The sequence below is a fragment of the Manis pentadactyla genome, chromosome 5, assembly GCF_030020395.1.
Source record: "Manis pentadactyla isolate mManPen7 chromosome 5, mManPen7.hap1, whole genome shotgun sequence".
Taxonomy (NCBI): Eukaryota; Metazoa; Chordata; class Mammalia; order Pholidota; family Manidae; genus Manis; species Manis pentadactyla.
In genome coordinates, this window is record NC_080023.1 from 173,105,295 (window position 1) to 173,249,473 (window position 144,179).

General features: G+C 50.4%; 1 protein-coding gene across 1 annotated transcript; it reads right to left on the reverse strand.

Annotated features, from left to right (window-relative positions):
• Nucleotides 1-29,850: 29,850 nt before the first annotated feature.
• On the reverse strand, nucleotides 29,851-113,977 carry BMP7 (bone morphogenetic protein 7). Its single transcript, XM_036901903.2, has 7 exons — nucleotides 113,025-113,977; nucleotides 80,100-80,292; nucleotides 56,823-56,971; nucleotides 40,553-40,750; nucleotides 35,033-35,109; nucleotides 33,521-33,631; nucleotides 29,851-30,471 (listed from the first exon to the last, which is right to left on the reverse strand). Exons 1-7 carry the CDS (start codon nucleotides 113,440-113,442, stop codon nucleotides 30,322-30,324), a joined length of 1,296 nt encoding a protein of 431 aa, XP_036757798.1. The 5' UTR covers nucleotides 113,443-113,977; the 3' UTR covers nucleotides 29,851-30,321.
• Nucleotides 113,978-144,179: the final 30,202 nt, after the last annotated feature.

Consider the following 144,179-nt stretch of genomic DNA (forward strand, 5'->3'; position numbering starts at 1 on the left):
TATAAATAAGGCCCTTCAGTAGTGGTTAATTGGATACACATTTTGCAAGATTCAGGGAACATTAAAAACCTATCACACTCCAACAGACTGGCTGGGTTCTTATCACAGCGGTTTTGCCATTTTCTGTGCAATGCCAGGCACCAGGCTGCAAATTCTAGCACAGAGACTTAACTTTTCCCTTAAGGATGTCACTTCTCCACCCCCACCCTTTAAAAAATAAAAAAAAAGAGCATGATTGATTTAGTGTATGTTTAACAGCTCCATAAATCACTCAACATACTCAAATCTCATCAAAATTCTGCCAGAAATGATTTCCACAAAAGCAGATGGCCTGTTGGGGAAACTTACTTGGCATGTCTTTATTTCCACCAAGTTTCAGGGAGCTCCTACTGTGTGTCAGCCTTAGAAGGAACCAAGGAGAGTTGTGTCCTCAGTATCCCGGAGGAAGCAACAATTGCAAAAGCTGGAAGTAAAAAGAGGAGGTTCAGGAATAGGGGAAATCAGTACAAAGATCATGAGAGGCAGGTCATGCTCCTGTCTGTTCTGAGGCAGTTTAACATTCAGAAATCTCTCGTAGAGACAGAAGATCAAATCCAAAACAAGCCTGGAGCGCCATCCCCCACTATGCTCATGCTCTGGGGGTAGAAAGGGGACGGCGAAGGGACCTAGCCCCAATGACAGAGGAAGGACAGGGAGGTAAGGGAGCAGGCTGGGAGGCCAGTAACTTGATACACATCATCTCATTGATTCCTCAGAATGACACTATAAGATAAGTACAATTATTATACCCAATTCACAAGTAAGAAGCCTAAGTCTCTTGGGTCTCTCAACTTTCCCATCAAAATGCTGCCCACGACAGAGCAAAATGGGCATGTGAGCTCCTTGCTGCAAAAGCAAAATTTCCTGAAGGTCTGGTTTTCTCTGTTAATTTGTTTTTTAAGCTCTACTTTGTAATATATCTGTTTGTTTTAATATAAAAGCAGTGTTTTTAATTGTCTATCGGTGAAATTCCACAAACTTTCCCCAGAAGAACTTCCAATAAAATTAACTTTCCCGGAGGAGGCAATTTGTTTGTTCTGGGGCTTTTCTGACACCTTCACCCACTGTCTTGTACCCGGAAGCTAGAAATGCCCCACTTCAGGAAGCTCAGCCAGAGAGCAGGGCTTGTAAACTGGTGGCCTTTTGGCCTTCGTTTTTCTTTGGCTTGTGTGGTATTTTTAAGTTTTTGTTTTAAAAAAATCTGGATTTCCAGAGATTCTCTTGAAAAAATGGTCCCCAAATGGCCCTTGTGTGGCTCTCAGTAGTGGCAGCTTCTTCAGGCTGGGCATGGGTTCTGTAGTTTGCCACAGTCCCCACCACTCCTAAGTGTCTTATACCTAGACTATGTTATTGGCTTGTATACTCATTTGGACTGGAGGCACTAAGTATTCTTGTCTTGGAGCTACTGGTATTTAGGGTACCAAGTGCTGAAAAACAACAGGGTCTCCCCTGGGAAGATAGAGAGGGCCAAAACAGACAGAAAGAAAAATCCATTCACAAAAGAGCCCTGCAAAGCCATGCCGACCTGGAGGGAGGGAAATAGCGCAAATGATGCTCAATGAAACCTTTTTATTTTCCACTCTACCTCTGATGCTGCTCAAAGTGATGGATTAGAGAAGCTCATTTCCTTTGGTTGGAAAATAAAACCCAACCAGAACGCAAAAGAAAAAGCCGGTGTTCCATAAAACGTGGAAGCATGAAGCAGTGGTGTTTGGAACCCTCGGAGCGGAGCTGTTCATGGCTTCCTCCCCTCGGGATGCTGGGTAGCTCCTCTCTCATGGACTAAGATGCGTTTGTCAAAGAAAGTATCAACCCCCCATGACTTCAATATGATACTATACATCACTTGGAAATAAGCTAGGATCAACACGTTGTTAACTGTTTGATCTCACAAGTCAGAATTAATGATAGGTATTTTGCACAAAAAGAAAAAAATGAATGTTAAAAGCCTATTTATGTTAACTAAAGACATCCCTGCAGCATCAGGGTTGAGTTGGAGGCGATTTCCTGTGGCACAGCTGTTCCACGTTTGTTCGTCTGCGGGTGGGTGACAGCAACTGGTAATCAGAGCCAGATTGAGGGTGCAGGAGCTGAAATGATGGGAGGAGAAGGATCTTCAGATAGAAGAGCCCGGTGACCAACGGGCAACAGGGGTCCTGGGTTAGAGTTCAGAGTGAACTCCTGCAGAGCTGGGGATCAATTTCTTCACCTGAGAAATGGACTTGATTCATTCATTCTGAAAATACTAAAGAGCCTGGGCTGGGACCGGGAGTCCCGGAGGGAAACAGACCTGTTTTTATAGATCTTACATTCTGGACAAAAACACGTTAACTGATAAGGAAACAAACAGATTAACAAATAATAAAACTCTAGGTCATGATGCTATGAAAAGAACAAACAGTCTGGGATGTGCCCCAAAGGGACCAAGATGGGTGGTCAGGGAAGGCCTCTCTGAAGAGGTGGCACTGGAGTTGAGCCCTGAATGAAGTGAGGTTTGAGTGAGCCAGGCAAATGCCCCCAACAGAATGTTCCAGCACAGACTGAAGTCCGTGCCAAGGCCCCCAGTCTTGTGACTGATCCTGTCTTCATTTAAAGTTTGGATAGTTTGTTCATCATGGAGTATTTATATTACTTTTGATTTTTTTAAAGCACTGCATTAAAATATTATTAATCGGTCTGACCGAGGGTCTTGGTGCCTCCTTACAGTTTGCACCCTCACCCCTGCATTAAATAGTCAACAAAAGTGAGCGATCACTGTCATTGCTGTCATTATTTGGCTTAGAAGCAAATACACAAAAGCTTACCTGGCTACCAGAGGAGGCAGGGTGCAAGGTGCCTTCTGGAACCTTCCCATTCTCCCCAGCCCACTCGAGTTTATGACTCAGGTAGAAAAGAATGAAGCCTCTAGGACCACCTTAGGAGTCTCTGGGCTGTGAGAGGCAGGACCCCCTCTCGTCCAGCTTGTGATCCGTGGCAGGCAGCTTGAGGCGCCTGGCAGAACCCGAGGGCGCTAGGCTATGCTGGTGGCACAGGAGTAGCTCCTGGGGAGTTTTAAATTATTCAGATGTTCAGGCGACACCCTTGCCAATGCCCTAGAGCCTCTGGGATCTGGCCCCAGCCCCCAGGGTTCTATCAAACAAGCTGAGGACCTGAGTATCTCGCCAATGGGTTTCAGCCCTGGGCAAGTTCACTATGCATTCAGTGAGACTGAGGAATGACAATGGAATGTTCTTGGGGTGAAAGGGTTATTACCCGGCTTTGTTTTTCCAGCTATAGGTCACGTCTGCATCCAGCAGTCTGCAGGTCTATAATCCTTCATCTCAGCCTCTGCCCAGAGCACTAGGCAGAGCTCTTTATATAGTGAATACTAGCTTATTGCTTACCGGTGTGGACGCAGTAGCCTAGCAGCAGGCCAGTTACATCATCAAGTAGTTTAGGGTCAGGTGAGGATCCCAGCCATAGGAACTTCCATCTTCCGCACGCTGAGTCTAAGCAGCCAGGCCCCACTGAGGGTGTCTGTGGACCTCTACTCTTCTACTTCCATAACGCAAAGACTCAAGATGTGCCCGTGGGGTACGGAGGCCTGTGCTGGGACCTGCCTATGCTCTGGGGGGACCAGCGGGAGAAGACTGGCACACATTTATAGCTTCTGGGAAGGCTTTCCCCCTAGACCCCAGCTGGGGTCTCTCAAATCAAACTCTACTGAGAGAGCCTCTGATTGGCCCAGCTGGGGTCACATGCTGCCCCTGAGCCAATCAGCTGTGGCTACCCAGGCAGGGACTGTGGCCCTAACCTGGCTGGAAAGGGACCTGTGGGTGGGACGGTGCCCTGGAAAGGCATGGGCTGTCGGGCAGGCGGTGCACACCATGTTTTTACAACAGTAGTTCCTGCTTCTTGGACAGCTGGAGATGAAGATTTAGAAAAAGCCGGGGAAGTTTAGAAAAAGCTGTTTCTCAGGGGCGAAGGTGAAGTTGAAGCTCTGAGCAATACCCCCAGAGTTGCCTTCGTGACAGGCCAGCCTGACCCGCATGTGCTCCTTCCTCTCCCAGACCGGGAGGGAGGCTTAGAGCATCCTTTAATTTCTCGGAATCGTCACCTTTGCTGTGCCTGTCCCTTCAAATGAGAAGTTTTCTGGAGAGAATCAGGGACTCCTGGAGAGGGACCCAGAGCCGGCTCAGCCCCCCTGTGGGGATGGGCTTCTTGTCTGCCAGACAGGTGGAGGCTGGGGAGGGTCACGCTGTCCCCGGCAAGACAGAGACGTGTCTGAAGTCCGCGTCCCACTGGCAGAATAGCGGGGGTGAGGACCTGCGGGCAAAGCAGAACGGGAAGCAGCTGACCTTGTTTCAAATACTGCCAATCAATTCTGTCATCAAGTGTTGGTCTGAATTAGCCATCTCTGGCATTCGTAAACTGGTTTTATATTGTGCAGGAGTTTCCCCTGTATGTTTGTTTCGATGCTTCACAAAGGCACCTCTGAACACCCCTGGTGGCGTGTGAGAGTTTAAGGTAGGACTGAGACGACTCTTTTTCTTTTGCATATTTACTTGCAGCTCTACCAGAAAAAGATATAACCAGCATATGAAACACATGACATTGTTTAAGTTGAAGCTAAAGAATGAGAAAAGAAGAGGGGCTGGACTTGATTTATATAAAGTGTTGATTAATAATAGGGTTATTTTATGGGTAGAGGTAAAAAAAAAAACATGAAGGTGAGTGACTGAGGTTTGGGGGACATTGGTTCAGGTGTGGTCACATTTCTGGAGAATCCATCTGATGTGTACTACTGTATCCAGGTGAAGGATGACGGGCAGGGGGAGGCAGTTAGAAATGTGCGGGTCAAGTTGCACCTGTGGCGCTCAGTGCCAGGGCCAGAATGCTGGATGTTTTAACTCTTAGTTCAAAAGTCTTGTCACCTCCACCAAGCTGAGAAGTTACCTGTCACCCTGAACTGTGAGTTTTGCAAAATCACCCCAATACAGTGTTTCTCCAGACTTCTCTAGAAACAGAAAAAAAACCCAAAAACAGTAAAATGTGATGATTATCACTTTGTTCTCTTTTTCCCCTCTAGGGCTGTAGTTCTCAACCAGGGATGAGTTGGCTCCCAGGGGGCATTCTGGGTTGTCAGGAATGGAGGGGGAGGGATGGGCACATAGCAGATGGAGGCCAGGGAATGGCCCACGGGGCATAGGGCAGCCCCACTACAAAGGATTCGGTCCCCAATGTCAGGATCTGGGACCAAACTCTGATCTCCAATAATGATGACCCCCTCACTTCACAAAATCAAATCTCAGCCTGAAGGGTTAGAAATCTGACTCCCTGGTGCATTCCTGAAGTTTGCCCAGAAATTAGCAGTTTTATTGGCTAAAAAGTAAGGAATGTTTTCTCATGAGCGGCCTTCCTATAATAATGTCTTTAATAAGAGCTAACATTTATGAGGAGCCCTCATGTTGGGCCGGATGCTGGCCTGACAACTTGTCATGTAACCCTCACAAACACCCCATCAGGTAGGTACAGCAGGGGAGTCAGAGGCACAGAGAGGTGAAGCCACTTGCAGGAGGCACCACAGCCTCTGCCTTGGATCAGGCCCCAGGCAGCCTGGTTCCCCAGCCTGCACTCTTGACTCTGCTGTTAGTCAAGACAGTATGTAGCCTACGTTGTAAGATCACATGTTTTCTACGGGACACTAACGATTTTCATTATTAAATGGCGGAAAATGCCACCCCTAAGACTTTATTTTCCTGAGTTGGTCTTCATGAAGAAAGAGGGTGCACCACTGGGCCAGGTTATTCCCCTTTATTGCAGTTGTTCCCCCGCTATTTTCCTGTTCGGCCTTAATTCCCTTTTAGTCCTCCAGTGCTGTGTAAACTAGATTGGACAGAGTTCATAGCTTCTGTTCAACTTCTCAGGCCCAGGACAGATCACTGGCTCATTTGAGCAAGACTTTCAGGCTTGATGGTGTGACTGGAAGGATTCTAGAACTGTGCCAGTCTTCACATTTACTTCCAGGGAGCTGAAGTAAAGTCGCTATTATATGCCTTATTCTATCCACATAGTTCCTATTGTGTGTCAGCTAGTCATTATATGCCAGGCACTGTGCACAGGTGTTATTTTATCTCAGGCCCAATTCTTGGGGGGGTAGTGTTTGTTTTGTTTTTTATCAAGGTGAAATTCATATAACAAAATTCAGCACTTTGACCACTTTGAAGCGTGCAATCCAGTGACTTTGAATGCATTCACAATTTCATGCAACCATCACCCTTATCTAATTCCAGAACATTTCCATCACCCCAAAAAGGAACCTCATGCCCATTAAGGAATCATTCCCCATTTTCCACCAGCTTAGCCCTGGACAAGCACTAATCTGCTTTCTGTCTCTATGGATTTGCCAATTCTGGACGTTTCCTATAAACAGAATCATATATCATGTGGTCTTTTGGGTTTGACTTCTTTCACTTGAGCACCATGATTGCAAAGTTCATCCATATTGTAGTGTGTGTCAGCACTTCATTCCTTTTAATTGCCAAATAATATTCCATTCTATGGATATACCACCTTTTGTTTATCCATTCTTCTGCCGATGAGTGTTAGGGTTGTTTTCATTTTTTGGCTATTGTGAATAATGCTGCTATGATCATACATGTACAAGTTTTTCTTTGAACACCAGCTTATCTTGGGTATATTATCTATGAGTGGAACTTACAGGTCATATGGCAACTCTCTGTTAGATATAGTTTTAAGCCCATTTTACAGATGAGAAATCTGACTCATGGTGTAAACCTTCCCAGAAGCATTCAGTAGTATTAGGGCTATATTTGAACGCAGGGCACAAGGCCATAATCACTGGTCTCCCTGCCGGTCATAAATGAGGCTTGGGAGAAATTGCAGATGGATCATATGAACGAAACCCTCATTTACTTATTTAACTTTTATGTTTCCTCAGTTTAGTTTTATTTCATTATAAAAGTACCGTGTGTTCCTTGCAGCACGCCAAATGATTTTTAGAAGCGAGTATATTTTTAAAAATGCATAATTTAATGGGTCCACATGTTTTAAGCAGCTCTTACTTTTGAGGTTCTTTTTATCATCTGTAAATGCCATGGTGGCACATGGGACAGGGTGACACTCAGATTTAATCTCTAACCTTGGGGAGCAGGTGCTGACCCTCAGGGGCTGAAGGCTATGCTGTTCCCAGGACAGGCATCACAGGGACTCCGAGGGCCCGAGCTGAGCCGTCCCAGGAAGCTTGTGTGATCGCCAGAGCCACGGAGGCCTGGCCAACAGAAATGGCCGCCCTGAGCCACTAGCATCAGCTTCCAGGTGAGGGCAACACCTTCTGACCTACATTTATTCTCAGGAAAACTCCTATTTTCCCCTCCCATTGTTAAGATGAAGAAACTGAGGCTTGAACAGGTGACCTGACTTGCCAAATAGCAAGGACGTGGCAGGTCAGCAGTCCAGTCCTAGAACTGTGCAAGTCTTCACATTCACTTCCAGGGAGCTGAAGTAAAGTCGCTATTATATGCCTTATTCTATCCACATAGTCCCTATTGTGTGTCAGCTAGTCATTATATGCCAGGCACTGTGCACAGGTGTTATTTTATCTCAGGCCCAACTCTTGGGGGGGTAGTGTTTATTTAAGCTCTGACCTTAAAGCTGGAGAGGTTTGTTTACTATATGCTTTCTGCCTTGGTACCCAGGGTCACAGTGGATTCACAACAATCCCACGAGTAGATATTTCGTCATCTTCGTTTTGTAGACAGGGAAACCGAGGCTCATAGAGAGATTTAACTGAGACCATTTGTCTAAAGATAGAGCCAGGCTTGAACTCAGGTGCCAAGACTGAGGCTTTTTTTACTACAAGATAATATTCTTCAAGTTCCAGGTTTTATGAAACATGTTTCCTTGGGCCTCCTTTCCCAGTGGTCAAGCTTCCAGGCTTCCACCTTGATCAGCTGTACGGGCTTTGGTATTATACAGACAGGCTGCTTTCAAATCCCAGCTCTGGGCAAGTTGCTTAATGAGAAGTCAAACTAAATAAATTAAGGCTTATCTATCCCATGGAGAAATAATAAAGAAATAACCAATTTATCCAAAGAGCTTATTTTGTGCCAGCAACTAGGCAAAGCACTTTCTATGTGTTCATTTAATTATTACAACCATCCTTTGATCTAAGTACTATTTTTATTTCCATTTCAGAGATGTGGAAACAGGCACAGAGAGGTTGAGCAACTTGCCTGAGGTCACCCAGCTCACTCGCAACTGCCAAGCCTGGAATTTGCAATCCAAGCATCTTGGCTCCAGCCTATGTTCTCAGCCATCACAGCTTAAAATCACAATGTGGGATACATCTACCAGCATGGAAAACTCCATGAGTTCAGCTTAAAAAGCAGGTAACAAATCAGCATGGATGCCCTGTTTATTTTACATGTAATACTACGTTTTTTGAGTATTGGCTATATATGCTGGACACTAAGGCAGGTACTTGGAGTATATTGTTTAACTTAATCTTCAAGCGGCCCTGTGAGGAGAGGACTACCATAGACATATTCAGGTGTAAAGTTGAAGACTCAGAGAGGTTCAGTCACTTGGCTAGGATCACGCAGCCTTGAGCATGGTTGCTGGGCTTCACGCCCAGACCTCCAGGCCTCCAGAATGCACCATGTGGAATGCAGTCATTGACTGACAGTCACACAGCTCACCTGCCAGAGCTCTGAGTGCCTTCCTGGGCCTGTGGCTGGTGACTGTGATCTGTAGGCACACTGTGTGGTCCTGTGTTATCCCCAGTGACTCATGACCCCATACCGCCCCCACTTGTGCAAGGTGCTTTTCAAAATATTTAACACCACACAGTTGGAGGATGGTACTGGCCATCCTCCACTGTGTGGACACTGCCTCTTCAGACATTAGGCTGGGGGAGAGCAGGGGAGGGTCTAGGGGCAGTGGGAGGGATGCCCAGTGGGCTCAAGGCCAGGCTAATGCCCATGTGACTTGCAGCTTTCACTGTAGCCTAGTGAACACCAGCCCTGCTCTTTGCCCTCGAGATCAGGCTGGCTGGCAGGGGTGCATGTCCCCTGGAGATGCTGCCAAGCCCTGACTCCCAAGCCCCTCATGGGAATGCAGAATCTGGAAGATGTTGGGCTCACAAGCAACTTTGGGGAAGCAGCAGAGGGGACATGGCAGGGGACGGGATCAGATGCCCACCCCTCCATGTGCAGGCCAGATGCAGGACAGGAAGCAGGAACCACATCAAAGTGGCAGGCGCCCAGGCTGGAGTGGGCGGGGACCAAGGACGTGTACAGCACGGTGATAAAAACCCAAGCCCCACAGAGCCACCATCCTCTGCAGGCACAGAGCATGGGCCAGTGAGGGGAGCAGCAGTGACGTTGGCCTGAGCAGGCCCAGGTCCAGGATGGCACTGAGAGCACCCTGTATCCTGGAGCTGAACTCGGGCCTGCTGGTCAGCAGGGGCCACTTCAGGGTGCCAGCTCCACTATTTCCAGCAAAGCAGTGTGAGAGGCCATGCCCTGCAGAGGTTAGGAGCTCAAGCTCTGGACCCAGCTCAGCCAGACGTTAGGATTATAGCCTTACAACAAGTTACTTAGCCTCTCCGGGCCTCAGTTTCCCCATCTATAAAATGAGAGTAAGAATACCTACCTTACCTGCTTGTTGGGAGGACTGCAGGTGGCTAGCCTGTGGCACGTGGGGAACCCTGAAAGTCAGCATCCCCAGGAGAGCAGCCCTCAGCGATGATGGACAGAGCTAGTGGGTAAATATCCCAGTATCCTCACTGCTCCGAAGTGCACGTGCCCCACTGGCCCCAGAGGCCCCAAATGATTGAGACTCGGCTGCTCACAGCCATAAGCTGTCCTCCCCTCCCTGACTGTCCCACTCCCCGGCCTCCCTTCCACACAACTTTCTCTCACATTGTCACGGCCACTGCTGTCTCAGCACCACCTCTCCATGCTGAGTCAGACCTCAGTTCAAATCCTGCTTACACTGAGACCTTAGACAAGCATGCCATTTCTCATCTGCAGAATGTAGACAACAACGGAAGCCACCCTCCTGATTGGTTGTCCACTGTATGTTCCTTAGGTCCAGCGTCTAGTGTGGAAATTGGTAAAGGGAAGCCTCCCTGACATGGCGCGGGGAGGCCTGCAGGGGGAGCTCTCACACTCACCACTCCTGGCCAATTGCAGAAGAGACCAACATCTTGCATACTATTTTGGCTACTTTATCGCCCAGTAGGAGGAGGGAAGAGTTTCTTCCTACCCAGCAACAGCCCAGCAGCATCCAAGCCAATGAGAGACTATTATAACTCAGCCAATGAGCAGCCACCGCACGTGGGACTCCCAGTTTCCTCGAATGGACTTCTTGCTTATAAAAGCACCCCCCCACCCCACCCCACCACCTCTCCCCTTTACTTCTATAAAACAACCTCCTCTGCTTTGTTCTCCAGGCTAGTTTGTGGTTCTGCCTGGGTTGTTTGTCCGAAGTTGCAATTGTCTGCGGTCTATGAATAAACCCATTTTGCTGGTAAAATAATGATAGTTTTATTTTTAAGGTTAACACTAGCTTAGACCCTGGCACATAGTAACCACTCAACAAATGGTAGCTGTGATTATTGCAGTCAGACACTAGCAGCTTTAAGGACAAGAGAGCAAGGCAGTCACTCAGGGCCCTCGCCTGATTTAATGCCCTGCCGTAGCTGTCTTGGAATTTGTAGTGATTTTTGAACAAGGGGCCCTGCATTTCCATAGTTCACTGGGCCCTGCAAAGTATGTAGTCCTTCCCAGTGAAACCTCTATGGGCCTCAGTTTCCTCATCTGTAAGACAGGGGTGACAACATAGTAAGCCTTACTCTGCAGCAGTGACACAGGACAGAAGAGTGTGTGCCTGTAAAAGGGCTTTGCTAATAAAAAGACAACCCAATTAAAACACTGGCAAAGGATCTGAATAGATATTTCTGCAAAGAAGATGTACAATCAGCCAATAGGCACATGAAAAGATGCGTAACATCATTAGCCATCAGGGAAAGGCCAATCAAAGCTACAGAAGATAGCACTTCACACCCATTGCAATGACTAGAATAAAAAAGACAGACTATAGCAAGTGTTGGTGAGGATGTAGAGAAATCAGAACCCTTATGATCTGCTGACAGGAGTGCCAAATGGTGCAGCCACTTTGGAAAACAGTCTGGCAGTTCTTCAAGAGTTACTTTGTGATCCAGCAAGTCCACTCAGGATATACCTAAGAGAAATGAAAACCTACGTCCACAATAAACTTGTACATGAATATCTGTAACAACATTATTCATAACAGCCCAAAGTGGACACAGCCCAAGTGCTCACCAATATGGGGAATGGATAAACCACATATTTCCATACGTGGACTGCTATGCAGCCATAACAGAGAAGAAAGTACTGACATAAGCCACAGCATGGATGGACCTTGAGAACACTATGCCAAGTGAAAGAAGATGGACAATGATTCCACCCACCTGAAATGGCCAGAAGATGGAAATCTACAGAGACAGAACATACCTGGTTGGGCTGGGAGTGGGTTGGAGGGGGAGGGATGGGGGTGACTGCTAATGAGTCTGAGGTTTCTTTTGGGAGCAATAAAAATGTTCTGAAAGTGAATGTGATGATGGTTGTACAATTCCATGAATATAGTAAAAATATTGAACTGTGTACTTTAAGTGGGTGAGTTGTATGGATGTTACAGTTTTGAAAAGGAGCTTTGCAAATTCCAAAGCATGAGACAGCTGTTAATGATGATGACCACAGCGCAGGGCCCCTGCCCTCACACACATGCACACCCACACATGTGCACGTCATGTACTTGGCACACACACATGCTCACATGAACATTCACACACGTGTAAAAGTGGGCACACACATGCATACTCGTGGTCCTGGCTGCCTGTATGCCAGACCTGCACTGCTGCCCGGCTCTAGTCTCTATGTTTATTCTTCATCTCTAGGAAAATACACCCACTGCCAAGTCCTCTGGGGAGAGGCCCCAAATAAATACACCAAGCAGGAGGAACCCCCCCTTCCTGCTGCTTGCTCCATTCTGCATTCCAAAGCAGAAACCTTGGTCAGAAAGAGTCCCTGGTGGGACAGTGTGTGATGTGGACCCTCAGAACCCTCCCCAGGGCAGGGACAGCTTTCTGACCTTGCCAGGAGGTAAAGAGCCTTCTCACCAGGGCTCAGGACAGTGGTGCCCAGATGGGGGGCCCCCTAGCAGTCAACATTCCGAGAGTGTGGTGGTGACTAACGGGGAGGGAATGGGTGTCTCCCCTCCTCCTCTCCCTCTCACACCCTTTAATCCTTACCTCCTTCCCCCAGAGTTGATGTGTGTCCTCTGACCCTCCGATTCTCTCCCTGTCTCTCCCCATTTTCCCTTCATCCTCATGCAGGGTGGGGAAAACTGCCACAGGCCGAGTCAGGTGGGTCCCTTGAAGAATGGCAAAATAAACCTGATAACTGTAATTACAGCAATAACACCCGTCATTGTGCACTGATTATGCACCATATTATCCTAATAGGCTAAGCACATGGTATTCTTTTTCTTTTTAATCTTCACACCTATGAAGTAGGTGCTATAATTATATCTGTTTTGCTGATAAGGAAACTGGGGCTCAGGGAGGCCAAATAACATAGCCAGGAAGCGGGTGGAGCCGGGACTTACCTGCAGGGCAACGGCCATCGAGGCACACACCTGTCTGCTCCCCCGCCAGCCCCGCCTCTGCCATCGCCCTCCCACCTGCCCCCTAGTGCCTGCCTTATGCTGGGCTTCCCTCCCTCTTGGTGTAAATCAATTCACTCTAAAGTGTGAGTGACTCGTAAGGCCAACTCATCATGCAAGGATCTGCCTTTTTTTGTTTTAGTTGCTAGTTCATCCAAATGCATGCTTAGCTGGTGGACCATGGAAAAGCACCCGTCACATGAAAGGGCCCCTCCCACATGCCTGCTCCCCTGGAGCCGCCTGGGGGCGCCAAGGACGACCTGCTGTCTCGCCTTCCAGCAGCAAACCCTCTGGCCGCACAAACGGTGAGAACATCACCTCCAGCCCTGCCCTTGGCCATGAGTAAATCCTTCCAGGCTCTTCCATGACGGCCGTTAATCTCCAGCCCTAACGACCGCCTGCTCCCTGCGCTTCCAGGTCTTGTTTGGACTGGAACGATCTGGACTTCTTGCTTATAATTACAGAGTTGTGCAGGCGCGGCTGCGCCGCAGGGAGGTCGTTGGACTTAGGTGCTGCAGCCAGCAATTTCAGTAATGATAGTCATGCATGCCGTTTATCTTTGGGGTTTCCAGAAATACAGGGACTTTTCCAGACACTTGTGAGTGTCTGTGATATGAGTGATTCAGCTGCACCCTCCTCTGAGGCTGCGAGGACTTGCTCCCTGGATAGCCAGGGTATTTTCAGTGGCAGTTCAGGGATCACTAAACAACAATGAGTTTAGACAATCAATGGGGTGAAGGAGACCCAGAAGCTGCCACTGGGTAAGTGGTGTCCTGGGACTGAGGGATTTCCTGGGATGCAGGACTGAACTTTAAAACCAAGAAAGTCCTGGGCAAACCAGAATGAGTTGGTAACCCTATTTTTGGTGAACCCAGGGAAATTGCACATGTGCGTTTTCCTGTGCTGCATCCAGAAATCCCACTAAAAAGGTAACAAATGAATTTTTCCATAAAGGTATAGACCTAAAGAACAATAGGAATACAAAGGGGGATAGCAACAGATGATGGACACCCATAAAGTGTTCGAAAGTGGATATCAAACAGATGGGACAATCCACTCAGCCCAGCAGAAAAGCTGACTGCTAAGAAGCATGGTGGGTAACAAACCACAGGAGGCTCAGAAAAAGCTCCCTAATTTTAGCCCCTCTTTGGTAGGAGACAGGAGGCCTGCCGTGCAGAGAGATCGAACCTGAGCTTCCCCAAAGCCAGGGGTGCCAGCACATAGAAAGACAAAGCAGGCCTGTCATGAAAACAGGGTACCTAAGTGCAAGCCAGTGTGGGAGACGGTGAGACCTCACCCTGTCCCATCACAGAGATCGCCTCCAGCCCAAAACTAGAAACCAAAACACACAAGCAGAAAACCACAGAACATGGAGGAAACAGAGACAACGGAGAGAGAAGGAACCTGCTTAAGAAACAAAAAAACACCTGGTTAATGTCCTCTCAGAGATAAAAGATTGAATCTGTGGAATGAGAAGGAAATGCTATTTTTTTAAAAAAAGAACTTTCAGAAAAGCAAGAATGCTGTAATAAGAGCCAAGAGAATAACTTGAGAGATAAAGGTGAAGAAATAGCCCCAAACTTAGCATAAACACATAGAGATGGAAAACTAGAAGCAGTAAGAGATCAGAAACTTTCAGCTCACTGGAGCTTTAGAAAGAGGAAATACAAGGGAGGGAGAAATGATCAAAACATTAACAATTTTCAGAAAACTAGAGATTAAAAAAAAACACTCTGAGGGGTTGACTAAAAAGACACATGAGGGAATTTTTAGGGATAATGGAACTGTTTTATATATTGATTGTGGTGGTGGGGTTATGATTGTATGCATTTATCAAAATTCATAGGACTATAAACCTAAAGAAAGTATGTTTTATTGTATGCAAGTTTTACCTCAATAAACCTAACAGAGACTAAAGAAAAGAAAAGAAAAGAAAAACCACACTTTGAGTTTTCAGGGAGAAAGAAGGGAGAAAGTCCATATGCAAGTGAGCAGGAATCAGAATAGCCCTGGACTTCTTAACAGCAATATTGGACCTAGAGCAACTATGAAGCACACGGGGCCCTCAAACATCTGGAAGAAAATTATTCTCAAACTAGAATTTTGTGTTTGGCTGAACGGTCAAAGTGTAAGATAGAGTAATGATGTTTTCAGATCTTTGAAGTTTCAAAAGTTGCCTCCCATGTATCTCATCCCAGGCAGCCCCTGGAGAGCGTGTCCCAACCATACGGCAATGTAAACTGTGAAAGAAGACACAGGATCGGGAACTGGGGGCCCCTCACAGGAGGGAGGTGAGGGGACGTCCCAGACGTGCAGCAGACCTGGGAGCCATGGAGAGGAACCAGGAGGAGTAACTGAAGCACAAAGACAAAAGGGACATCACCCTGTAGGTCACCTGATGTGTGTGCTGAGAAAACTTTTAGAATTCTTCTGGAGAGTTGTGGAAAGACATTAGTGGTGGCTATGAAGAAAACCAAACAGATTATTTTCTAAAGGCAATTATAAACTCTAGGAAAAACAAAAGGTTGCATGAGAAAGGAAATGATGCTGTAACATACTACCTCGTGTGGAGGTCAGCGATATTTACATGGCTATAATTACGTAAACACTAAATATGCAATTCATCAAAACTTTGGATCAATAAATCAAAAGGATGTGGGAGGAGAAGTCTATATATGGAGGTGGTATAAGGTTTTCAATCCTCATTTTTCATAGCAGACATCAGTGGGTAAGATCTAAAATAGGAAATCCAGAAGGAGCAGTATGAGCATATTATTTAGAAATATAGAGGTATTCTGACAACAGAGCTAAAAGAGTAAAAAGGCAACGTGGTTTCTTCTAGAAGGCACTAATGTCCAGATCTGAGGTGCCCAGTCCAGTAAATTTCAAAATGATGGATACTGACATGTATCCCCACTGGGAGTAGAAGCCAGTGATGGAGAGGCAGGTGGAGCACAGCTGCTCTTTATTACAAACGTGTATTATAGTTTGACTTTTTATTTACCTGCACACATAGAAATTAAATTTTAAAAAAGCAACAAAAGGACAGTTTCTTATGGAAAAAAAGTAATAAAAGGAACTCATTGATATACATGCCTGAAAAGCGGAGGTGGGATGGGGTGGCTGACTCGACCCAGCTTGCCCAGGCCTTCCTCAATTTCAGCACAGAGATTTCCACACGATGAGGAGGCAGGTCAGTCCCAGGCAAACCAGGACAGTGGGCCACCCTATCACGGGCCCGGTTTTTCTGTCTCTGATCTGCCTTCTGCAAGGCAGCACCATGCTCAGACCCCACGAGGTGGCCACGGAGGCACACCGCCAGTCACTTCACCATTCCCTTTAAAAACCTCTTACTCCAATTTTATTTTTACTCTTCTATTTTTCATGTGTTTAAGTTCTTTTGTTAGACCTCCTAACACAACTGTTCTTTGGGAAGCAGTCCCTCTATAAATCCTAAATCAATAAATCCATCACTCTTCTTTCCCAGCTGTCCTGGCGAGAGGTTCTTGGCAGACCCGCCAGGCTTGCCGATGGGTTGGCACCGCCCGAGCAAAGTGAATTCCTTATCCTGAACTATCAGGTTTGCTCCTCTAGAGTGGTCAGTGTGCAGGCAGGACAATTGCCAATCCCCTCTTCCACTGTGCTTGGTAGGTGACCAGTGAGGTCACTTGTTTTTATTTTAATTCGTCCAGCTACAGGTTTGGGCAAGAAGCTGTTTTTCTGGATTCCAGTTCAAGTTCTTAGCTGGTGGGCCTCCACGTTTGTCATATTCAAGGCCTGGGGCAGATGCCAAGAGGATCAAGAAATGATTTTTGGTCTGTAGGAGTAGAATCCACCTTGTCTCCCATTATTTGGGCAAGGTGAGCACCTTCCTGGGAGGGTAGCACAGGGGTGGGAGCAGGTTTTGTCCTGGACCCAGGACAAACCTGGGTTCAAATTTCTGCTCCTGACTGACTATGGCAAGTTACTCACTGTCTCTGGGCCAATATCCTTTTCCCCAAGGCTGTCTCTAAGCCTGCCCAGTGACTTTGCTGAAGTAGGGCAGAGGTGGCCTTCTGGGTAGATGTGGCCCTGCACACAGCTTGGGGGGCCAGTCAGAGCATCCTGTTTCTGGCGTGGTCTGGGACAATAGAGGGGTATGCCCAGAGCAGCATCGGGCCCACAGGAGGTCTGCAGTGCATGGAGCAATGGAGCAACGACTCTCAGACAGCTTTTCTCTTTTCTGTCTCCGGTCCTGCCCCTGACCCTAAATAGTTTTGTGTGCTTGCAAATCCCCCTCCAAAAAACTAATGCAAGTTAGAAAATTAAAAATTCAATTGAGTAACTCATCAGAATAGGTTTCGTAAGAAAGATACATCAAGTGTTGGTGAGTATGCCAAGCATAATGTGACCCACGTACACTGGCTCACCTGCCTTGGAAAACAGTTTGGCAGAAGCACCTGGAGTGGACAGTTCACAAATCCTATGGCCCAGCTATGCTATTTACTTCCTAACAGACTCCACAGAGCATGGACATATGTTCACTAACAGACACATGCAAGAATGTTCACAGCAGCATTCTCTTATTAGACAGAAACTGGAAACTACCAAATGCCTATCACCAGTGGAATGGATAAACAAATGTGCTACATTCACACCATGGAATATTATATAGCAACGAAAACAAACACATGCCAACTAAACACAACCCAATGGCAAATCTTACAAATGGAATGTTGAGGCAAATAGGCCAGACACACATGAGTGAATATGATGCTATTGTACTGGCATAACTTCTAAAACAGGCAAAACTAATGGATAAGAACTCAGGACAGTGGTTACCCTGGGGTGTGGGCCCATGACCAGAAGGGATTCTGGGGAATGCGACACTATTTCGTGATGTCTTGTGGGTGCAGAGACACCGTCACTCTGTGAATATCCACACTCACAGGCTTCATCCTTTTCTTGCATGGATATCATACCTCAGTAGAAAACCAAAAATAAATACAGTCACATAATCCTGATTGTGTTTTCCTTGTTCAAGGGGTTGTGGGCACTAGGCTGATGGTAACTTCGCTTGTCATCCTGTCTCAGCTGAATCGTCACCTTTTCAAAGAAGCCGTCTCTGAAAACCTGTCCCGAAGCACCCACCAGTATGGCCCATACCCCCGGTGATTCACCACTCACCGCCCTGCCCTTCTTCCCAGGTGCCACTTTCTTCGGTGTTGGCTCTGTTGGTCAGTTACGTCTTACCTGTCTGGCCTCTCAGCCTGAGAGTGTGGGACAGCAGGATCTTGCCCGTCTTCCTCCCGACTGCGCACCCTGGTTCTGGAACAGTGCCCGGCGCAGAGTCAGGGCTGAAGTCCTTGGGTGTGGGCAGCGTTGACCGGACTGGGCAGACATTCACCATCAGAGGGGTGGGAAGGTGCACAGTGTGCTTCATGGCAAGTGGAGAAGGTTGGATCAATGGGCAATTTTTTACCTTTTCTCGTGCGCTGTTCTTTATTTCCAAATCCAGGATCAGGAATAATCAGTGTTAACCAAGCAGCCCAATGGCAGAGACAGGAAGTCACAGCTGGGCAAAACTGGGGAAAAGTGCCATCTGGGGTTAGTCCACCCAGTGTCCCCAGTGCTCACAGGCCCCACTCTGGCTGAGGACATGTGGGCAGAAGTGGTGGCAGGTCTCTGTGCACCCCTGACTCTGGTGTGTTGTAGACCAGGTGTGCCGGACTCTGCCACTGATGTCATGCCTACACAACCAGGCCTCCAGCCCATTGGACTGTTTACACCCTAGGAATGCCACTAGGTCACCTGGGAAGCAAAGACCCTTGCAATGCATGAAGCCCGTGGCCGCTGCCCCGTCTCGGCCCAGGGCTTCCTCGAAGTCCCACTCAGCATTATCAGCAGACCCGCTCCAAAGATAAGGAGCCTGGGCTTGGCTCCACTAATGGTATTATTTTAGGGACCACTCAGAAGGCCTGGATAGGATGGGGGCCCAGGTCAGCTGTCAGCCTTTCCTTTGTCAACACGCTGAGCGAGGGTGAGACAAAGAGCAGCTCCTTTCAGAGGCCTGAAGGGGGAAATCACTCTCCCCAAAGGCAGCCGGAGGAGGAATCTGCTCAGAGCGACTATTTCCAACCTCCTCATCACACCTCGAGGTGACCCACGCGCCCCCGGGCCAAGATGTGGTGCCACGTGGAGGGACAAAGCTCTCCAGTTCTGGGCTAGAAGGCATAAGATGACTTCTGTGAAAACCTCTTAGAATGGAGGGATCCCAGATCTGGATTGGGGTAGAATGCCAGAGCTCAAATATGTAATTTTTCTGTTATCTTTAGCAGATGAAACCATTTTTGCTCAGCATTTCTGTAACCTCAGTTGGACATGCCCTGTTGGTGCGCGCTCCCGAACATACCTGGGGACACTCGCCGATGATCCCGTGCTGCTGCCCGCTGTTGCCGCAGGAGGCAGTTTCAGGGAGCTGACTGAAAGCCCCCGACTGTGACCTGGAACTGAGTGGCAAGGCCCGGGGGGCCGGGGTAAGGGCCTGTCCAGGGTCACTCAGCTACTAGGGGCACAGCCCAAATCCGATTCCAAGCCTGGTAATGAGAATAATGACATTTACTCATCAAAACTTGTCAAGGAAGCTCTGCTGCGTGCCAAGCGCTGGGACCACAGTGACCAAAACAGACCGACGCCCTTGCCACGAGGAGGGCTCGGGCTCAGGACAGCGTGCGGCAGAGATCTGAAGGAGTCTGAGGACCGACAGGCAGCTGTCTGGAGGAACACCATTCCTGGCACAGAGCGGTGCCAGTGCGGAAGTCCCTGAAGCAGGAGCACACCTGGGGTGCTGGGAACAGCAAGGAGGGTGCAGCTGGAACAGAGTTTTTGAGGGGAGAGGAGATGGGGGGAGGCCCCTCAAAGATGTCCACGTCCGGATCCCTGCAACCTGTGAATAGGTTACCTTACAGAAGGTGACACGCCCTACTTTGTATCAACTATTTCACTGTCAATACTTCTGACACCAAATGTGGAGTGGGGGGGTCCCCCAACACCAATCAATTTTCCAAAGCACCTGGGTGTCCTGCAATGCCATTCGATTCTCCCACTAGCTATCTGAGTTAACACAGACCCCACAGGCTGAGGGCTCAGGCGCACAGGACTGCCTCCACTTCAGACACCAACCACAAGTCCCGGGCTGTCACCTGTGCCTCTGACTGACCGGATCTAAACTGGGGGCTCCCATGACCCTCTCCTCAGGTTTCATAATCTGCTGAAACAGCTCACAGAACCCAGGGAAACATGTTACTATTACTGCCTAATTATAAAGGGCACAACCACTTTTGTTCAGCATTTCTGGATGGAGGAGACACCGAGGGCACAGTGTGGGGAAGACGAGGGGCTTCCATGCCCTTTTAGGGTGCCTCCCCCTACTATCTGCTCCATGAGCTCCCCAGCCTGGAAGCTCCCCGAACCCCATGGATTAGAGGTTTTTGTGGGGTTCCCTTGTGTAGGCATGACTGGTCACTGGTGATTAGCTCAGCCTTCTGCCCCCTCCCCTCCCTGGGAGTCAATCTGGCCATCTAATCACAGGTCCATTCCTCTGGCCGGCCTACGGTCACCTCATTCACCTAAACTCAGGCATGGTTGAAAGGAGCTAGTTACGGAAAACAAGACACGCAAAACACCTTTCCATCACTCAGGGAAGTCCACGGATTTTAACAGCTCCGTGCCAGGAGCCAGGGGACAGAGACCAAATATTGGTTTATTTTTATGATATCCCACCTTCCAAAAGGGACGTTGTCGAAGTGGTTCAGTTGAGTATGTTATGGTGGAGTTATTCTGGACTATGCGGGGGAGCCCCACGGAATCACAAGGGTCCCTGTAAGGGGACGAGGAGGAGGGAGACAGAGATGTGGACAGATTTGAAGATGCCCCCCTGCTGGCCCTGAAGATGGTGAAGTGGCCACAAGTGGAGGCGTGTGGGGGTCAGTGGGGTGCGTGGGGGGCTCTAGGAGCTGGAAAACATAGAGCTCCTTTGCGTTTCCAGAAGGAACCAGAAGGAACCAGCCTTCTTTAGACTCCTGACCTCTAGAACTATAAAGGAGTAAATTTGTGTTGCTTTTAGTCTGTGGTCGTTTGTTTCAGAAATCACAGGAAACTGGAGGTGGGGGCAGATCGTGGAGGGTATTTTTGGTTATTTTACTCGAGCAGCAGGCTGGGAGCTCATGGGGGCCTTGAAGCAGAAGACTCTTGTTCAGTAGGACCACTCTGTTCACTGCAACAGGCCATGCGCCAAGGTTCGTGCTCGGCTTACATCACCTCAGCTGCTCCCGACGACCCTAAGAGGCTGTTACTACCAGGCCCATTTTACAGAAGAAGAAACTGAGGCTTTCAGGAACTAGGTGGTGTGTCCAAGTTTGCTCAGCTCATGCAAGGCTCAAACTTCCATTAGCAGGGCACACAGGTCCTTTGTCCAGTGGCCTCACTTACTCTAGGAGTTTCCCTTCAACTCTTTCCTAGAATAAATGCCCAGCTGTCTACCCCCCCCACCCCCTCCCTGCCTCCTGCAGATGGGTGCTGCCCTCCCAAAGAGGCAGGCAGGCTGGGCAGCAGACTCATGATCGCCAGTCTAGCGGGCTTCGCATCACTGGGGGCCTCTCCAGGAGGCAGGCTGTGGGGCTGCAACCCCAATTCCTTCCCTTATCGGGCTGTGGGTCCTTGAGTGAGGGGGCCACACCCCTCAAACTCTCCTTTGGCTCTTAGCCTCCTGCGTGTTGTCTTGATTTCAGTGTCTCCAATTTGGCAGCCCTCAACTGGGAGTGACTATGTCCCAGAGCACATTTGGCACTGTCTGGGGATAGCTGAGGTTGTCCCAGCTGGGGCAGTGGGCGTGCCACGGCATCTAGTGGGCAGAGGCCCGGGATGCTGCTAATATCCTACAGTGCCCAGGATGGTCCCCAGCCCTGAATGTCAGCAGTGCTGACCCCCAAGAATCCTCTCACTTACCGGCCTTTTCCAACCAAGGGGCTGCTGCTGGCCTTGACCCTCCCCCTCAGGCTCTGCCCGCAGCCCTGTGAGCCGGGCCAACACCCATGGAGTTGCTGTACATGGGACCTTGCCCACCCTTATTATGTCCCCTTTCTGACACTCAACTGGTCCTGATTCGAGGGCTTCCTGTTTCCTTCGGAGCCCTGACCGGATCCTCTGCCCAGCCCTGCCCACTGCAGCGTTCCCCTGGATTGGCTGCCTCCTGCGCTCTCTCACCCTGGATGTGTGGTCCCAAGGGTGGGGCCCTCATCTCCCTCTGTTCACGGTGAATCCGAAGTGCCCAGAACACAGTCCTCAGTGCACAGATGCTCAAAATGTACCTGCTGAACAGCGAATGTGTCAGAGACCAAATTGGACCCTGGGCTCAACTCCAAAGCCCTTGTTCTATCCACTGGGCACAGGCCAGGCTGCAGAATCTGCCGGGCACAATGCAAAATGAAACACAAGGAAACCCTTGCTCAAAAGGAGTCATGAGTTTCAGGAGGGCCACGGTGGCACATTCAACCAAACTTGGGGCCATTCGGGCCCCGAGCCCGTGTGCCTGTCCCGGCCACACCACCTGGGAAGCCGGCCCTTGGGGGGATAGTTCGCATGTCTGGCAACACTGGCTGCTGATGCTGCGTGTGACCTGTGGCCACACCTCAGTGCTCACAGCACTTAACGCCGGGCTGGCTCTGGGCCTTGCATTCCTGGGAGTCGGCTTGAGACTCCGCCTGGCTTGGCCCACTCCTCCGCCTACGGGATAGCCGGCCAAGCGAGGGCAGCGGCAGGGCCCAGCCAGGGAAGGAAGCCCGGCGCTCCCAGCCCAGGTGCACTTTGCCTCCGTCCAAGCAGCTGTTGCAACTCCAAAGGCTTTGGCGAGTTCTGTGTTTTTCCTCTTCTATTTTTATTTCCTCAAATCTAAGACCAAGAGAGGCTAATGCCAGAGTTCTGAAGTGGTCTGAGCCAGGAGGCCTCGATCCGCAGGCAGAGGGGAAAATGTCTAGAAGAGGTCACTGTGCGTATGCTCAGAAGGGATGGATGGGCTCCAAACCTTGTGTGGGGCTAGGCCCTGATCAGGATGGGGTTGTGGAGTGGGGGGCTTTCCCGCCATCAGACACCCCCCCACACCCCACACCCTGCTCAGGGCTGTGGCAGACTGCCTGCACATTGCCCCACCCTGGACGGTGCCATTTTCATCCATGCCTGGGTGAACAGCGCCCCCTGGAGGTGTGCAGGGCCCTGTCCACTAACATCCAGCAAACATTTAGTGGTGCCTTTTCCAGCTCCCTGCACCTTAGTCTAAAGTGGGAAAGGCAGTGAGACTATGTAGCTCTCAGGCTTTTCCCGAGGACTGGAGTGTAAAGCACTTCCCGTGCCTAGTGTGGTGTCCCTGGCCCACAGGGAAGGTTCAGGAGTTTGTACTGCGATTTGCAGAGATTCAGACAGGTCATTCCCTCACCCTCCCAGGCACCTCTGAGAGTAGCTGGGGCAATGAGTTCTTTGTAAAGAATTTGGGGATACCAGGCATGTGAGGGTCACAACTCAAATTGTTCAACTCACTTGGTGGGGTGGGGGGATTCTCAGTGGGAGGAACCTGCATTCAGTTGTGGTCACTAGTGTTTTCTTGTGTGCCTGCTGTATGCCAGATACCTTCTCTGCCCGTATTGTCTCTAACGCCTTCTATATTCCTCAAATGCGTGGTGCAGCTTAGGTTCTGGACCCAGCAGAATCCAAGATAGCCCCCAAGGTTGCTGCCTGATATATAACTATCACCCCCAAAGATGAAGGGGTTTTGCAGATGTAATTAGGGTCCCTAATCAATTGACTTTTAGTTAATCAAAGGGAGATTCTCCTAGATGGGTCTGACCTAATCAAGTGAGTCCTTAAAAGAAGTAAGAGAGATACTCCTGCTGGCTTTGAAGAATGAAGCTGCTAGGTTGTGAGAGGACCACATGGAAAGGACTTGAGAGTGGCCTCGAGGAGCTGAGAGCGGCCCGGGGCTGGCAGGCAGTGAGACAACAGGCACACCTGCCAGGAACTGAATTTGGCCAACAACCTGCATTAGCCGGGAAGACCCAGACTCCAGGTGAGAATGCAGCTGCCGACACCTCGGTCGTAGAATGGTGAAATCCAGAGCCAAGACTCTAGGTATTCCTTGTCCAAACTTCTGATCCACCCAAGGTGTAAGATAATAAATGGGTGATGATTCAAACCACCAAGCTTGTGGTAATTAGCAACAGAAAACCAACAGTGAATTGCCAGACTCCAGCATCCATAAAATTCGGATAGCAATAGGACCCTGACTGCTGATTTGTGACTGCTGTGTACATTGTCACCCAGAATAAAACACTCCAGTTCCCAGTCTCCCCTGCAGCTAGGCATGGCCATGTGACTTTATTTTTGCTGATGAGAGGTGAGTGGATATTTTGTGTCTACTCTTTGGGATGGCTGCCTAATGGGAGCATACAGCTTATACTATAGATACGATGCCTGGTGCTCCAGCAGCCACTTTGGACCATGAGGTATACTGTGCCGCTGGAAGCCATGAACTAGAATGACAGAGCAGAAAGACAGGAAGAGGTTAGATCCCAAATGGCACAGTAAAGCTGCCATCCTGACTTCGGTTGATTTTAAGACTTTTTTTTTTAATGAAAGAGAAATAAAGTTTTATCTTGTTTAAGTCGCCATTGTTTTTTCTGCTATATACAGCTGATCCTAATGCTAACTAATCTGGGTGGGCACCTTACCACCTCACAGATGAGGAAACAGGCACAGAGAGGTGGAGGCAGGGACCTCAAGCTAACTAATTAACTGACCTCAAGACCCTCTGGCAAGCAGACACTGCTTCTGACCCTGTGGCCTGGGAATTCTCCTCCATTTTAAATGAATATTTGTAAGAAGGCAGTGGAAGTCTTCCCCCAGGGGAGGTCAGTGAGTGTCCTCGCAGCCGCATCCACAAGCAAATTTGACTGGGTGCCACTTCCTCATCCCAAATTCCAGGTAGAGAGGCTTTATTTAGTGCTCCCCCCGCCTCCAGGGGGCCTCATCTGCAGATGAGGAGGTGGGAGGGGCCTGACTAGGGCAGGACAGATTGAAATGCCACCTCCTCCTGGAAGCCTTCCCCTACTCCCTTACCCACCCTCAATTCTGCTCCACACAACGCAGGTCTCTAAAACCTGTGCCATATCACGTCCTCCCCGTGCCTTCAGCACTTCCTATGACCCCAGCACAAAGGCCCCCTGTGGCTCTCAAAGCCACACACATCCGGCCTCCCCTTCACCTCACAGATTTCACTCCTTCCCACCTCAGTCTGCTCCGGCCACACAGGCCTCCTCGCTATTCCTCCAACTTGCCCGGAAAGCCCCACCACAGGGCCTTTGGGCATGCTGGTCCCTCGGTGGAATCGCTCTTCTCTACACGCCTCCACTGCCTCTGATGGGCCCGCTCCGTCCCCCGTTCAGGTCTCAGCTGCAAGGGCCCTCCTCGGAGTCCTTCCCCGCCCACGCTGTCTGGGGGCTCGGCCCCCAGCCCACTCCTCCCCTGCTGCTGCTTCCTCACACTTATCAGTACTTGCTCGCCGCTGAGGCCCTGCACAGCTGATGACATGCCGAGTCCACTGGTACTATTAGGGGCCTACAAGATGTTTTAATGTCCTTTAAAATCAGAAGATAAGAAGTGAATATGGCCTCAGCCTGGTTTGTATTCTTCTTCACACCAATGCAGTCACAGCATAGGATTGACACTATCCTGTGTGGAGGAAGGGGCCCACGCCGTCTTGGTGTGGCGGCAGCTGCCGTTTGTCTACTGTGCCGCATGAACGCCAGCGTCCCTGTGCAGACACGTGGCTTTGTCCACCTGTATCTCTGGTACAGCACACTGGCACACAGTGGGCAAGCAGTGAATGAGTGAATGAGCGAATGAGCAAAGGAATGCTTCTGGCCAAAGAGGAAGCTCGTGCTGTCCTCAGAGCAATCTTTGCTCCTGTGAAGTGCATCGTGGTCTGGCTGCTCTTGGCCACGGTCCTCCTTATTGTGGTCTGCCCACTCTCCCAGGATGCCTGGCCTGGAGCCCCTGGACCTCATCTGGCCCAGCTGGAGGAGACCGGCTCAGCAGTGCATGGATGAAGGGCCAGAACTTGGGGTGGGGGGCTGGGGTTCAGCTCCTGCAGCCCCTTCTCCAGCTGTGGGTCAGGGCAGAGCTGCAGTGCTCACACCACCAGCATGGATGGAGCTGGGGGTTGGGGGGGTTGGTGAGACCCAACTGAGGCTGCCTGGGAAGTTCTGTGGGGCCCTACAACTCTGCTGGGGGCAAGGGGGAAAAGCCTCAGGACAGGGGTACATAACCTCACTGTAAAGGGTGCAATGGTGGCCCCCAAAAAGATTTTACCACATCGCTAATCCCCTAGTACTTGTGAATGTAACCTTATTTGGAAAAAAGGTCTTTACAGATGTAATTAAATCTCTAGATGAGGAGGTCAGCCTGGATTATCCGGTGATCCTAAATCCAATGGCAGGTGTCCTCTAAGAGACAGGCAGAAGAAAGACACACAGCAAAGAGGAGCAGCATGCCAAGGGCAGCAGAGACTCGGGTGGTGCAGCCACGGCCACGGAAGCTGAAGCCACCTCGAGCTGGAAGAGCCGTGGGAGTTTCCTCCTTGGAGCCCCTGCCAGGCCTGCTGACACCCTAATTTTAGACCCTGGCCTCCAGAACAATGAGAATAAATTTCTGTCGTTTTAAGCTGCTGGTTTACATTAATCTGTTATGGCAGCTCTGGGAAACCCATACACGCACCTTCTCCAAGAGCTGCACACACACGTGTGAATTTCCCAAGCAGAGGGTCCCAGGGACCACTGCTACTCCTCCCAGCCTGGTCCACTTAGAGGTAAGGCAGGCTACACTGCACAGCAGGTGAAGCCACCAGTCCCAGCCAGGGTGGGAAGCTAAACGCTCAGCGTCACACTCACAGAGGAAGGCCCTCGCGCAGCTTGGAAGCAGGAAGGAGACCCAAGGACTGAGCTGGAAATTGATAAGGATTCAGAGGCTGACAGACTGGATCGGGCAAGAACATCGGGAGCATCAGGGCTTGGGGGCCAGGCACCCCCACATTTCATGAGCAGCTCCAGAAGATTATAACTCTGGGGAGTCTTGGGTAGAGCTGTTTGGGCTCCAATCCCAGTTCTTACACCCATTAGCTGGGCCTTTGAGTCAGTTCCTTTTCTTTGCACCCACTTAGCACGGCCGGTGATGATGTCAGGCCAGGTGGTGGGAGCAGTGGTACCTGACACTGGTGCTTAGTGAGCAGGGCTTGGGGAAGAGGCAGCGAAGGATGCTCCCAGGGTGGACATGAGCAAGAGAGGGGGAACCAGGCACGGCGAAGGCAAGCTACCTGCCTGCAGGGGCTCATCGGGTGTGAAATGGGGGAAGTGAGACAGAAATGAAGAACTTTGTTCTCTCTTCTCCCCAAAGTGTGCAGCTCTCTCAGCCCACCCTTTATTTTCCTACACACAGTGGAAACACGGGTACAAATAAATAACTACCTATAGTTTTTAAATTAGCAAATGACATTTGCACGAGTGAGACAGGCAATAGGGAGTGGTAGAGATTGCAGAAACAACCACTCTTGGGCTGCAGCCAAGAGGTTCTATGTGGGGAGGGGGCTCAGACTAGCCAGACCTGCTGAGTTCTCACAAAAGGCCAGAATTTGGGATTTTTTTTTACCCCAATCTCCTGATTTTTCAAAAATATGTTAGCACTGAATTCATTTTTTTAAAAACATATAAACACCATGCGGTGGGAATAAGACACGTCTGCAGGCTGCATCTGGTCCTCCAATTTGTGGCTCTGGTCTTTGGCCTGGATATAGAACAAAAGCTAAATCATGCATCAGGACAATGACAGGAGGGTTTGGAAATCATAGGGGCTGGAACTTGTTAGGAGCGGCTGCTTCGTTTGAGGCAACATGGAAGAGCGAGTAGCCTGGCCAAGGAACAGCCGGGATTCTAACATCCATCAGGTGACCTTAGTATGCAGTTCAAGGCCAGAAGGAACCTAAGGTGCTGCTCTAGGCTACAGGCTGGGGGCTGCTCTGTGCGGTCAGGCAGCAGGCCCAGGCTGCCTTTACCAGGCCCGTGCCAGCTCCACACTGCTGGAGCCAGGAGCCAACGGCAGGCCCCCTGCCCCTGAGCTAATTCACACTGGACAATGTCAGCTCAGGAGCCTGGGCCACTTTAAAGTTTTGGGTGTACACTACCCCCCACTGCCATTTTTTTTTCTTTTTGTGCCTCTATTTTATTGGGATGACTAAAGCTTTCAACTATGTTCGCAGTAAACACAGCTAATTTACCCCTTGCCTCTTTGAAACAGCTGCTGACAGCTGCACTGTAATTCAATCAAGGATCTTTGTAGTCGAGCCTACCAAATTCACATTTGTTATTTGGTTCCATCTCTCCTGCCTGGAGCCCCACACAGCTGCACCAAATATTGACAAGCGCCCCCTTTCTCCCCAGGACCTGGATGATAAACAGTGTGGTAATGGTGGGGCCAGGCAGAGGAGCATTTTTAGCAGATCCAGAGAACTCCAATGTCCAGGAGTTGAGAGAAAAAAAAAAACAACACACACACAGACATACACAGGCCCAAGAATCAGAACCAAATGTCTCTTTTTATTGTAAAGTCAAAACCCTTTTTATTTTGTCTATTTATACAGAATTTTTGCTGAGGACGGCTCTATGCAACAGCTAAAAGTACATTGGTCTGACCGTTAATAAATAGTCTTAAATAAGAAAACAAACAGGTTAGAGGGAAGCAAGCTCATCGTCTTGAACAAGGGATCGGATGAGGGTGTAATACAAGCTTCAGATGGACATAAATAATTTCTTTGTTTTGTAACAACTATTTACATGTTTCAATGTACAAATGACGCTAGCCAGAGGCCGGCTGGAGGGTAGGTGGTGAGACAACTTGCACCAAAAGGGAATCACACAAAAATCCCCAGATCCGCCAATAGATAAAACAAATATAACAAAAACAGTGACTTTTCCCCATTGACCAGGCAGACTGAAGGCTACAGCCTAAGCTACTGAAGAAAAAAATTAAGGAAAATGAAAACAGGGCCCCAGAGTTTCTAGGAACCAACTTGATCAAGGTGGAGAAACAGGTTCCCACTGGCCTGGATTCCAGGGGCCACAGTCCTCCCCTGGGTAGCCCTGCCCTTTGTTCACAGCCAGCCCCGTGCTCTGCAAGGCCTTGTGGAGCTGGAGGCTGGGGGCACACCATTTAGGGGACCCAATGGCCAGAGTGAGGGAGGCTCACACCAAAACCACATCAGAAATGGCACCTTCAAGTCAGGCTACCTGATTCGGGCATCGTTCTCAAAATGGCTTCTAGATCCTTCTGTTCAAGATTTGCATGTAGCATACCCAGCAGCCAGGAGACTTCCCACCACAGTACTTCCTGGGTAAGATCATTTGCAAAGCCTTCCATAGGGATTTGGGAGTGAAAAGAGGTGGCCATGGTGGCCCTCACTGGGGACGAAAACCGTTCTCAGTGAGCAACAGAGGAGCTGGCGTGGGGGCTGGTAGGACCCCTCCCCACCCCAGCCCATCAAGAGCTGTTTCTTTGGGTGCTGCTTTAACTAGGTCTACGTTGGCTAGAGTTCAAAGTTGAGTTGCAAGTTCTGTCCTGGTCGCTGTCTTCCTGCACTCCTGCTATGGGGACAGCAGGAAAACCAATTCCAAACATCTGCCAGCCCTTCACAGGCCTATTTTCATTTCTGCCACCACGCACCCAGCTGAACGACGGAACATATTTTTCCTTCAAGATCACCATACCCGCTCCTCTGAGCAGAAATCTGCTCTCACCCCCCCAAGCCAAATCTTGGGTTTGGGCAAGTCTCCGTAAACTGGGCTTCTGCGAGCCTCGGGATGAAACCGGAATGGGATGGTGCAGAAGGGGCCTCCTGTCCCTCCACCCGCCACAGCTTCTGTTTATGAAATCAGAGTAAACCAAGAAATGGGGATAAACTGTTTAGGAAAATATATCTGTAACATCCTAACCATTTTCATTCATTCGTTTTATTGTGACATTTATTACAGGAACTTCCGTCTCGGTTTTCCTCTAGCACAGACACAGACGTGCCCACCCCTCTCCGCACCGGCTTCCTCCCGCTGCTGGGCGGCCTGGCAGAAGGGCGCTCACTACCCCTGGGAACGAGTCAGCACACGGCTGAGGCTTTACAGCCAATGACTGTGGCCAGGCAATTTTTCTTTATAGATATCATACGTTCCTGTGAGGTTTGGCCTGCAGCAGCTTGTAGGATCTTGTCCACAGGATGCTCACAAAAGACTGATCCAAAGCCGTTTGCCTCTCACGGTCCTTGTCACTCCTGCACCATTCAAGTAGGGGAGGGGAAGGGAAGGTCTCGCCAGAGGCGGGTGGGCCACAGGTGCCTTGCCAAGGTTGGGCGGTGGGAGGACCCAGGGTCCAGAGAAACGTGGCCCCAAAGGGTCTGACTTCTGGGAGGTGCTAGTGGCAGCCGCAGGCCCGCACGACCATGTTCCTGTATTTCTTCAGGATGACGTTGGAGCTGTCGTCGAAGTAGAGGACAGAGATGGCGTTGAGCTGAGTTGGAGCGCAGCAGGGCTTGGGCACCGTATCTGGGTTGATAAAGTGGACCTGGAACACACACCATAATGTTGGCAGTGGGGAAAGGCGGTGAGTCACTCCTCTCTGGCCACCTCGTTCCTATGAGGAACACCTACTGCTTGGGAAAAATGACTGTGTGACCATCCCACGCACTCCCAGTTCTGAGCACGTTACGTGGAGCTCACTCAGTTCTGAGATCATGTTTTACAGACAAGGGAACCAAAGCAGGGAGGTCTGCATGGCATGGAGCTGTGAGGGTAGTGGCCAGACAGTTCTCCATGGCAGGGTCCATCCTGTGCCCCCCTGGGCTCCACCCACTAGAAGTCAGAAGCCTGCAACCCCACCCCACAATCCCGACAACCAAGTATGTCTCCAGATATTGCCAAATATACCTGGGAGGTAACACTACCCCAAGCTGAGGACCCCTGGGCTACCCTGCAGGCCAAATCCTGCCCCATGGCTGGTTTTTGTGAGTATGGTTTTATTGGCACACAGCCCCGCGCATCCATTCACCTCGAGGCAAGGGCTGCTTGTACATGACAACAGCAGAATCCCACTCTCAAAGTAAAAAATATTTACCATCTGGCCTCTTTCAGAAAAACGTTGTTGACCTCTGGCTAGACCTATTCTAGCCAAGAAAAATACAACGTAAGTCACGCCTGTAATTTAAAATGTCCTAGCAGCCACATTTGAATGGACAAAAAAAAAAAAAAAACAGGTGAAATTAACTTAAATGATATATTACATTTAACCCGTATTTCAAAAATATAATCATTTCAACATACACATACACGGAACACACAAAATTGTGAATGAGCTATTTTACCTTTTTTTGTTTTGCACTAAGACTTCAAACCAATGTGTATTTTATACTTACAAAGCACCTCGATTCAGACTGGCCACGTTTCAAGTGCTCAAGAGACACTTGTAAAGTGGTTACTATAGACGGTACTAGACTGTACTAGATTATTCTGCCTCTTAGGCAATACAAGTAAGAGGAAAGGAATTTGGCAAACACTTGGTTGGACATCAACAAGAAAGTAGAGGGCCTAGAAGGTAAGCCTGTCATTCAGGTCTTCTGCTATGTCTTGTTCACGGGCTTCTGTGCACATTTACAGAGGATGAGAGCCGGGGCAAACACACTCAGATGCCTGCAGGGACCACACAAGTGCCCCTGGATGTGGAAGTAGGCCTGGAGTAGTAACACAATAGGGAATAGTGAGGACTGGGGCAAGCTAACGAGAGAAGGCCTCCAGCTCAGCGTTGCCAAATCAAAAGCCAGGATAATCAGATGAGCCGAAGTGTTCAGGGCAGGCCAGAGACTCAGTTATGTTTTGTTTTTATGTGAAACTTCCAAGTTCCCAACACACCACATCCACCAAGTGAAAGTACTTTTTGCCTGAGCCTCTCTCTCTGCTCACAAGCCTCCAGTCTATAACCTCTTACATAGGCCAGCACACTTCTAAAACTTTTTATTATGAACAATTTCAAGCCTTACCAATATAAACCTTCCTCCACCTCCTCCATTCTTGGATAATTTGAAAGCAAATCTCAGATGTCAGCTCATTTCCTCTATTTCTCTGGGAAGCCAGGGTTCACCTTTTTTTAAAAGGTGACCACAGAACCCTCATTTCAGAATAATCGGGGGATTCATTCTGACCCTGGCACTCTCTGGTGCAACGCGGACTGCGTGGGTAGTCACAGGGCAGCCAGGCTCCTGAGCCAGGGACCATGAAGGCAGAAGTCAGAGGACAGTCAGGGTGTGCCCAGTGAGCTGAGGGTTCTTGGAGGAGGACCTTGGAGGGGACACTGGCCCAGGGACCAGGTCAGGCCAAGGAACAGACAGGCAGGACTATTCATTTCCAGCCCAAGGACTTTCAGTCCTGAAAGGGCTTCAGAGTTTCCTGCTGGGGAGGCAGGGCCCTGGGAAGGCCCTGGGAAAAAGAGGCCTTCCCTCCAGGGTGGGACACGGTCTGAACGAAAGGAAAAGGGGAGCCTTCTGCCCAGATGTCACCCATGGGGAAGAGGAGGCAGAACATGGAACAGAAGCAGCAGAGAGCTGTGTGACCCACAGAATGGCGGGACAGAGCGGCCCCGGGGCGTGAGCTCTGCCACCAGAAGCATTCATTCAGGCCAGGGAGGGTGACTGACTGTCCGAAGAGGCCTAGATAGCGCTCACGCAGGGAGCTGGATAACCAAGGTCCCCGAAGCGTAGATTCTAAGTGAAAGCAGCAAGGCCCTGACCCTTACCACTCCTGTGAGCACAACAGTAAAAACCACATCTATCACGTGGCCCCCGTGCTGGGGCACCCGGTGGAGAGCTTTAATCTCACTGCCACACTGAGTCCCCCAACGACCGCATGAGGTCCAACCTGGGAGAGCCCAAGGCTCGTCCACCTCCATCCTCCTGTCCTGCTTGTCATCTTCCCATCACTTCCACCAAGTGTCCTTGTTGACTTGACTGTTTCCTCCTCCAGTGATTGAGGCCCTGAGGGAAGGGACCACATCTGCTCTGTTCCCTGCAGCATCCTTAGGCCCCAGTGCAGGGTCCACATGCAGCAGACACTCAATAAAACACCCCTGACGACTGAACCATGAAGTTCGAGGCAAGGAGGCAAAGCCATGAGCTCTGGGAGCGGACGAGCTCTCTAGGCCACCAGACACAGGGGAAGCCCAGACACCGGGAGGCAGGTGAAGCTTGCGGCCGCAGAGCAGACATGCTGATGACCAAGGACAGCAGCCCCCAGACAGAGGCAGGGCCAGGGCGCCCCTCCCCACTAGGCACCATGATCACTGCCCAAGACACCTTCAGGAAAGAGCCCTTGACACTGTCCCAAGTTCTTTTAAAATTAGGAGAAGTACATGAACTTCAGGGTCGAAGATTATACATCTCTCTATGCCAACGCAGTTACAGAATAGCTTTTAATCTCTTTTTATGGAGGAAGGGACCCCGATAACAAAGATGCTCAAGACCCATGCTCTCTCCCATCTGGCCCCAGCCTGGGGGGCACCAGGCAGGCTATGGTGGCCCTGCTGCCCAGAGCTCAACGCTGCCCAGCTGGCGCACAGGCCGACTCACCAGTGTCTGCACGATGGCATGGTTGGTAGCATTCATGTAGGAGTTCAGAGGGAAGGCACACTCCCCCTCACAGTAGTAGGCGGCATAGCCTTCAGGCGCAATGATCCAGTCCTGCAGGGAAAGAGGAGAGCACTGGGGTCGGCCATGCCCAGAACCACGGCAACACGTGGCCACAGGGGCCCAGCCTGCCAGCAGCCAGGGATCCTGCAGAGGCAGGAGAAGTGGGTGGCAGCCTTTCATGGTCCCGAAAGAATGCAAAATGGGGGAAAGACTACGGCAGGGCTGAGCTGGCCCAGAATGGACGCTTGCATGGCTTTCTCAGAAGGTGGCAGAGAGAGGGAGGTGGCACCGACTTCACCCCTACTAGGTGACAGCCCATCAGCAGAGTGCTTTAAACAGAGCCTCCACGCCTGGGTTCCCCGACCTGCAAGGGAGACTATGCCACAGTGGTGAGAATTACGCTACAGTGTACACGGCCTGCAGTGCCTGGTACACGTGGGCTGCTCCCCAAAGCATGCTTGCCTTCAGGGCCACATTAACACAGAAATACCGTTCTAGCAATAAATACACTCCTTTGATTGACTCATGTACATGGAATCTTCCAGCAGAGATCCTGGAGTTTGGGGCTCTGCTCCAGCACTAGAACACAAGCATCGCCTGGCGCCCCTTAGACCATCAGTGTTTTAAGAACAAGGACAGAAGCAGGAGGGCTCCGAGCTGGCTGTGTGCACAAGCGCCCTGAGGGCGTATTTGTGCATGCTCCCCAGAGAATAATCTGGACTCCCACTGAACCACAAGCTTGCTGAGGGGTGAACAACAAAACCAGCAGCCCTAATAATCTTATGACAACCCCCTATCCTGGGCTATTTGAGCTCCATGAGGGTGGCACACTGCAGTGTCCTCTGCCGCATCTCCAGTACCTAGAAGATGGCCTAGAATGGTACAGAAACACAAAAATAGTTGTTAGATTATAGGACCCTCACTCTTTCTCTAGGATTCATTCCCTGACCTTTACCCCTCTTTCTCCAAATGGTTCCGGAGGGGGCAGTTGTGTTTCTGTAGCAATGATTCCACCCCTGAAACAGCTGATTGGTCCAGGAACAAGCACCTGACCTGAGCTGGGCCAATCAGTTCCTTCCCTGGGATTCTGAATCACTGAAGGGAAGGAGGGACAGACAGGCAGACAGTGGGACCTGGCTCTCCAGGCAGCTGTACTGTAGCACACGGGCTGGGCAATGTCTGAGAGAAGCGACCAGCTGCAGAATGGACATGTAGAATGGGGTTCAGCATCCAAAGTGTTGGGGTTTCTGGTTCTAGCTTGAGTCTCAACCCCATTTCTGCCCTTGAGTTTCTGTAATGCTTAACCTAAATTCTCTGCTCTGGTTAGGATACCTGATACCAGAGTCTTAACTGGTGTAGATGAGAAACACAATGGGACGCAACCCCTCTGCCTTGGGGGAGCCCACACCAGGGGCCGCCAACATCTGGGGCAGACCCAGCCACCCTCCTTACCTGCCATCCCAGGTCTCGGAAGCTGACGTAAAGCTCGTGCTTCTTACAGGCCTGCCTTTGGTCACTGCTGCTGTTTTCTGCATGACAGGAAGCAGGACAGCAGAATGCACAGAGGAAAAGGAAACACATATGAAAATCTCCTCGGCCTAAGGAAGTGGTGTGAGCACAGGCAAACCCAGATGGCTGGAGGGCGACTCCCCTGATACAAAAGCCCCTGTAGCCTTAAAAATCCACCTCCATCAGTAAGGGAGGTGCCTGTGCCCCCGGCCCCTCACACAGTCTTAGCTCACGCACTCTCTGGATCCTTCTGTGGACACTGGTTTTTCTTACGCACGTCTTGTTTAGATACCGACATCGCCCAGTGTCCGCATGGGAAGCAAACTTGGTCCATACCCCACAGCGCCGGCTGCAGGGACCTGCTCAGAGGGCTCCGCTCCCTACCAACCCTGCCTGGAAGGCCGGCACACCCCACAGTGCTTACCCCTCTGGAAAGGACAAGAAGGGCACAGACAGGGCGTGGGACAAAGCCCCCACCGCCCAGGAGAAATGAGGGGGCAGAAAGTCAAATTCCACTGACCTTCCTGTAAAACACACTACGGGAGGTTTTACGGGAGGTTTCCTCTGAGGAGCGAAAATTATGCACCGGGATTTTCCAGAAGTATGTAAAGTTTGTTGGCATTTGGGTTAGGGACTGACTTTGTAAACATGCAGATAGCTCTCTGTCTCCGTCTGTGTCTCTCTCCATGCCTCCCCTTCCCTGACACACACACAGACACACACAGACACACACACACACACACACACAGACACACACACACACACACACACACACACACACACACACACACACACTTGTTCATTCAATGTACAGCCCCCTGGGCTACGCCCAAGTTGAGAACAACTTTGAAATTGAGAGGGAGGGGAGTGAGGCTGGGACAGAGAAAGAGAACAGGAGGACAGGCAGACATGGGCGGAGGGAGGGGAGCGGAGAGCAGAGGGTGTGGCCAGGACCAGAGCACCGTCAGCGGGTGTCCAGCAAACGCGTAGCTCTGAGCTGAACGAGTGCGCAGGTCTGGATGGGGTCAGTCACATGCTGCCGCTACGTTCATGGGCTCTTTAGAATATTCTCAATTTTACACATAGCTTTGTATCTGTAGTTCAGAAAAGCAGTTTTTAAAGCTAAACAAACCAATAGAAAAATTATATTCAATTCATTACAACAGAATTGCCTATGTCCTCATAGGAGGGATCCTGGCTCGCAGGAGACACTCAGAGCAGCTGGGGGCAGGGAACCCTCACCTTCAGGGGGCTTGGCCCTTGTGACCTTGGTGTGTGGTCCCACCCACTCACCCACTCACTCATTCATTCACCCACTCACTCATTCATTCACCCACTCACTCATTCATTCACCCACTCACCCATACAAATGGTCAGAGTGTCTACTGGTTTGCAGATGCTCTTTCTGGCATCAGAGCTACAGGTGTGAGCAGCACGAAGCCCTGCCACAGAGGCGCTTATCTTCCAGGAAGAGAGGCAGGTACATAAACAAGTAAACATAAATTACATCCCATTGAGATGAGCACTAAGGGGAAAAACACGGAGGGGACAGGAAGGGGGTGCAGCCAGGGAGGTGTGCGGAAGGCCCTTCTGAGGAGGTGATGGTTGTGGCAGAACCAGAAAGAGCGAGGGAGCAGGCCAGGGGGGGACCGAGGGAGGGGTGCTCCTGGGGAGGCACACAGAGGAAAGGAGAGGAGGCTAACTTCCATGACGTCAGCAAGAACCCTGGCGGGGTGACAGAGGGGCAGAGCCAGGCACTGGGGCCCCCCGGGAGTAAGGGAGAGTGGGCTGCCGGCAGCACGTGTGGGGTGGAAGGTCCACTGTGGCGGACTGAGCTCCATGGCTAGAGGGTGGCGGAGGTTAGGACGGTCGAGCAGCAGTGAGGGTCTGCCTGATCCCGGGCGCCCCTTCCCCACCTGTGGGTCTGGGGGCCTGAGGGCTGTTAGAACCAGCTGTGGGGGAAGGTCGAGGGAGCCATCGGAGAAGAGCCACAGAAACCCACTGGCCCGTTCACTGCACCGCCGGGAATGCACTGTGGAAACCCAAGATGGGTTCTGTTGGTGGGGCGATGCCCATGGCCACAGGCTGCAGTGTGAATCCACAAGCCTGTTCACCCTCCTGCAGGGAGGGGCAAGGGGGAGGGAGGCAGGGGGAGCAGCCCTCAGCCAGTGATGTTGTGTGAAGCAGCCTGAACAACACAAAGGTCTGGGCACATCTTCTTTGGCCAAGGATGTGGCAAAGAAGCTTTGGGTCAAGTGCCAACATTGCTGCTCGGTGCTTGGTGCCCTGAGAGTAGCCGGAGCTATGTGACAGCTCAGGAGAAGAACGTGCCGCGACCGAGGAGTCTGCCAGGAGCAGGCGAAGGGCAAGTGGCAGCCTGAGTGTCACGTTTCCCAACCCTGTCCAGGCAGAGCAACGCTATTTGGCTTTACGGTGAAACCGAAGGCCCAACAGACCAAGGCCGTGAACCACTCATGAAGCTGGTTTCAGGCGTGTGTGGGGTGCGCACCGCGCCTGCCCCAAGGAACCTGCCACCTATGGCTTCCTTGGATCGTGGCTGCTGCAGGAGAAAGAGGGTAGAGCTCCTGTTGCACGCTGACCTCTCATTAGCAGACAGGCTAGGAAAGAGGAGCCGCTCAAGAAGCCGGCTCCCAGCCTCCCGTCTCTGCAGCCTGACCCCCCCTACCCTGCCAACAGCGGCCTGGAGGCTACAGGGATGCTTCTCCCAGGCCGCCGCCCCCGCCCAGCTGACAAGTTACAACCAGCACTGGGGCTCAGCTCCAACCCCACCGGTCACCTGGCGAAGAAGCCTAATTACCAGGGCGTTGGGGCTGAATGTGGGTGGGGAGAAGGGACTATAAGGGAGGCGAGAGATGCAGCCTCTTGACCCCAAACCCCACGGTCTGAAGAGCAGCTGAAGGCCAGGGCGGGCTGGGGGGCAGTTAGCCTGCAGCAAGGAAAGCTTCGTGCGGGCGGCATGCTGGAGCATGTGTCCCTCCACGGCCGCGTGAGCCAGCACTCCACGTGTGTGGCCCCATCACGCGAGGCAAACCACACACACTCTATCTCAGAGATTCTGTTTTACTAATAAGCCTGTGGTGGGACCCAGGCTATGTGTTCTTTTTTTTCCTTAAACTTCCAGGAACGGTTTAGATGACCTTCAAACAGGGCCAGGAAGCAGGAATCCACAGGAAGGAGGCAGATTACAGGGAAGGTAGAGCAGCTGCCCTGTGAGGTGGTGAGGGGCTTGTCCTGGGGGCATGTACATGGGGACTTGGTAAGGGTGTGGTGGGGAAACCAGGTGCCAAATCCGAAGCTTTGAGGCCTGGGCTCTCCCCCTTCGCCACCAAGGTACACCTGGGTAGACCCACAGGACCTGGAGCCTGTGCTGGGCTGGAACCGAGCCGCAGTTCCTGCCTGATACGGAAAAGCCTCGGACAAGTCTCCCTGCTTGGCCCTCCCTGAGTGCCCTGCCCTGCCCTGGCCCCACCACCCAGTGCAGCAGAACGAGCATCGGATCATTGGCACCCCAGACCACCGCTTGAACCTCTGCAGTTCTCCAAACTGGCTTGGGATGAAGTTCAAGCTCTAGATGCGGCTCCCAACAGGACACCTGACCTCATTCATCTCGCCAGCCCCGCCCTCCCCTAGGCCCAGAGACCACAGCCTGCTCCTGCCCTCTAAGGGGCCTCTGTACCTCCCTGTGGGCCCCACTCCTGACTGCTCACGTGGAGCGAGCCCAGCCCTGCCTTGTGGGCACCCGCTTGGCCCAGAGCTCTCAGCTGGTGAGTCTTCTCTGAACACCCTCCGGGTCACCCCCAGAATGCGTCAGTCCCTAGTCACCATCTCCCAGCTCTCAGGCCTGTTACTAAGTGTGACTGAATGACGGCCACCCCCTGCCTGCCGTGAGTCCTGAGGCAGACCTTGGCTTTCTCCACTGACCCCTGACCCCCAAGAGTCCAGCACAGAGGAGGTTTCCAATAGAAATGAAGGGATTCAGTTGGTTTGGGGTACCACACACCCCTTTGGGAAGCCTAGAAGAATGCATCCACCTGTCAGAATCCCTACAAAATCCCAGCACACAAACTCCAAGCCACACACATGCTCCGAAGTCCATCTGAGGGTCCCAGAAGCAGGAAGCCCTGCTCTGAAAAACCTCAAGAACCATGGCAACCACGCTTTTCTTCTCCCTCAAAGCGGAACAGAAATTTCAAAGTGGGCTTAGGTGGGTGAAAGACGCTCATGACAGTATATGGTTAATTTGGGGTGGGGGCTGCTTCGCCACCTCACCACCACATGTCTGAATGCCCACACCCTCCCTTCTGTGATTCCTCGGGACGATCTGGGGCCCAGGAGCCAGGCAAGCTGACGAGCTTAGTTCAGCGCCCCCAACACAGCCAGTGGGGCTGGTTCCTGCCTCACACCCAGCCCAGAGCTCTGGGAGATGCACGCTGGATGGACGTAGCCCACCTCATGGCAACGTGCAAATCACTTTGCAGGCAACAGTACACTGGTTTCTTATTGCTGATTTAACAAATGACCACCAACATAGCAGCTGCAAACAGTACAAACTTATTATCTTCCAGTTTTGCAGTTCTGAAGTCCAACCCAGGCTCAGGAGGGCAAATGCCAGTGGTTGGCAGGACTGTGTTCCTCCTGGAGGTCCCAGGGGAGAATCCATTTCCTTGTCCTCTGTAAAATGGGAGGCCGTGTGGTGCTCCTTGGAGCTCAAGAACCCACAGAACCTGTGCTAAGCTCTGTCCACCCTACAATGAGGACCTAAATGCTGCAACCCTCTGGGAGTTACCTGTGGGGAATGCATGAATTTCGGTGTTCCTGTTCAGCCTTGAATCACAGGCTATGAAAATGTCACCTTTATATTTACTTTGTTTTTACTTATTAATGAAACATTCCAAACAAACCTAAAGTATCTCCCCAAATGCACCTCAACACCTACTGATCTTTTTTTTTTTCCACTTAAAACATTTCCAACAAACCCAAAAGTGTCCCCTGTAATATACCAAAAAACCCCACCACCCATATTTAACAAGTATTAAAAATTGCCTTGCATTTCAAATAGTTTAATAAATAAAATTAAAGATACAATAAACTTCCCACTTCCGCCCCCGAGGCAGTGGCCTCCCTGGGGAAGCTGGTGCGGAGCCCTTTCACACTTGTTTTCCCAGTTTTCTTTCATCTTTTTGTAGCCATTAGTGAAGCCCTTGTTCTGTCTATTTAGACAAGACTGGCACCCTGTTAGGCTAATATTTTGCTCCTTGCATTTCTAAATGAAATTATTACTTTAACACAATTAAGATGGTGAACTCTGTGTGCAGGAGGGGATTTTGTGGGTTCTGCTTCCTGCTGCACCGGTTCCAGAATCATCTGTTGACCACATGACTGTCCCTCTGGGGCCACTGTGGGCTCTTCAGGGTCTGTGACCTAACTCCCACCCTAGCATACCTGCCACGTTGGCCACCCGCAGGGCCTCCTGGTTCTTGGGCGTCTTGGAGCGGTTCTGGCTGCGCTGCTTGCCCCCCGTGGAGCGGGTGCTGCGCAGGTGGACCTCCGTGGCCTTGAAGAAGGCCACCATGAAGGGCTGCTTGTTCTGAGGCCCGTGCCGCCCAATCAGGCCTGCCAGCTTGGGGTTGATGCTCTGCCCTAGACCGGAAGCAGCCAAATGCAAAGATCAGTTACAGGAGAAGCAGTCAGCAGGGCATGGCTGCACGGATGGGATTTCATTCCTGCCCCATGGTTCGTCCGTGAGTTCATCATGCATGCACTGTTCATCCATCCAGGGAGTTTTTATCCAGCACCTACACTATGCCAGGTTGTTCTAGGAGTTTGGAACACAGCGGTGCACCACATGGAAAACTCCCTGTCCTCTGGGCATGCATGCTGGTGGGGCAGGCAGGCAGGCAGGGAACACACACTGCAGGTAGCCCAAGGCGGTATGTGTACATGCATTGTGTGTGCATGTGCGTGTACGTGTGGTAGGAGCCAGGCTGAGGTGTTGCAGGTCTCAGGCTAATGGAAGTTCCACTCACATTGCATTGGCCAAAACAGGTCATGTGAGACACCTAATTTCATGGGGTGGGGACAATCGTGCTTGGTGCTAAGGAGGGTGGGGCCGGTTGACAGCAGCCCTAATGACTAGTACCTTATGCATGGAAGGGAGCAGAGAACTGGCCAACAGTGAGGGAGGAGGCCATGTGGGGGTCTGGGGAGAGGCCTTCCAGGTGGACCACGCCACAGGCAAAGGCCTGGGGGTGGGAGCAAGGCGGGTGTGTTCAAGGGGTTATGAGGAGCAGAGGCAGGGGCCGGTAGGGGGATGGGGCTGTCTGGGTGCAGAATATAGGGTCCTGTGGGCAACTGCAGGCACTTTGCTTTTACTCTGTTCACCAGGTTGAATGGTGTCCCCCCAAATTCATTTACCCAGAACCTCAGGATGTGCTTGTATTTGGAAATAGCGTCTTTGCCATGTAATTAGTTGTAACGAGGTCATGCTGGATTAGACAGGGCCAATCCCATGACTGGTAACCTAAGAAAAGGCCCCATGAAGACACAGAGACATGCGCACCCACGCCCATGCTCGCACACGTGTACACGCACAGGGAAGACAGCCACATGAAGACGGATGCCAAGAACACCAAAGCAGGCCAGGAACTGCCAGGAGCTGGAAGAGGCATGAAGGACCCCTCACTGGAGCCCCTGGAATGAATGCAGCCTTGGGCACCTTGATTTCACTCATCCAGCCTTCAGACTGTGAGCAAATAAAAACCGGTGCTAGCCCAGCTGTGTGAGTGGCAACCATGGGGTGTGGGTCTCTGGAGACCACCTCAGGGGACCACCTGCCCCTGGAGACAGGACTGCAGGGCCAGGGTGGCCAAGGCAGGGCAGGTGGAAGTGATGGAACAGGCCAGGGAGAGGTGACAAGGGGCCTGGAGCAGGGCCATGGGGGCAGAGTTGGCCAGAAATGTCAGGTCCACCATAGTTCATGCTTTAAACCCATCTTTAGAATATACTTTATTTTTAGCGTTTTGTTTTAAAATCATTACAGATTCATGGCAAACTACAGAAGAAAATGTCAAGGGAGGTACCAAGTACTGTTCCCTGTTTCTCCCCATGTCACAGAACTAAACACAACATCCCTCCTGGAACACGACAGATGCTGGATCTGTTCTGAAAGAATCAGATGGAGTTTGCTGAGGGACTGGGTGTGAAAGGTGTGAGAAAGCGAGGTGTCACAAGTGACTTCCATGTACTGGGCCTGAGCACTTGGAGGAAGAGAGACCGTGGACTGCATGGGGACACCGAGGCAGGCGCTTGGGGAGGGGAGGCCCGGGTGGAGGATGAGATGCTGCGTATTTGAGCAGCTGTGGCCTGAAATGACCACCTGACACCCAAGAGGCCAGCCTGGGTGTGGCTCCTGATCCAGCAGGAGACAGACTTGGAACCCAGATGCACTCAGGCCCAGTGCCAGACTTCCTGGGTCCAAGTCCTGCCTCTGCTACTCAACACACAGATGCTCCTCAGAGCAGAGCTTTACACATGGAAAGTCCTGATAAATGCTGGCTCTGGGCCAGCATGGACATGGGCTGAACTCACCTGGGGCGAGTTTGTAGCTAGCTATGTAACGTGAGGGCTAAGCCCTGGTGCCCACCTCCACTGAGAAATCAGGGGAATGTGGCAAAGGCTGGGCAGGGCTGCCAGTGAGGGCGGGTCTAGAAGAAGCCTGGGCAGGAGGAAGGGGCACACCAAGAGCATAAGGAGCCCTGGAGACGGAGGGGAAAGTGGACAGAGCAATCACTGTGCCTGTCCCTCTGCCCTGCCGATGGGCCGAGGGCACCAATGTCGAGGACGGGCCGTCTCCGGCTCTGACAACAATGAGGCCACTGGTCAATGTGTATTTACTGTCACATCTCCTGGTGACAAGTATTCCAAAGACAGATAAAGCAAGACACATGGCAAGAGAGCCTATCTCACGACAGAACATCTCAGAGAGACTGAGTAACCTGCCCAGGGACGCCCAGCTTGGAGGTGACGGAGCATGATTTGAACCCAGGTCATGCTGCATAACCACAACAGAGAGGACACCCTCAAGGCGAGTGAGAGGGGTCAGAGGCCAGGAAAAGCAGCGCCTCTGGAGCCCTGAGCACCACGCAACATCTGGAATTAACTTCACCTGGAGCTCAGCAGATGGCCAAAGTCAGGAAAGCCAGCCTCCCAGGGACCGGATCAGCGCCAGGGGGTTCCCTTCCGTTTTTTTAACAACTGATGTTTAAAAAAGCAAGTTTCCCATCCACCACTGCATTACCTGAACCCCTGTTCATGTTTGGCTTTCCTGCATTCTTCAGTGGGGTTTGCCCAAGTTCACCCATCTATAATTTGAATGATTCTATAAAAGAAACCGTTAAAGCTGAGCCCCTAGGAATTGTTTTCCCCCCCCAGAAGGTTTTTAGAGCAATATAAAAATGCCTTGCCTGAAAACCTGACGCTGTTCCAGAAATAGTAAATCCCAGCGCTGGGAGCAGCGGCCGCACCTCTGAGGGAGGGTACCCGGCTCGCAAAAGCAGCCGGGTGGGTCCAGGGACCCACAACCTCAGCTGAGAAACAGGCGGACAGAGGGGAAAGAGGGCCTCCAGGGGGCTTACACCCACATCTGCCGCTGCCAGCCTGTGTGGGTGGAGAGAGGTGGAATCGCATGCTGCGGCCTCGATTTCCTGTCTGTAAAGTGGGGATGCTGCCGTTTAACCTCGGCCATGCCCCCCCCTCTCCTTGGGACCCAACCCAATTTTCATTTCAGCAGCTATGCCTTAGCAGACCCCACCCTGGCCATAGGGGTGGGGCCTAGGGTCGAACAGACACCAGCAAATCCTCTGGCTACAGTGATTGGCTCAATGAAGGGCTCATGACCCAGTTCAGCCAATGAACGGAGGGTAGGTTTCCTGGAAGTTTCTGGCAGAGAAACAACCCTCTCTAACATCCCAAAGCAACCTTCTTTCTCCCTGGACCGGGCTGAGGGAGGATGGATGGAGCCTCAGAAGCAGCCACCATCTGGCAACCACAGAGGAACCGTATTTTCAAATGGGGCTGATATGCAGAAAGGAAGAGCAGACAGACAGACACAGGGTCTCTGGTGACATCACTGAGCTACTAGATCAAGCCAGCCCTGAAGCTTATTGCCCAACAATTCCACTCTCAGGTACATAACCAAGAGAACTGGAAACAAAGGTTCACATGAAAATCTGTACACCAGTATTTACAGCAGCATTATTCACAGAGGTCAAAAGGTGGAAACAATCCAGACGTCTGCCAGCTAATGAACAGATAAGCAAGACGTGGTACATCATGCAATGGAATATTATTCACCATAAAAAGGAATGAAGTACTGATAAATGCTGCAACATGTACAGACCTTGAAAACATTACACTCAGTGAAAGACACCAGTCACAAAGCATTATGTACTGTATGGTTCATGTGTATGAAATGTCCAGAATAGGCAAATCCATAGAAACAGAAAGTAAATTAGTGGTTGCCAGGGGTTGTGGGAGGGAAGGGACTGGGGGCGGTGAGTGTTAATGGACAGAAAGTTGCTTTTGGAGGTGATGGAAATGTTCTGGAATTAGGTAGTAGGGTGGGTGCACAACAACATGACTGTACTAAAAATTATTGGCTGTATACTTTAAAATGGTTAATTTAATGTTATGTGACTTGTATCTCAATTTCTAAAAGGGCGGGGGTGGGGGAGACAGGAATGACCCACCAGCTGAAGCCTGGGGCACAGATTTGTTAATAAATAATGATGCCTACCACAGTGCCTGAAATTTTTGGCGCTTGATGATAATTTACAAAATGAATGAATGCCTCCCGTGCCGAAGCAGATGGAATGCTCACAGCCCACTCAACCCACGACCCAGTCCCAAGGGTGGACACTGACCTCATTTTACAAAGAGAAACAGGCTCTATGCTTAAAGCCTTGCAGCTGGTTAGTGGAGAAGCCAGGGTTCAAACCCTGGTCTGTTGGGAGCCAAAGCCCATGTCCACAGCCGTGACACCAGCATGCCCTTCTCCTGCAGAAACACCCAAGCCTTCCTCCTTGGCCACCCCGCATGCTGGTGCTAAGCAGGAGTCAAGGTTCCTCAACATGGGGAGCCCCAAAACAACCTTCTTTTGCACTTGAGCCCGGAGACTCCCTGGGCCAGGGCCACATCTGCAAAGGGCAGCCTGGGGGTGGGGAGCAGACAGCTTCCTCTCAGTGGCAGGTCTCTTCCTCCCTGGGATTCCCTGAAATGTCAGGTATGTGACCACGGTTATTTGGAAGAATTGGGAATGAAAGACTCTGAACTGGGTTCATCCCCACTGGCTTTTCCTTGGGGTGATGGGAGTTATAGAAACACCAGCCGGTATCTGAGAAAAGAACAAAGTGCAGAGAAGAAAGTGGGTCCCCTGGAACCTCCCGCACAGAACCCACTTGGGGTTCTGGAAGAGGGTCCAATCTTCCAGCTGTCCCCAGGCACCAAGAATGGCTACTCAATCTGCAGGGTCCAGAGCAAAATGAAAACACAGGACCCCTTGGCTGGAAGTGATTATGAATTTCAAGAAGGCAACAGAAGAGCCTCAAATCAAGCACAAGGCCTAAGAACAGGGTCCCATGTGGGTCACACCTCAGGAAGCCAGCCGGCCACACACATACAGCCCCAGAAACACTGTGCAAGTCCTTGGGATTGCAGCCGTGCTGGCACTGCTGTTTCGCATAAGCCTGGATTGTATGCAGTCGGCCGCGGACATCTTTCTGCCTCAGTGGAACACACTGACCCTCCCCTCAGGGCCACAGAGGAGCCTCGGATCTGGAAATTCCTTTGCCTCCTCTTCTCCTGCCCACGGGCACTTAGGCTATGTGTCCCAGGCTTGCACAACCACCTCGTTATTCATTTATTAGTTCATTTGACACCTACTTATGAAACCCCTACTGTGTGCCCAGTGCTGGACTGAGTGTTGGGTTCCGAGGGGAACCCAAACAGGGCCACCATCCCGGGAGCTGAGCAGTGAGACTGGCTCAAGAGTGTTGTGCCAGGCAGTGGTGAGGACTACGGAGCAGCCGGGGGCAGGGATGGGGCACCAGCCAGAGGGCACTTCTCAGCCACAGGCATCCGGGCAGAGGGAATTGCAAATGCCAAGTGTGCCACACAGGCCTGGATGCAGTACATCTGAGGAACATCAAAGAGCACGGCAAGGGACAGTGACAGGTGGTGAGGCTGCGAGGCAGGGGCTCTGGATCAGGTGGTAGGTGTGATGGCAGCCGCAGGGGGTCTGGAGGTGGGGCCGTGGCCAGGTCATGGTCAGAGGCCCACTAGGGCTGGAGTGTGGGGTACAGATGCTGGGAGAGCTGCAGCCAAGTGGTGGCCTTGAAATGAGTCCCCTGCCACCACACCCTCCTCGAGACCCCACAGCACCCTGGCAGCCTCCCTGGGCCCTGCACACTGTTCCAACAAGCTCAGCAATCAGGTGCAGAGGGCTCCTTTCTCCTGTGGCCCCAGCACAGGGGAACTCTAGACTGGGCCCACTGCACATCACCAAACAGGCGACTGCACACAGCCCTGGGCATTTGGGCTGGGTGATTCTCTGGGAGGCCACCACAGGCACTGCAGGACGAGGAGCAGAACGCTGGCCTCTAATGCCAGGAGCACCTCTCCAAAAATCATCATGTGTTCCCTGGGAGGCAAAACATCCTCGGTTGAGAGCCACAGTTGTGCCCGTGAAGTTAAGCCAGGCTAGACCAACCTGCAGAGACAGGGCACTGCAGTTGCATTTTGAACGGCAAAGCCCCAGAGACAGTGTGGCTCTTTACCCAGACCAGGTAATTAAATCAGGGAGCACGGCATCCAGTGCCAACCAGCCACCTACACAGTTCATTTGTCTGCTCGTAACTGCATGGCGCACGCACCCCAGAACCCACACTGTTCTGCACCCCAAGGTGGTGGGGTGGGGGGCTGCAATGGGAACAAGGCCCAGAGAAGGAAGGGCTGTTTAGTGAGGGAAAGAACATGATATAGTGTGATTGCACATGGGAGAAAGGAAATTTAAAGCATATACCAACATATGTGGGTATGAACATACATAAAGTTTATTTCTGTTTTAATACCCCAAAAAGGGCCGAGAAACGTTTTACTGGAGGAGGGGACATGTGGGTTGGCTGAGGGAAAAATTCCTTTTCATTTTATGGTGTTACAATATATTGGCTTTCCTCAGCACACGCAAGTATTTGCTTTGGTTATTTGTCTTTAAATGTCCCAGCAAGTCACCCTGAAGAGGGTGCCAGGCCTCGTGCGTCAGGCAGAGGGACTGAGGTGGGTGAGCGAACTGATGTAGGCAGGAGGAAAAAGATAAGCATAGTATTTTAACCATAAGGTTTGTATCCTTGGGAAAGTAGGAAAAGATTTATATTTTAACCAAGAGCTGAAAAGTTTAAAAAAAAAAAAGCCTGAACATTTGCCCAAGAATGGGGTTGCCAGATTTTGCAAATAAAAACACAGGACGCCTGGTAAAATGTGAATTTCAGATAAATGAATAATGTTTGCAATATGTGGGACATACTTGTATCTGGCAATTATTTGTTACTTACTTATCTGAAATTCAAATTTAACTGGATATCCTGCATTTTATCTGCCAAGTGGTGCTCCTTAAGTTGGGATGGGAAGGATTTCCCAATGTGCGATGATAACTGATCCCCCGCGGGCTGCAGCGGACATGATGGGGGCGGCCCCCCACGGCAGGTAAGGGGGCCCAGAGCAATGACTGTGCTGGTTTCTTCTACTGTAGAGCTCACGGCTGGCCTCACTGTGGGATATTTTGCATCTGTTTTTGTTGTCTGGCTTTCTTAAAATTTAGTTTTTAAATCAGCAGAGAGTAAAACTGACCTTTTTTTGCATGTAGGTCTATGGGTCTTCACACGTGTATAGATTCATGTAATCACTTTTATTGACACAAGAACAGCTCCAGCACCCCCAAAGGAGTCCCCTGTGCTGCCTTGTATCTCAGGGCATGGAAACCAGAGGTGAGTCTGCTCCCCAGGGGACCTGTGATAAGGCATAGAGACATTTTTGCTTTCCAAAGCTTAGGGACGGTGCTACTGGTGCCTGGAGGCCAGAGATGCTGCTCAGTATCGTGTATGCACAGGACTTCCCCAGCAGAGAACCAACCAGTCCAAGGTGTTTGGCTTAGTGCTGAGATGGAGCAACCCTGCCTTCTAGTCATGTCCTTCCCCAACTCCCAGCCTTTGGCGACCACTGAACTGTTATCCCTATAGTTTACATTTTCCAGGCATTTCATGTAAACGGACTCCCACTGTCCTTTGCAGAGGCTTTTTTTAATCTGCATGTCTTTGAGATACATCCACAGGGTTGCATGTTTCAGCACTTTGTTGCTTTCTATTGCTGAGCAGAATTCTATAGTATGTATGTACAGTGCTGGTCTGTTCACCCAGTGAGGGACGTTCAGGTTGCTTCCAGTCTGGGTGATCACGGGTAGCATGAGAAACATTCACATACAGCTTTTTGTGAGAACGGGTGTTTTCGTCTCTGTGATGTAGAGCAGAAGTGAAATCCTCCATGCCCCAGTCTCTGCCCACTCTAGTGTCCACCTGTTCCCGAGTCACCACTCCTCCTCTCTGAAGAGGCCAGGGAAGCTGTCTGAGCGGGCTCTGCTCTCAGGCACAGCCGGTGGCAGACCCCACCACCATGCCACAGGCCCTCCTCCACCCAAGGATGCTGCAAATCAGGTCTTCCTAGCCCCACCTGCAGCTGCTTCTAGGATGGGTGCTGCAGGCTTCCTCCCTAAACAGGCAGGCGTGAGAGGACAGCATCCTTTACCCAGCCCACCTGCTTCCTTCCTCCACGCTTGGGAACATGCAGGCAGCTTTCTCGCCAACTGTGATGACTTTAGGACACACTCAGGTGGCAGGGCCAGGAGGGAAAGCCTTGCCTGCTGTCCATACTCTAGCCCAGGAGCTGGCCAAACTACAGCCTGCAGGCCAAATCCAGCCCACTGTCTGTTCTTGCAAATAAAGTTTTATCAACACACAGCCTTGCACATCCATATACACCTTTACCATCTGCTTTCACACTGTAACACCTGAGATGAGGAGCTATGGCAGAGAATATGTAACCCACAAAGCCTAAAATATTTACTATCTGGTTCTTCTCCGAAGAAGCTTGCTGACTTCTGCTCTAATCAACCCTAGATTCACTTCCTTCCAGTCTTGTAGGAAAAAACCCAAAGACGTCCCCAGGAGATAAGATGCCTCTGTTGTCTGTCATCTGCCAATGGAAGTATTCCTGACAGTCGGTCCTATCCATTGCTGACCCACAATGAAGACGAGAAGCCACCCGAACGGAGCTCTTGCTCTGAGCCAGGCACTGTGCCGACCCCATCCGGTATCCTGCTCCTCACGTGGGATTCCTGATCCCACATATACAGACGGCGAAAGCTCGCCTGAAGTGACAACCACTGAACGGTCGCCGAGTCCAGGTGGACAGAAAGGCAGAGAGGAACGGAAAGGCGTGGACGAGCATGACCTATGGGGCCTCCGAGGATAGGAGGCGTTCACGGAGGCCTCCCCGGGGGACAGCCAGCCGGGCAGCACGCGGATGCGGGGCTCTGGGACGTGGACCGGGGACACGGATGAACCCGTCCACCAGACCAGCGCTGGCAGGCCCTGGGTGGCATGTGCAGAATCAGCCCACCCAGCCCAGAAGATGCCCAGCAGAGGGCGTGGAGCACGAATGGGGCCTCCTGGGAAAGGAGAGGATGCGGCCCACCCACAGAGAGGGCAGCATCTTGGTTTCCTTGCGGTTTCTTTGTTTTCCAGGCCCAGAGCCACTGGTTGCTCCTTGGAGGCCCACAGCACAAGGGTGTTCCTTGTGGATTGTGCAAAACACATTAATTCCAGCCATTTCTCTCAATGGACCAAGGCCCAAGTGACAAGTGAGAACACAGGGAACACTTGTGACATCTGCTGGCCCCAATTACTCAATGCCCACCCAGGCCTAGAAGGATCAATCCCAACCTTTGGGTCATCAAGGCCTCCTTCCTTCTCTTGCTCCAGCTTCTGCACAAACAGGATGTGAAGCAATCGCAAGGGTGAAGGCACCTGGGAGCCGGCTGCGCCATGGGCGGGATCACTCGGCACCTGCGGCCTTGCGGGGCTCAGCCGCCCCAGCTGCCGTGGGCGACGGCTTACTCCCTGGTCCCACCCCAGCCGCTGCAGCCAAGCCTCACCCTGGGACAGCACCCGCCCTCAGTCCTCTAAATGTCCTGCAACCCATCCAATCCCATCTGGGGTGATCAAGAGGGACACGTGCTCTTGAGCCCAAGGAAAGAAGCCTGAGGCTCTCTTTGCACACAAGTGTCCACAACACCCACGTGCCCGGCTTCAGGAAGCAGGGATGGGGCAGGCGGAGGAGAGGGGCCCTCCTGGGCTTAGAGTCAGGGGACGCTGAGCAGCAGCTGGAGGCCCTCGTCAAGGAGTGTGAGGCGGGCCGTGAGGCCACAAGACTGTCTTCTAGGATCAGACTGCTGCCCTCCTAAGCCTCCAAGCATCGCCTCTTTGTATAAGGAAGGGGAGAGGGGCCTGCAAACTCAGACAAGATGCCAGAGTCCTTGTCTTGGGAATGACAGGAGGCACTGGGGACTGTACCCATCTGCAGAACTTCCAGCAGGAAGCCCTCCCGTGCCATCCTCAGAACCTGCCTTCATAGCCTCATCTGTGACCTTCAGCGTATGGTCCCTCCACTGTCTGCCCTCCCATGAGAATGTGCACAATGTGACAGCAAAATCCTGCTCCTGTTCGGGCAGTAGCCTCAACAGTCCCTGGCACATCACAAGTGCACACACACGTTTGTGGGGTGAAGAGGCTCTCGGCTGTAGGAAACTGCTTCTAACAGCGAGCTGCTGGGCAGGAAGGGCTTAGCATCCCTCCTTGGCCTGGGATACAGGGCCCAGGGCCAACCTGCCTATCAGGCATGGTGCCCAGGCCCTGATACTTTTAGGGGCCTATGAAAATGTTTGAATGTCTCTTAAAATCAGAAGATGAAATATTAATTTTTTTAGTACTGGAGATAATGTTTTAATTTTTAATCCAACCAGGATTATATTCATCTTTTATGTCATAAAACATAATTTTTAGTATTTTTTTAATGGAGGGAGGAGCCCTGCATGCAAGTCAAGTGCAGCCCTGGCCACTTCTGTGGTGTGGGCTCCTTCAATTAGTCCTGCAGGAAGCTCACTGGCTACTGGGTTTTTTTCTAAACTCTTTCCTTCCCAGGAGAGGCAATGTGGTGAGAACAGCCGGGGGGAACCAGCATGCTATTGGGTCCTGAGCCGCCTGGATGGGCCAGCCGTGTACCCAGCAGGGGCTCATTAATCACACACACCCCACCAAGTCTGGTCCCAGTGACCACATTCTTGGGAAGGTTTTCCAGCAAACAGCAAGGTTTGGGGTTGGGGGTGTGGACTGAGATTGCTGAGCGAAGCCCAGGTCTTCCCCAGAGCCACGCAACTTCACCCAAGTTGCTCCACCTTCTCAGCCTCAGTTTCCTCATCTGTTACAATGTTGGCAATAACTGTGCTACCTGGACAGGGTCACTGTGAGGACAACGCAGGCCGATGGCAATAATGAGAGTATCTAACACTCATGAGCACAGACAGGGAGGTCGGCCCAAGGCTCAGCACTGTACAGGAATTCCCACTTTTCTCCTCCCAACCATTATCATGCCCGTGGAACAGGTGAAGGGACAAAGCCCCCAGAGGTCACATCAGCTGCCCAAGATGAATGAGCTGCCCCAAAGAGCACCGGGGCGTTGGCTCTGGGCTCTGTGCAGGGACCACTAGCCTGTCCCCCACGTGACCCTGCACAGGAGCCCCGAGACGGTGCCTGCTGCAAGGGTTCAGCTCCCAGGGCACTGTCAGGACAGCCTCCTGTCAGCCAGCTGGCCCTCCGTGCTGGTGGGGCCAGAACAGGTCACCATCCCCAGCTCAGGGTGCCACTTCTCTGCCACGGTCCCTGGGCCAGGGGCAGCCTGTGGGTGGGCTGCCTTTCCTCTCTTCTGTACAAAGGGAAAGACATGTCGACACCAGCCCTCCTTCCTGCAACGGCCTGTCCTGGGGGAGCCAGACGACACTCCCCAGCTGGGTCCTGATGAGCCGCAGGTGCCCAGAGAGTTTATGGGCTTCTCCCCCGCACAGGCACGCGGAGGCCCAGCTGCGCCGCCCCAGGGTGACTCACTGGAGGGCTGCAGCTGCAGAGACGGAGCACGCTCCCCTCCTGGGTGGTCTCAGGCGGCATCTGGAGACCCAGGGAATGGCAGGCTCACCTCTCTCCAGGCCTAAGCTTTCTGAAAGGTCTGTGGTATCCGTGTCACACTGAGATGGAAGCAAGCTTGCCCGCGCTACGTCATCAGCATGCCTCTTGTATGGGAAGCTGGAGAAACTGAGACCCTGAAAGGTGATGGGGCTCCATGTGCCCACAGCCACCTCCTGCTGCAAGGTGCATCTACACTCGGGACGAGGATGAGGTGCTGTGCCCCCGAACTTTGGGGCCGTCTCCTCCCCTCCCAGACGGGGCACTGTGGACTGGGCATGGGTTTCCCTGCCAGACTCGGATTCTCCAGGTGCTGCCCAAGGCCATAAAACTCAAGAGATTATGTTAACACTAGTAGAGCCCCGGGGGCAGTGACCAGGCTGGCTCTATAGACAACACGGGGCTGGCACACCTGCAAATGGCCCCAGAGTCAAGGACCTGTGTAGGCATCTAAAATGAAAAGATTAAGACCCACACCTGGAATAGAGCTGGTCAGCCTGGGCACCATGTTATTAACAGGGTACCCCAACACACGGGGCATGACTGGGCCACGTCCCAAGTCATCCCGTAGCTTGCTGAGAAAATGCAGCTTTCTGGGCCCATCCTCAGGGACTTGCCATCAGGGTGTCTGGAACAGAGCCCAGGAATCTGTATGCTCACCATGCCTCCCAGGGGTGCTGACACTGGCTGCAGAGCCCAGTGGGAGGGGAAACAACTTCATAGCCAGGAACTTGTGGCCTCGGAGATGCTGGGCTCACCAGCTTCTTATCTCATCTCCCAAAAGACCCCAAACCATATATGCCCAGTTGGCCATTGTACCCTTTGCCCCTTCTCGGCAGTCCAAGCAGGTAGTCCTTCCCCAACCCGGGCAGCCAAACTAAACTGTCTGCCTCAGCGTGCACAGCGCCTGGACAAGCCAAGTCCCACGGCACAGACATCCAAGCCTAGTGCCCATCTGGGGGGGGGGGGCAGGAAATGGGGCACCATGTCAGGGGTAAAGTGGGTAATCCTGGCTCTGACTCTAGGCAGCTTCTTGTGACCACTAGGATGCACTCCCTGTGGATGGAGCAGGGTCCCCAGGTGGCTGCCAGAATGGGGAGCGCTGGCGCTCCCCAGGGCCCTCCATTTCCTCACCAGTACCATGGGCATGTGAGTGACGGCACCCGCCTCACTAGGTAATGCTGAGGATTACAGGAGACAATGGCATAAAGCACTTATTTTGTGCTTAGGAGCCACCACATGTTGAGCAATTCACCTCTTCACTTGCATGAGCTCATCTAATCCTTCACAGCCACCCTGGGAAGTGGAAACTATTATTAACCCCATTTTCCAGATGATGGACATTAAGTGACTCACCCTCGGTCAGGTGGCTAGAAACAGCAGACCTGGGATTTGAACCCAGGTGTCCGGCCAGCCGCTGAGCCCAAGCTCTAACAAACCATCAGGCTGTGCCCCCTCAATAAACGCCAAGCCTTATCCACAGGGGTCAGAAGCTGGACAAAAGGGGCACAGAGACCCTGACTTTGGAAGAGAAAGACAGCCTGACACTGAGGAAACTGGGTTGAGTGTCACTTAAGAGAAAAACAAATCTGGGCCACTCTGAGCCAGCAGGGCAGGTAGGACAGAGGAGCACAGGACCCACTGGGGTCGGTGTGGATGGTCTAGGCAATATCCACACGTCCAGGGGGAATGGCTGCTCTGAAGAGAGGAACGAAGTCTACCTGAGCGTCATCTTCACCTCAGCCCCGGTATGTCCCACAGGGGCTTGTAAGACCGAAGAAGAGCTGAGTAACTCTAGTGCCCAGTAAGTGTGGAATTCCTCTTGTGCTCTGTTCTCCATCCAGAGATTCACAGTGGACATTGGCAAACTAAAGGCTCTGGGAAGTCCTTGCAGAGAAACCTCCGTAGTTTACCCACCTAGCATTGCTCACTTAACTGATCATAAATACTTCCCTTTGCCCTGGGACACCCATGGACTGTCACAGAACACAGTGTAAGAAACCGTGGTATAGAGCAGAGGTGGCAAACTTTTTCTGTAAATAATATTTCCAAAAATAATAAATATTTTCAGCTTTGTGGGCCACAGGGTCTCTGTTACGACTACTGCTCTATTATTGCTACAGCACAAAAGCAGATATGATGGCACATCAGCTAATGAGTAAGGCTGTGTACTCATAAACTTTTATTTATGAACACCAAAATGTAAACTTTATCTAATTTTACATGTCATGAAATACTCTGGATTTTTCTCAGTCATTTAAACATGTGAAAACTATTCTTAGCTCAGGGGTCTCACAAAAACAGGCGTCAAGTGGAATTTGGCCCACCAGGCATAGTTTACTAATCCAACAGAGGGCAATGGGAAACTCTAGCACCTTCTAGGACCTCCCCCTTTAAGTGTCAGGGGCGTGGAAAGGAGAAGGAAGTGGGGCTGATGTTGGGGGAACGCCATCAGTAGAAAGACAGGTGTGGTCCTATACTTGGTGGCCGCCCCCCACACACTGTATGTGGCCTTAGGTGAGTAATTCTGGTTTTCTGAGCTCAGGCAGAGAGGGTCCTGAAACTCTAGGCTACCCTGATAGGAAGGAAAGAAGCTTTTTTTCCCTCCAAAGCCCAGGAGGGATAAAGGGGAAGGTCATAAAATTCCTCTACACTGTCTCAATCCACTTGGCACCACCCAGTATTAAAACCACAGTAAAAAGAAAATCTAAAAACTGGGACATTTGCAGCTCAAATCCCAAAGGACCATGTCCCTAAAATGCAGAGAAGACACACACCCTATTAGAACAGTGGGCAGAGGCTACCAGCAAACGGGGCCCAGGGAAGCATCTGCAATAGCTTATAGAAAGGGCTCAGCTTCACAGTAAGACGGAGCAGAACTGTACCATCCTGTCTGTCACCTGTCAGATTAGCAAAGATGGGCAAGGGTGAGAGCTTGTACTGACAAGGGGAACTGGTGCTCATGGTACCGTTTGTGGAGGTGCAGATGGAATGCAAAGAGGGCACAGCGACAGTAGCTCACAAAACCGCAAACAGACCGTGTCACTTTCAGGAATTTATCCCAGAGCCATACTCACTCAAGCGGACGCCGACACATGCCCTGAGGACTTCCCCAGCCCTGTTTGTAAAAGTCAAAGACTGGAAAACACTTAGACGACCATCCCAGGGGACTGCATAAGCCAATTTTGGTGGTGATAATACTAATATTAATATTAAATACAACAGCTCTTATTTAGGGCATGTGTACTATGAGCCAGGTCCTGTTCTCGGCCGTCACTCCTCGAAGCAGAGCCCAGGGACCAGCCGCCTCTGTACCACCCAGACGCTGGTTGGAAAGGCAGATCTGCCCCAGACCTGCTGCATCAGCCTGCACTTTACCAAGATGCCCGGGGATTCCCTATGCACATTCATGCGCTGCTTTTAAACTCTTGTTGTATTAACTCAATCTCAGACCAACCCAATGGCCCAGCCCTCTTATTACCTGCAAGCTAGAGATGAGGAGCCCAGGGTCTGAAAGGATAGGGAAGTTGTCCAAAGCCACACAGCAAGCGAGCACAGAGCATCCCTCACTCCACAGGTACATAAAAACACAATGGCCTTTAAACAGATGAGAAAGCTCTTTCATGACTCAAAGGACCAACTTCCAAGATAAAGTTGTCACATAAAAAAGCAAGGTGAAAAACACAGTATATACTAGGCCACTATTTGTGGGAGAGAGAAGAAGAAAAGTAGAATCAACATGTTTTCAGCACCCATAGGGCACCTCTGAAAAGACATCCAAAAACATGGAAAGAGCAGTTAGTTGCCTCTGGGAGGTGGAACTCAGCAGCTGGGGGACGCTGGGGAAACTATTCAGTGTTGCACACATCGCTAACTTGAATTTTGAGCCACGGCAAGTATTTCCTATCCTAAAATAATATTTTTCCCCTTAAAATTGGTATCAGGAAGAAGCTACATTCCCCCAACCCTTCCACACTTAGTGAGAAACACACTCTGGGGGAGAAGGAATTGGCACAGCCAGGCCCCCATAGTTCCCCACTCACTTTCCTGTCCACGCTTTGCAAAGACCAGTTATGGGAGCGAAAGGTGCAGGGGGCAGGCAGCTGAGCGGTGGACACTCTGAGAGTTTGGGACTCAGAACCACATCCAGGGTCTCTTGGAAGGGACTAGGGCAGTGGTCCTTAACCACGGGCAATTTTGCCCAACAGGGGACATTTGGCAACATCTGGAGACATATTTGGGTGTCACAACTGAAAGATGCTCCTGGCATCTAGCAGGGAGAGGCCAGGGACACCACACAGCCCCAAGAGCCTATACAAGTCTGGGGGTACGAGCTGCATCAGAATGAGCTGGAGTGGTGGCTGGGGACTTACCATCCAACGTCTCTACGGAGAGCTGCAGGCCCAGGTTGTGCCGCGGGTTGACGACCCAGTGGTTGCTGGTGGCCGTGATGTCAAACACCAGCCAGCCCTCCTCCGAGGCCCAGAGGGTGCGGCTGTCGAGCAGGAACAGGTCTGACTCCCTGTAAGAGAGGAGAGTCCAGGCTCTAGGTCAGCGGGTCATGGCTCAGCCACCCCATCAGCCAGCCGGCCTCAGCCCCCAATGGAGAGGAGGACCATGTGGGCAGGGGAAGCCCAGCAGTCCTGTAAAAGTGGGTGCACCCGACCAAGACCCAGGCATGAAGACCCTAGAGGTGACGGGGAAAGGCAGTGCAGAAGAGAGGTACAAAGGCACACGCAGGGCCCCTGGAGCTGCTACAAGGCAAGCTCGCCCTTCAAACTTGTTAGGGGGGAAAGCCAGTGGGGCAGAGCGCAGGAAGGCAGAAATTACTCCAGGTTGCTGGAAGCCTCAGGGAAAAGTCGCAGGTCCACATTGCTGGATTATTCACCATTTACCAGGTACTGTCCCTAGCGTTCAGCACACATCCCCTCATTCATTCTCACAGCCCCAAGTTGTAGGGCTATTATCTTGTTAATGAGGACATGGTGAAATCAGGACTCGCCCATTGTTTAGCCAGGAAGTTGCCAGGCTGGGTTTGAGCCCAGGCACTGAGTGCCAGTGCAGACAGTCTTCAATTCCAGGCTATGCACCTGGGGGGCCCACTGAGTGGGAGCTGTACCCCCAGGGGGGTGTCATTAAGACAGGGAACTTGTTTTCTCTTCTTCACATTTTGCAATAGCAAAATGGGTAAAACCTCAATTGACTGTGTGGTGGATAGAAGATGGATGAATCGATGGACAGATGGGTGGGGGCACAAGGGGATGGAATTTTTAATTCCTGGTTAAGAGAATTCTAGTATATAAGGTCCATAACATCTCTTGTGTACTTTTAACTATAAGCATTCAAAGTTTCAATATTTTAAGTCCTTTGATAGTCAATTAAAATATTTGAGCCCCTACATTGTGCCAGGCACTCAGATGCAATGATGAACCACACCCAACCAGCTCCTGCCCCTGGGGCCCTGACAATCTACCATACCTGAAGTGATCTAATTCCCTTAATTGCCCTGGGCATTAAGGTGAATTTTCTCTGCTCACACATAAAGACAACAGACACAATGACTATTTACTGAGAGCTTACCATTTGCCAGGTTCTGGGTTGAAATGCCTGACCAGCACCATGCCACAAAGTCCTTACAACAAGCCTATGAAGTGGCTAACACTACCTGTGCCATTGCACAGATCTCAAAACTGAGGTTCAGGAAGGCACCGCTGGACTGGAATCCAACCAAGCTACCTGAAAGCCCAAGCTTGCAACCACAGATGAGGACAATTCTTCTGGACACTACCTTTGATGGGGTGTCACTGTCATCATTTCAGAGCCTTTGGCAAATCAAACTCATAATGTAAGTCACTAAGCCATCAGCTGAAGCCAAGGAGCAGGTGTTCCTCCATTAGCTGAGGCACATGTCTCCTGCTGGCCCCTGTCCCCAGTTGTCCCTTTTAAGACTATTGCCAATCATCCCCATTCATATCTCCTGTGTAGCCTGGAAACATCCAAATTTGTGAGGTTACAGACATTTACCAGGTACATTAACATATACGAGTCTACGAGTCTCACAAGAAGGCATGCAGGATATACAACGGAAATGTTAGCCAATGTCTCAAGTTCACTTTAACTGAGATTCCATGGGAAATATACCAGGAGTTTAATGGGTCACCCAGAGAAACCTATATAGGGATGAAGAACCAGGTTCAGAAACAGGCAGGAGCCCAGGCAGGTGCGAAGGTAGAGGGCCGTCTCATCAAGCTCAGTTATTGTAGCATGAACTTGGAGTGTATTTCCCCCTTGCAGCCACCATCTGGAAGTCAGAGAATCCAGCTGGCCTAGTCAAGTCTGTGCCCAGCCCTTGGCCACGGGAGGGCAGGGCACTCCACAGAGATGGACATCACCAGACCACAAGATGGAAACAGGGCTTATCCCCACCCCAGGTCCCTCAAAATTCCACTTTTAAAGTAATACTCAACAATCTGTTAGAATCCAATTCAGAAAATGATGAATTATATCATGTGATGTGTGTGTGTGTCTATGGAACGTGACTTCCGACATTATGACCAACAAAATGTAGCCACAATACAAGACAGTACATTGTCTCGCAGACAGCCGAACGGAAGTCCCTTATGATCTGCCAGGAATGCACTCCCCTCTCTACTACAGACCATAGAAGCCAGGGAGGCTTTTTAGAGCCACAAAGGACAGTGAAGACCCAAAAGTTGACTTTCATGTCCAAACTGAATAAAAATAGCAAGACAGTCTTTCCATGACCCGTCTGCCTCTGCTTTCTGAGTGTCCACATAGAAGTAGTTTCAGAGCTGGCTTAAGGAACGTCCACACAGATTTTAGACTTACAAACAAGAGATTTCCTGCTGTCTTCATTTCCAATTTGCCTTGATGACTCTCCTGGCTATGGAGAGCTACCAAGATTGTCCATGAACCAGTCAGCTGTCCTCAGTAATTAGCAGATGAGAGAAGAAACACCACTCAGAACGAAAACAACCTCCCTGCTCAAGACAGGCTCCAGGGCCCCTGGGGGAAACACACACACACATCACAGCACAGAAGTCACTAACCTGGGTGGTGACTTTGCTGGAAATTTTTTATTTGCAGGAAAATGTGACCAGATATCTGGAGGCCCTTATGGACCTAAAACAATGAACAGCCACACAGGGAACAGAATGAGGCCTTTGAACAGTGAACGCCTTGCCAAGTGATACTCCACATTCTCTTATTACAGGCCAGGACACTGAGCTCCAGATGTTCCAGGCTAAGCGCTGACTCATCTGTGAATCAATGTGGACGCACCGAGTCCCCTCCCCAAAGAGATGGTTTGCCATTTGTTCCAGGCATGCTTGGAGGGGCCAAACGTTTGTTTGAAGGCATCGGGACAGGAAGCCTTGGTGAGATGGGAAGACGGAGACGCCAGCCAGGGCTTTGCTTCCAGACTGAAGGCCCAGGCCTGAGGTCAGCCCACATGAAGGGACAATGAGAAATCACCCAGCAGCTGAGGCCACACGGACAGGTGGGAGAGGGGGGATTTTTAGCTGCCACCTTGAGCATCTCACTAGAACACAGTGGTTCTTACAACCAGGAGGAACTGAACGACGTCCGCCATGACATGTTTATGGCCCTGGAACCCTCACCTCCCTGACCCCAGCCCCGGTGGGAGCAGAGGTGAGAAAGATGCAGGAACCTGAGTGCCGGCCTTCTCCTTTTCTACCGCGGACGTCCAGGTGTTTTCCTGCATCACTTCTCTTACTCTCCCCAACAGGAAGATTATTGTTGCATCTCACAGGCAAGGAACGCGAGGATCAGAGAAGTGAGGCCACCTGTCCGCACCGACGGAACGAGCGTACAGGGGACTTGAGCACTGAGGCCCTGTCACTTCCTTCACCGCCGTCTCGCCGGGGGGATGAGAGACACAGGAAGTCGTTGAATCCTGCCCAATCCCACTGTCACAGCAAAGCATGCGGCAGAGAAAATACCAGAGGGGGACGGAGGACGGGAGGTGAAGCCAGCTAGTTCTAAAGCCTGTTTCCTCCTCTGGGAAATGCGTTAATGCCGTCTTCTTCAGCAGTGGGGAGAGCCAAGGGAAGACCAGCCTGGCAACACACTCAAGGCTGGTCGGGCATCTCTACAGCTTCTAGGACTCAGGCAGGCGTTTGTGTATATCCCCCGCTAGGCTGAGGCAAGTTCTAGGACAGGGACTTGATTTGTCTCAGCCCTAGACAACAGTATGTGGTTTCTGAAGACCCGCAGGTCGACAGCCCACATACCCACTCAAAGACTGTTCACTTCGACTCCAAAATTCATCAGACAAGCGTATCAGGATGTTCGCAGTTGTCGACCTGCATATACGGCCACCAAGCACTCCCCCTATGTCTGTACCCACAGGCAGCTCTCCCAGCTATAAGAGCAGTCCGTTCCCCACCTGGGAAGTCTGTGCCGACCGTGTGACTTGCTGGGACCTGGCGGAAGTGAGGCCCTACTCTGTCCAGGGCTGGGATGGAAGAGGCAGTTCTGGGTTTGCTCTGTGGGAAGCGAGCCACCAAGTCGGGAACTCTGGCTACTGTGCTGATGAGGAAGAGCACTAGAAAGGGGAGAGGGCGGCGGCTATGGGGGACAAGGGTCTGTAATGGAGACAGTGAGGAATCAATCCTCAGATGAGGTGCCATATGGGCACTCCAGCCCCAGCCCAAATCCCTGAGCAAGAAAACGATCGGTGTTTTAGACACTGTGTTGTGGGTGGTTTGGCCCCTGCAGAGATCACGTTGTTTATTAACAACAACTGAAAACTGCCTACTTAGAAGGACTGGTAAAAACATGGCACATACCAGTGCTACATAGCTGCTTCCAAGGACCATGGAAAGGTATACTTCTTGACAAGAGAGAAATACAGTATTAAGCAAAAGGTGTTATAAAACAGAATGTGTAGTATGCACATTTTTGGGAAAATACAAAATGCTAAAAGTAGTGAAAAAAAATAGAAGATTTGAGTCACTCTGTGTGCATTAAAAAATTGCTACAGGAATAAAAAGCCTTCCCCACTCCCATCCAGATGGTTTTATACTGTTATTTTTACCTCATTTACCAAATGATCAGATAACTGATCAAGAAAATGGAAGAGGGCAGGTTGGAAACACATATTGTAAAGTTAGTATGCCACTAATTACAAAACTGGGTAAGGCCAACCTGAATAGACATTTCTCTTCAAGATCTACAAATGGTCAGTGAACACATGAACAGAGAGTCAACATAATTAGCTATTTTGTAAACCAGAACCACAAGAAGATAGCACTTTACACTCACCAGGACAGTTGAAACCAAAAACACAGATAATAACAAGTGCTGGCAAGGATGTGGAGAAACTGGAGCTCTCATACACTGCTGTGGGAATGTGCAATGGGGCAGCTACTTTGGAAAAAAGTCTGGCCAAAAGGTGAAACATAGAGTTACCACATTTTTATACATGTATGTGGGAGCAGCATTATTCATACTCACTGAAAAAGTGGAAATAACTCAAATACCCAACTGACAAATGGATAAACAATGGTAAATCCACACAATGGAATACTATTTGGCAATAAAAAGGATCAAAGTGCTGACATGCTACAACATGGATGAACTCTGCAATCATCATGCTAAGCGAAAGAAGTCACACACAAAGACCACATGTTGTACGATTCCTCCTTTAGGAAATGTCCAGAAGCAGCAAATTTACAGAGACAGACAGATTACTAATTGCCAGTAGCTGGGGAGGGTGGTTGTTAATGGATATAAGGTTTCCTTTTGGAGGCATGAAAACGCTCCACACTTAATAGTGGCGATGGTTGCACAGCTTTGAATATACTAAAACCCACTGAATTATATACTCTATAAGGGGGAATTATATGGTATGTGAATTGTATTTCAATAAAGCTGTACTTCTAAAAATGGCTGAAGTTAGCATAAGCTCAAAATACCAAGCTTGGTGCCACTATGCGAATAACGTATCGAAGGCTTACACATGGAGGCGTGGAAAGCCCCAGTGCCTACACTCCAGTTTCAGCAACGATTCATTTTGGAGTATGGTGCTCCCCTCCACACATGGACTCACATCAAAACTGTTTCAATTTAGCAAGCATGCCTCTTTCTGAAAGAAGCAGAACTATACAGAGGCATCATATGGCCGTGTTCTACTTGATCTGAGAACCAAACCTGGACAAGGTAGTTGGCCTGGCTCTCAGCCCCCCTTTTTGGGGGGTCTTATGCAGTTTTGCCCTCACCTCCAAGTTCACAGGGGCACCCCAGCTGGAACTCAAACATTCCTTCCATCTTCTCAGGCTGCTTCTGATTAAAGAAAAAGCAGTAAGGGCCAGAAGGCCACCTGCTCCCCTCCTGAAACCCGGGTTCCCCCCGAAGCCCTACTCTTTGCAAGGCGTGAACTGCCGGTGACCCCAACTTTGTGGCGCAGGGGATTGTTAATATTTAACCACCAGCCTGGGAAGAGGGCATTGCTGGGGCTTGCGGACTCCTCCCCGCAGGACAGCCGTGAGAACCGGCCGCAGTCTAACCCACGGGAGAGGCAGGGGGAGCCACACACCACCGCCACAGCCGCTGCCAGAGCTCTCGGACCACCATCCCCTGCAACGTTCCGCCACCTACAAGTGCCAAGTGGGTATTTAAAAATCTCCAACGTGGGAAGGTGGAAAGTCCTTTTTTGGCCCTGTGGCTCTCCAGAGGCTATTTCAAGACTATGATCTCAAGGGCCTTCACCCATAACGCACTTAAGATCCACACATGGGTCCTGGGATGCCACCCCCTGGACGGGGGCCTTTGAGAAAGTGTGAATGCTCTGCACAAACACGGCTCCCAGGCAGGCAGACAGACAGACAGAACACTGGCCTAGGGGGCTGAGATCAGAGGGAGCAGGAGCCCCAGGAACACGGATTCTGTTGGTCACTCAGAGGCCACTGCTTCGTCCCCCAGGACAGTCCTGGCTGGTCTCGGGAGCCCCTCCCACTATCTTCCCTCCTGCCTGCAGACCTGTGCGGCGATGCATCCCCTGATCCCTGCCGGTGGGCTCCAGTGGTGGAGGGTCTTAATTGCTGAACAGCACCTCGGAAATCTGCTAGAGCTGCTTGTGCACAGGCCACTGATGGCTGTGAGAACACCCAGTTCTGGCCCCATCCAGCTGTGCGGAAAACACTCTTGCTGTCACTGGCTGAGACTGGTCCGGCTGCCCCCGGAGTCCCTCAGACACAGCCCAGCACCTTCAGGGAGAAGATGAAAGCCGGGGTTTGGAAGGGCCACATTCCGAGGGAGCCAGCATCTCTCTAGGAGGCCTGACTGGTGGCTGGGGGCCTCAGCACCCCAAAAGCGCATGCTGGGCACCTCTAAGTGCCAAGCTCAAGTGATGTCCCTCACCTGATCCTTCGTCTTCCAAGGAGGTACATACCGTCATGATCCCCACTTTGCAAGTGAGGCCACTGAGGTGCAGAGAGTTAAGAAAGTGTCATCAACTGGTAAGCAGCAGGCCTCAGACAGGAAGAGACACAAGGTGCATGAAGCCATCCTTCACAATGGCACCCCCAGCAAGGAATCCCTTCCCCAGGGTTAGAGGAGGAAGGCAGAATCCAAGAGACAAGGGGCTGGTCCAGTGCCAAGAGGTTCCCCCCATCAAGGAAGGGAAATGAGCTTCATATTACGGTGTGGGCAGAATAATTCCCCCTGCCCCCACTGCAAAGATGTCCATGTCCTGTCCCCAGGAGCTGTGAATGTGTGCCCTCACATGACAAAAGGGACTTTGCAGATGAAGTTAAGGACTTCTGAGATGGGGAGCTTACCCTGGTGGGCATAATTACAAGGGTCTTTGTAAGTGCCAGATGGAGACATGGGAATCAGAGAAGGAGACGTGAGGACAGGAACACAGACCAGAGCGGGGCCATCATCGGCTGGGGACCACAGGCCACAGGATGCAGGCACCTCTAGGAGCCGGAAAAGGCAGGGGAGTGTGTTCTCCCTTACAGCCTCCAGAAGGATCCAGCCTTGGGGACACCTTGAAAATAGTCCTGTAAGGTCCATTTAGGGCTTTAGACTTCCAGAAGTACAGGCAAGGAAATCTATGTGGTCTCAAGACACTGACAGTGTGCTCATTCGTTACAGCAGCCGTAGGAACCAACAGCGTCACTCCTGAATCCACCCTGAACACCTCCTACACCAGGTGCTCCGCTAGGAGGCCCAGACGCAATGGCAGCCAGAGCTGGAGCGCTGGGTCCGGAGGCCGTGGGCACACTGCACGGTGAGGGCGCCTGGGTAGGTGGTGTGAAGGAGAGGAAGGGCCCTCTGGGTGAGCAGAGGCAGCAAAAGGACTGTGCTGGTGTCTGAGGGTGCTCAGGGGGACACGCCATGAGAAATGCCTCCCAGGGGACAGCAGAGGGTGGAGCAGGGCTAATGCAGCCAGGAAGGCAGGAAGGGCTGTCTGCCAGAGGGAACAGAACGCACAAAGCATGAGAAGAGAAGGGAGGAGAGGGTACTGGTGCACAGGAAGCACGGAGGAGTGGGGGGAGGGGGGGTGACCAGAACCAGCAGGGCCTCTGCCACAGGAAGGTTCTAGTCCTAAGAGATCTGGGAAGCTGGGAAGAGTTTTAAGCAGGGTGGACATAACTGGCTTCATGCCTTGAGGTTACCAGCACCCTCTCTCCCTCACCTCTGCTCTGACCCTCACCCCTACCCTGCAGCTCTTTGGAAAAATGGAAGGTTCTCCCCACCCAGGATGTACCCACCAGAAGAGAAAATAATGAGGAGGTCTGAGTGGAACCCAGAATCCTGGTTGTGATCAAGTCCCCAGGGCAGTCCTCAGGTCACACTTTGATGGTCAAGGATGCAGGCCTTACAATACAGGGCTTTCGGCCCTAAGAAAGTTATAGCAAAATGCCAGTGGAGTGCAGGGCTGGACATTTTAAGAAGTCGTATGTCATGAACTGCTGCTGAGCCTTGAGAACATTCCTCAGCAGCCAGAGCGCAAGAGAGAGAGTGATAGACATGCCAGAGTTTCCCCAGGCTGACAGGATGTCAGAGGGCGAGCAGGCCTGTTGCTGCTTCAGGATGAGTCAAGCTGGGAAGCCACAGCCCGCGCTGCACCTGGAATCGGCCCAGCACACAAACACCAGCCCTGCAGCGAAGCGGAAAGGAGATCAAAGGCCCACAGGGAGGCCAGGCGTGGCCGCCTCCTGGCCCGAGGCCACGGAGTGTCCCTCTGGAGCCCCAGGCTGCGGGGGACCCAGCCCAGGTCCTCAGCACCCCACCTGAGGCTTCAGAGAATGTCCTGCCTTTCTCCCAAGCCTCCCAACAGTCCGGGCCATCCCTGGAAGGGGAAGATGAAACAGGGAATGTCCGAGTCTTTTTAAAACACCCTTTCTTTAAGATGGTACATATCCAGGAAGACTAAAATTAAGTCATTTGGGAGAAAGGTGGAAAAATACACAAAGAAACAGGAAACTCCCCTCCCACAGCCGGAGCCCGCGTTGCCAGCCTATGGCTCCTCCACCTCGGGAAGTCTGCCTGCCTGCTTCTCCTGCTCCCCGGCCCCCCACCTCCTGGCCTAGGAGTTCACAGGAGAATCAGGGACGCTCCTGTCCGGGGTCCAGGAGGGCCAGGTTGTCAAACTCAGAGAGGAAGGCAGCAGCCAGTAAGGTTTGCGCCCCAGTTTCTCCATCTGCAAGATGAAGGTCAGAAGTTTATCAAGGCCTCAAAAACTGTCTCCTATTAATAGGATAGCCAAGAGAGGAAAATGAGTCACAAACCAAAAAGGTTCTGTATTTAAATAAGGTTGGAAAGCACCGCATGATCATCGCTCCTGACAGATTTTATAATGCACATTAGCGCTTTCAGCTATTTCAGAAGCTATTCCAGCAATGGATGAAGTATGATAAAGAGGATCTCAACCCTGTGTGTACATGCGGGTGGGTCACAGGGGCAGTTGGGGGAGAGGAAAGACAAGCACAGCCAAAAACGGAAGGTTTTCCCTCACCAAGGATGCACCTACCAGCAGGAAAAAATAACCAGGAGGTCCGAGTGGCCCAGGATCCTGTTTGTCAGAGTCCCCGAGGTAGTCCTAGGGTCACAGTTTGATGGTCAAGGATGCAGGCATTACAACACAGGGCTCTGGGTCCTAGGAAAGTTACAGTAAAACCCCAGTGGAGTGACTGGCGAGCCAACCTCTGTCCTTCAGGCTCTTCTGTTTGGATAGTGGGGACAACAATGAGGATTGTTCTAAAGATGGATGAAATGAGATGATGCAGTCAAGATGCCAGCACAGAGCCAAAGGCCCAAAGCTCTGGGTGGGAGAAGACCTCCAGGTGAATCTTCCCCTGCTGGACTTAGGCTGCCCCAGCCCCAAAGTAAGAAGCTCACAGTTGCATCATTCTGACCCTGATTCAAGATGCAGCAGCCTCAGACTGGGCCTGGCTCCAGGACTTGAGTGCTTGCTGAATCCCAGGACACCTGACAGGTAGGTGCTCTGTCCCTCTTACAAGTGAGAAATTTAAGGCTCAGGGCAGCTTACAACAGTTCCCACAGTGGAGAGCTGGCCCCTGGAAGCTTGGCGGTCCTATTCCGACCCTTCTGCCCCACACTGCCCCTGCCCCCAGCTGCCTGTGTGGGCTTTCAGAATCTCAAATCTGAACAGGTAACTGCCCCGCCCTAAGCCCTTTATTAGCTCCTAGGATAAAGGGCCAAAGTGGCCTAGTGTGCTCCATAATGAGACCATGAAACTGAAGCCCAACCTGGAAAAGCTGTGGGAGAGGAGACACTATTAGTAATTCCCAATAGGCACACAAGGCTGTTTATAGCCACCCCACCTAAAAGGCCCCGGGCAGACCATCCCCCAGCCCCGTGCCTGGCCCCCAGGGCTCTAGCTGTCCGACTCTTTAGGGTGCATCTGTTCCAGGCCCCAGCCCACCGCAGGCCTGCGCACATGCTGTTCCACTGCCTAGAACGCTCTTCCTTGTCTTTTCATCTCCATCATATTTGCTCCTCCTTCAGCTTCCCCAGGGAAGCACTCAAGGACACCCTGATGGTGTCATTCGGTTTCTCTAAGTATCCTTAGACTCCCCCAGAGCTTCTCCTTTCTGGCACTTAGGCTGGAGTTTAAATTTGCACGGTTCCTTAGGGTTTTCTTTTTCCCCACCAGATTTTAAACTCTTCTTGTTGGCAAGAACCAGTCCTACTGTGCTTGCCACTGTTGTAGCCCCAGCACTGAGCAAATGGCCCAGCACATAGTAGGTCTCAAGTATAAGTTGAACGAATGTGCTAGTATCTTTGGAGTATTCACACCAGCCAAGGAGGTTTTCTGGTGTCACTTTATGTAGTTTTATTATTAAAAGAGGAAGAGTGAAGGTTTTCTCCAATTACTCAGGTGCCTCCAGAAATGGATCTGCCTTCAGTTCCCTGGGGCCTCCACCCACCACCCCACCCTGTGCCCCCAGGGAGCCCAGGCTGCCTGGTCACACTCGCTGGTCAGTTCCCAGGCACCTATGTGCCTCCCCCACTTCTGCAGAGGGAAACCCCTGTATAATCTCAGGGTTGCCGAATTTCCCCAGCAGACCTCTCCCGGCACTGTGGGGACTGCTGGGTTATTTGGGCATCGCCATCTCCCTTTTTGTGCCCCATCGCTCATCAGGGCCAACTCCTCCATCCGTGCATGTCAGGAGGAATCCAGAGGACACGGGCAGCAGGGAGCTGCGGCTGGGAAGAAAGCCAACATCAAATTTACTTTCAGATCTGACTTCCGTTCCCCTTGCTTAAGATTCCAGGTTTGGGCTCCAAAATTTCTGGAACCCGGACGGCCCTGTCCGTTGTATTCAGCTTAGTCATGAGCCATACAGAAACCCAACGATGCGGGGTGAGCCGTTCTGGTGATGTCAGTGCTCAGGAACATGTCTGTGTGAAACATAAGGACTCTGGGAGGCCCCCAGAGAAACCAGGCCTTGCAGGGAGCGCCACAGAGCTTCTGAGATTGCTCTGGAGACCCCAGGCTGCCTGGCAGCTGTGTGCGTCTGGCACTGGGGTGGTTGGGCGAGACGCCAAGGATGGGAGACTCATCTTTCGAGACTTTCCCTGGTTGCCCCATTTCCTCCGGCCTCCAGCTCCGGACCAGAATAGAACGAGGTAAATTCAGCCTCTTGGACGCATACTCAGGGAATAAACAAACCAACACAAACACAGTTTTCGTGCTAGGTCGCCTTTCCTCTGTTTTCTTTTTTCTAAAGAACCACAGGCTGTTTTAAGATTCCAAAGCCAGATGAAGCCAGCAGACCACGGGGAAAGGAAATGAATTTAACAGCGGAACTTAACTTGCAGACAGACGCATGTGTTGCAATTACCAAATTCAAAGTTTTCAGAAACAAAGGCCTAATCAGAACAACCAATACAGAGCTGGGAGTGGTCCAAGACTTCATTCTGCCTGTTGTCCCTGTGGGTCCCTGAGCCCACAGGGGTGGCAAGGAAGAGGGAAGGCCAAGGAAAGGCCTTGCGCTTGATAAGCACGGACTATGCCAGGTGGCATTTCTGCCACTGAGCCCCCAACAGCTTGTGAGGTTTATCTCCCATTATGTCTTGGGGAACACCTGATGTGGATCCTGAGTCCAGGACTTGAATGCAAGGGGTTTGTCTGAGAGGCAGGATGGGAAGAGAGGCAGCGATGGAACAAGCCAGAACAGGGTGCTACGGGCATCTGAGGCTCACACCTGCAGGACCCCTTGGGAGGCTGCATGATGAAGCTCAGCATGGTGCTCTGCCAGGTGCGAGGAGACTGGGCTGTTTATCCAGCAGCCCCGCCTGCCGGCAGTGGAGGGCTGCTCCCAAGGGCCTTGGCTCCTCAGCCCAAGGAGGGCTGGAGGCCCTGTCCAAGGTCACAGCTGGCAAGGCCCACAGGGCACGAGTTATCCACCCAGATGTGGGGTGGAGAAGAAACTGCTTCCTGGCCTAGGGCACAGACCCCCAACCCAAGACGGCCTTGCAGTGACACCGGCCAGAGGCGACTCAGTGGCAAAGGGGAAGCCTCCCGATGGCCCCAGAATCAAGACTCGGGGCCTCACAGGCTCTTCTAGGAACTCAGGGCCCTGGAGACAGACCCTGGGCTCTTGCACATGTGACTCCTGACAGTAAGGGACCCAAAGTGGGGCTCTGTCAGGAAAAGCTCTCCTACGAGAATCACCACTTTCTTTCCTTTGACAATGACAGGTTTCTCCAGGCACTCCTTGTTTCAACTCTTAGTTCCACTTGCAAACCTGACTCACAAACTATCCCACCCTCCCACTTTTACTCCCCGGGCCTGTGGGAGCCAAAGGTCAGGCCCAAAGCCCTAAGCCCACAGCAGGGAGGAGAGAACGGGATCCTGCTTCCACCACCCAAGTACCATCCTCAGGAGTCCTTAACTTCACCCTGGGGAGAAGTCAGGAGAAACCCTCCCACTTAAAAGGCTCTTACAATCTAGTTTTCACTCAAGAAGCAAAACCATTTGCTCTGTGCCAGGCACTGGGGAACAATGGTTGAACACCCCAAAGATTACAAGACACCTAGGGATCTTGACCACCAGCTGTCCAGGTTGACAAGCCGGTGAATCCACAGCACAGGTGGGGGATTCGAGGTGGATTTTTAAGTCAGTGGGGTTCAGATAAGTATAAATGGTGGGAGAGGACTGTGCATAAATGTGGGTTGACTGTCAAGGTCATCAGAAACAAAGTCTAAGAATCTCACAGGCAAGAGGTGACTCAAGGGACAACTAAATGTCATGTGATGCTCTGGATGGGTCCTGGAATAGGACATTAGGGTAAAAACATAGAGAATGTGGATAAATTATTGACCTTAGTTAATAATAACAATGCATCAATAGGGGTTCATTATTATAGCAAGTACAGCACACTAATGTAAGATGTTTATAACAGGGAACTGGGCTCAGTGTGTGTGGGACTTCCTGCACTATCAACTCTGTTTTTCAGTAAATCTGACACTGTCCCCAAAACTAAAATCTAGTAAGCAAAAAGCAAATTTTATTTTTTTTAAAGCTGGTTTCTGGAAAGTAGGGCCAGGAATTAAACTAGAGCAGAAGACTGGAAAGACAGGGAAGGGAATGGGGGAAGAAAAATAGAGGGAGAAAACAAGGTGTCTCCAGAGAAAAAGCACCCTGTGCAAATACCAAACTCGCCACACCAGAGGGCATGTGCACGTGTGTGTGTGCACATGCCTGTCTGTGTCTGCATGTGTGTCCATGTGGGTGCATGTGTGTTTATGTGGGATGCTGCATGGCTTTCCCCCACCCACTTCCCCTGCTTCTACCTTCCCTGGACACATTTTCTAATCCCTTGCATTCATACATAACCTTGTCTCAGGTCGGGCTTCCAGCAGCCCGACCTGAGACCAGTGGCCAGTACGCTTCACTCAATGGCAAGTTCGCTCAAGCAGCGGTGGTTGGAGCACTTACAGCAGGAGCAATGCTGAGGGTTCAGGCCAAGCACGGGTTCAGCAGGAGGGAGTGCTGCGATCCATTAGCAATGCCTGCCTTGGGTCTGGGAGGGGGAGTGCAGCCCACATGCCAGCTTTCCTTCCTCCATTCTTAAGAGTGGCAAATGGAAAGCCATGGGCATTGTGGAGGAGAAAGAAGAAAATGGTGCTGACAGAGGCGAGGACTGGGAAGACAAAGGAAGGACCAGTGTTTGAAGAACCAGTTGAGTAGCCAGATGCCTACTTCTGCCCCGAACTTGACATGACCAAGGACTTCCTTAGCAATGGTTGGCTCCTTTAAAACATTATCTTCCTGGTGAGCCTGCCTTCCCCTTCCCCTTCCCCACTGAGTTCACATGCGAGCAGGCACTTTTCTTCCCAGCTACAGATGACCACTCATGACCAAACTGAAAAGTATTAATTCTCTTTGTCTCCTGCCAGAAAGGCTAAAGCAATTACAGGCCCTGATATGAAACACAGATGTTAATACATTTGGAAAAACAGGCTCCTATAGGCAAGCAGAAGTCCAAGTATGAAGCACTTTTTGGAATTAAAGCACCAGATCGAGTTATACAGCCGGCCCCGCCAGTACAAAGGCCCGTTCTCCCAAAATTCATCCCAGTGTAGGAGACCCAGGGCCGTGGCACACACACTGACATTTCCCCTAGTTGCAGACAAGAACCAACCCACCGTTGGGTACCCATTGGCAAAGAAGTTTTATGTAATATTAATTATAATCATCACAGGGAAACTTCCCTAAGATCGAAAAGTATTATAATTGCAGGCAATTTTCACTTTTTGGAAATTGGGCTCAGATGCTGAAGAAAGACTGCAAACAAGACGTTCTCGGGTTTCAGTTCTGGAATAGAAAGCCCAGCAGTTTTGCTGGGACGGACCAGCCCAAGGCTGGAGGTGCTGGGAGAGTGAGAGGCAGGGGCCAGTGCTCCTTGGCCAGCACTCACTCAGCTTACAGGTATCTGCTTGCACGCATCTCTGCCAGGCGCTGCGCTAGGTAAGGGAAATGCCTCAATGTGAGAAGCAGCCATGGGCTGTCAATTCAGGCTGCCCACGCCCTAGCAGAAGGCCCATGGTTCTTCCGTCCATGAACGCATACATAGTGTCCAGAAAATCAGCTATGTGCCACACTCCAGGTACAAAGTCTATATGACAGTGGACAAAACAGAGCAAACTCCTACTCTTGTGGAGCATCTGTCCTGCCCTGCCACCGGGCGACCATCATGGTCACTGCAGTTCCCATCCAGACCCTCACTAAGGCTCAGCAAGGGTCCATGACCCAGCCAAGTTCATGCAGCTTCCAAGTGGTGGGACGAGGGGCAGACCCAGGCATCTCCAAAGCCTCTGGTCTTTAGCTCCTCGCCACATGGCATTGCTGAGACAAGCTGGGTGGGTCTTTTGTCTTCTCTGCCTCAGTTTCCTTGTGTAAAAAATATGAGTTCTTCACCATTATCCAACTCCTAGGATTACCGTGAAGAGAAAGGAAAATGTGTATCTGCCAGCCAAGAGAAGACAAACCTGGTGTCCCTAACCTGGTGCCGCACCTCAGTTTTCTTGTCTATAAAATGGGGTGGGTGGGGGCACCTCCCTCATGGCCTGTGATGAGAAGGGCCTGCTGCACGGTGAACGCTTGGGACAGTCAGCTGTGCCGCATGACCGCTGTCCAAGGCAGCCGTCCTTTCTCCCAGTTTAGAGGTGTTGTCAGAAAGTGGTGGTGGGGGCAGCAAAGATTAAACTGTGAAATTGGGAGGCTCAGTCAGATTGGTCCAGAGTAAACAGAGCAGCCCTTTCCCACAAGAAGGGTCTGCAGAGGAACCACCTGCTCGCCTTGACCTTCACAGTCAAGCGTTAGATCCCTGCAGAGTGATCAGAGCAGGTGGATAAGAGCGGGTGCTTCAATGGTGCCCTTGGTGTCACCATCTGTGCTGTCCTCTCCCAGAAAGATGTCTAGACCCCCATCCGCTGGCCCTGAGGGACCTTACGCTACCGCTCACCAGCACTGTCCATGGCCAGCGCACCCCTAGGTGGGGAGCAGGATGGGGGGTCTCCATCCCCACTGAAAGGATGAAGTGATTCATCCAAGGTCCTCAGATCTTTAGGAGCTTTAAAAAATTATCAGTGCTACAGTGATACTGGGACCCATTACATCAGAATTTGGGGGGTGGGACCCAGCACTCCAAATTGTCCTTATTACCTGGGTCTCAATTCCCCCTCTAGTGGGAGACCTCGGGAGGGTCACTGACCACTCTGTACCTCATCCACAAAATAGGAACAGAGACTTTTTGAGTTGTTCTGAGGAATAAGGGGATACATGCAACTAGCCAAGCTCCAACCTGACCCATTGCAAGCACTCAACAAATGGAACCTGTTGCCATTAATGCCCCACCACCATCCACATTCTGTTCTCCCTGCAAAGCCAGGTGTGGCATGAATTAGGGAAAGAGGGGCACAAAGATCAAAAAAGCCACTAAGGCCTACCAGATGGCCTTAGCCTGCAGGACAGGAAGCCCCCAGGCCATTCGGCCCCAGGAGGCTAAGCAGGGCAGGCCAAGTTGCTCAGACCAACGCTACTGGACTGAACACAGTGCATGCTGTCCCTGCCCAGCGGGGTCACCAAGTGCAGGCTTTTCCTAGCAATCCCTTTGCACAAGTGAGAGCACCCCAAGGGGAACCAGGAGGAGTCAAGGGGCCTTTGTTCCTGCTCAAGCAGCTCTGAGCTCGCAGACGGGAAAGGCAGCAAGGAGAGTGCCCTGCATCCTTGGCCAGGCTGCCTTCCGGCATGCTCTCCCCTGACCTCCCAGAGCACCTTGGCAGTGCCCTGGGGCCAGCTGCTCCCTCCTTACCCTGAAGAAGGGCTACTGGGGAGCTGAACCAGCAACTCCCAGGAAAGCAGCTCAAAACCTGAGCTCCTGCCCCGGGGCGGAGGTGAGGCATGAGAGGTGGAAGCCAGGAGACGCGGAACCAGGCACGTAGGCCTTCAGGAACAGCAAGAAGGCTCCAGGAGCTTCCGGAGGCCTCCAGAGCCCAAAGGGCTCTCCACCCTCAGCCAACCCCTTCCCTGTGCCAGTGAGACTGTCAGTCAGGGCCTGGACCACACTCGGGCTCAGTCCCATGGGAGAAAGTCATCTTTGGGGCCAGGCAGCAGGGAACACGGGGACCTGTGCTAGAAATCTCTCTCCTTCCATCTGTCGGACATACTAAGACAGCTCACAGATGAGACAGAAGAGATTTCAGCCACCTGTTCAGAGCCCTAGCACCAAAGGGACTTACCTGGAAGCTTTAAAAAGGGGCCAATGCCCAGGCCCATCCCCAAGATTCCAATGCACCAGGATTTGTAAAAGCTGCCCCAGGGAAGCTGATGCCCAACCAAGGGTGAGAACCACAGCCTGGGACTCGCCATCACTCCACTGGAGCCCCAGGTGAGGAAATCAGACAAGCAAGAACCCCCGTGTTGCAATGTGAGTGCTGGACTCAAAGACCTGAGTTTAAGTCCCAGCTCTGCCACTTTCTAGCTGTGTGACCTCAGGTAAGTATACTTACCCTCTCTGAGTTAGTCTCTACACCTGGAAAATGGGGATAGTAAGTCTTTCTAAGGTCATTTCCAAGGTACACAACAAAGCTGAAGTGCCTGCAGAGTCACATCCAGTAAGTACCAAGTAATGAGAAGCTAAGAGCACAGGGTGGGGACGCGCTCTGGAGTGTGACCGTGTCCCTCTGCCCAGACATGCTCGTGGTGACTGAAGTCAGATAAAAGTCAGACCTTGCTACCAAGTCCCTAACCTTTAACACCAGGAAGACTGCAGAAGCGTCCAGTGACCTGCCGCCTTGAGCCCCTGGGGGTCAGGACCACGACACTCTCCCGGTAAGATGTCCTTTACACCCGGCACCCACCCACCTGCTCGCCAGTTTCCATGGATGGAAACCAGGAGGGTATCCCCCAGAGCTCGTCAGAAATGCAGCAGCTCAGCCCCCAGTAGAGCGGCTCCCTGTGCATTTCCACCGGCTCCTGGGAGCCACGTCACTGAACTGAGCAGTTAACGGACAAGGATGCCGCCGGACCAGCTCAGGGTACCTCTGAGGACGCTTCCTTCAAGAGGAAAGCCCTTCTCCTGGAGGGCGGGGAGCCCAGGGGGATGGCCCCAGGTGACAGAAGCCCCACCTGGGGGCAGCCCGGGGCCTGGCGCTGGCTCCTGGTGCTGGCTGCCTTCCTACTGCCCCAAGGCTGCCTCGGGCTGAGGGGAGCCAGCGAGCCGCCGCCTGGCCCCCCTCCAGCCCATCACAGGGGCAGCTCCCTCTCCCTCAGTGACTCAGCCTGTGGCCGATTCAGCCTCGGCCCCAGAGACCATTCTGAAGTCCCCCTCCTGGTAGCCAAAGTCCCTGAGATGGACCGAGGGATGCATTTGGTCCAGCTGCCAACATCATCTTGACCTTGGCAGCTACTAATTCCCTTTGAGGGGGTTCTGCTGCCCCGGCTGGCCGGTGGCCCCTAGGGGTGCCTCACAAGCACCAGGGTCCCCCACAGACGGAGCAGCACTGAGGGAGGAGGCTTTGGGGCCTGTGGGGGAGGGAAGGAAAAGGATGAGGATGGAAAACGCCCAGCCCATTTCCCACAAATGAAACCGGTTAAGTAGTGCAGCCCCTGCCCCGAACACCTCCACCTTCAGCTGGAACCAGAGTCTGAGCCAATGGGGACAGAAGGAAGTCCAGCTCTGGGAAGCCAGGCCCCAGCTGCTCTGGCCCTGGGCCCGGGGTTCAGAAGAGGGGGGCAAGGCTCCCATCCCTTGGTGCCCCCCCCTCACAGGAAGGCCAGACAGCCAAGGCCATCACCTCCAGACCTGCCTCTCAGCCCCCGCCCGCCCCACAGCCTGCCAAGGGTGGCCCCGGCACACCTCTCCAGCTGTCTGGGCCGTGCTACAGGCAGGGCCTGAGGGCCATGGAAGGCCTCCAGCTCAGCTCATTGTCGGAATTTAATCTGGATTCTGAGAGATCAAGAGGACTGGGAGGAAAGCAGCTGCCACAGGAGGAGAGAGGCTGAGGCCAACCCAAAGCCCCTAATCCCCAGCACCCCCAGGGCTTTCCTGGAGCTCAGGCAGAGGCTCGCCGGAGAGCCAGATGTCCCAGCTCTGCACAGCTGGGTGGCTGGCGGCAGCGAGGCCGCGGCTCTCTGAGCAGAGGGAGCAGGCCGGCCACAAAGCAGGGCGCGGGGGCAGGATCTGGGTCCCACTGGGGATCAGAAGAGTCAGCTCTATAAAAACGGCCCCAGCTTGGAGAAATGCAAACAAGGGCTCCATCAGCACACAAGGTTAGGCCTTCATCTGCACAAAATCCAGCGATTTTGCACAGGGGGAGAAGCAGTGCTGCAGCCAAAACCTGGAGCTCTCCATTCCCCTAAGGAGGTCTCCGCATTCCCTGCAATGAGGATGATGGAGATGACGATAGCGATGGTTATGGAGACAGTGAGGGTGGTGCTGCTGGTGAAGGTGATGAAACTGACATTCATTAGTGAACATTTATTGAACACTTACTATGTTCTCAGTAAGTACGTCAACCCCCTTCATCCTAGCCATGACCCTGGGAGGCAGGTGCGATTATCAGTCCCACTGTGTGAAGGACACTGAAGCTATGCGGAGTTATGACTTCCCAAGGCCAAACTGGTACATGGTGCTGGGACTTGAATCCACAGTCTTACTAGCTGGGTGATCCCTTCTGGAATTATATAATAGGACTGTTTTGCTTCTGGATTAAAAAACAAAACGCCACCCAGAAGAAAAGTAAATATTTTTTTTTGTTTAAATGTTAACCTTTAAACTTCCAGAGCATGAGGGCCTTGCCTCCTTCTTACACGTACCGAAAGGGAATTTAGAACTCTAAAGACAGTACCCCCTTCCTCCCCACCAGTGCCCCTCACTCCACTCCCAGGCCCAAGTTTGGCACACTTTCAACTGCCACCATTACCCCCTCTGCTTGCACACGAGCTCCTAGAGGGCAGGGACTTGGGTGGGGTGACAGCAGCCAGTACCCTGCACACATTTGCTGATGAGGGACTTCGTATCTCAGGAAGTCAAAGTCCCCAGAGGCAGGAACCCAGAGTCAGGCACCCCCAGAGATCTCCCGTGACCAAGCTACTCACTGAGGACAAGCCCGCCAGGGAGCCTCGGACAGCTATCCCCGCCCATCCTTCTTCTAGCCAGTGACTCAGGTCTCCTCCCTCCCCTGGGGCCTCCAGATCCAGCCCACGGCTCTAAGGCAGGGTTGATGAGGCAGCCACCTCAAACTGTGACAGGACCACGTGCCTACGATCTTGGCAGGTTGACACAGGTAGAAAGATGAACAGCTGCTGGCAGCCTGGTGGGGAAGCCGGACGCTCATGTTTCATCTAGGCAAGAACTGTGGCTTACCCTGCCCAGCATCACTGTCCTCCCTTCTGTCCTTCCTACGACCCCTGCTTGCACGTCTTCTTCACCCCATTATAGGTTGAATAGTATCCTCTAAAAAGATAGGCTCAAGTCCTACTGCTGGGCCTGTGCATGTGGCCTTATTGGAACCTTATTTGGAACTAGGGTCTTTGCAGGTGCAATCAGTTAAGGAAGATAAGTCATACTGGACAGGGTGGGCCCCTAGCCCAAGAAGACTGGTTTCCTCCTAAGAAGAGAAAGGCACACCAAGGGAGCGCCGTGTGAAGACACAGCGCCATGGGGCTGCAGAGGCAGAGAGAGTAGACTGACGCAGCTGTAAGCCAGGAGCGCTGACAATCAACAGCCACCACCAGGAGCTGGAAGAGGCACACAGGACCCTCCATGCAGGTTTCTGAGGGAGCACAGCCCCGCTGACACCTTGATTCCAGACTTGGAGCCTCCAGAACTATGAGAGGACATTTCTGTTGTCCTAAGCCACCAGCTTGGGTACTCCGGGCGGGGGAACGGGGGAGACAGCCCCGGGAAATTATACACTCCTCAGCCAACACTTTAAACGAGATCCCACCCTTGTGACCTGGGCTTACTTGCCCCCACAGTCCAGGTCTGAGGCCAGTGGGTGACACATGGGTGCTCAGCAGTGACTGAATAAATGAATTGCTGGGCTCACACATGCCTCTCCAAATGCAGTGGCCTCTGACCTCCATGAAGGAGGCACCCTGCCCACCACGTCCCCCTTGCCCATCTCAGAGTCTCTGGTGCTCTTTCCAATGCATGGAGCAGAGCAGGTGTGCACAGGAGGTGCGGGACCCGTGGGTGGGGCCTCCCCTCGCACTGGGGGCAGCGCCTGAGGATACTGGCAGTCCTGAAGCAGGCTCCTGCTCACAGGAAGGAGGGATGGCCTCAGCAGCATCCCAGGCCACCGCAGCGACCACCGGCCAAGGAGGGTATATGCGTCGCGCCTGGAGAACTTGGAGGAAGAGTCATCCAGGTGACACCAGCCAGCCCTTTCAGTTCTGCTCAGCCAAACACACTCGGGCAGCTGCATTCCTGGGGTTACATGTCTTGATGGAGCTTTCTGAGGCCGGCCTGGGGTGCCTGCCAGGAGGCCTGGGGTATGAGCAGGGCTCGGGGTTCGCTAAAGTGGGCTCATCAAGTGCTATTGATGAATAGCCTCTGGGTACCTGCCTCACCCCCAATTAATCAGCCTTCATGAGAAAAGTCAAACATGTGTTCTTGCTCAAGAGCCCCGGGGGATCTGTCAGAGAACAAAGCAAATACGTGTCACACCCTAGAAATGAACTCGATGCTTTTTCTTGTAAATTAGGCCTGAGGTTAAGCCCGCCAGGGTTACCTGGGGCACCCGAGTGCCTCAGTAAGATGTGGAGGTAAGGTCAAGGCTATCTGCCACCTCCCCTGTGCCGCACCCACGTTCCTTTCTGGCACCACCCCTTGGAAAGGATCTGTCACCCCGTCTGTAGGGCAATGCATGCATGTGGGGGCTCTAAAATGCAAATTTAAGTCACACTGAGATACCATTTGTCACCCATCAGACTGAGAAAAGATCAAAACAGTCTGATAAGAGATGGTGCTGGTGACACATGGGGCAGCAGGCCTCTCGTTGCTCACAGGAGGGCACCCTGGCACAACCAAGGCGAGCGGTTCAGCAAAATCTATCAGTGACCAACGTGTGCACCTGACCCCACCATTCTCTCTCTAGAACTGTATCTAAATGATAGACATGCACACACATGAAATAAGGTGTCATGGAAGATACCCTTCCTGCTAGGTGCTGCCATCTATTACATGGGAAGACGGAGACCCTAAGACCCTGCCATGTACGTGTAGGGAACAGATTAAATACTGATGGCCCTGCACACATGAGGAAGGGAAGTGGGGGTGAAAAGAACAAGGACTCTCCCTGTGGAACCACATGGAAGGACCATCAAGGTTTACTGCCAAGTGGCAAAAGTCAGGGGCAGGACAGAGTGTATGATGATGTACCATTCCCGACAACACACAAACACACAAATATATTTGCTGATTCGCTCAGACCAATGGCTGCCTAAGGTAAGCAACTTTGCCACAGTTGCTCATCTTTCTTTTGAATTTTATACCATGAATGTATCTTACCTATTCAAAATCAAATTTCTTAAAGAAATATTTTTTTTGCATGCCTGAGCGCAAGTCCTATTTGGCCCCTTTCTCTCTGGGTGGTCTTGGGCAAGTGCCACACCATTTGCTTCCAGGTCTTAATTCTCCCCATTTCCCAGGTGAGTCGCCCTTCAGAGGGCCATTGTGACTATAAACTGCGAGAGTCCTCTGCCTGCTTATTTATGGCTTGAGGGTTTTTATTCCCTAACATTTTATTACAAATGGTCACTTTCACGACTAAAAGTTTCTTCCTCCTCGTCCCCTTCTCTGTTGTGCCCCTAAACACACGCACACCCAGGCCACCCAGAAACACCTATATGGGGCCACACGACTCCAGAGTCACCGGAACGTCCCCTATACCTCAATTCGCTGACAGTGACAGTGTGCAGAAATAGCGACATACACCATACGCCTTCTTTAAAAAGGTCTTCAGGACGAGGACTGGGCAGGGGGTCGGTGCTCCATGGTGGGAGCAGCTGCACACGCCCGCCCAGGCCCACTCTGGCCCCGTCCTCTGGCCGCCACCCCCTTCTTCCTCTGCAGCTGGAGAGAGCCCAGCACCCTCCCAGCCACTGCCAGGGCACCCACCTGCCCAAGTGCTCCTGCAGCACCTGGTAAACGCTGATCCGGAACGTCTCATTATCGAAGCGTTCCCGGATGTAGTCCTTGTAGATCCGGAATTCGGCTGCGGTCACAGCTTCCCCTTCTGGGATCTTGGAGAGATCGAACCGGAACTCCCGATGGTGGTAGCGCGGGTGGAAGAACTCTCTGTCGTGTTCCACTGGAAAGGCAAGAAAACACACCCCAGCACCAAAAGCTCGTTAGTGACTGGGTGTCACTGTCCCAGCCCACAGCCCGAGTACCCTGACTGAGCTAGATGGAGGCGGGCACACGGCCAGCACCCCCTGGCCATGGCTGACCTGCTCCGGCCTGGAAGGCCACAGGTGCAGACCCAGGGTCACTTGAACGACGAAAGCAATGCAGAAACAGTGGGGCACTGGCCTCGCCATCCCAGAGATGCTGGGCAGACTCGGGTTCCAGGAGATCAGGCCCGGGTTCAAATCCAGACTTGGCCACTAACTAGTTGGCCTGGACAAGATACCAAGTAACTTACCTGGACCTCAACTTCTTTCTCTAAAAACTAGGGTAATAATCCTCGTTCAAGGACTGTTGAGGTAAGTGATCTAATCCACATAAATAGTTTAACCTCTGGCAGGGATAGTTAATTGTAAACATAAACCTTACTACGCTTTTTGCAGGGTGCCCTAGGCCCATTGTGCTCAGCCCCAGCCACCTGTGAGAATCACCATGGGAGCTTTGAAAAATGCTGATGCTCTGGCCCAGGCAAGAGCTGGTTATGTTTAACAGCTGGCTCTCTGGGCCCCCGTCTGCAGTGTTTGCCAATTTCCAACCCAGCAGGTTCCAGGCTACCACAGTGAAGTCACCGAAGATGGAGGCGGGAACAATGGCACGCAGTGAGCTCTAGCACCCTGCCCTGCCTGCCTCCTCTGGACCAAGTGAACCTGTACCTTTGATACTGCACTTTTTAAAGTACTCCAGATGTTCCTCATAGCAGCCAGGGTTTACAACCACAGTTAGATTAAGAGCTGAAAAAGAGGCGAATGGCAGAGTCTGGGGGTGGGGGACACTTTTGAAAATGACTTCAGGACAAAACAAGGCAAAGGTCTCAGCTTTTTTCCCTCATACTGGCAGTGGTACTAGACTGAGACATTATGCCCATCTCAGAGATGATGAATACCAAAATGAGTAAGCCTAGGAACAGTGTTTCTGGGAATGGGCCTGTTGTTCTCAAGGATCACGCATCCTCTGGTCCAAAATGGAGCTGGGATGAAGTCGGGAGTCAAGTGCAGGAAGGAGGCAGAATGGCCCAGCTCAGCCAGGCCTGCAGCACATGCTGCGAGATACAGTCCCACCCCCACTTCCAGCCTGGGGGCATGGGGAGCAGAGAGAGAGGGACTGATAATGCAACCAGGCTGGCTCCAGAAGAGAGGACACACATGAGCCCGAAGGCTCTCAGGCTGGGTTAGAGACGCATGCAGCCTGTGACGCCTTTAAGGCAGGCGGTTCCCAGCACTGGTAGCCCAGAGGTCCTGCTTACAGGTTTCCATTAAAAAAATTTTTTTAAATCTGTTCTAAACCTTAATAACAGTCCTAAAAAATATTGGCATAAGGGCAGGGGGTGCTGAGGAATTATCCACTCAGCAGGCTGTTCCCTACGGGGCAGAGGGGGCAGATGAAGTCCTTGAGAGTGAAGGGCATGGCAAAGAGCCCAGCTCACCGTGGAGATGCCCTAGGCCAGTCCTGTCATCGTCCCAGTTCATCTACCCTCCAGGTCACTCTAGGAGGTGCCACAAGCCGTGCCAGTAGGGGATGCACCTGACACGCAAGAGGTGTTGAAGGCATGCCCGTGGTCAAGGAGCTGGGACTCAAACCTGGTCCCCCCGAAATCGGACAGTCACCAGGCATCTCAATGGCTGTGCTAACAGTTCAGCAAGAGTTCCTTTGCCTGTTAGGACTTCTTCACTGCATTACAGCATGTCTGTAACATGTGCCCACACCTTGTGTGTGCAGCCCAGCGAACTGTCACAAAGCAAACCCACTCATCGAACCTCTGCCCAGATCAACGATCAGACTGTCACCAGCATCCCCCTTTTCTCCCCCGGCTTTGCAAACTGTAGGTTTGTTTTGCTTGTTTTGAACATGGTAAGCAGAGAATAACACAGTATATATATTCCTTTGTACCTGGCTTCTTTGATTTGACAGTGTTTGTGAGATTCATTCGTATCACTGTGGATATTCATATCCTCACTGCATATAAAATTCCACAGTTTGATTACAGCACAATCCATTTGTCCCTTCTAGAGCCCACGCACCTTTGGGTGGTTCCAACCTGGGCTCCTGCCGCAGTGCCGCTCCTGCCCTCTGGTGAGAAAGGGCGAGCAGAGCTACACGTGGAATTGTGTCCAGCTTAGTAACACTGACCCTCCCCGAGTGCTGTACCAAGGAGCTTTGTAAGTGTGTGCCAGGAGGAGTGATGGAAGAAGACTGGCCTGCCTATGAAGGTGACGGCATAGCCCGGGGACAATGTGGTGGCCTCCTTAAGGGCTTTTCTGCAGGGGAACCGGGAAGGGGTGGTGAGGCAGTGACCCCCTGCAAACAGTCAGTGTTGCACAGCGTGCTGCCTCAGCCCCTGCACCCTGTGAGGCCCCAGTGAACACAGGGGTGCCCCCAGCAACCCCCACCCAGTCCAAGGTCACCCAAGCCTATTTCATAACTGAGGTCATCACCTTGTCTCCAGGTAGCAGCGTTCAACACTTGGCCCGTCCAGCCTTGACAGACCTCGCCTGCCTGCAGCTCCCGCCCACAAGCACTCCTAGGTCTCCCCCAGCTCTCTGGCCACTCCTTGAAGCGTTCCCGGAGATATTCCCATTTACGGGGGGTTAACACGGAGCTGTGGAATAGGAGGGGAGCACTCCACAGGCCACTCCCCGCTCCCCACTGCTGAGGGTTCCAGGCAAGATCTCCAATGGCAGATAAAGTCTCCGTTTCCATTTCTAACCATCTTCCATTCCCCTCCCACAGTGGTGCCAAATCTCTGAAGGTCATGAAGAGCCCTTGAAGGGTGCAATGCTTCGATGTCAGCAAAGAGGCTGCTCCACGCCGTCACGTGCAGGAACCCCAACCACGATGCCTGGAACGCAGTGAGGCTCCCAACAAAAAACTCCGAACTGCACCTGCTAGCAAATACAGCAATCAACCAAAACCAAGACTGGGGGTGCAGGATCCCCGGTTTACAATGAAGACGGCTAAGAACATATTTATTGAGTGTGTGCCCTATGATGGGTCCCCCACTGAACACTCCTTGCCACCATCTGATGGAACCCAATGAGACAGGACTGACACCCATTTTATAGATGAGGCAACTACAGCTCAGGGAAGTCAGGTAACTTACCCAAGGTCACACAAGTTTAGTAAGTGGCGGAACCTCAAAACCCCCACTCTTGACCTCTGCACTGTCTGCAGCCAGGTGTTCTGAGTTCGAATCTCAGCTGTACACCAGTGTGGTCTTGGCCAAGTTATTTAACTTCTGCCTCCCCTCCCACTGGGAATAACAGTAATGGTCCTTTTTCATGAAGTCGGCACTTAATAACAGTGCCTGACAAATGGAGAGCAGTTTGTGTCTGCCGTCGTTACGAGGCCTCTAAAACAATGAGCTAGACAGTGCCAATCACTATGAAAGAAGCAATATGTGCATGTGGATATTTACATAGTTCAGTGATGATAACTTTATTCAAAAAAATTACAACAGATGAAATAATAAGGTTTGAATAAGCATGACATTCACACAGGTACAATTACTGAAGTCACACCCAGGGAAAAAGGAAAACTGATACATAACTTAAAAATAAGAAGTTTGCTGCAGCAGGGGCATACGTAACTTTTGTAATGAGTAAGATAAAACGTATCTTGACTGTTAAGGAAGTTTAGATAGGGGTTTAAGTTGTTTTTTTTTAAATGATATATGGCAAAAAAAAAAAAAATGATATATGGCTGAAGTGTCCATGTAAATTTCTTGCAAACATGCGCAGGCTCTTTGGGAAGGCTTTCTGAATGAACTTCCTTAATTATTTTAAGACAGTGAGAGGTATGAACCACACGGCCATTCTGTTCTTCCTGAAACCCACATCATCACGTGTTCTGAAAATAATTTTGTATTCTGTCAAAGGAAGAACAGTCATTAAAAAAAAAAGGGCACTGAATACTTCAAAGTCCAAACCAAATTCTAAATCTCACCTTCCTAAGATCTCCATTTTATATGGAAGCCACAGGATGGAATCTCTGCATTTCAATCTCAGAGATGAAGAAGGTTTGTCCCCACTGAAGCAGATAGAAGCATGCATGTACTTTCAGCGAGAAAAAAAACGCCCTTACGCTTTCTTCTGATGTTACCATAGTTGATTACCCAAGGTTTGGTTTTAAAATAAATTTCCAGAGTTGGTATCTCTCTGTGTCCATAAAGAGAAGCTTCCTAAGGAAACCTGGAGCCTAGGAATCCAGTTTTTTCCCCACCGCCCTTTACATTCCAGCACCCCACCAGCTAGGAAAGCTCACAGGCATTAACAAGGACTTTCATCTTCAAAAGATTAAAAGGGCCCAAATCCCTGAGACCAAAAGATAAGTCCAAAGAAAATGGACTCCAGAAAACACCATCCTGACAGCAACCAGCCCCATGACTGTCCCCAAAGCGTATTCTCGTGTCACTCTTTTACAAAAGCATGAAATAATGCCCCTAAAACTGGCCCTGGAAGGAGGGTGTCAATAAAGGGCAGAGGCAGGTGGGAACAAGAGGCCGCCCACCTGAATGTCCCCTCTCATGACCCTCTGACTTGTCAGCAAAGAACTCTGCCCCATATGCCAGTCAAGCCTGTGCCCCAGCACCACCAGGAGCACCACACCCCTTCTCAGCATCTGGGGTTCCTCCTCCCATTTACATTACACAACACGTACATGCATACCCCCACTCAGTTTTAGCGCCTCTGAACAAGGGGGTTACGAAATCCAATCTGCTGTGTAGCCTTGCAAAGGGCAGCATGTATTTAAAGGGTACCTAAGCAAGGGTATTCAGAACCATGCTTTACAGAACTGTGTTTAACACCCTAAAATTAGGGGTGTGGATCCTCAATATATACATTCTTGTGTGCATACATTATTATACACAAAGATAAGGAATACAGTAAATTCTTACAAGTGTGAGAAAACAAATATAGAAGATACCACATTTCTCTGCTCCCTTGTGGATTATTTTGTGCAAGGGCACAGCTCCCCGGGACAAGCAAAGTGCCTGACGCACAGCTCATAGATGTCACAGCAAGTGCCACAACCATGCCATCTCTCTCTCAGAGAGCCTCACAGTCACTCTCCCAGTCATGCCATCACCTTGTCCCATGTCCCCCTTCTCCAGAGTTGAGGGATGGGTGAGAACAAGCCCCAAACTGGGCCAAACATAGGATTTCTTTTATTTTTACTGAACTCTGGCAGGGAAGAGCCCCTGTTTGTTTTCTCTGCCTTGAACTCTAAGGATGTAACTCAGCACTCTGTGCAGAGGAAGCTGGTCTATGAGAAAAGAAAATTCCAGGAAGAATGGGCATCGTACTGTAGGAAGGAAGCCTTCCAGGTTTGAACCTCTGGTCTGGCAGTCCCCATCCCTCCTGAAGTTTGGGGTTTCAGTTCTTCCAAGATGAGTCATGTGGAGGCCCTTCAAACAAGTCCCCTTTAAGCTAATTAGAGTCAGGTTTCGCATTCTGACACTTTGCAACCTACTATTTGCAATCAAGGCAGCTCAGAGCAAAATGATCCTAGCCAGTTAAGCACACATCCGGAATGGATGGGCAGGAAGCACGCCAGGTCGCAGTGGTTCTCTCCAGGCAACCAGGTGCCGTGAAAGCCGCTTTCTTTAGCCTTGGACAACTTCCAAATACAAGATGACCCCTTGATCAGGCTCCACAGAAAGAGGGGCAACAACGGACTTGATCCTGAGCTCCCAGTGCTCAGGCTCAGCACACCCTGACACTTGATAGAGCTCCATAGGTCTATTGGGTCGAAAATTTGGCTCTTTGTGTAATTCCCTTCTGGTCTTTATAGACTATTTTATTGATAACGTTACCTGCCTAAAGGACACAGATTATAAGTGTGTGTGAAGCTCAATGAGCTCTCTCACCGAAAACACACCCAGGCAGGAAACAGCACACTCCTTTCTGCACCAAGACATCCCCACAGACCCCTCCCCAAAGAAGACTGCCATCCTAACACCAACACCACAGACTCACTTGGCCAGCTCGGTGCCTACCTTCTGTGTCTGCTTCCCCGCTCAGCCTCCCACCTTGTGCTTACACGCAGTGGTAGCTCTTCATTTCCACTGCTGTACAGAATTATGTTGCAAGAATAGTCCACAATTTACTTTCTGATGGGCACTTGGGTAGTTTACAATTTGGGTCTATTACAAATTATGCTACAATTGGCATTCCTGTATGTGCCTTTCAAACACATTTCTATTGGTTAAACGCTTTGAGGAAGGACTGCCAGGTCAGAGGGCATGAGGGTGCTCTGCTTTAGTATATGCATCTGTTTCCCTTGTCAAGAATGGGGGGTGGGGGTGGGGAGCAAGCTATGGGGCCAAATGATACATAACCCCTAAAGAGATAAGAGATAGTTCACTTTAGTTTGTTTTAGTAAACCCCAGAGCATCTGTTTGGGTATGAGGGAGGTGGGAGTTCTCCACCAGAAGTGTTGAATAGAGTCTTAAGAAAGAATGGGAGGTTGACCAGCCCCAGGGGACAGGGAAGGCACTGCAGACAGAGGGAACAGCATGACTGAGGCCTGAGAGACAAGCAACAGAAAGTGTTGGTAAGTGGTAAGAAGTCTGTTCAAATGACAAGAAAAAGGCACAATAGTTCCTCACTGGAAAAGTTCTTGGATGCCATGCTAGAAGTCAGTCAGGATCCCATCAACCATGACAGGTTTGATCTGTTATGCTGGGCAGTGCCTTGATCAAATCTACTGTAGGTAGAGGACCAGTGGTACTATGGAAAGTCAAGTTACAGGGGAGTGAGAACAGAGACAGCGAGCTCAGAGGAGGGTCTGGTCCCAGGATGATGCATATCCAGCACACATGCCCCCCTTTTCCCTTCCTGCACCTAAGACAGGCATCACTAAACCATCACAGCTCTCTTTGCTTTGACCTACCACTCGGGCAGCCACTACCAATCCTGGCTATCTGAGAAAACGACTGTATTTTCTGTCCTTGGCCCAGACTTTCGGGGAGATGGAATGGACAAGAAGCACCTCACTAGGGGAATGGATAAAAGTCAACAATTATCAAAGCAGGCATTTAAAGAGAAGGGGAATAGAGAAGGGTTGCCCATTGCTACTTGGAATGCCTAGCAGGCAGTAACACCATTGGCAGGTAAGAGCATAGGAGGAACAGCTCTGGGGTGAAGGAGGAGAGAAGGAAACCCAGCTGCAGACGTGTCAGACTAGAGGTGACCTGCGGGAGGGGAATCCAAGCAGATCACTTGACTGGACGGCTGGAGAGAGGCCGGAGGGTACGGGAGAATGTCCCTGTCGGGGGCTGCTGAATTGGGTTTATGGATAAAGTTCTGTGGAGAACATGCACATGCAATGAGAACGACAAGCACAGCCTTGGACCCACACTGGGGTCTGCGTGGCAGACGGAGAACACAGTCGCCAGGAGACCGCGTCCAGGGGAGGAGCAGGCCCAGAGGGCAGGCAAGATAAGATGGCCAACGGAGCCAGATTCTGAGAAAAGGAGAGGGAGACCATCCCCAGGTTTGGCCCACAGCTTCTCAGAGACCTCAGTGCGTAGCCATCGTGGGGACAGCCATGCAGAAAAGAGCAAGACCCCAGCCACAGATGAGAGGCAGTTGCGTCGCAGAAGGGGGACTGTCGGCCCATACAGAGCTGCCTTCCTTTCCTCCTCGGGCTGCTCCTGGCCAGGGCTGGGAGGGCCGATAACCGAGCAGTAAACAAGCTGATCACCCAGCAGCTCCTTCCAGAACTTTGTGGTTTTCAGAAAAAGCCTTGTTCACCTTCTGGACTATGTGGTTCTCTCACTGTCCCCAAAGCTCTCACTAGCCTATGAGATGGGACCAAATATTTTATGAGCAAAGAGACAGTTTTCAGGTGAAACCTGCCAGTCCAGCATTATTACAACTTTGCTCCTCACTCCAAGGAGGTCCAAAAATCACCAGTTAGGAGTTGGGGACCCATCCATGAACCCCTTCAATGAGGATGAGGCTCTGGGAACCAAGAGAACCAACCAAAGCCTACAACAGGTACAGCCAGAAGCTAGAACTGAGCTTCCAAGGACGCTGACTGCTTAAGATCCCACGGCCCAGAACCTCCCCCATCTTGACTTAACCCTGAAACTTAAAACCCAGACTCCTTCCTTTCCTACAGGGGTACAATTCATCCAGAAGGTTCTGGCACATGCCAGAATTCACTGGAGCTGTTACCACAGCTGCTGTTGGAAGGCGGTTTATGGCCCCACAGCTTCAGGGATGTGAAATGGCTCTTCCTTCATTCAAAGATTTACATGGCGAGATTAAGGAGCTTGAAAAAGCATGCCATAAATTGGGAGTTCTGGAAAACAGAACAGACACAGATGTACCCAACTACTCTTACAGAAACATGTTTCTCTTATAGCATGAGCGTCGATGCGCTTTGCTGCACAGCTCTCAGAGGAGGAGGACTGTCCTAACGCCAGAAAGAAGGAACATAAGTCTAAAATGATACACACTGCCAAGAAAACATACTGGTACCTCCTCAAATCCCACTGTATCCATGTGACAAGTATTCCTTGACCACCCCAGCATGATATGAGAGACCTCCATGTCCTGTTATAGGAGAGAAGTCGATAAAAGCCCAGTTAGAGGGCAGCTCTGTCACCTGCCGAACCCCTATGCTAGGTAACAGTCACTTATTTTATTTTATTTTTAATTGTGGTAAATACACATAAAATTGACCATCTTCACCATTTTTAAGTGTATGGTTCAAGCAGCATTAAGTACATTCACACTGCTGTGCAACCAATCTCCAGAACTTTTAATCTTGCAAAACTGAAACTCCATACCCATTAAATAACTCCGTTCCTCACCCCTCCTCCCAGCCTCTGGTCCCATCATTCTACTTTCTGTGGCTACAAACTTGACCACTCAGGTCTCTCATGTAAGTGGAATCATACAGTATTTGTTCTTTTGTGTCTGGCTTATTCCAGCACAATGTCTTCAAAGTTCATGTTGTAGCATGTGGTGGAATATCCTTCCTTTTTCAAGGCTGAGTAAGATTCCATTGTCTGTATAGCCCACATTTGATTTACCACTCACTTTCTTTTTTTTATTTTTATTTTGGTATGATTAATTTTTTTATTTTGTTTTTTTTTATCATTAGTATACAGTTACAGGAGGAACAGTGTGGTTACTAGATTCCCCCCATTATCAAGTCCCCACCACATACCCCATTACAGTCACTGTCCATCAGTGTAGTAAAGATGCTATAGAGTCACTACTTGTCTTCTCCGTGTTACACTACCTTCCCCGTGCCCCTCCCTTACATTATGTTTGCTAATCGTAATGCCCCTTTTCCCCCTTATCCCTCCCTTCCCACCCATCCTCCCCAGTCCCTTTCCCTTTGGTAACTGTTAGTCCATTCTTGGGTTCTGTGATTCTGCTGCTGTTTTGTTCCTTCAGTTTTTGCTTTGTTCTTATACTCCACAGATGAGTGAAATCATTTGATACTTGTCTTTCTCCTCCTGGCTTATTTCACTGAGCATAATACCCTCTAGCTCCATCCATGTTGTTGCAAATGGTAGGATTTGTTTTCTTCTTACGGCTGAATAATATTCCATTGTGTATATGTACCACACCTTCTTTATCCATTCATCTACTGGTGGACGCTTAGGTTGCTTCCATTTCTTGGCTATTGTAAATAGTGCTGCGTGATTTATCCACTCCTTTTCAGTGGACACTTGGGTTGTTTCTACCTTCTGCCTACTGTAAACAACGCTGCTATGAACACGAGTATGAAAATATCTTTTTGACAGACTGCTTTCAATTCTTTTGGATACATACCCGTAAGTGGAATTGCTGGATTATATGGCAATTCTATTTTTAATTTTTTGAGGAACCTCCATACTGCTTTCCACAGTGGCTACACCATTCCCATCATCAGTGTACAAGGCTACAGTTTCTCCACATCCTCCTCAACACTTACTAATTTCTGGTGTTTTGTCTTGTTTTGACAGTGGCCATCCTAATGGGTGTGCAATGGACAGCTACCTTATACAAGCCTTCCTTCTAGTCTGGATGCCACACCGCACGTGTCACACATCATCTTACTGAATCCCTATAAAACCCTTCTCAGAGGTAGGTATATGCGTTGCATCCATTTTCCTGAGGACAACACTGAGGTTCAGAGAGGTAAAGGTACTTCCTCATGACCACAGAGCTGGTCTGAGGACCCACATGGTGCACCACTCAGCCATCCTGACTGTCTCCCTCACCCTGGGAACCACTGCTGACTTCATAGCTGTGGAGACAATGAAATAAGGACGATGGCTGTGAGTCTACCAAGCTCTTGGCACACATGACATGTTTCAAACATTAATCTTACGAGCTCAGCTCAGAGAGTCAAGACGCTGCAACTCACATCTCTCTCTGGATTATAAATTTTGCTTCTGCCCGATGCCAAAGTCACCCTTGAGAAACACTGACAGCTTGAAGATTTCATAGCAGCAACTCATCTAGGCCCTTCACCCCTCCCCAGGCCCCCCTAGCCCGGCTCACACAAGCAGCATTGTCTCCCCCGGCCCTGGACTGCCGCCTCAACTCTCGAACTTTCCACCAAATGCTTCAGCTGCCAACAAGACCACCTGGAGTCCCACAGCCAGGCGCTCCAAGAGGGTCTTCAGAGACACTGCCTCCTTGTTATATGCAGGGGGCTGCGACCCGAGAAGCAGGGTGCGGAGGCGAGCCTGCCGGCAGGCCAGGCACCCATCCTGAGCACTCCAGCAAGCACAGACGGGGGCGGGGGCGGGGGGCAGAGCGCGTTACTGTACCGCAAGATGAAACACTGCAGTGTCAACATGTGTGTAGAATTGCTCGAACAATGTTATCATTGTGAATTGAATGGACCCAAAGGTTTAGGGGATGGGGCGGGAGGAGAGAGAAAAGATGGGTTTAATTATCTCTAGGGCTGAAGCTAGTTGTTTGCCTAAAAACACCCAGATGCTGGTAGAGCTGAAAAGAAAAAGGGGCTGTAAGCGTACATTGATCTTCCTGCCATAAACCAAGGCGGCCGTCCTTCACCCAGCGGCGCCCCATCTCCTCAGCCAGAGCAGCCCACCCCCTCCTCAGCTAATTGAAAATGAGGGAAAGAATGGAAACAAGTTACTATTTTCAGCTGAACTAGTGACTCTTAACCAGGGGTGATTTTATCCCTCCACCCCCACCAAGGGACATTGGGCAATGCCTGGATTCGCCTTTGTTTGCTGCACCTCAGGGGGTGTGTGCTACTGGCGTCTAGTGGGTGGGAGGCCAGGGACATTGCTCAAACCCCACAAAGCACAGGGCAGCCCCCCACTGGGGGGGGGGGGTCCAGCCCCAGCTTTCCTTCATGCCAAGTTCAGAATCTCCGAGTAAACAGACAGGAAAACCTCAACAGAGTCAGGAAACCCGGGTATGGCTCCCATCTGGGTTCTCGGCTATTGGCTATTGGCTATCGGGGTGCGGCCCCAGGCTCCCTGGACCTCAGCGCTTCCCTCTGGAACAGAGGGATGGATTTAATTGGTCTGAACTCCCCTTTCTCTAACCTACTATTCCACCAATTCCGACCTATATATGGTTCAAGCTCATCCCCCCAACCTTGAATTCTACACGTGTGCCGTACAGTACGGCAACCGCTAACCACGTGTGTCCACAGAGCGCTTGAAATGTGGCCGGTGTGGCTGGGAACTCCACGTTTACATTTAGTTCGGTGTAGTGAATCTAAACCTAAACAGCCATGTGTGGCCTGTGGCTCTCATATCGGACAGCACAGATAGAGACCACTTCCACCATCACAGAAAGTTCTATCAGACAGCGTCACTCTGTAGTGTCACTTCACTGGGTACTTAGAGCAACAGGATGATAATAAAGGGCTTACTGCAAACCAGAGTCCTGATACATGTTCCCAGAGATATGAGGCTTTCGCTTAAAATGACGGTCCTAGTGTGGGAAATTCCACGGAGGTAGGGAGAATTCCAGGGCTGTGTGAGAGGCCTGGGATGGCAGCTGGCTGCTCCAAGGCTCTTGGTTTTGTCTGTAAGACAGGCATGATCACCCTGCTCCGGTCACAGGGCCACCTGGGAGCTTGTCACTGGTGAGTGACATCAGGCTGGATGATCATCACACGCACCAAGTTCAGGAGCCCAGGGGCTCGGCTCCACGCCCACCCTGGCACCACGGCCCCCCACTTTGGCTAAGCTGGGCTCAAGCTGACCGTCCCAGCTCCACAGCCACCCTCCCTGAACACCCCCGCCCCTTTCAATTCCTTCCTGGAGCGTAATTCTTTCTTTGGTTGGCCCGTTGACCTGTTTGCTAACTGTCTTCCCTTCTAGATTTTAACGCCACGAGGGTAAGACCTAAGCAAAGACACAGATCATAAGAGGTTCCAGGCAGGGAGCCTGGCTGAGATGAGTCCCCATCCTACCACCCCCTGGGCTCTTGGCACGTTACTCCTCATCTGTGACATGGGAGGATGCTGACAATACTGACTTCATCGGGCTGTCACAGGACTAAAACAGACCGGGGATTCTCAAACTTCAGGACTCACCTGGGAGCTTATTCACACAGCGCTGGGCTGACTCCCAGTGTTCTTCATTCAGGAGGTCTGACGTTGGGCCAGGACTTGCATTTCTAACACATTTGAAGGGGATGCTGCCAGTCTGGGGACCTCGCTTTGAGAACTGCTAGAACAAAGATCATCTGTGGAAGCCTGGCAGAAGGAAAGTCTCGATCGTGTTCGTTACTACATTGTTGTTCTCCACTGTTCCATCTACTGCATTGACCCGCCTGGCATTTGGTAGGTTCTCAAGAGAAGGGTCTGGGGACTTTCTCCACCGACTTCCTTAGGAGGGTAGAAACCACCTTTTGGCCTCACTCAGCTCAAGCAGCAGCAGAGCATTGGAGTTGAGAAGGGCCATGGACCTGACGGCCTGGGTCTGCACGCAGGCTCTGCCAATCCCCTGCAGTGACTCAGGACAAGTTAACTTGTCTCTGGGATGCTCAGCTTCTCCGTCTATTAAAGAGGGACACTAAGAAACCCTGAGTTATGGGGCCACTGTGAGAATTCAAGACTAGCAATCATGGGGCACGGCAGGGGGACTTATGCCCGGCCTGCTGTCAGCCAGACCAGCGTGGCTGCAGAGTGGTGGGGGTGGGGAGAGGAGCTGCTGCAGCCCACCCCCCTTCGGCAGGACAGGAGGGTACCTCCCCAGGCCTCCCCCAAAGCAGCCAGAGACTCCTGGGTCAGCTGGGCAGGCACAGCTGGTTTAAGGTATTTTAGAAGCAAATCAAATCAAATGAGAATTTATAATCCTTCCTGAGGTCTGGGTTCCATCAACCTAAACTCATTAGGCCCTGGTGGTGCAGGTGCAGCTAAGGAAGAGATTGTTTTGCATTTCCTTCGTGCTGGGCTCCATCTCCCTTTCAAAATAAGAGTCTTCTTAAAGTCCCATACTTGGACCAAAACAGCACAGAGCCATCAGCACTCATTTCTGCAAACAGGTGGCATAGAGACGTGCAAAGGCCATGCCAGGGGCTGGCAGGGGCAGCTTTGGTAGAGACCACAATCTTCAAGAGCCTTGTTCATTTCATGTTCTTGTTTTTAACAAACTGAACTTGAATTCCCAAACTGAATTATCAAAACACCCTCAAAACGACACTGTTGCCCCTTGCACCTATTTCTGATAAAGGAGGGAGAATCTGAGATCAAACCAGAGAGTGGCTGTGAAATCACATTTAGGATTCTTTGCTGGATGTAACTGGTAGAGTGCAGAGACTCCCAACATGACCCTCCGGTTTACACAAGACAGCTCTACGTGGGATCACCTTTCCACATCACTGGAAATGACAAGTAATGATTTAAATGAGCTCTTATACAATCACATTTATATAAAGTTTAAAAAATAGGCAAGACAAATCTCTGCCGTTAGAAGGAGGGCAGTGGGTCCCCTTGGGTGAGGGTGATGCGCTTCTGGGAGATTCTCAGTCTTGGGTGCTGGTGACCCAGGTGTGTTCACTTTGTTAAAATTCCTAACTGTTCTTGATCTGAGCACTGTTCTATACATGTTACACTTCAACAGTTTCATTTACAGTAAGTGTTGGTGGACTTTATCCATCTCCGGTTCAACTCAAGAAGTGTTTGTCACCATATTTCTTCTACTGAAGAGGTACAATCAAAAGAACACTGTTACCAATTTTAAGACACTTTGGTTTTGGAAACTTTGATAAAGAAATGGGACATTTGCATAAAATACATAACTAAAAACATTTATGTGGCTTCCCACTTGCCCTCACAGGTGACCCTCCTGTCTTGCCGATGGGTTTCAGCCCTGGGCAAGTTCCCTATGGATTCAGTGAGACCGAGGAACGTTCTGGAGGTGAAAGGGTTTACTACCTGGCTTGTTCTGCCAGCGACAGCGACAGGTCGAGGTCGAGCACTAGAATTATGTATCCAACAGGCTGCCAGGTCTGTAATCCCCCTTAGTCCCTGCCCTCGATGCTGCCACCACTCCAGTCTCATCTCTGCTCTCCTGCAGCCTTGCAGCCGTGTCACCATGTTGCCCAGAGTACTGGGCGGAACTCTTTATATAGTGTCAATAACAACGTATTGCCCACACGTGTGTAGTGAGCTAGCCAACCAGGGCCAGGTGAGAATCCTGGCCACAGGAACCTTCACCTTATCCACACCTCTCATTACCAAGGCTTCTAACTAACCTGCTCTAAACCAGTTCTTTGAGCCTGAGGGGCACTGCAGAATCAAGTTTAACAGAGAGGGTTCAGGAATAGGGCCTCCAAATTCAAATACATGTGCTGACTATGTATCCCAAGACAGCTACTTATCTGTGCTCACTTTTCCGGTCCATAAGCTAGGATAATAATAGCCACCACCTGAAATAGTTGTTATGAAAATTAAGTTAATATAATAAAGAGGATAAAGTTTGCTTGGCACATAGTAAGCCCTGGACAAATGTTAGCTACTCAGATTACTTTTATAATGGCTAACACGGCCATAATTCAACAGACACACCCCCAAGCCCCCAACCCAACTACACGGAGCCAGAGGCTGACTCCTAGCAATCTTGTTTATGTAGGATGATCTATCTGCTACGCCAACTGGTTCATGAATGAACATGATTCATGCTGCCTAAGAGTCTCTCCCCAGGAATTTTAGTTGGGTGCAGTAGCTCAACTGTGTCATCAAGAACCCAAGTCTCTTCTGTCTTTTTGCTCTGCCATGGTCTGCCCATTGATTTTTAATCTTAGGTTTGCTACCTCATAGTCACAACATGGCTGCCATGACTCCAAACACCACATTTTCACACAACTGCATTCAAGGCAGAAAAAGGGAGAACAGACAGAGTTCTGTTTGCCCATCTGTCACTTAACAGGAAGCAAAACATTTTTCAAAACTACCTCCTACCCCATTCTACCCCTAGCAAATTTCCTCTGTGTCTCACTGGTTAGGACAGCACCCTGTGGCCATTCCAACCTGCTAGGGAAGCTGGGAAAGCAAGTATGTGGCTAACCAGATAGCTATAATTATAAGTTGCTGTGGGTGGCCATCCTTCTCCCAATAGGCAGGGTAGCAGTGGAATCCAGTGAGGTGGAAAGAGGGAAGCTGTTCTGTAACAGAGATGAGGAATGTGGACAGAATAACCCCTGGATTCTCTAAGAACCTTCTAGCTGCTACTGTGTCCTATCATAAGGCCTGGAAATACACTGATTTCCCTTTTATTTTTTTTTGAAGCTGAATTTTAAATAGGTTTTTTTGCAACCAAACAACTCTGTTCATGTACTTTAATTTAAAAAAAACACAAACACATGCTGCCTAGAACTAACCCCTGAAAATACCTCCTACTTCCTTTTCCCCTGACCATCTCTTCCAACTGGCAGGCCTAAAGATACACTCAGACAGTCTCGTGTTACTCTGTATTAGAAACAAACAGAAACAACCAGGGGCCCAGAACCCACTTACAGGAAAAAGTTCTTTCAGACTCTTCAGTGTACATACAAGGTTCTGCCAGGACGGGCAGGCCTTTCCTCCAAGCAGTTCTCCACCCTTGGCTAGCAAACAATGACACAGATTCTTAAAATGCCTTGAGTATCTTGATCTGTTCATCCTCTACCCAGAGGGACACAGGGGCCACCTGTCTTACAAGTAGAACTCAGACCAAGCCCCACCCCACCTCTGCTTCTTCTCAAGGGACAGTGACCCCTAACCTTTTCTGGTGATTTCCAAGAACTTTTGCTCCTTGTCTAAGGAGACCAGGAGAGTTCGGTTGAAAAAGTAAAGTTTGTTTACAGCAAACAATTGACTGTTGGCTACAGTCCTATACAGTCTTCAAAGTTAGGACTGAAGTTGTACCTCCTTATAGGTTTGCATTAAAGAGGAACAAAGTCTCTCCATGGTCTGCAGAGAGTCTGGTTGAATTAATGTCAACAGGCAACAACTTCTGCATATATTTACAGTGGTACTCTATTATTTGGAGACTGGAAACTAGTGTAGGACCTCTGTCATGTAGTGGGGCCAAATCATATGTGCAATAAGTTACATAAATTCACCTATAGAGCACTTAAGAAAATAACAAAAAGGTAGAGAGAAACAATTTAAATCATTTGAATGTGGCTACCCAATAACCACTTCTAATACACTTTTCCCTCACTTACTCCCAGAGTGTTGGCTAGAGGCCAGTTTCATACCTTCTAATCCTTCCTTGCTGCAAGACTGGCCTTATGCATCAATTTGGCCTAAGGACTTAAGGAGAAATTCCTAGGGAACTTCTAGGAAACCAACAGATAAGTAAGCAAGGAGAACGCTGAACCCTCCCCTTTCTCCTACCTTGAACATGAGAATGTATGAGGATGTGATGTCTGGAGCCACAACAGCCATCTTGTACCCATGAGATAACAGGCATGAGAAATTTGAGGGTGGCGGAGAGAAGATAGAAACTTCACGTATACCTGGATGATATCATTGAGCTGCTACCCCAAACTTGGAATCACCTCCCTGAAGACTTGCTGTTTAGGGAGATAATATGTTTTTAGGGAGATGATATGTTTTTTGTGCTAAAGCTGCTGTTAGGTGTCTCATGAGACAGAACAAGTCCCAAATGAGACATCATTCCTCTCCTAAGGAGGGTGCAGGCTTTGGGAGGTATGCATCTCACAGTATCTCCTGGCCCAGAGGGTGGTACTGGTTTAAAGAACGGTACTTTGGGGGCACCACAGGCCCTACACTCAGACCAGTTGTATCATCTCGTGTGCAATGGAAGCAGCAGCATGTGCCCCATTGCTGGAAGGAAAACAGACTCACACGGAGACAGAGTGTCTACCTCCAACGCGGCAGCTTCCTAAAGGTTTCAGGGTAATTTTTACTCTGACCAATTTCTGTCCCACCTACTGCCTTCAGCTCAGCCCCCACTGAAGGGGCAACTGCAGCTTCACGTCATTCTTCAAATGCTCAGGGCTTTTGTCAAAACCTCTAAGGGTTGTTGAGTAAAACACATAACTTTCAAACTGGGAAGCTATTTAATGAAATGCATAGCCTTCGATATGAGGGCACAAGCTAGACTCAGGAACTTATAGGCATCCTCACTGAGTTGCAGCTGATAGACTAACCAGGACATCAGGCGACAGTCCTTTACCTAGAAGGGCCCAGAAGACTCTACAGCCAGACTGGGCCCCACAGGCAGCCCCAGGAACAGCCCGTTTCCTGAGAGTCCCCTGCCATTACCTCACCCAATCCAATTGCCCTGAGCCCCTACATTAGAGGAAATGGCTACAGACTGAACTGTGCCCCCAAATTCATGTGGTGAAGCCTAACCCCAACATGATGCTATTAAGGAGGCTGTGTCTTTGGGGGAAAACTGGTTTGGATGAGGCCATGAAGATGGGGCCCCATGATGGGATTAGTGCCTTTATGAGAAGAGACCAGAGAGCTCTCCTCTCCTGGCCATAAGGACTCAGCCCGAAGACCGCTGTCCACACGCCAGGGAGAGAAACGGAACCTGACCATGTTGGTCCCCTTAACTTGGACTTCAGCCTCCAGAATTGTAAGGAAATTAATTTCCATTGTTTAGACCACAGGCTTTCATGACGCAGCCCAAGCTGACGGAGGCAGAAGCAGGGCCAAAGCACTCGGGTGCCTTCGGTAACCCGCCTGGGCTCGCACGGTGACCGGGGACTCAAAGCCAGACAGACGTGCCATCCCCAGAGCTGGGCAAGTGACCCATCTCCCCTGAGCCCCAGTTCCCTCACACTAAAAACAAACGTGGGACTCGTGCTATTTGATGGGCAGCCTGCATGGGTGGGTTTTTTCACTTAAGACAGAGAAATGTCAGCTGCCCATATCAAAAAGTGGGACGTGTGATATGCTACCCCACCAAGTCGGACATAAACAGAGTCCAGAAAATAAAAAGGAAAAAAGTACAATTTTACAATTTTTTCCTGACTCTCAGGAAACAGGGGCTGCTCCTGGGGCTGCTTTTGGGGCGGTCTGGCTGCAGAGTCTCTTGGGCCCTTCCAGACGAGGGACTGTCACCTGGTGTCCTGGTTGGTCTATCAGCTGCCACTCAGTGAGGACACCTCTACAGCCATTAAATAGCTTCGCATTTTTAAAAAGGTATACATTTTTATTTACAATTTTTTTAAAGAGCAGGCCAGCCCACAGCTAAGCATACAAATCTGAGGGGTGGTTTGTGCCCTACACTGGGGGACAGACACCGAGCTGGTCCAGATGGTTTGAGTCAGTGTTTCCTTAAACTGCATCAGTAAACATCAATTGTAATCAGCAAGGGGCAACTTTCTAGTATAACAGGATTCATAACAAAAACCCAGCGTCCTGGTCTGTCTCGTGCCCAGTCTACACAGATGAGCTTCCCTCTCACCACGGGGTGGAGAGAGGACCATCCTGACCACAATCCTGCAGGGCTCAGCTTGTGGGACCTGGGCACCTGCTCTCATGCCCAGCATGAGCCGAACAGCACACCCCACTGCCCTGGAGGAGACGCTGCGCTTAGGAGCTGGGCAGGCAGGCCAGCTCCAGAGCGGTCCACGCTGCGGCCTGGCAAGGGACAGCGTCACGGCCGGCAGCTAACTGCTGGGCACCTGCTGCCTCGCGGGCGTCAGTCCCAGTCTCCTCCTGCCTCCACACGGGGCTCATCAGTGCAGGCCCCATGGGCAGCCCCCATGTCAACCGAGAGGAGGAGACGGGGACCCTGGCCAAGGCCACAGAGCTAACAAGGAGCAGAGGTGTGATTAGGCTCATGGGCTCCAACCCCAGAGCCAGTCTTAACTACCACCTGAGACATTGTAGGAGAAGTTTTTAAAAACAGAACATGGAGAGGACGCTGCTGGGCTGAAGCGAATTTAGGAAGAGCCGTGCAGTGGGCTACGTGAGCTCCGTGGGGAGGCGCAGCGCACAGCTCCCGGGAGAGACGCTGAGAAGTCTTCAGAGCAGAAGTCTGTTTAATCAGTTTCCTCAAAGTAGGAGGGGTCCCTCTGAACACGCAGGAGGACAGTGTCTGTGTGCCACTGGATGTCTGCAGAGGGACAAATGTACACAGCAAGCCAGATAATAAGTATTCTAGGCTGTGGGAACATGCAGCCTCTGCTCAACGACACGCTGTGCAGCGTGGAAGCAACCGTGGACAGCGCGCCAATGGATGATCACGTTCCAACCAAGTTTTATGGGCAGTGCAATAGACTTTCATCCGATTTTCACTCTGCGGGAAATACTATCCTTCTTTTTTAATCACGCTTTTAAAAAATGTAAAAACCATTCTTGTTCACAGGCTGTACAAAAACAGTGGGCCAGTCTGGCCTGAGGGCCACAGCCTGAAGCGAGCAGGTCTCCTTGCTGTAAGCAGCTTTTGAGCGACCGGGGAGAACACGAGCAGCTTCCCTGCCCACGCCAGCTCCCGCCCCAAACAACCTGCCAAGAGAGGGGAATAGATGAGAGGGATTTTTGTCCTATTCCCTCCTGAGAAAGTTGCAAGGAGAAAAAAATAGGGACCAGTTCTAAGTGGGTGTTTAGTAATCTGTTAGTATCACCCGGCAAAAGGCACTGTGAAAATATTTTGGTTCCCAGGAGGAGATGCCTTAGAGAGCTCACCTCCCTTTCTGTCTCCGGGGTGTTTCAAACCCAGGCCGAGCTGTGTTCCCCGGAGAGCGCTCACGTTTTGATTGCAATCGGTGTGCCTTTCAACAGGAAAATGATCCATCAGCGGAGAAACGCTCCTTTCCCCACTCACTGCCACGGGGCCGATGAGCTTGAAGCAAAGACTCTCAAATCAATTTCCAGATTTGAGGAAAGTTACCCTAAACTAGGGGTTTCCAATTGGGGGCAATTCTGACCACCAAGGGGCATCTGGTAATGTCTGGAAACACTTGGGGCTGTCACAGCTTTGGGGTGGGCGTCCCTGGCATATGGTGGGCTGAGGCCAGCGATACTGCCCAGCATCCTGACAGCCCGCAGTAAGGCACCCTGCCACTCAAAATGCCCCGGTGCTAAGGCTGGGGACCTCTGCCCTCAATCTACCTTAAAAAGGCACTTGTGAGTTCCTAAGGGGTCTGAGCCACAAGAGACCCAGAGATTTCGAGATTCCCCTTTCCCATCCCCCCTCCCAGTATATTAAGACAACAAGGAGCTTGGGTTCGGGTAGGTATAAGGCAAGTAGCTTCATTTATTGTTTCCTCCTAAAGGAAATGACCAACCGGTGCCTCCACCCTATAAACATTTACTGGCACCTGGAAGGTTCTGAGGCCCCACTGCCATTTTTAAGGGTTTCTCTCTCAACAAATGTTAGGTCAAGTCAGTCAGAAAATGGAACGGAGAGGGGGAGATGGAGGGGAAATTGTTACCAAGTTCAGGACCCAGAGGAAAACTGAAAGACCTAAACTGATCCCCCGCCCACCCCCCTTTTCTTACTCGTAAACGAATGACTGCTTTATTCTGGGCGTCTTACGAGGGAGGCAGAGAATTTTAAAGGTCTCGGGGCACAGCCGCGAGGAGTTTTCGTTTGCTGGCTAGTCCCTGTCGTGTGAGTGGATCTGTAGCCTGATTAGTTACTGGCCTCTGGGGCGTGCTGCCCTGAACACACTCTCAGAGTGCCTCTGCGGAAGGCTTTCTGGCTCACTAGAGCTTGGAAAAATAGTCGTCACAAAGAAGAATGCAGAGAAAAATGTAACAAATACCCAGGTACCCACAACTAAGATTAATAAGAGTTAATATTGTGGTTGCTTCCTTTTTCTTAAATAAACTTTAAAACTTTGAGTAACCTTAGATTAACAGGAAAGCTGCAAAGACCACACAGAGTCCCCGCACCCTCACGCAGCTTCCTGCAGTGGGAACGCCTTCCACAACCATGGGGCGCGAGTCAGAACTAATAAGCAATGAGCTTCGCTGTGTTTCCATTAGCTAAACTCCAGGTTTTTCAGATTGCACCAGTGTTTGCACTGATGTCCATATTCTGTTCTAAGATCTGCTCCAGAATAGCCCATTGCACTTCTCATAGTTTCTTATTATTAAAAAGAAGAAAACTTAAAGAAACAGTTGAGGGTTATTTAAAAATCTCTCCCCAATCCCATCAGTTCCCTACCTCCCCAGAGGCAGCTGGCTCTGAGTCCTGTTGCCCCAGGCTTCCATGGTGTTACTACATATGCACGAACCCACAAATGACAGTGTATTATTTGACGTCCTTATGTGCGTTTTGACACAATGACAAATGTTTACACCCTAAGCATCCTTCTGAAGCTTCTTGCTCTCTCCTGACATTCCATTTTGAGTCTATGTTGATACGTAAAAAAGAAGTCTTTGTATTCATGTCTGGTTTATTACAAATTCGTAAATAAATTTATTACCCATTTATTTCTCCAATCTCCCATTCATGGACATTTAGACTGTTGGTAATTTTATGCTAGTATAATCAACATGCACTATTTATTCTGTACACACGGTAAAGACTCTCTCCGTCATCTTCTGTTTATAGTATCTTGAGGTACTGCTATTCAGACACCAATCTTCACCTGCCTCTGGAATTTCCCCATCAAGGGGCTGTGGGGTGCACGCAGGAGCCCCAGTACATGAACACCTGGGGCCCTCTGCACTGACAATTTTAAGCCATTAAGACAGAGGAGAAGGGGGTTATCATAAGCAGGATGGTTAACACAAGGGTAAGATGTATGCTGCTCATCCTTATCTTACTCTTCCTTACACAATGTAAAGGTCAAGGGCTCAGCGTCCGTTTTGTGGCCTCACTCCACTCTCCTCCTTCCCTGCGCACCCCCAACATGGCCAGGAGGAAACAGTAGCTGGCTTTACATTCAGCAAGAGCTGGATTCAAATGCCAACACCACCACTTCCTGGCTATGCAAGTTCGGGCACCTTCAGTTTCCTCTTCCCTAAAATGGGAATGATACTACTTGCTTTGCAGAAAGCCAGAAGAATTAAATGAGGAGCCTGTTAAAGAAGTTGGCTATAAATCCATGACAGCTACAGAAAGATCTCAAAGCTCTCACTTTATCACTATGATCTATTTCTGTGATGCATTTAGATAATGAAGGAATCTCTGAATTCACTTTTCTAGATTTGGCCATGCAAGATCCTGCCTGGACCAGGAAATACCTCTGAAGCCCAGAAGAAAAAGCAGCTCTGAGGCCCAGAAAGAATTCAGGGCAGCAAGACTTCATGACAAGGTGATAACCTGCGGCGCCAGGACAAACGCCAGCCAGGACAAGCACCTCTTGAGCTGGGAGCAGAGTCAGGCTCCTTAATTCTCTGGGTAGTGAACCAGACTAAAGCTGCAGCCTGCTTTTGCTGAAAGACAAGTCCTAAAGAGGAGAGTCATTTTACAAGTGGGAATTGAGAGAAGTGGTTATTCTTGTTGAACCACGTGAACACCTCAGTGATGCGGAAGCTTCTAGAAACACAGTCTCCAAAATATGGTACAAGCATTTGGGGGAGGCAGGAAGGATCCACTGGGACACGGGAGGAAAAATATTACAATCACAACTGAGTACATTTCAAAGACTGATGAACATCAGGGAAGGTGGAAATTTACCAGCCACGCTTCCATCAAAATCTCTGCATAATTGGTGAAGTTGAAAAATAAGGATCTTTTTTCAGAAATGCAGTCAACTGTTCATTCACTTGCTCCATTTCTACCTTTTTATCCCGTGAGGTAGCCTTTGCCTTCAATAGTGTGGGGGTCATTAGAGCCACTGGCAGATTCTTTCTGGTGCTGCCCTTCCCAAGCTCGGGGTGGAACTGTAATCTCCTCCCCACCTGGATGACTAGCTCTGCCCAATCAAATGTGAGCAGAAGTACCACATCACTTCCAGATGGAAATTTTACTTATTTCTGTATTGAAATATAGTTGATATACAATATTATGTTGGTTTCAGGTGTACAACGCAGTGATTCTATAATTATATACATTACTAAATGCTCACAGTGATAAGTTAGTTACCATCATTCAACATTCAAAGTTAGTACATTATTGACCATGTCCCTTCTGCTGTACTTTGATCCCCTTGATTAATTTATTTTCTAATTGTAAGCTTGTACCTCTTTATCCCCTTTACCTGTTTCGCCCATCTCTGCCCCCTCCTTTGCCCTATGACAATCACCAGTCTTTCTCTCTGTTTGAGTCTATTTCTGCTTTGCTTATTCATTTGCTGTTTTCTAGATTCCACCTATAAGTGAAATCATGTGGTATCTGTCCTTCTCTGTCTAAATTCACTCAGCCTAATACCCTCAAGGTCTATCCATGTTGTCACAAATGTCAAGACTCCATTTTTTTTTTGTGGCTGAGTAAATATTCTATTGTGTGTACATACCACATTTTCATTCTCCATTCATCTATCAATGGACACTTAGGTTGCTTCCATACCTTGACTACTCTAAACAGTGCTGTGATAGACACAGTGCTACGTGTATCTTTTTGAATCAGTGATTTTGTTTACTTCAGGCAAATTCCCAGAAATTACTGGGTTGTGTGGTATTTCCATTTTAAGTGCTATTGGGGAACCTCTATACTGTTTTCCACAGCGGTTGCACCAACACTGTGGGTACATTCCTACCAACAGTTTAGGAGGGCTCCCTTTTCTCCACAGCCTCACCAACACTTGCTATTTCTTGTCTTTTTGACACTAGACCTTCTGCCTGGTGTGAGGTGGTATCTCACTGTGGTATCTCTTTTGCTTTGCATTGCCCTGATGATCAGTGATGTGGAGCATCTTTTCACGTGTCTGTTGGCCATCTGTATGTCTTCTTTAGAAAAATGTCTACTTATGTCCTCTGCCCATTTTTTAATTGGCTTGTTTGGTTTTTTGGTGTTGAGCTGTATGAGTTCTTTACATATTTTGGATAGTAGCCCCTTTTTGGATATATCATTTGCAAATTCCAGATGGAAATTTTAAAAGCTCATGCACAATTCATAGTGTATTTCCCTCTGGCACGGTAACTGGTGACATTTGAGAGGGTACCAGCTCCATGAGCAAGAGGATCTAAGCACCTTCTCTCCTGGCCAATGTGCACAGCCCTTACCAACCGGCGACAGAGCCACACCTTAATACAAGACGACAACAAACCTCTGTAGTTTTAACCTACCAAGACCGTAAGACTCATTGTTACCACATGATAACTTCATTCATGCTGACCAGACAGACAAAGAATCTGAATCAAAACTTAGTACCAGACCTTTAGCTCACCAATCTCAACCTGTTGAACCATGGACTCTGAAAGCCATCAAATTCCAACACGTTGAAAATTTCAGTGATAGCAAAATTGGTTAAAACTTGTCTTATTAATTAAAGTTGTGACTTTTGTATTACTTAATGACCAATTTGTAAAGTGTGTATGAACATTAGAATTTTGTGTTTATCTTTAGTACTTCCAACTTAAATTTCTAGTTTATGTTTTATAAGATCTAAAAATCCTAAAACGTAGTTATTGAATTTATTTCTATTAGGGTGTGTATGCAAACCTTTACTGGTGGGGGTGCATGATCAAAAACATCTAGAAGATGCTGCCCTGAAGCATCTTCATCTCATTCATGCACACAAGCAACCAGTATCTGAGCACCTTCTGTGCCGTAAGAATTCTGCAAGGCAGTACAATCATAAGATAGTAAGAATGTCTGAAAAAGCAGTCAAGAAAAGTGTCCTTTACCAAAGGCCAAAACACAAGTCACTGAACCCACAGAATAACTTTCTGTGTGTGTGCCTGCCTTTGTGTGTGTTGTTAAATTGCTGTGCAGATGACTCTGGGACCATTACAGAATGGTTCTAAGCCAACTGTCATGCTGAGTCCTTAGATTTTTTTTTTTTTCAAACTACATAAAAGCAAGAGAGAAGCTGGCATTACAAGACGGTACAGGCCTAACTCCAATGCTTACAAACATTCGAGTCCTCAATTTTGGTAACACTGCAAGTTTTTCTTCACAGCCAAATTTAATTAAGCCAGACAACAAAAGATTGGAACTTGAAAGCTACTCTAGGCAGATAAAGATGTGAACACAACATGTGACCTCAAAGATGCAGGGAAACTTAATACTGGCTGTCAGATTTTTCACACAGCATAGGAAGAACTAAAGGGAATTTATGGGAAACCTTGAATGAGAAAGCCCATCCCTCCTCTTGGGCCCAGAGACAGGGTCTTTCCTCTGGCTGCCAGAGGCTTCTAGATACACTGAATCCACACAGGGCTTTGTTGTAGCCTAACTCCACGTAGAGGAGCAGAGGCCAGTCTGGCACCTGCTCCAATAAAAAGTGGGGAAGCTGTGCTGTTAATGAATGCTTTGGACTTGTCACTCCCTCGAAGGAAGAGACAATTTGCACTTGGACCGTCTTCCAGAAAGGAGTGGGAAGAAACAACTTGGTAATGACTTTTTGAAATTAAAACCTTTTATTTTGAGATAATTTTTTATTTAGAAAAAAGCTGCAAAGATAGTACACAGAGTTTCTGTATGCCCCTCACTCAAGTTTCAGTTTCCCTAGTACTAAAATGTTTAAATAGCCACAGATGCTAAAAGCAAGAGGAAGAATAGGGACTAAACTCTATGTAACCTCAAACTGAGGCCGGTGTGCCCAGTCAGACTTCACCGATCTTGGAAAGAGGAGGGAGATGCATGTGCCCGCACAGCTTTGGGGCAATTTTCTTGATATCTTTAAAATAGTACGGGCTTAATCTCAGTGATTTAAGAGTAACTACCTAAAAACTGAAATTTGGACCAATATATCAAAGTGATAGGGATCTGGCCACCACAATAAAAAACAAGAGCTACCATTTATTGTGCAGCTATGCCAGGCTCTGCACATGTGTGGTACGATTTGATCTTCATGAGGATCTGGCAGGGAGGAGGTTATCATCCAGCTTTATACAATGAGGAAACAAACTCCGAAATGTTAAGTAACTTGCTCAAGGTCACACAGCTAATATGCAACCAGAGTGGAAACACACATAGCTTACAACACACAAGTTTAAGCTGTGTCTAAGGAGAATCACTGTGGATACCGTTCCATCCTCCCTTGCCAAGTCACACCCTCTGCTGTCACCGAGAACTTCCGTTACACAGCAGTGAAGCCCCCCACCCCCCCACTCCATATATCACCCAGAATTAGCTGCAAAGTGTCAGGAAACTTGGCCAGGCAGCCCCAAGTATCAGCGAGGGCTGGAAGCCTTCACTGTGAAGCTCTTTATAGAAAGCCGCAGTTGGCAGCCCCTGCTCCTGCATGGGAACAAATTAACATTGGCATTCCAAACACAGGAAAGGAAGGAAATTGGAGACACAGTTTATACTTGGCCAGCCCTTTGAAATACTGTACCATGCTACCGACATCAATTAATGGAAAGCAGGGTTGTGCGGAGAGGCTCTGGTTTGGAAATGCATTAACACACGTTAAACATGTTTGTACAGGAACCGGATTATAAGCACCCTGGCTCCAAAACAATAAAGCAATTACCCTAAAACTGGTGCTCTCTGAGTTGTCATTAATTCAATCCACTCCACGCGGATCAGCGAGGCTTTGCGCGGCTCCCAACAAGGCCTTCAGACACAAATGTTGAAAGGACAGCGTCACACATGCTACTCTGAGTTTCACATAAGGAAGTGTCAAACTTCGTGTGCTCCTAATAGCCCCCAAATCATAAACACTCTGCTTTCAAGTGGGGAAAAATACACAGTGGCAGCCCTGAGAATCATCGGCATAGCCATTTCATGTTGCGTTCAAGCAATTGTTCAACAAGGAAAGTTAACTACGAAATATCTGTTCCATATTAAGAAATACCAAGTCACATTTTTGTCAAGTATTATTTGTCAAATGCCATTTGCTGCAAAACTCAGAATTCAACTGCAGCTGAATACACAGCTAATACCAAAAGGTTCACATAATAGCCGTGGTCATACATGGGATCATTTGCAGTGAGAGAACCCCCCCTTCCTCTATAAACGGTTTCAGGAATTGGAAAGAAAAGCATCTGAAGCCCTGGAATAAATGAAGTACTGTGCCTTGAGCTGCCCTGTACAAAGGACCCAGCACGCTGGGAGAACAGACTCAAACCCACGAAAAAGGCAAGTGCCCGCCTGACAATCCTGTAAGAGTGCTTAAGAGAAAAGATTTTAGGTGATGTCGGCGAATCTCAACATTTCTGGCTTGCAGTGAAAGAATCAGCTAGTCTCCTTAAAGACTAGAATTCTCAGGCTCTTTCCCAGGGATATGCCCACCTGCGTGTGGCATCCGGAGTCGGCTTTGCAATGTTACTGATGTCGCTGCCCTGCTCCCTCACCCTGGTAGTGTCACCCCTCAAGTCCACATTAATCTGGGATCCATCAAATTGGAGCAATTTGGGTGTGCAAAGCTAAATGTGTTATCATTTTCACCACAAATTAACAGTTTCTATGTAAATATTGGTATTTCCTCACCCCGTGAAGGCGAGAGGCGGCAAAATGGCATCGGCACATTTGATTTAAACTAATTAAAAGCAGAGGGTCATGCAATTCAATATATTGATTTTACCAGTGGGACTTAAATCTTTTACAATAAGTGTACACAGCTGCAGCCACCATGTTTTAAAGGCTAATCCTCGCATTCCTTCTGACAATAACATGACAGGTCCCACTCATCCCTGCCTGTGCCCTAACCCCAGTGACACCGCCAGAGTGCATTAAGGCAAAGCGTTGCAGTGGCCTGCCAAAAACAAAAAAAGGTGGGGGGACAGCCCCCAGCTAGGTCTGAAGAATGATCACAAAAAAATGAATGTGGCCAGTCATTTGGTGCAAAAGGCTCTCCATTCAAAATATTCATCTGGTTAAACGGATGGGCAGGCTGGGGAAGGGTGGGGATGAGAGAGTGTTAGGACACTATGATTCCTGCGATGGGCCAAATATGACCTTACCCAATAGGGAAAAAAGATATTAAAGCAATAGGGGTGATCAATCAACTTCGATGGACTCTCCCTGGAATGAAGTCATCACTTGTCTCCAACTTGACCGGACATGTGACATTCGCTCACACCGCAGGCATTCCCGTGGTCAGGGGATCATGCACCAGCTGTGTTTATCTCGGCCGAGGCTTGAAACCCTACTATGAGATCTAAGGCCCCAAACTGTGGCTGACAAGGGCAGCATCTGAAAAGCAGCTTCTCCTCTCTGTGCAGTCATCTCTCAGCTGCCCTGCGGTTGGTTCTGATCTGGGCCCCTCCCTTATCCCTGCAATGGGCCACTCCACAGCCAAAGGACAACCCTGGAATAAAAACCAAAACTAGCCATGCAAGCTGGCATCCGGGACTCAGCCTTAACCCGCCCTGATTCCAGGAGGGAAATACAAAGAAGATCAAAAAAGTTCAAATCTGGGTCACACATATCCTTGGGAAAAGCGGGGGGGAGAAGATCTTTGATTTATAGAAGCAGGAAAATGAGGTTTAAAAGAAGTGATTTTGAAAGGGTTACTAAAAACACAGCTGTTGGTGCGCTTCTATTGCGAAGGCACTCTACAGAAAGAATGAAGGAAAGAAGGGGAGAAGCCTGTGTGACATCTATATTAACCTCTGGCTGCTTACCAGTGAGGGCCGGCGCTCCAAGTGCTGGAATGTGAAGCAGCCCCTTCCAAATTTTAACACAAGCCAGGTTACAGCTGCAAATGCCTGCCGCCCATGCTCCTTCGCCAAGCACTCCCTGAAGGAAATTTTTAAACTGTAACAGAATCTTTTTCTAATACTCTACAGTGGTAGGGCCTGTTCTTAAGGGGCAAAGGGAGAGATCTTAATGCCAAACACTTGTCAACAAAAAGGATAGCCAGATGGTATAAAGTAAAAATCAAACTTTTACAGCCTTCTCTCTGCTCTTCAGCTACATTAACAAAAGCCACTTTTTTTTTAATACAGCAAGTCCAATGTGATAGTTTTCCAACTTTCTCTTTTTTTTTAATTTAGCTTCAAAGATTAAACAAATTTGGTTCCTTCATAACGTGGACCAGAAATTAACATGCGTCACACACCCCTAATGCCAGTCGGCTTCCTTAGAACATTCCCTAAGAGCTGCTGGGTTTCTCCAAAGGAAGAATGGCGGGGGGCGATCCTTAGATTCCGTCTGCAGCATTCACATTGCCTGGGGACAATTTAAGAGAGGGTAGTCTGTTTTAAATTCCAAAATTAAGTCCACAGAGACGAATCGGGGGCTTGTTAATCCAAACCAGTTTACAAATCTCGCCATTGAACTTAAGGGGCCCAGGCTGGGCAGATGTGCATCTCCCTCCAGCAGCCCAACCAACTACCATCACCGAGGCTTCACAGTACAGGCTGGTCTTTGTCATAAGGTGGGGGCTGAAGTCCTCATTCTGGTTTTGTCATAAATTCTCTAGTTCCCTCTCTAGATCCCACTCAGCCTGGCAAAAAGCTTGAATTCCAAAGAGAACGACTTATAGGAACAAAAACCAGTTTGGCTGCAGACGGAAGAATAAACGCACCAGGTCTGCAAAAGCCTTCAGAATTCAATCAGAGGTTCCCAAGCCCCGCAGGACAGCAGCGGAATGCAGCAGAGGGAGGAGGGGCAGTGGAGAAAGTCAGTTTCCCCTCAAGATCTCCATCAGCAGCACCCCAAAGTCCCCCATGTCCTCCCATTGTAAGTAATGGTTTGATATGGATAAATGACATCTTCTCACTCTTCCGTAAAGTAAGAGGCTAAACACACCTTTAGAAACTGTTAGCGATCTATTATGATTTGCAGTCCAAGGAAAAACAATGTGTTCTTAGCCAACTTAGCTTCCAAACAAGTCGGCTACATACTCCCCTCCACCCCACTGCCACCCCAAACCCCTCCGGAGTATGGAGAAATTCCGGAGCCAGAAGAGAATGGCAGGGACAGGCATTCATTCCTGTGCAGTTGCTGGCAGAAATTAAAGGCAACCTTAGAAGCATCTATCAGAAGAATCCTACCAAACTGAAGTCTAAGTCTTCCCCCAACTAATTACCTCGAGTTTTAGGGACAGAAAGAGAAAGAAAACAAGGTCAGGGCACTCTGTTAAAAGCCACTCCGCCATCTAATTTGGAGTGATGTTCCAGAAAGCAAGACCTGAGAAAGTCAGGACCGTCCCACAAAGCCCAAAGCCAGCCCAACTGATTAAGAGGCTCAGACAAGCCGGTCTTTGTCCTTTCAAGATGAAAGAAATGGGGCTAACGGGGTTGAAAGGTGTGTGTAAAGGCAGAGGAGGAAACCACCCAGCTGTGGCCTTCCCAAACAAGTCCCAGCTTGCTGCCACTACCAAGGGGGAGCACAGCCTGCCCCAGGTTCCCAGAGGCACCCAATCTGCAACCTGGTGCTTCTCTGGGGTCGGGGGAGCCCCAGACCTGACTGTGCTCTTGGTCCATAAGAAAAGCTGGGTGCTTTCTGCACTAGGTTTGCAGAGCCTTCCACAGAAGCCAGGGCTTACAAATACCTTTTTAATGACTCCAGCCAAGTTCTGAAGGCCGCCACTGGGACCTGCTGCATTCAAGGGTACCCAACAGAACAGAAGATGCCATAAATCCCCCGGCAGAGAAGGCGCCCTAGTTAACCCCCACCTTCAGGATGACTAGAGCTGCTTTAATTATATGCATGTACTTGGAATTTTTCTTTAGTTTCTGGTATAGGTCATAAATACACATTGTAAAATAAAATTACACGGACAACAGTGCAGTGAACAATCAGACCCCAGCTCCCACTCCGAGCGGGAGCCCCAGTTCTGCCCCGCCCCCAGTAAACTCTATTTCCAGTTGGTGTTGTCCTCTCCCAGCGGGAAGGGATGATATACGAGCACACGCGTACCCTCACTGGTCTGCACCTTGCTTTTTCCCACCTCATACATCTTGGAGAATGTTCTAAATCAGGACATGTGGAGATGCGTCGTTCTATTAGGCTGCTTAGTACAATTCAAACTTTCTCTAAGTTATTTTGGCATCTAAAACTCCCACTCCATGCTCTCTGAAACTCGAGTCACAATTTGATTTGGGGCTGTTATTAAGGACAGACAATGGCGTCCCGGGAACTCCAGGAACCTTATCTGGAGCGGGAAGCATTAAGGTTGATCCTCCCATCTCCGCGCCCCCATCCCCGGCCCCGGGTACCCAGCGGGGGGTTTTCAGTATCATTATTTCCATGTTGACACAGCGCGGGTGAGCGTTGAGTTTGCTGTCTTGACTCCGTTTGGATTTTCGCAGCAAGTCACACATGTAGAATGAAAGCGGCTAGGAAACAGCGCTATCGGGGTGTGTTATCTCGGAAACCAAATATTTGATCATCAGCCCTACAGCGCGCTGCCGGGGGCTTCGTATAAACAAGGCCGGTGAATATGCGTGCGCAGTTGGAGCGGGAGCCCCCGCAGCAGCGCCGGCCTCGGGTCTCCGGGGCCATCGCGGCTCCAGTCGCGAGCCGGGTCCCCCAGCCACCCCCAGCGGCGTCTGTCGGAGATCCCGAGCCACCCATTCGCCAAAAGCCGCGGTTTTGCGCGCCACACGTGATAAACGCTGAAAATGGATTCTGCCCGCCTGGGACCTATCATTAAATATTTAAAATAGAAAACTCGCAATAGCAACAGTTTTTCCCCAGCTCCCGCCAGGAGAGCTGAGAACGAGGGGGGCGCCCGGCGGCCAGGAGAGGGGCGCGTAGCACGCGCGAGCGGGCGCACCGGGAGGGGACAGGTAGGGCTGTCCAGGGCCAGGACGGGGGCGCGACGCCCGCGATGCCAGGTCCGTGCAGGGCTGAAAGGAGCCCAGAAAGGGCGGGAAGGCTGCCTCACCGATCAGGGCCCTTTAAACCCAGGTAGCGCAGGCCACGCTGGGCCCGCGCGGCTCACATGACCCAGCCCCGCGCTTTGAACTGAGCCGCGGCCGGCTCGGCGCCTCCAGACCCTGAGGTGCCGCGGCCAACTTAACCCAGAGGGAGTTCCGGACCAGTTTACACCCCAAAGCAACCACAGGCCAAATGAGCCCGGGAGCGAGCCCTACCTGGGGCAAGCACTGCTTGGGGTCCCCGGGCCGGCGTAGGAGACCCTCGGCTAGGCGTGCGGGTTTGCAAACGGCCGAGTGGAAAGACGGGCGGACTGCCTGCAAGAAGCGGCCCCCTCTTCGTCCCCAAGCGCCACCAGTCTTGGCGGCTCACCCTTCCCTCTTGCCCTCACTCACCCAGGTTGACGAAGCTCATGACCATGTCGGCGTCAGTGAGGAAGTGGCTATCTTGCAAGCTGGCCAGAGGGGGGCCCTGGGTGCTGAAGACGGCTTTGTAGGGGTAGGAGAAGCCCTGGCCGTCGGGCCCGCTGCCCTCCTCCACCGCCATGGCATTGTACAGGTCCAGCATGAACATGGGCGCCGAGTTGTGCTTGCCCTGGAGGTGCGGGCGCGGGCGATGGGGCAAGCCCAAGATAGAGAGGATCTCGCGCTGCATCTCCCGCCGCTCCTGGCTGCGGAGGCGCCGGTGGATGAAGCTCGAGTGCACCTCGTTGTCCAGGCTGAAGTCAGCCAGGGCGGAGCGCAGCAGGAACAGGGGCGCCCAGAGCGCCACGAAGCTGTGCGGCGCCGCGGGGCGCAGCGAGCGCACGTGCATCGCGCCGGCTCTACGCGCAACCCGGGCACCCGGCACCGGGGCCCGCGCCGCTCCAGGTGGCTGAAGGGGGCAGGCGGCCGTGCACGCCGCTCAGTCACTTGCTGCAGACGGGCCCCGTCGCGCCCGCGCCGGACATGGCCCCTCCCCGGGCGGCTGCGCTCTGCCCGGACCCCCGCCCCCGGCTCGGCGCTGGCCCCGGGGCCCCTCGCCCCCACTCGCCCAGGCGCACCACGGGGCTTGGAAACCGGCTTGAGCGAGCCAGCCAGCGAGCCAGAAGGCGGGCGCGGGTGGGAGGAGCAGCCAGCACACCCAGGAGCCGCAGTGAGCGCCGGGGAGGCAGCGAGGCGGCGGGCTAGCGAGCGCGCCCCCCTCCCGCTCCGCCCGCGCTCTCGCTCTAGGGCGGTGGCGAGCCACCCTCGTCCAAACTCCGGCGCCCAGGACAGGGGCCCCGCGTCGCTCTCCTGGCCCTGCGCGCCCCCGGCCGCACGAGAGGCCGCCTGGGGAGCCCCAGACTGGTACGCGCTGGGCCCGGGAGGAGGAGGAGCACGAGCGTCCAGGGCCCCTCCCGCGCTCGCGGCCTCCCACCTGCCCTTGGCCCCGCCCTCCCCCAAGCTGCGCCCAATGAGTTCATTCATCCTGCCAGGGCGCCCTACAAATATCTACCGCGTGCCCACGGGGTGCCCAGAGCCAGGCCCGGCGCCGCGGGGATGCGAGGCGGGAATCCGAGCCCACGCTGCCCTCTCCGCATTCGCGGTGGGGACAGGGAAGGAGGCCTGAGGGGGACCCTACGGATTCCGGCTGCAGCAGAAGCAGCTGCGGGGAGTGCCGAGGAAGTCCGGGCATCAGAGGAGGCTCCCCGGAGGAGGTGACCTCTGATCCCTCTCCTCTCTCCGCTCCTCCCTTTAATCCAGCCACGTGAACCCCTCCTCACCTCCCCGAGCTGGTCACCATCTTGTCTTTGCATCTATCATCCCAATGCCGGGAACTCTCTCCCTCTCTCTCCCTCCCCACCACCCGTTCTTAACTAGCCTGTCCAAGGGTCCACCTCCCAGCGCCACTCAGGTGCCACTTCCTCCCAGACCTGCCAAGACAAGGTGGCTCGCCCTGCTCACCCCCACACTGTTTTATTTTCTTTAACTCCTGTCAGTCTGGAAATACTGTTTGAATTCTTCCTGCCGCCTTTATCATCTTCTCTCACACTAGACGTGGAGCATCCTGAGGCCCAGGCGTGGCTTCTCTCCATCGCCCTTGAACCCAGGGCCTGGTACCACGTGGCTGCACAAGCATTATTCGCTAAATGATTGAAGTTATGTGAGCTGGAGAATTCCTCTCCACCCCTCCCCCATGGGGCACCATTTATTTCCACCTCTCCTCAGCCCCAGACAATACCCAGGCCCCACTGCCCTTCCTGGTCAGCCAGGCTGGTAGTGTCTGGAGCCTGCAGCTGGCCTTGCATCCGGGTCACCTCTGCCGGCTGTGCCCTAGCCCGTCCCCTCATTCATTCATCCCACAAACACTGGGCTGCCCACGTGGAGCTCAGTGCACCCTGGGCATGGACACAGGTGCCCCAGACAACCTGAACCTGCTGTGCGGCCTTCTGTGAATTATCACTCACCTGTCAGAGCCCCTGTTCTGCATCTGTAACAACAGGGCAAAATAACACTTCACCAGAGCTGCAGTCATTTCAACCATGCTCCTTCCCCTCTTGGGGCTGCCCAACGAGGCAAACCCACAAGCCAGTCGCTCCCAATATGATGGGTAGACCCATCTAGATAGAAGGTGAAGGGCTGAGGGTGGACCCCTGTCCACTGCCCTCCTTGGGGATGGGGGTGGGGGGCGGTGGAGGGCAGTCTGGCTAAGCCTTACTTGGGAGCAGGAGAAAGCTCTAGGGCTGGTAAACAGGAATCTGGTCTTCTAGAGTTTTCTGGAGTGGAGGTGGTTCTGCCATGCAGACTTTGGGGGCTTCTGGGGAAGGGCCACATGGGTGGAGAGAGGAAAGCAAGGTAAGGAGAATGAAATGCAAGGCTGCAAGTCCTCGCCATTCCTAGGGCACCCACTGGTCCTGGTGCAGAGGCCCTAGGCTATGAGATGAGGCAGGTCCTGAGCCCCCTTCAGGGCTGGCCTCCGCCCAGTGTCAGTCAAGAAAGGCAGCCAGATCACCTGTCACGTGACTCCTCCCTAACTCCTCCCTTCAACGAAGGCTTGGTGAGCACTTCAACAGGTGTCAGGCAGGTGGGCTTCATGAGTGTGGGATCTGTGTAGGCACCCAGGCCCCCATGCTCAAAAAAGCCTTACACTTGGCTTAATGATCTACTGCTGTCATATTGCAATGCTTCATATATGGTCTATGAACAAAGAGCCCCCGTTTTCATTTTGCACGGAGCCCTGCAAATTCTGTTGCCCATCCCTTTGCCAAGCACAGTGCTGGGCTGAAGGGGACAGCAGTAAGTCCGCACAGCACAGTGGCCCCATGGTGACACTTGCTTTCAGACCAAGGGGTGACAAAGCAGGAACCTTAAATACATTTTGGGGGCAGGAGGGGAGGCAGTGCTTGTCCATCAGTTCTCTCAGGGAAGGATGTGCTGCAGGGCACTCAAGTGCTAGGGCCAGGCAGAGCAGGGCATGCAGGAGGGTCAAGGAGGAAGGGCCTGGGGCAGGCATTGTGGAGGGTGGGGAGCAAACATGGGGCCTACAGTGTGCACCCCTGGCCATTTCCGCCTGCGCAAAGAGATAGGAGGAAATAAACTAAGGTGGTGAGAGGTGGTGGGGATCTTCCAGAGTAGATGCCTTTGGCCTGAGTCCTGGAAGGATGAGAAAGAGACTGCTTTCCCAGGGAAAAGCATCCTAGGTAGACTGACCAGCATGTGCACAGGCCCTGTGGAGTGAGGAGCAGACCCCAGGCTGTCTCCCCAGAGCTGCTCCTGCCCCCATGGCTGGCCTTCCAGGGGCAAAGCCACAGCAACTGCTCTGCCTGCTAAGACAAAGGAGCTTGCTTTCTTCCAAAATCTAAAATGCTGCTCCTCTGCAGCAGCTTTCCCTACCTTTTAATCCACTCTCCCTGCTTTGAGGGGGGAGGGGCAGGGGACACCTGGGCGTGGGAGCAGCTGATTGATCAGTGTCTGTCCACCTTTGGCCACCTAGAAGGCCCTGAAGCAAAGATTATAGTTGATTCCTCTGTGCAGCTCACCTGAGCCCACCTGAGCCTGACACACAGCAGGTATTCAGTAAGTGCCTGTTGAGTGAATAGTAATAAGCACAGACAACATCTAAAGAGCACAGCATGGTTGACTGAGGGTTGACTGCGCAGGCGCCAGGCAAAGGTGTCTCCCAGAGCCCTCAACCCCAAGACCCTTCTTCTGGGATGCCATCTTTTCTCATGCAAGATGAAGAGACAACATGCTCTCTATAGGCAAAACCTGGGAGAGATAAGGTTCCCTCTGAACTCTCACAACCCTCTCTTTATCCTCCTTATCTTCCCCGTGATCCGTGCTGGGAGAGGGTGTGGGCTCTTTATTTTCCCTGTTCCCTCCCCCAGAGGAGTCCCCAAGGCTGCACCAAGCCCCCAGTGAATGTTTGCTTCATTGCTGAGTGCATGCATGCAGACGTGCAGGCAAGAAATCCTGGCAAGGGGTGCATCAGACGTGGGTTTGAAAGCTGGGGCCAACAGCAAAGGCTATGAGATTGTTTAAGGAAAGTCTCAGGTAGGAGCTAGCAGCCTGAACTCGCCTGCCACCCAGTTACACACTCTAGCCCTGCCACTTGCAATTGTATGCCAGGGGTTTAACCTCCACTCACCTCAGTTACCCCATCTGTATAATGGGGGACTAAAAGCACCTGTTGCCTAGGGTTGCTGTGAACATCCAAAAGTTAATTCAATTCATGTAAAGGACTTTGCAAGGTGCTTGAGGGGGCAGAGAAAATATGTGATAAATGTTAGTTAGAATCTGGATGAAAAGAAAAATAGGTTAGCAGGAAAGCCTCCAAAATTAAAAATAACACTTTTCTCGTTGGCCAAACAGAGAAAAACAAATGCACCCTGACCATGAGAGACCCAAGGCAGGAGCTTGAACTGGAGAGCTCGGGAGAATGAGAAGAGTGGCATTGGAGGTGAACGGGTGCTCCCTGATTCTGATCCCCTGAGTGTCCCCCAGCTGCCCCCCCCCCCACCTCCCACCATCCGATGCCATCCAGGGCCCAGGAACTCTCCAGGGCCTATCTCATTTCCCCAGCAGCCAGCCCCCCCACCCCACCCCACCCCCGCTGCGGTGCCCCAAGGCGGGGCACCCAGTGCTGGACTCCAGGGGTGTAACCCGATCTGCCCAGTCTGCTCCACACCTGGGCTAACTGAGCCTGGATGAAAGATGGCCTGGAAACGTGAGGGGCATTATTGTGTCTGGCCGCCCCAGCTGAATGTCCACACCCCTCACTTGCTGGCTTCCCAGCACCAGGCAAGGAGTTTTCATTTCATACATCATCAGTCACATCTTGCCGAAGCAATTTTGACCAAGTCAGCATATGTCTCGAAGGCAATAAAAAGAAGAAAAGAATTCTGCTGATCTGCACATTCAGAGGGAAGTAAGGACTTCATCTTCATCCGCAGATCTTATACCAATTGCCCTGGAGGAAGCTCAGCAGCCCTGGAGGTGCCCTGCACCACCCAGAAAGCCTGGAGGCTCCTTCACCCACCCACCTGGCCAGGGCCTGCAGACCTGGGCCTCAGAGCTCAGCAGGGAACAGGGGACCCTGATCCTCCCCTTGCACAGCTTTAAGGTCTTTGTGTGCAAAAAGATCTACCCTCGAGAGGAAATTAGTTTAGCACACCTGTAACGAAATGTTGCTTTGCATGCAAATCCAGTTGCACTGCAGATACAGACTCATACTGCTCACTCTGGGGCTTTCTTTGCACAATTTTTTAAACAGAGGAGTAAGATACTAAACTGCTTCTAACAGTCTTAAGTACTTGTGGCAGCAGCCACAGTTCCAAAGGGAAAACACAGACACACATACACACATGCACATTCCAGAAAACGCTGAGGCCAAAACAGGACTCCAGGGTCTCCCAAACATCTAGGCGGAAGCCATGGTTTTGTACTAGTGCCGTTATTATGCCTTCTGGAGAAAATCTGATTCAGTTTTGAGCATTTACTCTTCTGGGTTTAGCTTTAGAGGGGCCCTTTTCCTCCTTCCCAGACATGAGTAAGAGCAGCTAACTAGTCTAAACTATTTCGCTGCCACCAGGCACCTGCTAAGCTCTGCACTGCCTTAGCCCATGTCACCCTCCGACCACAGAGGAAACCAAGATTCTGAGTGACTTGCCCAGAGTCACCCGGTCCATCTCTGGTGGAGCTGTGACCCAAAGCCACATCTCTCTACGCAGCCCAGGGTCCTATCCAGCCAGTGGTTCAGTGATCTGGGAGCAGACCCTTTCTGCCCCTGCTCGATCCTAAAGCAACATGTCTCCATCCTGACCTTGCACACAAATTCCGGGGGAGCCGTCAAAATGCAGATTCCCACACAGCTGGTCTGAATGGGGCCTGAGATTCTGGGCCTTTACCTGGTTCCCAGAGGTACTGACACTGCTGGTCTGAGGGCTATATGTTGAGGAGCAAGGCTCCACATTCCTAAAGTTACAATTACCTTTCCTCCTAATTCCACTAAGGGGACCACAAGCACAGACGTGATGACAGGTGGTAAGGGACGTGGGGACCAGGTACAACGGTGGGGCGGGGACCAGGATGACCTGGAAACCACATTTCTGTGGGTGATGCCAACCAGGAATTTGATTCCAATGTTACCAGATAGTTCTAATTTCCAAGGGAAGCTGGAGATCTGGCTTTGCATGTTACACTTCTCAATGTGTATCTGTTGGCAACCACTTAAAAAAGAAAAAATTTTTTGACCATGAAACCAAAGAAAACCCATCTACCAGTCAGATTGTGAACTCCAGTTTGTCTCTGGTCTTATAAATGGCTCTGCTGGATTTGGAAGATGTATCCAGCCTCCCCAGTCCCCAACCCAAAGGACCCCAATGTTGCTGCATTTCAAAGCAGTTCCATTTAATTTACTATTCAAGGAACACAGAGTGAGAGGTGTGAAACACCTACCATCTCCCAAGCAAAATCAGACCTTAATCCTCTCCAGTCTCCTTCCCACCGAGATTCCTGCTATTTGGACCTGGTAACTTCCAATAAACTCACCTTCCCCATCATAAAAATCACCCCAAGACACCAAAACCCAGAATTCACTCTTTGGGAGCAGCAGTGTTCACTGCCGTTGCTTCTAAACATCTCCGTCCTCCCAGCTCCATCTGATCCCTTTCTCATGCTCAGGGAATCCCCTATCTCAGGAAGAAGAGCCTGCATGTGCCCCCCACCCACCCACCATAGGACCTGCACGTCCCAAAGATGTACTGTTCCCACCTGCTTTGCCACCAGAGCATCAGCATGTCACCAAAGTCTCAGCCAGTCAGAGGCATCTACACCAGAAGCTATTAGTCTGTGCCTGGACCATTCTACAGAGTGACTTGGGGCCATCCCAACTGAAGAGCCCACAAGCCTGGTTCCCTGGCCTTCCTAGGGTTCTGTGAGCCCCCCAATATCCTTTAGTAAAACCTTCCCTGCACCAGTCAGCCCCAGATGGTTTCTGTTGCCCACAGCTATGAATCCTGCAGCATACGGCATCAGGGAGCCGAAAGGGGGGTCATATAAATCATGCCAACCTGAAGTTTACAGACCTTTTCTTTTTATTTTTTTAGCAGCTGAAACTTTTGGTCAAGAAAGCTTTTCATAGATGCCCAATACAAAAGATGGAAACAGAGCTTCTCTGGTTAAATAGAGCAGGAAAGAGTACCGGAGTGGCTACCTTTAGTAAATAAAAACATAGGATGCCCAGTTACATTTGAATTTCAGATAAACAATGAATAATTTGTAGTATAAGTATGTCCTGTATGTTATATGGGAATTATTTTTACTAAAAATTTCTTTGCCTGTTGAAAAAGATGTTTGATAGTTTAAGCCATTGTGTCTTGAGTTTCCAGTTACAACCAAAGTCCTACAAACGTTGGTTCAGCTCCATCTTGAAGATAGAGAAACTGTGACCCAGAGAAAAACTGTGGGGCCCCAAGCCTTACAGGGAGCCAGGGCAGAGCTGGGACCCAGCTCGGTTTCCTGGCTCCCAGAGCCCCAGGGGCCCTTCCCTACCCCACTTGGTGCTTCTTTCCATCTCTTCTTCCTTTTCTTGCCTCCTTTGCTGTGTTTCTGTTCATTTTTTTAAAAATGACTCTTTCCTCTACTTAGATTTATCTTTATCACCTCCCCCCTTGGTAAGCCCTTACTTTTGTCCTGACTCGAGTGAAAAGATAATTTGGGCAGATTAATAGATTTGAGCTCGTCTCAACATATGCAAAGATTAAGAAGAGTTAGCATTATTGACAGGGCTATCCGGCATTGAGCACATTACAGATTATCTTGAAACTTCTAATAGCCCTGATATCAGATGCTATGTCTCTCATTTCACAGATGAAGGTACAGAGGCACGGAAGCCAAAGAACTTGGCTAAGACCACACAGCTAACGAAGGGCACGGCCCACACTCAAACCCTGGGCAGTCTGGCTCTGGCTCCTCTTCTTCCAGCCACACCTCTCCATAAAGCCAGCTCACAACTTTTATTTCCGTAACTCACACAATGACTGACCGCTGAGTAAGGTTGCCAGATTTAGCAAATAAAAATGTAGGTCACCCAGTTAAATTTGAATTTTAGATAAACAATGACTTAATTTTTAGTATAGGTATGTCCTGTGCAATTTGGGACATACTTATATTTAAAATGTTTTTATCTGAACTTCAAATTTAACTGGCCACCCTATATTTTATATCAGGCAAGTCTATACTAAGGGGATCTTCTGGGTAAAGCAAGAAGCACAGCTGGTTGGAGCTGCTGCCTTATAGGTTTGCTGCCTTTGAACCTGCTGTTCCATCTACCTGGAATGCTCACCTGCCAACATCCACGAGGTTCCCTCCTTCACCACCCAGTCTATGCTCAAGTGTCATTTCTCCACTGAAGCCTTCCCTGACCCCCACTATCAAAAATCACAATGTCTCCCCATCCTCCTCTCCGTGTTTCTTTTTCTATGTAACTCTTACCTCCACCTGAAACATTTAGTTACTTGTTTACCAGTTCATTGTCTCTCCACTAGAATGTGGGCATGGCTTTTGGTCTGATTTGTTCACTCCCATGAATAGAGCCCAGAATAGTGTCTTGCACATGGTAGGTACCCAACAAATACTTGCTGAGTGAATGAATGAACTCCCTGAGAGAGCGTCTTGGTTTCTGTCTGGAGCACCGCCTGACTCAGAATCAGGAGCCGGGATTGTCACTGGCGCCCTGTCACCACGGCACTGAGTAACTGCGGGCATGCTCCTAGCAGCTCAGCTGAGATCAGGTGACAAAATAGCCTTGACAAGTAGATACAGACAAGAATGGCCACGTGTTCAAGTATCAAAGTGTGGATTCTTTTCTCCTTCAAGGGCTGATGCCCCTGGACACATGAGTCCCAGGGACACAAACCCTAAAAGCCAGCTTTTCCCATTTTCACCTGCTGCTCAGAATGGGTGCAAGCTGCTCCCCCTGCCCCCACCCCAAATCACCGCAGCCAGCCATGTAAGACACTTCCATGTTGGATGGAAGGAAAACAAACTGACAGACATTGTTATCAACACAACTAATAGTCTAGGTTTCCAGACACGTTGAATTCATTTCATCTTCACAACTCTTGAAGTTCTTCTTCTTCTTATGCCTATTTGATGAGGAAACTGAGGTTCAGAAAGGCTAAGCGGTTTTCCTAGGGTTCCACTAACAAAAGGGCAGTGGAGGCAGATATCTATGCAGACAGCCTGATGTCAGTCTCAGGGTCCATCTCCTTACCTATAAAACAGGTGCAATAATAATGCTGCCTTGCTAGGACGTTGAGGATGTTGTGTGAAGTACTTGCATGGGCCCAGGCAGGTGCTAAACATAGGTGCCCACCACAGACAACCCAGCCCCCGATCCCTAGCCAGAGATGATCAGGCCAGAGAAAGTGGCCACTATGCCAAGCTGGCCAGAGTGACCTATGACATGACTTGGGGCAAGACAACTAGCCAGACTTACAGATCTGCTCTCTTGGGTATTTGAATTCGAAAATTCAAGAAAATGATGCCCGCCGTGGGAAAATGGGAGTGAGGCCAGGTCAGAAGGTAGAAAGTGAAGCCAGTATGGCCATGCTGGGAAAAGAGCAGGTGGGCATTATACAGTTGCTCAGGGCCACTGTACCCCATGGTGCAGGTTGTACACTGAACACTCCCGGACCACCATTCCTGTCCAAGGTTTTGAGAGTGGTACCTCTAGAGTCGTGCTGTGCACATCCTAGTGACTATCCCTGGCAGCCTTGGAATAGTATTTATTCACTGATTCATTAACATGTATTTATTTGGTTTCTACCATGTGACAGTCTCTACTCAGGTGCCAAGGTACCACCAGCAGTGGGGACATTAAAATCCTTTATATTTTAGTTGTGGAGACAGATAAGAAATGAATGAGTGACAAGTGCCCAAGAGGAAAAAAGCCAAGGGAAATGCTGACAGCAACACATGGTAAGGCTCCTCTGACAAAGTGATGTCTGAGAAGAAGCCAGGCATGTGACAAACAGGGAAAGGGAGCTCCCAGTAGAGGTAACTGCAAGTGCAAAGGCCCAGGGGTGAGTCTGAAGAGCATCAGGGCTTCTTGACTCCAGATATATCCTCTCACTCTAGCTTCTCCTGGGGCCTGATAGTTTCCTGTGGCCAGATCCCAGACACATTATTTGGGGTGGCTTGAGTGGGTGTCTAATTCTTATAGTCAGAAGAACTCAGTCCAAACCCCAGCATGGGCCCCTGTCCCCAGCAGAATCCAGACATGGGTGCTGCTGGTTCACATCCACTTCTCTTAGGCTGCAGCTCAGTATCCTCACCAGCCAGAACCGTCCCAACTGCCTCCCAGGCGGCTGCTCCCAGGAAGCAAGGCACATTGCAAAACCGGGAAGCGTGATGTTCCCAGACATCAAAGAGGCTGCAAAGATCGCGGTTACCTAAGACCCAGACCTCTTCCGGCAGCTGCTGTTCAGATACCAAGCCCGAGGACTTTTTCAGGACTCCCGTGAAGGGTAGAAGTTACGGACACCTCAAACCACTCCCCACCCCCGCCACAATATGGGCTTTCCATGTTCCTCTATATCCCTGGCATGATGGCCCTGATTTTGTTTTATGGGGTAATATTCTTTGATTCCCAAATGCCTTGTGGGAATTTGCTGGGGGTGGGGGATGGGAACCAGAAAACAAAAGGATGATTTACAGGGGTTCAAAAGCCTCATTATAACCAGAAAATTTAATTTACAGACATGTGGTTCTTTCCTTTCCTTTTTTTAAGGAGAAAAAAGTCAATTGAGTGTGGCCACACGGAGTTTCCCTTGCTCGGAGGTTAGTTCAAGGCATCTGTGACTTCAGAGAGCCTTCTTGGCATTAAGCAATAAACAGGCCAAGAAGATAAAACTATCCTGTGTTTAAAAAGTGGGTCTGTCTCTGAGGCAGAATTTTTATAGATAAAACAACCAAAAGTGACTCAGAGAAGTCATCTTGTGAAAATGGCCCATGGGGGACACAGATCTCCTCACTCAGCAACCAAACCCTAACAGACAGGAAGGTCTGGGAATCTAGATAATTCTCTATGGCTGGCTTCAGGTAGCCACCTCGAAACCCCACTTCCCAGATGAGCTTGATGTTGAAAATATCACCTCCACACCTCTGCTGTTTCACCACCCAGATGCCCTGGCCTTCTCCCTGCATTCATCAAAACGGTCACATGTGGATAAAAGGATTTACTGGTCAAGAAAGCTTAAGAAATGATGAGTTTGGGAAAGATAAACAGGTTTCTTCACTCCAGGACTCTTCAGTCTTTTACTAGAGTACAGTGTCTCCCTGAGCTGTTATATTAAAGTGCCAGGGATATAAGCCCAAATCCACGTGTTGCTTCCAAGGGGAGGTCCTGTCTGGGCAATGTTGGGTCCAGGGGCTCAGGGTTGACCTCTTCTCTGCGGCTGTTACTCGCTGTTTTGCTAGCTTTCGCTTCAGCATCTGATTGAATGTTGGCTTCATTATTCTACCACAGACAGGCTTTCTCTGTGTGGCAGGGGGCCTCAGCTTCTCAGTGTTCCACACACACACTGCTAGCTGGTGATCCTGGGGGAGCAGGGAGCTTCTCACTCCCAGGAGAGGACGTCCAGGTCTTGGCACATCTCTTAGGCCAGGGAACAGAGCACCTGAACTTCCTGGCCTATGTCACTGCCCAAACGTCCACAAGCATGTGGTGGGTGGGGCCAGGTACCCATACCCGGGGGCACAGGAGTGACTCAGAGGTCATCTGTGTCTTTGGGGAAAGAAAAGAAATAGCCACAATTGTGACAGTGTGAAAAATACTATGGTGGAGAAATGCTAAGTCACAGCTCTTTCCATGTCTTTGCCCAGCCTCCTAACTGCTTATAGAAGTGAAGGAAAAAAAGAGGCATTAAAATGTATTTCTTGCCAAAACATGTCACCTTACCACCCTACCCAGCATCCAGGATGCCCAAAGGCTCCAAGACTTCACTTCTGGTATCACCGACACTAAATGACAATCACTCTTTAAGAACTCACTGTGTGCCCACCACTGGACTCAGTCTATGAACTGGAAGGATTACACGTAGCTGCATGTAACAGAAACCTGTCCGTAATGGCTTGACCAAAAAGTGGGTGTGGTTTTTCTCATACAGGAAATGGGTAGGAAGCCCCAGGCTGATACAGCTTCTCAGAAAGACCTTCCTCCTCTTAAGCTGCCTGCTCTGCTGTCCTGGGCCCGTGGTTTGCTTCTACACGATGGTACTGTGCTCTGCTGAACACGGGCTCCGGGCATCCCATCAGGCTTCCAGGCAGGATGAACAAAAGAAGAAGGAAGGACAAAAGGAAACAGCAGTGTTCCCTGGAATCAGCACACGTCATCCTCACATCTCATCAGCTGGCACAGGTCACGCAGGCATCCTCAGGTGCAGCAGAGGCTAGCTGGCCAGTATTTTCAACTGGCACCGTATTGTTTGTGTAGAAAGGAAGGAAGGGAGATGGATTCTGGGTCAGCAACCAGTAGCATCTGCCTCAGCACACCAGAGGCGCCACATCCTTCTGAGATAGGGACTTTTGTACCCAGTCTCAGGACTAGATCAGGGTTCAGCAAACTATGGCCTGGGTGCCACGTTCAGTTGCCTATTTTAGTTAATAAAGTTTTATTAACAGCAATGGCCATTTATTTGCACTTACCTATGCCTGCTTTCGTGCTACAAAGGCAGGGTTGAGTTACTGTGACAGAGGCCATACAGTCTGCAAAGTCAAAAATATTTGCAATCTGACCCTTTATAGAAAACATATACTGACTCCTGAATTAAATCCTTGCTACTTGAAGTGTGGTTGGGGGACCGGCAGCATCGGTGTTGCCCGGAGCGGAATCTCAGGCTCACCCGGCCTGCTGCCAGAACCCACCGCTCACTCACTGTGTGAACCCACAGAGTACACCAAACCTTTCCGAGGCTCCATTTCCTCATCTGTAAAATGGGCAGAATTTGTTTTCTCTCATTTATCTCCCTTAGGCTGCTGGAAGAATCAAAGAGGGAAGCCATGGAAAGTGCTTGACATGTGACAGTTACTGAAGAAATAGTGACTGACCACTAGCACTGGTCTTCAGGTCAACTCATGATCCACATTGACCCCAGAGGGTGTATCGGAATTCCTCGGGGAATAAAGAAAGACACGCTCGCGCTGTCCTGGTTGCTGGGCCCTGGGAGAGCAACATCGGTGATATCAATCTGGTGTTGAATTCTCTTTGGGGCTTTTATTCGACGTCACACAAAAATGCTTTGATCCAACTGTCCTCCTATGCTTTCTCACTAGTTCTTGGGTGTTTGCACTTGAGGGGATCCTCAGGTCTCAGCAGGCACATTTTCCCCAGGCTGAGTCCAAAACAGTTAAGACTTGATCCTTTGACTCCCCGTTTCAGATCTGCTTGTCACCCTAAATGAAAATTCAGGGTTCTGAGCTGCTCTAAGTCCTGCATGACAAGAATAACCCACAGCCCCATGGGGAGACTGTTCCGGAAATACGATCCAAAGGTCAAACAAGATGAGCTTTGGAACCTAGTCATCCCTAGAAATTTTATCCTTTATCATGTCGAAAACAATAGAATTTGAAACTAAATTTTTCAAGTCAAAATTTAAAAATAACTTCTTTTACGTGGTCCATTCCAAAGGATAGGTAGCACTGAACTCATTTGATATTCCAAAAAGCTGGCCACAAAAGTTCCCATCCCCCATGACACATAAACAGCTTCACTTTGGGGCAATTCTCCTTGCTTCTGGAAGATTCTGGAGGTTTACCACAAATGCCCCTGTCCATTTGGAGCTTCTCATCAGTAGAAAATCACTCACCACAAAGCTTCCAGGACAGTCATTTAAAATCAGCCCAGAGGTGCTCCCCTTTGACATGCCCCTGCCTCCGTGCACCTTTTCATAATCCCTTGTCACACTGTTCTTCGCAGACAGTATCAGCATCCAAACCAAGAATTCTTTCAAGAATTCTGTATGCACAAATATGATCACCTTGAGCTTGTGCAGGAAAAAGAGAGCTCCAGTTACCGGGGCTTCCGAAGGCTTTTAATAGGAAACATTTGTGCCAAATAAAAAGGCTTCTCCTTGTGTGTTGCTTTAGTTGTAAATTATCTGCTCCAAGGATCCATCCAGAAATCTCTGCTGAGTGCAAACTGTGCAGCGTGGCTGGGTCCAGATCTGTTGCTTGGTGCAGATAGATTTTCAGCTGCTGCACCCAAACTGCAAACCAGGGACACAATAAGAACAGAACTTCTTTTGTTCCGATTAAACTGTTTTTAATGGTCCCTTCTAGTCTGGGCCTTAGTGGAAGTCTCAACAAGGCCACTCATTGAGACGTCCTTGAAAAAGCCAAGTGGAGCAGATCGGGAGGGAACCCTTGGGAGGGGCTGGCGGCCCTTTGCTCAGCCTTGGTGGTCCCGCCACAAAAGAGAACTGGGTTATTTTACTTGTTGTCTGAGATGGAAAAGGGGAGGGGGTTGGCAAAAGCAGGATGATCCCACAAATTTCCATAATTAATGCCTGCAAAGTGTTAGGTTCTCAGATACACACACACACACACAGAACAACATCAAACATCACCCTGGAGTGACGGGTTCCCAGAGCTGAAAACCCAACAGCTGGTACAGCAAATCTCCTAAACGGAGAAACGTGTTCCCCTGGCCTGAGAACTCGGACCTCATTAAGGGAGCCGCATTTCTGACCACTCAGCTTTTCATCTGGATGCCTCAGGAGTCCTTCTGGTTCCTGCAGAATCCAGAATGTAAAAGGGAAGAAACGGATTGAAATCGACCAGCCACTCACAGGGCACAAACCTTCTGCTGGCTCGACACCCACACCCCACTGTTAAAACCCAAGGTCCCCAGCGTCCATCCTCTGAGGGTCTCCCAGGCAGCCCCTGAAGTATGTTGTCTATGTCACAACAGGGACCAAGGAGACAAGGAAACAAAAGCTGTGATTTATCCCTTAGAGAAAGTTTCCCCACCTTTATCTGTTTATGTGCCAGTGAGATTTTAAAATATGCTTAATTGTTCTTTACCAAAGAACATATCTTGGTTCCCCAGGACAGTGAAGTCTAGATCGGAGGTTCTCAGCCCGGGGGCAATTCTGCTTCCCAGGGGACATGTGTCAGTGTCTGGGGACAATTTTATTTGTCATATTTCTAGGGGAGTGCTACTGGTATCTGCCGGATAGAGGCCAGGGGTGCTGATCAACGTCCTACAGAGCTAGGACACTTTCCCACAACAGAGAAGACCCAAATGTCCCTAGTGCCAAAGCTGAGAAACTAGAGCAAAGTGAAAGTGACCCAGACCCCAGGAAAGCCCTCACCCCCACTGCCAAGATTGGGAGGCTCCAGATCCTCACTTAGTTGAAGGTTAGGAGAGACTGCATTGCTCTCCGACTGGTGGAGGCACAATTTCTCCCAAATGTGTTAGAACAACAAGGGGGACTGTGGCTCTTTGAAGCAAGGGCTTTGGGGTTAGTCTTTATTTGGCACTAAATCATCTTAAATTGCATGGGGAAATGGAATACAATTCAAGTTATATTACTAATCAATCTTTCAGTGGGAATAAATCATGTGGCATGATAGTCTATTAAATCTGTAAGTAATTAAAGGTCACTTGGACTTCATGGGGAAAATTCTGGACTTTCATCAAGTTTCCCTTATGCTCACCCCTGCCCTCCACCAAAAAAAAACCAAAAAAACACCTGCGTCTATCACAAGGGACTGTTTGGAGGTAGAACATGCTTATTATTTGACATATTGATTTATAAATCACAGCCTTTGTAATGGAAAAGGGCTGTTATCAGAGAATTTTGAACAGAGAAGAGTACCCGTGTCCCAAAGTCTGAGTCTTGGCTCTGCCAGGTTTAAGTGAGCTTGGGCAACCTGCCCTGTCTCTCTGAATCTTGGGCTGTCTCATCTGTAAAAGGAGAATAAAAATAGATCCTTCCTCCTAGGGCTTTTACCAAGATTGAAATGAGATCATGGATGTAAATCACTCAATCACACTCCCTGGGCCCCTGAGAAGTGCTCAGAGAATGTTGGCTATCTCTATTGTCCAGCCTTGTCCCTCTGCAGGTTCTGGGAATCCTGCAGTAGCAAGATCCCCCTGCCATGTGTTCGTGGGGCACTTTGCTTCTCTGCACCCATGTAACTGTATTGGCTTTTATGACATTGACCAGAGTCTGGGACATCTGACTGCTTTCCCCTCAAGAATGTAAGCTCCATGAGCACAGAGTAGGTCTGTCTCAGCACCTGGCCCATGCACCAGTAAGTACTCAGTAAATGCTTACGAAGTGAATGGATGGAGAAGAGAACATCTGACCTCTGTCAAGAGCCTGGGCTTCTAGTCCTTTCTCTACAACTTAGTAGCTGTGGATCTGGAGAGTCAAGGACAGCAGGCTTCTCTCTCCTGCACATCTGATGTATCAGCAGGTCCTACCTCATCTGCCTTCAAGGTAGACTCAGACCCTACCCACTTCTCCCACATGTACCTTGATCCAAGCCACCATCATCTCTGCCTAGACCTTGGCCAAGGCCTCTTCCTTGGCCGCCCCCAAAAGCTCATGCCACTGTCCATAATTCCCCACCTTCTGGCTCCCCTCACATGGATGACCTTCTGGGTGACCAGCGGTCTGAGGATACTGTGCATTGTGCTCTCATTATTATTCCTTTTATGGATGGCTTTGAGACTAGTAGTCAAGCTCAGACTGACTGAAACTGGAGCTTTGTCTAGCATCAAGGCACAACCGGCATTCTCTTTTAACTTCATTTTGGCTATTACAGATAATAATAACTAAGGGATTATATGTTTTGCTTTTTTTCCTATTACTTTGCACTTCCTTATGCATCTAGTGAACTAACTCCCCAGGAGTTAGATCCAAATATGAATTCCATTAGTAACTTTTACCCTTAGTAACTGATAGCACAGCCACTCCATACTATGCATGACCATGTGGCCACTCAGGAGTCAAAAGTTCCTCATTCCCTACCCTTTCATCCTTTCTCTTCTCAAACTACTTGTTTCCATGAACCAGGGCCATTCTAACAAATCCCACTTCTGACACCAACTATGATCTATTTCTACTCCGAATATGTGTGGGTTTTTTCCTACACCTATTAATTCTCCAACTCTCTGGACACCAATTGGGTGTCCTATAATTCAATTCAATTCTGACATTAACTACTTGGAGTTAGCATAGATCCCCCAGGTTAAGGGCTCAGTCCCCAAAGACCGCCCCAATATCAGATGCCAATCACAAGTCCTGGGCCTTTTGTACTTCCGACCAACAGGCTATAAATTTAGGGTTCCCATGACTCCCTTCCTCAGTTCAATACTTTGCTATAACTGCTCACCAAATACAAGGAAATACTATTTACATTTACTGGTTTATTATAAAGGCTACTATAAAGAATACAAATGAACACATGAAGAGGTACATAGGGCAAGGTCCAGAAGGGTCCCAAACCTGGGAGTTTCTGTTCCTGAGGGTGTGTCACCCTCCAGTATGTGGATGTGTTCATCAACCTGGGAGATTCCTGAACATCACCATTTAGGGTTATTAATGGAGGTTTCACCACATATGCGTGATCAGTTAACTCAATCTCCAGTCCCTCTCCCATCCCTTAAATTGGGAGGATGGGAGTTCCAAGCTTCTGATCAAGATTTGGTCTTTCTAGTGGCCAGCCCCTATCACAAAGCTATTTAGAGATCCACCAAGAGTTGCCTCATTAGAACAAAAGATACTCCAATCACTCACAAAATTCGAAAGAATTTAGAAGCTGTGTCAGAAACCAAAGGCAAAGACCAAATATGATAAAAGTTGCTTCACTCACCCCTAATATTCATGAAATTCCAAAGGTCTTAGGAGCTCTGTGCCAGAAACTGAGGATGAAGACCAAATATATATTTCCCTTTATATTATAGTCTTCCCACCTACTCATCTTCCTTTTTATTACTACCATTATCCATAATACTGTTTACTCATTTGCTGTGTGTTATCTTTCTCTCCCCATGAGAGCAGGGACTTTATCTTCCTTATCACTGTATTTCTAATGCCTAGAGCACTGTCTGGCCCATTAAAAGAAAAAAACTCAATAAATATTTATTGAATGAATGAAAAGATTGACTTAAATAATGGGATTGATTCATTAACAGAAGAGCCTGGGTTCTGCAGCCAGACTGCCTGGGTTTGAATCCTAGCTGGTCCACATTCTAGTTGAATGTCCTAGGGCATACGATTTTGGCCACATGAACATCAGTTTCCTCATCCACAAAATGCAGAATCATTGTATCCACCTTGGGGATTGTTGCAAGGATTCAGCCCAGTATACGCCGACTTTATTCAGTGTCAGCATCTTGGAGATATTTGGTGGTTACTTGCAAAATGAGTGAATCCCTTATACTAATACAACGCGAACCCATTTTCAAGACACTCCCACACTATTTCCTTTAAATAGTGGAATAATTCATTATGGAATTGCTGATATTTGACCTAAAAAATAGCAGTTTCATAGGGTTCAGTCTAAATAGGTAAGCAGGACAGATATATTACTGATCCTGTTTGCATGTAAGTAAAACCAGTCAGGCAAAAGCCAGGGACCTTTCCCCAGGCCACACAACTGGTAAATGCTGGAGCCAGTCTGAATCCAGAACTTCTGCTCAGCCTTCTACTTGGGACCCTTTGAGGCTTTAGAAGAAGCTGGCATATGATGCCAGAGAACTTCAACATCCCTTTGTTCTCCTCTGGTGGCAGGAAGGAGGCAACTGCCAAAATAGAGGTGCCAGCAAGGGGAGGGGGCCACAAGGAGAGGCTGTGGCAGGGGCCACTTTCCAGCTGAGCAGGAAATGAACTCATCTGTGATAAGAAAAGTTGTTCCCACCCAGACCCCTGGAGAGCCCCATCCTCTAAGCATATCACACATTTTCCTTTCTTCCCTTCCTCTCCCTCCCTCCCTCCCTTCTCCCTTCCTTTTCTTCTTCCCTCTTTCCTTTCTTCTTTCTCGTCTTCCTTTTCTTCATTTTTTAATTAAACAACGACAGGATTCCTTTCTAGCAGTTTCACAAGGGGTGGAATTACTTAGCAACCTTAATTATTTTCAACTTAATAACATCCTGGGGTTGGGGGAGAAGCCGAGCCCCCAGTGGGTGAAATGCCTTGCCGGGTAAGCTGCTCAGAGGCAAGCTCGGGAGCAAATGAAGCGTTTGACCAAATACTTCTCATATTTTCCCTCTGCCTGCTAAGCGCTTTTGTTTGGAGTGAACCTTTTTTTCTCCCCCTGATAAACATGAGTGACTACACTTGACTGCAGTTTTTTCAGCTGGCTGTAGCTTCAAAGGTCTGTGGGTTTTGAATTCCAGGCTTTTAAGTTTTGTTTTGTTTTTTTCTCAGACACACCTATAGCAGATAGTAGAAATATGAATTTCGTCGTCAAATAAAAGAGAAAAAAGGAGGTGTACTCTTGGGAGTAGTTTTCCGTGGGGTCAGATTGGCGTGGATGGTTTCCAGTGGTGGAAACCCCGTGGATCACTGCAGCCCACTGCGCAATGACAGGTGTCCAGTGTTGCCCGAGTCCAGCCCACTGCTGCCAAAACAGGAAGTAAGTACCATGCCCGGACCAGGAGCCCGTCAAGGAGATATGAAGTCATTGAGCCTCAAACTACCCACCCCTAGGAGGTGGGTGCCAGGATTACTGAGGGGGAAGCTGAGGCACAGAGAGGTTAAGCAGTTTATCTTGGGTCACACAGTTCCCACAGTGAAGCCGAACCCAAACGTGATTTGCCTCCAAGGCCTGCCTGCCTCCCCCAAATCACTCCTTGTACCAAAGGACTAACACTCTGTGAGCAAGCGGCTATAAATCAAGACTTAAAAAGTACCTACTTTGAAGTGCTGCCGTGGTGATTCAAGGAGATAAAGAGCATGAAAGAGGCCGGTATGTGATTCCTTAAGAAACATTCACCCACTTCCTGCCTCTCCCAGCTGGCAAGACACATGTGTAAATACCAAAAAGGAAGATTCAAGACAGATTAGGGTTCAAATCGGGCACTCATCACTTACTGGCTGTGAGAGATCTTGGGTGCATCACTTAACTGGTCCTGAGCCTCAATTTTCTCACCTGGGAAATGGTACCAATGCATAGTTAATGGGTTGCGGGGAGAACTCAGGGAGAAAGACAGGGGAGGACTGGATAAATGTTATCTACATGTTTAAAAACAGTAACAAGCTGGCAAAATGCCCGCGAAGGCTGATACTGGAGGGCACTGGTGAACTGGTGTCTGAAACAGGGATTTTGTGACACAGCTTCAAGAAAGCCCCATCGTTACTTTATTCTACATTTACTTTGTGCCAGGCACTGTGCTGAGCTCTGCCTGTGAACTGACCCAGGGCCTTTGCTGTGACCCTCCCATTTAACCCTTGCAAAACACCCAAGGAACTAGGTCCAGCAATGAGTTCCGTTTTACAGACAAGGAAACAGAGGCTCGGAGAGAAGGTCACAAAGCAAGGGCACGGCAGAGTCAGCATTCAAACCCAGACCACTCCAAAGTACCCCTACCTGCTTCCCAGCCTCAGCTGGAGACCCCTGCACTGGGGCCCATTTCTGCCACATTTTTATTCATTAAAGTTTTAGTATCCACTATTCTGTGTCAGCTGTTGTCTGACCTAACACCATCATTAGACAGCACAGTAGTGACACCCTTACCTGGCCCCTGAGCTGTTTAGACATGTTTTAATGAGGAGCAGACTTTGTGGAAACCTCTGGGATTCTTTTATAGCTACTCCCTTGAAATGCAGTGTGCAGTGTTGCTGTCAGAGGTGAACGCAGGTCAGAGTTCTTTAAAAAAAAAAAGAAAAGAAAGAAACAAATCTCACAAAGCAGCCAGGCTACAACCTGTGCAGATACACCCCTGCGGCCCACCCCAAGCAGAGAAGAAGCAAATCCCCCAAATCCTTGCAGCCTCAGGAGCTGCCGGTCTGGAGGGATCCTCCAGCCTCTCCGTGGTGTTAGGAGACCGAGCAATTCTTTGTCATGTTAATGAATCATTTTAATAGGGTGTTTTAACAGAAACATTCGTCACCTTTTGTGCAACAAGGCTTTTCTTTTTTGTTCGATTTAAATGGTTAAGTAGGTAATAAATGCCTATCAGCTCCACAAATACAGGATGGTAATCCCTCCAAACCGTAAATCATCACACAGATTCTTATTGTCCTGATAAATTAGCACTTGGAGAAAACTGGTAAACCAAGGTTTGGAGCTGTGGATCCCATAGGAAAAAGGAAGAAAAGCTGGGTTTTCTCTGAGACATTGATCTGCTGACCAGTGTAGGTCCGGTTAGAGGACCGCCCCCCCCCGCCCAGTGGGGCTGCAGTGCCAACCGGGCGATGGCCACTTCTCTTCCTGCAAACTCTGCTCCCTTCTGTCAGCTACGAAAGGCCCTACAACGCGCTAGGCACGTTGCTGGGTTTTGGACAATTGAAGAGAAGGAAGCAGCTGACATGCTCACCCTCACAGAGTGAGGGGGCTGCTCAGAAAGCTGGGTGGGGATTTCCAGAGGCCCGATGGGCTACTTAATCACACTGCATCCACTCCAGGAAGGAGCGGGGCACAGACCTGGCTCAGGGGTCCCCCTTGAGGAGGTGAGGTTCATCTAAGAGCCTGGGGTCACTCTGATGTGCTGATGTGGCATCTCGGTTGGTGCCTGTGTCAGAGGTTGTTAACCAAACTGCAGTGGCTCAAAACCACAGGAATTTGTTCCCCCACAGTCCTGGGGCAGAGAAGACTAAAATCAAGGTGTCAGCAGGGCTGTGCCCCTCCAGACCTTTAGGGAAGATCCTTCCTTGTCCCTCCCGGCTTCCAGCAGCCCCAAGCATTCTTGGTTTTCAGCTGCAGGGTTCCAACCTGCCTTATCTCCACACAGGCTTCCTCCTGCATGTCTGCGTCCAACTCTCCCTCTCCTTCTAAGGACACCAGTCCTATTGGATTGGGAGCCCTCCCTCTTAACTAGTTACATCTGTACCCACCCTCTTTCCAAGTGAGGTCACATTCCGAGATCCCAGGGGTTAGGACTCCCACATATCTTTTGTGGGGGACACAATGCAGCCTACACCAGGGGGGCCTCAAGGGAGATTTTTGTGTGAGACTTGGGGGGCGAGGTAGAGCGGCAGCAGTTTTGTGGCTCACATAGGTTGTCGCTCACCTACTGGCCCACCTCCCTGGTACAAGGCCACAGGGCAGGCCGAGCTCCAAGTGTCCTGCCCATTCCAGAGCCCCCAGTGGGACCATGTCAAGCCTGGCATCGTGCCTGAAACCACCCCCAAGCCAGGCTTCTTCCCTCCCTGTCCAGCTGCCTCTGGGTGAACATCCTAGAATATTCCATGAACGTGAGTCAGCATCTCAGCATCTACTTCAGGGGTCCTTGACCTAACGCAGGGATCTTTAGCAAAGGGGTTTCAAACAGAAGATTAGGGGGCAAACTGATGGTTGTTGGGAGTTTTAAGAAGCCCAAACCAGGGGTGTCAATCATGATGCTTGTATTTTGAGTAGCTTCCCATCAGGCCATGCTCTGTTTGTATACACAGGGCTGGAGGACTGACAAGGAGAGCCTGTCCCCAGGACGAGCAGGGCCAGGCATGCAGGTCACCCTGCTCATGAAACAAATTTCAAGGCCTGAAATCAAATCACTGGGGCTGTCAGCCAGGAGGAAGAGGCACTTTTCTTATTAACTTTTTGTTTGGGAAGTCATTTCTAGACTTGCCGCAAAGTTGCACAAACAGCACAGAGCATCCCGGGGTAGCCCTCACCCAGGTCCGTCTAAGGTTAGCATCTCCTGTAAACATGGCACGAAGGTGTCTTTTAGAAAATCCCACTAAGAGACCCGTGGAGGGCAGCCGCACTCCATCCAGAGTGGGTGAGTCAGGGAGAATGTGGCCGCAGAAACCGGTAACCCTACCTTATCCCCAGGGAAAAGGTATTCCGGGAAGAAGGAACAGCCCATGCCAAGTTCAGAGCTGAAATCATAAGGTCCATTGGGTGCAGCCAGAGGGTGGGGTGTAAGGGGACCTGAGTCGAGGAGGGACCTGCCAGCCCCAGGTCCACCACGCTGAGCAGTTTGGGCTTGATGTGCAGTCAAGGAGACCCTCGGCAACTTCTCGGCCACCCCCACCCCAGAGCTTGCTGCTTTCACTCCGAGAGAGTGGAAAGGGAGTGAGCCAAAGCAGACCGAGAAGCTGGGAGCACGGGGGCCCTGCTCTGGCTCTACGCTCTGGTGCAGCCAGTCCTTCCCGATGTAGTGACCTTCAGGCAGCCATCTCATCACCCGAGGGCTTTTCGGGCCACTGGGGGGCCTAAGCCTTTCCCCAAGCCTCGCCTCCTCCGAACCCTCCCCAGGTCCAGCACCTCCTCCAGCCCATCCTGCCCAGGTTAACTCCACCCCAGCCCCTTCCCTTGTGGTCAGGAAACAGCGCCCCCCACGCTCTCTTCCCCCCAGGGGTCCCCAGAGGCAGCTTTGTCTCCAGATTCACCACTTGGTCACCCCTACTCCCCTTGGGCTATCTTCCCTCAGAAATAAGTCTATCTCCTTCCCAACAAGCCCTCAGGGGAAGTTTGGGCCTCTAGGACGCAAGGCAGCTGATCTGATTAGCTGAGTAAAGCAATTAACACTAAGGTGTGAATGTCTGATAGGCCCCACCTGGAAGGGGAGGTTTACAGGCCACAAAGCTGATGAATCCAGACCTGGGCTCAGCAGAGGGGCAGGGATGGGGCAGAGCTCAAAGGTGGCTGCCCCTGGGGTGCTAGAAACTCCCAGAAGGGGCGCCCCTGGTTGTTATCCGGAAGGAGAAGCCTCCGCCCACCCTGCTTCTTCACTTCTGCAGGGATTCCCTGCCCCACCCCCTTCCGGCTAAGGCCCTGGGCAGAGTCTGGCCCTTCCACGGAAGGAACCTCCCACCCACTTTGCCCAAATCATCCCCAGGGCCCCTATAGACCTCCAAGGACATCATCACTGCCATTCCCCAATGACATTAAACCCACTAATGACATACAAAGAGAATGTTTTCAGGAGGGGTCACCTGAGGAGTCCAGGAGTCACGTGGGTGGCCATGAACTTCCCAAAACCATTTTCATGTAAATGTTCTTTAATTTGAAAATTAAACAGATGTCATCATCCCAAAGCCCTCTGAGCCAGCTGGGTGATCTTAAGCAACCATTGACCTCTGTGTCTTGGTTCCCCCATCAGTAAAGTGGGATAATAATAGTTCCTACTTCATGGAGTGGTTGTGAAGGTTACAGTGGGATGATGTGTGGAGCATTTATGAAGCACGCAGTAAATGTGAGCTCTGGTCCTCAGTGACCTGCTTTGGTTAGAGAGGAGAGAGAAAGAGCCTCGGTCGGCTCCTATACTTGCTATCCGAGTATTAGCAGGAGAATATTTGAAAAAGATCTTTCTGGAGGTCAATATTGGAATATGGGTCAAAATTTAAAACCCACTTCTTACCAGATGTGTGATCTCAGTTACTTCACCTGTCTGTGCCTCAGTTTCCACACCTATAAAAGAGGCTAACAGTGACTGTTGCACAGATCACTTTAAGGACTAAATTAATTAATAAACAGCACTAAGCCATGGCAGGGAGCAGGGACCTAGTAAGTGCTTGATTATTATTATTACTATTATTTGAACCAATGATTCTTTTCCAATTTTAATTCCAATTTTCAATTTCATGATTCCTCCAGTGCCCTCCGATGTATTCATAAGACTGTTCATGCAGCAGCATTTATAATCGGGAAGAATTTGAAACCACCTGATATCTACTCTAGGCAAGGGAATAGATCATCCACATAGTGGATTCTTTACAGCTGTTAAAAAAGAATGATTTGATTTGGAATGATGTCCAACAGGTGCCTAAACTTAAAAAAAAAAAAATAAAGCAGGTGACCAAACAATATACACAGTGTTATCTATTTTTGTTTAAAGATATTGTCAGGGTATACAAAACACTCCTCAAGGAATTTTCCCATTTTCACAGATTTCTCATTTCTGGGGAAAGGGATTTACTTTGACATTCAAGTTTTTACAATGAGAATATAGGGCTTTTGCATCTAAAAGTAATAATGTAGTAATAAAGATACATTGAAATGAAAATGGCCCTAATTGCCCTCCTCAGGGGAGCGCAGAGATTGAACTTCTCAGAGGCTGGTGGGAACCAACCGTGGAACAGTCTGACTCTGGGAAGGGGGAGAGGCTGGCCTAGGGGTCAAATTCCACTGCAGTGACCTGGAAAAGGCCTGCTCAGACTTCATAAAAGGAACCTCAGTGCATCAAGTGTGACTTTGATGTGGGTGATCTGTGGGCTGGACTAGGAGGTCAGGTACAGAATGGAACCTGTGTCAGCGCACCCCGGCCACTTAGAGAGACCCACTGGCTGCTCAGGGAGACTTAGGGCTCAGAGCTGAGAGACGAGGCTCCTCCATCTTGATGCAAGGTGGAAGAGGATAAAGCAGACGGGGCTTGCAGTGGGTTTGGGGAGCAGGAGCCAAGGTCACGATGACCCCTTCCTTCCCGTTCGGAGTTCCTGAGATGGCACAGAGCGTCCTGGTCACAAGCAAAATTAGAGCGAGTGGTATGGTGGGCTTTCTGCAAGTAGGCGCTGTGTGCTTTTTAAGGCTCACTTTATTTCATCTCCTGAACAAGCCTGTAGTCAGGTTAGTATCCCCCTTTGCATAGTCAAGAACATGGGGCTCAGAGCTTTAAATAATTTATAAACAAAATGGTGGCATTTATAAATGTAATATGTATACATCTTTTTGGACAAATTACTATGTTTACAAATTGTGAAAGATGAGAAAAAGATGTTGAACCATCACCAGACAGAACAATAAATCAACCAACCAAATTCCAAGACTGGCATTGCTGGCAAGCTCTTGAGAGACTCATTTTATTGTCCTACTAATATTTCCTGAGCATCTTCTATATACAACACACTGTTACTGTTCTAGTCTTAAGATGCCTGCTAACTACTTCAAACAATGCCTGACGCCTTAAAAGACCTCAACCGGTATTTCGAATGAATGAATGAGTGAATTAATCAATATGAATGACAATTTTTGGCATACATTTTTAAAATCGGGAAGTTACCCTAAAATTCCTGGGTCGAAATCTGTATGCTCTTTGAATGAACTGGGAAGGAGATAAAGTTGTCCTAGAAGATAATGACAACACATGTATCCACCCTAATCCTATAAAATCTCAATCCATTGAATTTCGGCACTAATCTAAAACTTTAAAAATTGGACCTCCTTGTACTAAGGTCTGCAACTTTAAAATAATTCCAAAAAATTATGTGGAATGATGGCTGGAGAGATGGAAAGATGAGAGAAAAAGCAAGTTTAGTAAAATGTTCATTATAGAACCTAGGCCATGGCTATTCATTGTATAAGTGTAGGATTTTTTTCTACTTTTCTACATCTTTGAAAATTTTCATAATTAAAAAAGGAAACAGTTTAGACTTCCTTATGGAGCAGCATCTTGAGCGTTGCTGTAATTATACTGATGTCTATCTCTTGATGAGCTAACTGATCATAAAATCTACTTTATATCTTGTGATTCAAAAGAGCACATGTAATAAGAATGAAGAGAGTCCATCTGGCAGAGTAAAGCCAGATTCAAACTTTGGAGGGAAGAAATCAATCATTTTGCTGATGCACACTTGGTAAGTTCATTGCATTTCACTGGGGGTTGGGAGGAGGGACACTTCAACAGTGGGGACTGGCCTAGGTCACCCTTCCTGTTCCACAGCTGTCAGCCTGGGGATGTTCATTTGGGAGAACGGGGCTGGGGAGGACCTTGAGAGGCCCCTGCCTTGACACCAGCCACTGGGAGCAACAGGACGCATGAAAATCTTTTCCATTAAAAAAAATCCTCCTCTAAAGGGGCTTGAACCTCTCATTTCCCAAGATGAGAGTTATTCAGCCAAAATGTTCATCATTTTGCCTACCCTAAATCTTCAATGCTGGGGTGTGGATGGTGGGCTCTAAGAGGGTCCCCCTATTGATCCCATCTTCCAATAGTCATACCTGTGTATCCCTTCTCCCTGAGGGTGGGCTAGCCTATGACTTGGGATGTCACTTCCTGAGTAGGCTACAAAAGACTGGACACTATGATACTCCGTTGATACACTAGCACACTCCCTTGGAGCCCTGCCATCCTCCGTCGGTGTGTGATGGTCTTTTGACACACTATGTAATTCCGATTATTCCAACACCCCCTCACTAAAGCTCTCAGAACAAGGAACAAAATCCAAATGTCTGGAAATTTCCCTTGGAGACCCGCCCTCCTTTCAGTCCGTGGAGGTCTGGAGGAACCAGCTCTGGCTCTGTATGGCTGAGCCATCAGGGTGCTGCACGCCCTTGCCCGTCGCCCTCTCCATCTTCCCCCAAGCCCTCCAGCCCCTCCCACCCAGGAGGTCACCATGTTTCTTCTGGCTGTTTGCACTTCGGCTCCCTTTGCCTGGAGCTCTCGTCTCTCTCCTGCCTCTGGGACCAGGTAGCTCCTCCCCAGACTTCAGGTCAGTTGTCATCTGCTGTGAAACCTTCCCTGAGACCCCAGAAGAAATGAGACCCTCCTCCCATTCCCCATGTCCAGAACACTTACTGCATTATTATTCTGTGTGATTGATAGATGTGTGTCCACTAGGCTGGACTGTGAGCTTCCCAAGGGCAGGACTGTGTCTGTTTGCTCTGCATGGTACCCAGCCTGGATGGAGCACAGCGCACTGCCCCCCGCTGCCCCCACCAGATGCTCATTAAGAAACCACTGGGTAAGGTGCGGCCTCTAGAGGGAGGCGGGATGTGCGCCTAGAAAACCCAAAGACAAGGCAGGCCAGAGCCCTTCGCAGTGTCTGCAGTGGACAGGAGGATAGGACTGCCCCCGGCCTGGAAACACAGCGGACACTTGAAGGAGGGCGTCACAAGCTCAGCCACGGAGAAGGACGTGGATCGGGGCAGCAAGGGGCACAGGCGGAAAGGCCGAAAAGTGTGACTATGGTCAGGTTGGAGGCTGCAACTGGAGGCGGGCCCGCTGGGGCAATGAGCCATGAGCACCTGTGACGAGAAAAACAACTTGTTTCTCTGAGTTGCTGCCTAGGCCTTTTACAGCACAACCCTGCACACGCCCAGAGTCTGGACATTTAGATAAGGACTTGAGTTTAGGATTCCTGCCCCAAGTTCCCGCTTGGCTTTTCCCAGGAGCCTTTTAAAATAACCCCTGAGGGCTGAGCCGTGATCTCAGTGACCTCCACAGCAACCATCTTCGAGGGAATGGGTGCGCCTACCCCACTCTGTCTCCTGCTCCCAGGCAGCCTGGCATGGAGGATGGCCCTTCCCCCGGCTCGTTGCACCCCCCCGTCTGGGATCTGTAAATAATGAATCTTGTGACTTCCTTTGTGTGGGTGTACTGAAACTCCATCTGCCATCAAAACGACCCTGTGGTTTTCACTCCCCCAGTGTGGGAGCCTGGATGCGGAGGGAGCTCCCTGCTGCCCTGGGAACATCCAGCCAGTCATACCTACGTGTTCTTCACTCAGTACCTCAGCGCCGGCTTCCCGGCACAGCACCATTTACATTTTCCAATATGGTCATGCATTACGTTATAAACAAAGGAGAAACTATTGTGTGGTAGGGTGGGGTAACAGCGGAGCAGCCCTTTAGGGAGAACATTCTGCCTTTTGGTTTATGAGATTGCCAGCAGGCCAGCAGTTAGGGCTTATGGCAGAATTTCTGCAGTTGTAGCGTTGTCACAACAGAAATGGCAGAGAGTGGACAATGTGAGAGATTTTTATTTAATAAGAAATCCTTGTAGAGGACGCTCAATGATTTTGTCTTCTCTCTTTAGCATGCCTAACACTTTTTTCTGGAAATTTCCCTTGGAGACCCACCGCAGTCCACGGAGTTCTGGAGCTCTACCTCTATACGGGTGAGCCATCAGAGTATCACATCCCCCTGTGGCCAATGTGATTGTTTCCGGAATGGACACATGCCCCAGGCTAGGCTAATCAGAGTGAGTGCCACCTGTCCTAGCATCTCTGTTGGAACTCGTGAGGGAGGCATTTCTTTCCACTGGACTTGTCCAATTTATGTCCATTGTACAGAAGCTGGGGACTGCTGATCACCACCTTCCTTAGGGAGCGCCTGCCTGAAAAAGGAGACAAAACAGAGAGAAGCATTGCTGGAGCACCTGGACACAGCCTTGCCTGAAGCCATCTACTCTGCACTTTTATGGTAAGTGAGCCAATGTTTATGTCTCTGTTAAGCTGGCTTGATTAGGTTTTCTGTCACTTGCAACCTAAAGAGTCCTGCTGGTTTCTCAGGCAGAACACACAGAGTAGCCTTTGCAGCTTCGTCAGTGGCCGCCCCTCCTTGATTTCCCCCTTGGAGTTCTGCACCTGGCCACAAACTGACACCCCTGCCCAAAAGCCTCAGGCTCTTGAAGGAGTCCTGGGGCAAATCATCAGGGCCACCAACCTCACTCCTGAACACCTGCAAGCGTTTCTTCTTCTGATCCTCCTGGCCCCTCATTCTCCTCCCTTTCCTCCTCTTCAAAGGCTCTCTTCTTTCCTGTTTTTCTAGGAGGGAGAATTGTGGACCAATTGTGGACCAATGCCAGAGTGTGAAATTTGGAATCAGACACCCCAGACATGAGACATCAAACAGCCCCACTGTGTGACCTAGGCAGATTACTTAACCTCTCTGAGACTCAATTTGCGTTTTTGTAAACTGGGGGCAATAATTCCTATTCATGAGGAGTCTTATAAATAAGCTGTGCACAATGCATGGTCCACAGGAAGTACTCATTTATGTTGACTACTATTACTAACCTTTACCTCCTCACCCTCAACAGGGCCCATTGAGCCCCTAGCCGTTGATGGCCTTGAGATAAAGAGGAGACCAGCCCTTAGCCATCTGCCTAGCAGTCTCCATGGAGTCATCTGCAGATACTGCTGGCTGATGACTAACTCTTCAAATGAAGTCTACCACTATGAAACGCCTGTCTGCTCAGCCACATTTTAAGAATATAAATTCCACCATTGGCAAGATTCAAAGACTGGGGCCAGGTAATGATTACCCCCCCACCCCCACCCATGGGCCTTTAGTCTAAGGCAGGTTTCAACCTGCAATCCAGGGCATGGAGCTCCTTCTAGGTGAGACTGTAGTAAGGAGCCTGGCCTGACAAGGAGCATTTTGGGTCAGCTTAAGGACTAAGAAGCACACGGGAACTATGCTATCTGTCTTCTGGTCCCTAGTTCAGCACCCTTAAAGAAGAAATAGAACACGGTCAATGAATGCACATTAGTTAGGTGCTGCTAGGAAACCCCATCACTGAAGAACCCCATCACTGAAGTTAGCCTGTGAATGAATTGCAACACCTCACCCATCCTGAACCATCACCAAGATGCTACTAGGTTGTCATATGTGTTATTGGAGCTTTTTCCATTCACAGAACACTCTTTAAATATCCTATTTATGTAAAATGCTTGACACAACTTGACAGGTCACACAGAGCTGTGTCCTTGTACAACTGGGGATTCCCTTGGATGACACAGATGTTGGTCCAAGGCATTCTGGACATCATGAAATACAGCTTTGTGACCTGGGTGTAGGCTTTGGAGCCAGTCCTTCTGTAAGAAATGGGATCTGAAGCACAGTGTCTGCATTTGACATTTTTTTTAAGTGTGATTCAATGCACAGCAGAGTTTTCTGGGCAGTGTCTCCTCCCAGCTACTAAACTGCAGACTCCTTGAGGGTAGGGTGGGTCTTGTTTGGCTCGGTCTTCATATAAACTTGCTTAGTTTCCTAATCTTCCAAATGGGGATCCTAAGGTTCCTGGTTAGTAGAGCTGCTGAAAGCATCAGTAACGGCTGCCTTTGCTGAGCCTGTATCCCACACTGGACACTTTTCTACGTGTGTTACCTGCATTATCTCATTTAGTCTAGGCAATATCTCAGTGGAGCAGGCACTGATATTATCCTCAGATGCAGGGGGATCGACAGA

Coding starts and splice junctions, on each gene's coding strand:
- BMP7 (XM_036901903.2), bottom strand. CDS start 113,442: ATGCACGTGCGCTCGCTGCGCCCCGCGGCGCCGCACAGCTTCGTGGCG. Junction 56,972..80,099: donor CTGCAGGAGCACTTGGGCAG/GTGGGTGCCCTG, acceptor CCTCTCTTACAG/GGAGTCAGACCTGTTCCTGC. Junction 40,751..56,822: donor CTCCGTAGAGACGTTGGATG/GTAAGTCCCCAG, acceptor CTTCCGGTCTAG/GGCAGAGCATCAACCCCAAG.